Consider the following 102,965-nt stretch of genomic DNA (forward strand, 5'->3'; position numbering starts at 1 on the left):
TCACACCTGCTGTGCTCTGGGACCACTTGGCTGTTTCAGCAATCATTGCCATCATAGGAACCCGAGATAATTACACAGCTTCCACCCACCGGGCTGGCCCGCTTCGCTAAAACCCTATTGCTCCAGTGCAGCAATAACACTTGTCTAAATGGATGCACGGCACTTTACTGCACGACTGACAGCGCCCATTTATTCTGCCGTCCAACTGGAAAGAAAAAACAAATTAATTTGGCACTTAAGCACCCCACCCTATCCCACCCCACCCAACCACTGCGAATAATATATCATCACCCCCTCAATCACTTCACCCCCCCCCCCCCAAAAAAAAAAAAAAAACACAACTGAGTCTTCCATCAAAACCTTTCACATTTATTCAGAAGGATAAATCACATCTGTTCTCATCAGCTTTGCCATTTATCATGCAAAATTATTACATTGTCAAAAAATACATTGGAATATGAGTTTCCACTCACAAACAGGTCCATTTGTTTGCCTCTTTGTTCACTTCACACACACCGGGTTATAGTCTGAGCTTCAGAGTAGCTGCTCTCTAACAATTATCACTTGTGCATCCAGATCCAAGTAACACCTCTTCTCCTCCCCTTGGGGGGGACAGACGTTGGGCTTTACACTCTCTGGTGCCCCATTATATCTATGCAAATCAGCATAAAATCAAGGGAAATCAGGGGGCATCCCTTTCCTGTTAGTGCTAATTAGCAATGAATGCTATATTGTATACATTATGTATGAAGTCCCCCTCAGTGCTACATAGACATTTTGACCTTGAGCATAAGGCCAAGTTTAGTTTGTAAAACCAGGAAATAATAAAAGATTTTGTGCAGTTATCTTCAAAACAAATCTTCTAGTGTAGTTTAGGAATACGAGCATAACATTTCAAGGTGCACAGAGATCCATTAATATTATGCGGCCACAGCTTGCCGGTGAATCAAGCCTCATAAAGGAGGCAAACAGCAGGTGACAGGCAGATTGGGCACAGAGGTGCTGAGACTCATCTCATCCACAACTGCCACTCTGCCTCTGAGAGCTAGTAAAGGATATTTTCTCTGATCCCATAAACAGAGGCTGCATTAAGATAACAATGTGGAAAAGGCAATTATTAATGAGCAATAAAGTACATTTAGTGCCCTCTCCAGACAAGTAAATTGCACATAATTTTTAGTAACTGAGCTGAGAAGTGAGGCCAGCGGCAAACACACAATATCTTAGGGGGGGGAAATCGCATAAAATAATAGGAGAATCGGTTTATGCCAAGGCATTGAAGCAGTTATATTTGAGACTGCTAACATAACGTACAGACATTTTAACACACAGTTTTGTACCAGCTATAATTTAATATTTGCTCTGAAAAACCAGGTATCATCATAGGTTAGGACAAAGCAATTAAACCCCTTGCTTACTCTCAGGGGACACTGTTCCACCTTTCTTCCCTTCAGCCCTGTTTCAGACATCAGCCTCCTGAACAGATCCTGCTGCAGGAGGCATGTGAGTACATAAAAAACACATACAGCAACAAATCTGCTATAAAAAAAAATCCTGGCACATTCAAAACTGTGTAAATACTTATTTCACTCTGTCGTTTCACATGTTTGACTTGAGTCCCCATGTTACCAGTGACTCATTTAGTAATACAGCTCCAGTTAACATGGCAGAAAGAAAACCGAAACCTGTGCTTCCACACAAGCTGCGTCTCCAGGGGAAACAACCTGTGAGACCTGCAGCAAACACAAGGGAGGAGCACAGCTACGCACAACAAAGACTTGACGTAGCTTCGGGAAATGATCTGCATTCATCAAAAATTCAAACATAATTTGAGTCCATCTTTAGGCTAATGTGAGTCTATATTAAGCACAGCTCGTCCCTGGGTTAATAGAGAGTCTCTGGGCGAGAACGAGTGGACATGATGATCAACAGTTGGCACAGTCAGGCTGATCCCAGCAGGCAGTGCTGTTGTGGCATAGCTGGGGTGAGAGCATGCCCAGCACCTGGCTGGTACTCTGAGGGGAGCTGGCAGATGGTATTGACGCTAGGGTGTACATCCTCATATAGTGAGTAGATCTAAGCCTTACTCCGTGCTAGAAGAGGGAGGGTGAGTGCAGGTGAGGATGGAGGCATTGCCAAACAGGTCGGGCGAGGGGACTTCAGTGGATCGAGCTGGAGAGGAGCTGCAGGGGTCACAGAATGCCCCAGGCAGACAGATGTTTCAGCTCATTAGTGTTTATAAAACTGGTCTGCATACTGAACAACTGAATTATTTATGTCTGTTTCTTTCTGTAACCTGTCTCCTCCTTTAGTATTTTTAGATTCTGTGAGGATGTGTAAACAAAACCTGCAACTACACCTCAAGTAAAAGCAACGCAATTGTCTCTGAAATAATGATAAAATATGTCGCTTTTCATTTCTGATGCATCATATTGTATCAAATAGGAAAATAAATGTTATGTAATTACATAATTTTGCTATAAGCTATTATTTCTAAATAACAAGCCATTTGTTTTTAATGGTAACAAGACAATTGATCATGAAAACAGATTTCTATGGACAACTAAAGAACAATCCGTAATTTCACATAATGACACCAAATTTCTCTACTTCAGCCAATTACAACTGCCACTATCACAAGATAGCAGCACAATCTTCAAACTTCATTTATACCTTAAAGAGCTGTGGAAGGTGCACTGCCACATAGATACGGTCTGTCAGAGTGAGCACTGTTTAGAAAACACACAAAGGGTGCCAAGAGTGTCATTTACACACCGCCCGATGAGTGCTTATCCACAGGGACCTTTGAGCTTAAAATGTCATTGGCTGAGGCCCCTCAGAGCGCACCCAAAGGTCACCGGTGACACCACAGATTCATATTGATTCCCAATCCACCATCGTTATGCATGACAATTACAGACGCACCTTACATTTTAATCATGAATACACATTTAGCACAAGGATGTATTTGGAATTGTAATGTAGCACTAATCTCTAATGTTTACTAATGTCAGGGCTACCTCTGAGCTATGGTAAATCACATTTCCCATTTTAGCATTATTATATTTTTATTACATAATGTCAACATTGTTTAATTCAAGACTTTTTTGATAAAACCTGAGACATTCTGATAAAAATTTGTTGTCTAGAGCATCTAAAGGCAATTCAGCTTTTTCATCTACTTCCATATATTTGTAATCAGAAGACATTTTTAAATTTAAACAAGCAAAATATAAACAAAAACAGACCTATGTGTCTATATGGCAAGGCTGAGTGTGTAAGAAGTGGTCTGATGCCTGCCTGAGCACAGATGGTGGCAGAGCAGGATGTACCAACCTGTACTGTTGCCCACAAGCTTGTGCACACACACACACGCATACATAATAATCCCATATGCATGGATGCATGTGTAAATAGTGCCCTCATACATATACACCCACACAATGGTGCTGACTGGCCAAGACAAGAGAGCTCATTACATGACACAGGCAGTGACTGAAGATGGCCAGACAGCAGGTTTCAAATATCAGGAGTCAAAATTAGTCATTAGGAGTCACTCTTTATTCTGTAATCAAAGCAGTTCCTTTTTTTTTTAAATTGTATAATGAAAGACATCCAGACTTGTCAATCAAAAAAAGCTGACTGTGGTTCATAGAGACATCCAAGGCCAAGCAGGATAATTAGTGCACTGGAACAATCAATATGGCTCGTGTGGGGGTGGAATGCAAAGGAAAAAGCAATCTAAGGAAGAGTTGAGAACTGCAGAGGATAGCAAAATCCAAAGGGGTGGCATACATAACATGAGAGATTTACATCAATGGGAAGGATTCCACTCAGACAAATGCAGGATGTCCAGCTTTTTCAAAATATTCATTATTTATACTCCAAACATAGAGGTATTCAACATATTGATTACTAACAAATGGTATTGAGATATCCTTAGTGAGCAAGCGGTAAAGGTTGGAGACAAATGGCAAGGCATAAAGACAGAATGACTGATAGATAGGTGGAAGACCGAAGGCGAGGGCCCAGAAGATCGATCAGCAGAGGAAGAGCAGAGGTCCCTACGGGGATGTAGGGCCCTTTTAGCACTATGTGAAAAGAGAGGGATGACATGTTTCCCCCTTTGAGGTGTTGAGTACGTGAAAGAGGCTTGTGTGTGACCAGGATGGAAAAATGCATGACAACAGAGTATGTGTGTGTCCATGGCGCTCTGTGGCGTGACAGACGGTGATGGCAAGCAGCAAACAGAGCTCTCTGAGAGAGGAGAGGAAGACATGCCGGTTCTGCAGACTCCTGTTCCCCGCCATGAATCTGGGACAGCAGCCATGCCCTGCCCATCGATCTCAGATACAGCCATCATCAGAAACACAGAGCTTTCCATTTGATCTGGATGTTTTTTGGACACTTCATCCTGTCGTCTTTCTGGAAGTATTTCAGAGGGAAACCCAATAGAAATCGGCCAAAAGGAGCATGACAAGCATACCTGAAGTCAGGCCTGTGCACTGAGGTGTGAAAACTGCAGGAGGGGGGGAATATACTGCACAGCCAGTCCTGCTGCTTGTGTGGTTGCAAATGCTCTGAAGTCCTTTAAAATCAATGGCAACAAAAAAACACATTTCATTTAACTTTTAATAATTTCACATTGATAGCTTACTTTTAACGTTAATATCCAAAATATCTAACACAGAAAATTTCAGCAGTGAGCATCCTGAATCTGCTCTTATGTCAGTAAACTTGAGTGACAGAAACATGGCTTCTGAATTGCTCTGTATTTTCCAGAATGGTATGAATTTGTAATGGCTAACCCCCCCTCTCATAAAAGGCATAAATGAAAACATGATGTGGGTGTCGACCATCATCCCTGCTACAGATTAAGGTTCTGACACTCAGCTAGGAAACCCATTTGAGGGAACAAAATAAATAAAACATTGAGTTGCACCTTGGCAACCGCTTTACCAGCCTATTATTAGAATACCGGTAGGTGCAGGAGAGACAGAAATGAAAGGCTCCTGTGTCTCCAGACAGGCCAGACTCACATGCAGTCTGAAAACAAGGCTGCAAGACCAAGAGGATCTGCACAGGACTTTACAATTATAACTCATTAGCAATTATCAGACATGAGAAAAGTGAGATAAAATAGAATTATTAATTCAAAATAAATTGTCAAGATTTTAGCATAAACAACCAGCCTGAGTGTGAGTAGTATCCTATTCATTGCATTATGAATGAGGCTGTTGAGTACTTAGTAAAGAGAGGACTGTATGAAAACCTACAAATATATTTTAACACTCGACAATTCTTGCGTTTGTGCTTAGCTAACTGGTTGGTGGCTGTAGGTTAGATTGGAAATTAGAATTTTCTTTAAAGCAGATCTTCTGATATTTATTTAGAAAAACAAGGACAAAAGACTCAGTGGGTGGACCTTGGCAATAATTAGTGATGGCAGGTCCTTTCACCACCAAATCATGACCATTTGCTTCACACATTGAAGCTGTAAGCAATGTGTTTAGCCTCTGATGCACAGGACAGTGTCCATTGTCTTTCTTAATTGATGTCAGAGCCCTGAGGTGCATTAGTGCATTACAGGATGCGCCCATGCTGGTGTGCATTTGCAGCTGCCCACCAGCTGCACAATGCAGCCAGAGCATATTGATTATACTGCTCATGGAGGCAGAATAAAAAAAAATGGCGATATTCTTCCTGCCTGACCAGTTTGAGTGGTAGTTATGGACAGAGGACCTGCAGGATCACCTAAAACTGACTGATTTAAGAGAAAAGAGGGGGAGGCAGAGAGTACACACACACACACACACACACACACACACACACACACCATCTATCTAATCTGCAAACATCGCACATGGTCAGTTTAAGTTATGCACCATCACATGCCAACATTTAAACCCATGCTATGCAATACCACTTGGTGGGCAGGAGATCAATGGGATGATTCCCTTAAAATCAAATTCTCACTTTGGTTGATTGAGTTAGCATCTGTTTCATCTCACTGTTACAGAGCTGTGAAAAAAAGGAAACTGAGATGAGGCATCTTATCAGATATCCCAAGATATAATTAAAGCAAAAAGATTTTCTGACATTATAATTGCCTGAATCCAGAATCTGTAACCCTCCCCTCACACCTCTCATTGGATGTTCATAATCACCAGAGGAGTTAAACTAACTAAATATAGAGGAATGTAAAAAATCATAAAAACATATAAATAGTGAAATAAAATAGTGAAGGAGAGGCTACAGCGACAGGATGCAGGATGAAACATAAAGGGAGAAAACAGACAGACTGGGGCACACAGCAATGTAACTGCCACAGTGGGGCAGTAGTCCATTAAACTATGATTCAGTACTGGAGAATGAGATCCTCTCTGCAGCAGCATTCGCTGCATATTTCACCACACAAGATATAGTGTTGAAGGTTTAAGGCTAACATCTCCCTGAAAAAAAAAATAAGAAAACACACTTCACAAACAGTGATTATAGCTCAGAGCTCTCAAGAGGGTCCTCCATTAATAAGGCTGCACAAATCAATGTTTATTACCATCATAAAAAAACGGAAAACTGGGAAGCCCCCAAAGCCCGATTCATCCATAAACTCTGTCCTTTACACTCCATAATCAGCTGACTTCAAACTAATTTAACCTTCCAGTCTTTAATTCTGCTTCTTCCAGCAGTTTATAGCTGAATACCACAGAAGAAGAACGATTAAAGGTGAGTATATTGCCTTAAATGTGTAACATACATTCACAACTTCAACTTTTAGCAAAATATAACAGAGACTGACTGAAGAAGACAACAGTTCTGTGTTTTTGCTCTATATTTACCTTCAATTAATAATGTAAACAACAAAAATAATAATATACACAAATCAATATATTCAAATGAATTCTGACCACAGAAAACAGAGCGCCAGTCAATGCCTGCTATCATTACTCTTACGGGGGTCCTGTAAGAGGGTCCGGAGCCTATCCCAGCTGTCTATGGGCAAGAGGCATCACAGTGCCAATCAACACAATATATAATTGTTTAATTCTCTGGTACACTTCTTTAAAAAAAATAAAATAAAAAATCATGCACAACATTTGCAGTGGTTGTAAAAAAGGCAACACAGTAATTGGATTGGCATAGTTATACAAGAAAAGGGTAAAGAAAGCATGGATTATTCATGTCTATTCCCACAGTGCAAAGAGCTCCTTTTTTGATGGGTTGTGCCCCGGGCACTTCTCTCTGCTCAATACCAACAGTCCCAGGCAGCCCTGCCTCACACTGCACCACGCAGCAGAGATGATGAGCTCCCTCAGAATCACAGACGGGGCCAGCGGCTCTCATCTCCTCTCTACAGTCAGACATAATGACGGTGTGTGTGGTCTGAGGTGGTCTGTGTATATTTTGTGGCTCGTTTCCTGTTTTTGTTTTTGCAAATTTAAAATTAGAAAACTGACTCATGTCTCATTTTTCGTTCTATGGGTCTGTCATGGCAACCAGCTGACAGGTGGAAGGGAGGGAGCAGAGAAGGTGTTGAAAGGTACACAGAGAAGTGCAGTTATATGCACTATAAGCTGCATGTCTCTGCACTGGTTTGTAGTGCAGGTCTTATTGTGTGTGTGTGTGGAGAGGTGAACTCACCTGGATCAGCTCCACACAGTATGTGGTAAGCCTGTGGGGAGCGTGTAGGCAGCGGCGATGTAAAGCTTTGCTATATCAGATTACATCACCGCAGACCGCAGGCACATTTAATATTAGACTTAAAGTCAATAACTGCATTCAGATTTGAGGATTTAACTTTAGACATTTTTTGTTTTAATTGTTTAAATTGCAAATGTAAATTGCAATAACACTTGTAGCCCACCATCTATACACTGTTTTTTTATAAAACTGAGAAAAACCTGAATATGTGGAGAGATACAGACGTCTTCTCCTGCTTTCAGCGATGTGCTGTCTGCAGCACTGAAATAGCTTTCCCACATGAGCTCTGAACTGAGGGTGAACCTGAGATGTGTTTTTTTCTAACTCCAGTTATACGGAGAGGCCTGTCTGTAAGACAGCATGAATGTTTGCCAAATTTCTCCTGGCAGAAGATTCAAAAGACGTTCTATATAAAGAAATCCAACACGATGTGGGTCAAATCTCAATAACAAATGTTGCCTGAAGCCAACAACACCCCAGACAGCACAGGAATAGTGAAGACTCTCTGGCTCCACAATGAGAAACAAGACATTTTACACTTTCAACATGTTCCATGCCACGTCTGAGCATGCAGCAGATGAAGCTGGATCACAAACGAACTTGTGTAACGGTCAGCTAACCATTCAAAACACCATAGCAACAGTTAGAATCCTTTACGCCGTGGGCCTGATCATCAACCCGTGATTTTGCTGTCCACCAATGAGCTCTCTTCGCCGCAAAGGGGAGGAGGCAGCCATACGCAAATAAAGCAGGGACTCAAACAAAGGGAAAGGGTTTCAGGCACACTGCCTCTGCTGGACCATCAGTATTCCCTCCGCATCCACCGCTATCACTCTCTATGCTGATTGAGAGTGCTATTTAGCCTTGACTGTAATTACTGTGTCACTTAACAGGCAGAAACCATGCTCCATGAATGAGCTCGACAATCACCATCAGCACTGAAGTCTTTTTCTGGCCCAGTGAGCAGATCAATGATATTTAAAATGTTTAAACAGGTCTGCATTTTGTTGCAAAGACATATAGATCACAGGGAAACCCTGTATGTTGCAGAGGGTGGACAGTAAAAGCACCAGGTTCTCTGAAGCTCGGTCAGTTTTTCACTCACTAAATTAATGTTTTTCCTCAGTGACTTCAGAGACACATGAACATCAATACATTTCTCCTCTCTTGATGTTGTGCTTGAAAGGAAAGCTGTGCCAGTCAACGCAGTCATAGGAACTCACATTCACAAGTATGAATTTGCATCGTCACACCTTCTTCAGTATTAGACTTCAGTATTTCACTTTGAATCTGTTAAGGTGAGTGAGATTATAGACTTTGCAAAAACATTACATTCATGTCTGAATAGGGGCTAGTAAATGCTAAATATATAGTTAAATATTTCTATGAATGAGGGTGTGTTATCTGAAATATTATTAACTCTTAATCAGTGGTGCTGGTATCTGCTTTTAGACTACAGCATGGGCAACATGCTGGGATCAGATGGCAACATCCATGAGAAATGAAGTGAAAAAAAAACTGCAAGTTTTAACATCAGTGATTGAAAATGGAACATGTGTGCAATTATCTCTGGCTGCATCTCCATCTGCTCACAGGGACAAGGACCAAGCACCACACAAGACAATCTTTACCTTACTCCTTACCCTGTTTTTTTAATGCCGGTGAAAACAAAACAGCTCTCGGTGTCAGGGGAACACAAACCTCAGACTAAATATAACATAAAGTCAGAAGAATATGTCCATATGCTCCATTTGCATTAACGTAACCATGTGTTGTGTCTGGTTGATGCATTATCAAGGCTTTTCTAGTGAGGATGTGTAGTTCAGTGACGCCTGCACACCTCTGCATGACTAATAAAATGTTACATTTTGCCCATATTCAGATTAACCTGGAATTATGTAAGCGCTGCCAGGACGGCCATTCAACCAGGGCCACTAACGCTGTTCTTTAGAAAAAACTATAAATGATTTAGTTACAGTCCATGACTCTGCTGCCAACAACACTACAGAGCAGAATGCTGACCTTATGTATGTACTAACTTTCAACATAAAACAGGCAACAGATGCAGTTAGTTTACCAAAGAATATTTAGTATGCTGCACACATATTTAAATCCAAATGCCGTTTGCCAGCGTTGGTAAAACAGACAGATCATGTTCTGTGTTCACAGGTCTTGGGTCTTGGTACCATAATGGTCAGTCTGAAGCCAAGCCCACATAACATTATCCAGTCCTTCTATCCTCTTTGGTGCTGTTGTACTCTGGCAGCTCACATTCCCTGCAGGCCTGCAGCTCAACCAAGAGTGTTTTCTCCAGGGAGATGTTGTGTGTGGGCTGGTGCCTGCACCAGGTCACATCCCGACACCTCCTCCCCCACACAATTCATCAACTCCAGTAAATTTCCAGGTAAATGCAGAGATGCGAGCATATGTAACATTTTGCAGAGATAACATCAGTAAAATGTGTTTTGTTGTGATGGTGTAACATAAGATTCCAGGTGACAGCAACATTTGGATCAGTAGACAGAAAAATTTGACCGTAGCTGTGAAAAGCAGCTGGAAGCAGGAAAGGCATCCTCACAGTGAAACTTAGAACTGCAGCTGGAAACGACTGGCTTTAATCACATGAACAGCCCTCCATCCTCCCGAACCTTTGCTCAGGCTAATCAAATATGCCCCCTCTCCCATCAGAGGCCTAATCCCTCTTAGCCAGGATGTAGGAAACGTGCCACCTTATTCCAGTCATACAGCTCTAGGCCTGACTGCCCTTGTGACACCCCACTGGCCTTAATCTCATGAACAAATGCATAGCTTCAGCTGCCACTGCTAGATCGAGACCCACCACTGCATACACATTTCCACCTTTACTTAGCAAACTCCCTGTCATTTGAATTAGCTGGCAGAATGGGATTAAGGCAAAATTCATCCACTCCACTTGATTCTCTACACAAACATATGCAATATTCTGGTTTGACAACATTCAGAGGGTTTATGTTGTTATGGCATACTGTTATGACAGACTATATTTTATTGAACAGTAAGCAGATGTATCCTATTGTTCCATCTAGAACCGTCGTAGGCCTTTTTCAAGCACAAATTAGAAAGATTAGGAAGCACTCCCAATGAACTGGCTGTGTGTTACAGGTCAAATAACATCACAAATCTCTAAGTCAGGCTTTTGGTTCCTTTTCAGATTAGCATGTAAAGATTGGTGCAGAGTGCCTCAGAATGACTGAGCTTCTGTCACTGGTCTCATCTAAAGGAATGACAGAAAAATAATATATTTTTTAATACTCAACACATTTACCATCATTTAACAGCAATTGAGTTAAAATAAATGTTTGTGTCCTTTAAGAAGCTCAAAGCCATCATCTTCCACATACTGACTTCAGATTGGAGTGTCCTAAAAAAAAAAAAAGTAGTGCCATATAAAAGTTTTTTTCCTTTGTATCAAAGTTGCTTTTAATTTGTGGTTGCAGTTTCCCATTTGGGATAACATGCGTAGTTTTAAACAAGGATGGAGATGTCAGGATGCATTAGCATCCAGACAGGCTCTGCACCCAGTGGACTGTGCAGTGCCAGGAAATCAAGTCATTAAATGTGCAGCCGTTGTGCAGAGCTTTACTGCCTGCTTACAGGATAAGGACCAGCGCTTTATGGCCAGATGCTTTTAGCAGTGGAGGTTCACATTTCTGATTCACCTCTCAGTAACCTATGACTGAAGGCCAGTGATGGTTGAAGAGGAGTTTGGTTGTACAGCCTTCATTTAATATTCGCAGTATCAATGTGATAGCTGAGAGAAGTGCGCTGAAGATGCACCTGGCTGTAGTTCCTGCATAGTCAGTTGAATATGTTCTTATAATTGATGAATGAATCAGAATCAGAAATACTTTATTGATCCCAGGGGGAAATTGCTTAGAATTGACCCTAACAGAAGAAACCCTACTACATAAATTGGGAAATCTGACTCTCCAATAAAAAAACAGCTAAATAAATAAATAAATAAACAATGCCTTCTATGAATCTATTCCACTTTGTCGTGGCAGCCATTGTTATGAGGAACTCTGTACTCCCAATTGTTGCTCTGCCTTTATCATTTTAATTGCTGTTGTGATATTTGCCGCTCTTGCTGGCAGATTTTCTCGTTAAAACGTTGACTTTATTTGCCGGCTTCTTTGTTCATCTCTTGTAAACAAAAGGATTTTTGTTGTTTCTGGTTTCAAGTGCCCTTCCCCCTCGTCTACCTTTTGTCTGTGAAAGCCCTGGTTTTGTTGTTAGAAGCCTTCAATCGGAGTCTGGCTGGCCTGCCCCCCTCTCCTGCCTCAAAGCCGGTCGTAGATGAAAAATTTATGACTGTATGCCTATTTCATTTGAAGTGCTGCTGTTCTTCTGATGCTGCCCCCACTGATGGCGACTGCGTCTGCCGTCTTCACTCGACCAAACGCTTTTCCTCACAGTGGGAGTGCAAATCAGGGAGAGAGGGTGGGATGGAGTCCACGGTTCTGCACTCCTTCACTGGCATTCACTAATCAAGGACTTAAGAGTATGTTTTTTTTGCCTGTGTCCAATTACAAGACATTGATTAGCTGCTTTTGAAAGCCACTGACTGTAAAATATTAGCACACACAGAAATGTGTCTGTATTGTAAAAGGTTTTGATTCCTTTTGTTGCATTTATTGATCCCAAGAAACACCCGATATTGCATCAGATATTTTTATGGATGAGTGCATGATGTAAAAGATGTAAGTAAATTATTGAAAGGTTGCCTTGCTGTATCACATACCTAGATCTTTCCATATCCTCATGGTAACCAAATGATACATTTAGATTTTATTATAATTTTTTTTTTACTTGTACATTAACATGATATTTCCAAGAGTCTCATGCATTTTAAAAACATATTCATTAAAATATCAAAAAAGTCAAAAAAAGAAATGTATTGTTTTTAAAATCCTAGTTTTGAAAAGCTGCAGCAGTGTGTTTTTATCTGACAAGCCCCAGATGTCACACAGGTGTTGTATAATGTGTAATCTTCAGACATCATGTAAGGCTTCAGTTGTGACACTATTTCAGGTGGCTGTGATCCGCGTGTTTCATTTAGCGTGGGAAGATTTAATCACCACGCATAGTGACAATGACAAGGGCTGAACATGTGGGTGTCTCCTCTCAGTACCTCTCCATCCCTCACATGCTCACAGTAACCTGCAGAAAAAATAACTGCGTTCACACATCCTCATTGAATGGAAATGTGCAAGTGGAAGAAAAACAATGAAACAATATGCTAAGGGGCGAATGTGTAACACCTCATGCACTGATTACCATTATTCACATTTAGCATCCTTTTAAGAGTCACAGTGCACAGAGGCAAAAAGACAAAGTTTCTGCTGTTTGCTTTTAAATCTGAGCCACTTAGTAGCATATACAGATAATATATAATAAAAACACTTGTGTTCAAAGACCTTGGCAAAGTCTGTTCTTGTGCATGAAGTCACACCGGTTCCTAAGCAACAGGTAATTTCACAATACGCAGACAGCTGTGTGTGCAGCAGCTTTCTTTCAAGCCAATTTAAAGGTACATCAGATGGCAACCTTGAGCCACACAATACTGTTCAAAGCTCTGGTCAAAAGCTCAGAGGGGCAGCGCCACACTTGTCACTGGAATCATTAGTTCAGGACAATAAGGCAGCATTCGTCTTCAGCAGCTGGGTCTCTTTGAACGCCGCATGAATCAACATTCCCCTGCGCAAACCTGCGGTTTCCCAGCACAGGCTCAGGTTTCTGAGTTTCAACAGATAAAATAAAAGCTGACCCATCACAAAGTGGCCTCCAAGAAGATCCAGTTCCACTGTTAAGAGTCAACAAAATACTCAAGACCGATCTGACAGATCTGAATTCAGGAAGTACCATCACTAGTGTAGAGGGATATGAAGAAGAGATGATATAAAGTTATATCGAGGTATGTATACATATAACATGTTGGGTGGTTTTCAATACGTTTAGGCACCACACACCTTCATAAATAAATGACAGAACGCACTGACTGCCAGTGACAAAATTACATTTTAGAGAAGAAGGAGGAGGAGAAGGAGCAGGAAACTCAGCGTTAACCCAATGAACACTAGCCATTTGTTTCACCTAAAAAAAGGTGTTTTCCTGAAAAGGAGAGCCTCTAAACTAAAAACTAAAAAAACAACAAAAAAAACAAACAGCAAACAGACATTATTGGCTGCTTTCATCAATAATTGTATCTGTCAGAACTAAATACATTGAACATCCCCTTTCTCCCACAGATAAAGCTTCAAAAAGTAAAAGGTATTTAAAATATACAATGAAAAAAGAATCAATCCTTACAATATGTCTGCCTGTCAGTGCTGTATTAAATTGTCCTTATTCCTTCAGACCCTAACATTATTTTTGGTTTTGAGAGTCAACAAAAAACAGGAGCTTCTGCTGACATACAACCACTATCTTAACCACATGGGACTCCAGACAAGTCAATAATTCAGAGCAGGGGGGAGAAATGTTATAAAGAGCCAGAGAGATTGTAGTCAGGGGGAAAAAAAAGACGAAGATATAGAGGAGTATGGAGGCTAACTCCTGTTTGCCTGCTCCTGACCCAGAGCAATAACATGTCAGCAGAGGCTTTCAGGGATTCCACCTGTCAATCAACAGCACACTGAGGAGAGGAGCTGACAGTACAGTGGGAGAAAATAAGCATTTTTAGCCCACTTTCTGCGGCTGACATACAGTGAGATCACATTCGATGTAATTTGAGTGCTTAACAGGAGACACTATATGAACAATGGAGCCATGGAGCATTGATCAGTGTCGGCGGCTGAGATGCAAATTACTGCCGAGAATATTTTCATGAGCTGTAACGGCTAATGACAGCATGAATGATGATGTGCGATATTAAACTGGCCAGTAGCATGTGCACAACTGACACCATACAAGTATTAATGATAGAGATAATGAAACCCAGATTCAACTTTTTTTTCTTTCAAGGCAGACACATTAAAAACACATTTATATTACTGAGGGAGTAAGATTAGTTTTTGCTTTTACACATTTAGGATTTTTATCCATGTTTTGATTATATTTTGATCGATCATTCACAAAAGTATCACCATCATTTCATGACTCAACCAAAGTAGCTGCAGTATCAAAGTCAGAACAAAGCTGTGTGCTTCTTCTTTTTTTAACATGAAAGCAAACAGCCAAAGGCGAGTAATGTCTAAATGTTGCTGCCTGCTAAATGAAAGGAGGAGCCTTACTGCGCTGTGCAGCTCTGCTCTCCAGAGGCGGAAAAATCCCAGCAGGTATAAAGCGGATCTTTTGTCAGGATCAGGGCACAGCTGGAAAAATAATAATGGTTTTTGTAGATTTTTTCCTTGTTACTGTGCGCATGAAATGCCAAACTAATTGTGAACAATCTAATAATAAGAATACACAAAATAATCTGGAGGTGTTTCTTTTTCTCATTTTCTTGTTCTCATTTTCAGTCATCCTGTGTTATAATTGGCTGCAATAACAAAAGTGTACCTTCAGGGTCTGTTAAGCAAACTGGCTCTGAAGTGCCTCTATCCTTCCCCCCATATGTACTTCACCTCCCATCTACTCACTGGGGCACGTACATGCAAATGACAATCTGTTGCCATACTAATTAAGGTCCGGGTCACGTGAAAGAGAGAACTGTGTGACTCCATGAGCTCGAGGAGGATTTTATAATCCAATCACACAGCAAGCGTTCCACTGAGGAAAGGTATGAAAAGGTGTTCCAGAAATCACCTTTGAAGAAGCTTTTCAGAAAATAGTAAGTGACAAACCAGAGGCGACGAGATGCACACTCCTCTACTCACAGGGGATTTCCTTACTGGCTTATTGTCCAACCTCTCTCCGGGAAACATGACTCAGTTCCCTGTGGCAGTCATCCGGGGAATCAATACCATGATGTCACTCTGACAGCAGGTGGATATCAAAACCAGTTACATTAGGGAAATCATCAAATGCAGTAACTTAATACTAGGCAGATGTTGAAACAAGTGATTACAACATTTCTTTCTATGTGGATGTTTCACTCAGCTGAAATAACATCACACAGTAACAGGAGGTGCTGAAAATCAACTGCATCTTTAAAAGCAATTTATAAAATACACAAGCTTTTTCATGTCAAACTATGTTTACCAGAAACCTAATTAATGGTTGCTGACATTCCTCCTTTAGTAATGAATGAATGCATGTGTCTTTGTTCAGTCAGTGTGGCCTGTGGAGAGCAGCGTGAGTGATGTGTGATGGCACTACAGGCTCCTGACTTCAAAGCAAACCCTGCTATCCTTTAACAGTGAACAGAAAACCTCACCGGGTAACATTTACAACTCATAAATCATAATTATGAATATAATTTGAAATGTTATCTGGTAACCAAAAGTGCAAAGAAGTCAAAGAAGTTCTGTTCTCCAAATATTTCAATCACACAGATAGAAATCCCTCCATTGACAGGAGTGCTGTAATCCGGTAAGAAAAAATGATTTGGTTTGTGCCCAATGGAAACAATGTGATCTCAATATTGATTTTTATGCTGTGATCTCTGACTCTATAATTACTGCTGGAGGACTCCCTGATTTTTCATATTTCACACAACAACACTGAACATATAGCTTCAGTTATACTGTATAATACAGTGTTCTTTGTGTTACATTCTTAAACCTTAACCTGACACCGCCAACACATACGTGTGAATAAACAACACTGATCAATAATTGCATCCCCTTGATAATACACAAGGTCACGTTCATGCTGGCTGACCAGAACAGAACATCTGAATGCTTGAATACACAACATCTGGTCATATCGCTGCAGACGTCTGTTATAAGGAGATTTGAGGTGTGTTCACCCAAGTAGTCTAGACCCCAAATTTCTAAGGAATGCTTCAAGTCACAATGGACCTTCATACAGAAGTCCCACTTTCACATCCATTGTTACGGCTGTCACTTCCATCTGATTTTTCCACTCACAGTTGCGGACAGGCATCAAAACACGGGATGCAACAAAAATCCATAATCAATTTTTGAGAACATAAACAGAACAAATGTAGAAGTAGCAGGGTTTAAGCTGTGTGTAGGTGTTCCATTATAAACCGTCCAAAGCTCATAGGAAAGCTACAGATCTGACATTCTCTCTGTGCCTTTTATGCATAGCAGGATATTGCCCACAGCTGTTGATAGCCAAGACAAGCTCTTGATTCAGTCTCATTCCAGCAGAGACGTGTGAAAGTCAAGCATTTCTGAACACACAGTGAGACATGTCTGCAGCTTCAGACTATGAATACATTATTCATCAGAAAAATCTGACACTCAACATACCAGGAGGCTTCCTCTCTTATGAAAAGTGGTCAAATTCAGCACCAATGGCTTTAAAAGATGCTCTGCTGAAAGGCATGGAAAAATATCCAGACAGTAGATTTACATGAAAAAAACATTCAATATGGTTATATTAAATATATATTAAATTATAATAACACTTCAAATGTTTAAAAAAAAATCACGTCAGAGACAGTTTTAACCAAACACACCAAAAGACTCGCCCACACATGCATCACCAAAGCATGCATGCTCAAGCCTGCCCTCCGTTAGTTCTTTTGGGAGAATTTGGCAAAGTTCTCATTTTGATAGCAATTATGCTCGACATGCTGGGCTGAATATTTCATTCCACAATTAAAAACTGTGAGATGTGAGAAATGCAAATCAGATGCAGACAGAGGGGCTTTAATGGGAAACCCACAGTCACAGTATGTTTGTTTTGTGTTTTAATTTTTTTCCTCTGGCTGCAGAGCTTTTTGGACAAATATAATAACACTGCATTTGTTTTTTTCTTTTTTCTTTTTGTATTTATTTATAAGAAAAGAAACAAACTTGCTGTGATTCCAGGAAAACAATAGATAAGTTGTGATGATTGAACTTCCTCCCCTCCAGTTAAATAGGTCACAAGATAAGAAATTCAACAACAAACCAATAATCCACTGCACACATGACCCACATCAACACACCACTAAAGCCTTTAAATGTATGCTTCCACAGACCACCCAAACAACACACACACACGATGACAGAGGCCACGGCAAGGACATCATCTATCACACTGACACATACAACACCCCAACTCAAACAGACATCAGCGCACACACACACAATTTACTTTATCTATATTTCACCTTTTTTTAATCTCACAGTACAATAATATGTTCAGTGGGACCTCTGTGATGCCTAATATGTTCAGTTTCTACAGTATTTACACCTTTGAGTAGAGCATTAGGTAATAAAGATGTTACTTAAAGTGGCCCTGTACCCATCTACACTCTCTAAACAGCATTTTAACACCAAGTGTAAGCTGCCATTTATGATAAACAGATCATGAAAATCAAATCAAATGCTCAAGTGTGTGCACGTTGTGTTTGCCAAGGTGTTCTCCAAACGGTTATATAAAGAGGATTATTACGCGGCGGCTCAGACACGACCCTGCCTCCCTCCCATAAATTCAAGGTGCTTGTCAGGCAGTAGGAGCAGGAACGTGACAGACCGAGCACGGCACACCGGCGTCTGCAGCGAAGCCATCATGACCGCTTTAATAACTATCAGGAAGATTTGTACTTGTCACAGGCTCCTTAGATATAACGTCCCAGTCTCATAAACAGGGGAATAAATCTTTTCACTCCCAGCCTTCCACAATAACACTGATATATCAACACAGAAACGACCTGTATGACTGAAATTGATTTTTTTTTTCATAGTAGCTGTTTAGGTTCAACATTAGATGTCAGATCGCCTTATGGAAGCTCACCTACACACCAGGATTACTGAAATCTAATTTATTACCTGGAAAGTGTTTTAATATCACTTTCTAGACAAAATTGATTCTCACTAATCACCATATTAAATTAAAAAAAAAAACCTGCCTGGTAACTGCCTTCATATTTGTGTGACTTGTCGGACATCACTACAAATAAACTCAAACTACAAACTCCTTGAATGAAATCCTTAATGATAACCATCATGAAAAGTGTCGACGTTACTCGTCAACCTATTGCTTTAAGTTAGTATAATAAGCCACATCTGTGCCCATCAGGGAGGCTAACTACATAGGTTTAAATGTCTCTGATGTATAGCTGTAAAAAATTGTTAAATGAGAAAAATATTAAATGTTTCAGTTCCCTACCCTGAGTGTGTACTGTACAACTTGCTCAGGTCTATTCATCAGGTCATTTAACCCTAAGTGGACTATGTGTACATCCCTGTGAACAGTCCATGTGAATGCTTTCCGGTGCAGCTATGTGCTCAGGTGTAAATTATTAATGAGACATTGTGATGTAAATCCAACCCGTTTACTGAGTCTAATGTACGGCTTTTATGAGGGATGGCGGCGGCAGGATGTGTTGAAATATGGTTCCACTGATTTCTTTTTTTTTCCTGAAATTTACAAATGGTCGAAACAATCCGGCTTCTCCGCAGCTGTCAACACAGATAAGCTGTTCTTTCATGTCTGCCCAAATGTATGTTTTTTTTTCTACCTCGAACATGCACAAATCCACTTATGTTCTAATTGAGTGTTACAAGGATCATTGATTATGACAGAGGCAGTGCAGCAGACTGAGCGGGAGAAAAATATCCCCAGTAATTAGCCGCTACCGGCTCCGCCACCACCACCACCCCCTCACCCCCCCGCACCCAGGAGGCCATGATTTAATATTGAGGCAATATTACTCACTGTTACTCAATTTGAATTGACTTTACCGACAATGAAAATGTTAATATTTATGGTGCACAAAATAAATTTCATTTCATTTTGATTTATTTATCCAAGGATAATTTACGTCAAATGCACTGAAAAATTTAAAAAAGTTACATTTAAATATGTGCCACAGATTACGTGCTGTTGTTCCTCTGTCTAAAATCAGCTGTGACAGTACATTGCATGTTTTTCACAATAAAATGAGGAGTCAGCAAGTTAATAATTATGACTGCTGCATGCTTCATCTGTTTACTTTCCCAACAGTCACTTTGGTTAGTGTGAAGAAACTGAAGGTGTACTCACTAGTTTGTATGAAAAGGTCAGAAGACGGCCATCTTGGTGCGGTGTCTGAGCTCATCCAAGGTCACACAGAAGAAGAAGCTATACAGCAATGGACAAACAGCCCTGTGAGTGGTAAAGGTTCAGAATAAAAAAACAAGCTTCTGATAAGATCACATATGCTCGCAGTGGCTAGTTCTACAGTTGGTTCTTTATCTGCACCATTATGTTGCATATGTTGTTGCAACTTAAGCCCTTTGTGTGAAAGGAGGAGGTTAACACAGAGCTACTCCTTAATCCAGCTCTTACTTCATTTCTTCTCAATTACAAACATCACAAACTAAGCTGGTGTCTTTTTGTTTTGTTGTGCATTTTAAAGGACATCCCCTATGCCTGCCTGCTTTTCACACTGTGGACGATTCAGTTTGCTAGACAATGAGACCAAATTTACACGGGCAACTGTAAAAACTGAGACTTTTCCCTTCCTTTCATTTACTCATAAACGGAGTTTTCACCTCTGAAAATGATTCTTTCTAAAAATTCTGGCAAAAGTGGAGATTTTGGAAAACCCAGCATTCGCGTTTGAATGTAAACTGACAAAAACTGAGATAAACTGAGTTGGTGGCAATCTGTGCGTCAGTTGGTGCGACCTTTTTTGTGTAGTACAGCTGCCAGAGCAGGCTGTAGTCTAGTAATGGAAGCATTCCGGGTAGCGTTTGCATTTCTGTTGGTGTAAACAGTTTTTACGTCTTTGCATTTGCAAATACAGCTCCTCTTACTATGTAGAGGATCAGAGACATGTTAGTTTTCCAGGTTCAGCAATTTTGGAAGAAGCTTCTGATTGGCTTGCATGCCTTTCTCCTTCTTCCTACACTGCCACCCACAGACTTGGTGTAGTTATGATGGCTCTTGGGAGCGTATTTATGCAGGTTAATGTAAACGGAAACTTTTTTGAAAACCATGATGTGTGCACAATGTTATTTTGGAAAACGGAGGGAAGGAAATATTCATTTTTACAGATACCCGTGTATGTGGAAACAGGGTCTAAACTACATCACCAGGTCAGACTGTGTCTTTAGGTGATCATAAGGAGCTTGGCTTCATTCTAAACTTCACTTTTAGCAAATCAGCCCCATCTCAACCATCCCTCCTGGACTTTCCTGCATTGTGACAACACTATTTTCAATTTTACACACTTGATACAGCAGCACTTCCCTTCTAAGATATGACATGTCGACAGATCAAAAATCCCAGCAGGTTTCCACAGAAATCAGTAACATTAGGACACACATGACCTAAATTTTAACCAATAATGCACACCCAAATAACAAAAGAATTCAGATTGCAGATTATAACTTGACCACCTCTATATGTTTCACAACTGCTGCTTTTAACACTCACTCTGCATGCAGCTGCACTTTTATGATGCTGTTACCACAACAAGATAGACACAGTTCAAAGTCCCAACTTCACACCACATGGCTTCCAGGCAAAAAAAAACACAAGGTGCTCTTCAGTCTTTTTGTTTGTGCAACTATTGATCATCTCCACGGTCAATGCATAGAAAAACCTGATGAAGACTCAGATTATTTGAAGTTCTCCAATCTCAGAGAGACAAAACACAAGGTAAGAGCCAAATTTTGAGCTGGTTTCAGAGGACTTTGTTGGACAGTCTACAGTCTGATACGTTAGAGAAATGAGGGGCCAAACTGTGATGCGCAAAATGGAATATAAATAGCCCACTAATTCTCAGCTTTGGCCTTCCACGCCTCCCCGGAGCTGCAGCACACCCACATGTGGTCGGTAAGTAAACCATTGTGCATTAAAGTTGATAAAAAACCGATCAGCTGCTGCAGCCGGATGAGACAAAAAACACACAATAAAACCTCACCTGGCGTCAAACTTTGCCGTGACAGACTTAAACAGGGAAGTGCACACGCCACGCGAGCAGGTGGTTAGCCTACCTGGCGTGGCTCTCCTCGGGCTGACGGTGTCTTTGTTTAGAAGATCAAGCTCAGCTTCAAAGGGTTAAAATCTGTTCAGTGATGTCTGTTTGAAACTGAACCCGAGCAGCTGCACGGAAAGCGACAGCGGACATGCATGGGAAGCAGCACGGCGACAACAGAGAGGAGGTCCTGATATTGTTATGGTCAAAGAGAATTTTTCATCTGACATTTATTTGTAAACTGAACGATTCAGTCAAAAAATATCAACACATGAATCGAATCGTTAGGTTCAGCAGCCTGTATCAGGCCCTGTAGATGAAGCCCTGAATATGTCATGTGAAATATGACCGGATTCATCTTTGCACTGGAGACAGGGTCTCCTCCTCTGTGATGGCCTCTGTTGACACTGATACTTCTTTTCTTTTTTCCCCCTCTTATCTCCATCTCTGTACTCATTAGGGGTTTCAATTTGGTTTTTATTTACTTCATCACAAAGTCATCACAACCTTGTGGGTGCTTCAAAGACAGGCAAAGGTTGGGAGTCATGGCATCCTTTCACACAAAGTCCTGTGCTGCATGCAGTCCCTGTGTAGCTGTAGTCTTCCTTGACAGATATACGTATATAATATTAAGCTCTGGAGGTATTGATGGACAGTCTCAGAATGGGTTAGTAAATCATATTGTTGTCCTTCTCAAAGGACAAACATGTTTCCTACAAAAAAAAAAGGCTTTTGAGCTGATTTCCTGCACCTGATACAAGTGAACTGTCTGCCCCAATCAAACGGCCTCTGTGTTGTGTAAGCATTCTTTGTTCAGTGACCCCTTTATTTTTGCCGGGTTGCTTTTTCTTTGGGAGCACATTTTAATTTGGTGAGATTTGAGCAGATTTGGTGGCATAGCCTACTATGCTTGAGAAACTGTTTTCTCAAGAGCGCTGGAAAGGAAATGTTTGTGTCATTTGCACAAGTTGTGCGACCGTAATCGGACTGTAATCTTGCGTAATGAGTGCACGCTGACACGGAGGCACTGTTGCAGAACCGACTTAGTCCGAACCACCTGCAGCTGGCCGCAGGAAGAGATCCCTGCAAGCATAATGACTGGGATATACTGTCAGCTTAGTGAAATGTAGGGTGCTTTTTTTGTTTCTTTGTTCTGTTGCAAAAGAAAAATAATTGGATGTATAAGACTGACCCTTGACCCCTGTTTGTTTGTGAAGCACTCAAATAGTCGTGCTGTAGTTTAATCGAATGGTGGTAATGAAGCCCCAGAAATCTGGTGTGACAGACAGCTTTTCTTTTTGTCTGAGAGGATTTAATAAGTAAAGGAGATTTGTATTGACTCAGGAGTCCAGGCTTTACCAAGGATAAGACCCAGAGTGGTGTGATGCAACGAGGTTATGCTGTCATATGATACATAAGACATGTAAACAAACCAAACTGATTGTCAGAAACACACATGTTACATGGATAAAGGTCACCCTCATGGTTGAAAATTTAGCTTGACAAAGAACTAGTTTCTGTTGTTTGGCTGATCTTGAGAAGTTGCAGAAATATTAGAATGTTTTTCTTTGTCTTCTCATCAATAACACAGTAATTTTTATGTGATTAGATCTTTGTTGCAATAGATACTTCATAAAGAATGCAGGATTGTGACACATTTTTACTATTATCAAGTCTCCATTGTAAGTCCATAAACGTGGGAGTCACCTGTGCTTATTGTTAGACATAACCAGTGTATAAGATGACAAGAGACAACATAACTATGATACCAACATCTAGAAAAGATCAGATAAAGATCCGCTCCGGGCAGCATGACTGTACCTATTGTTAAATCCATTTTATTCACATAGGTATCTCATTATATTTCATCTCTTTCAGCACTACTTTTAAACAACATATCAAAATAATTTGATACATGAAAATGTACTTGGACACCTTTATCTAAATTTATCTGCAGAAGACAAAGTACTGAGTTGAATGAACTGCTGTGTGATCCTTATCAATGCGATGGGGCGGAGTTATGAGGTGATGTGAGGATCCAGGTAATAATACCTTCATCCTGCTTTATTTGGTTCCATGTTGCACCGATGATTCACTTGGATTTAGTTTGGGTAGTTTAACCTTTTGCAAATGTAGCTGAACCATGACTGCAAGGAACAACACGAGAATTTCCCTGTTATCAACATGGAAGTCCCGATAGCTCTGATAGGTGAGGCTCACTGCTCCCAGCCTACCCACACAGTCCGAGCTGCAGTTTTATAACTCTGCGCACCTGACTCATTCAAACTCTGGCCACCAGTCCAATAACACAACTCCAAAAGTAGATGTAATCCCTGTAAGCTGCAGGTGACCTTTCAGATTGGCCCAGACCTCCACATTTTTCCCTCTTTTCTCACACTGCCCCCCTCTTGCTCTCTTCCCCAGGGCTCCCAGTGTGGCAGCGACCCACAGCTGAAATAGGGCCTTTGCAGGGTGGAGGCAGCAGGCTGCAGCCAGGACCTGTCACATTACTCTCAACTTCACAGTGGGACCAGGGCACCTGAATACAGGCTGTGAGGGAGGGTAGCAGCGTGTGAGTGAGAGTAGACCAGGGAAAGCAGGACACCGCTGCACAGCAACAGAGTCCACTGTGGGACGTGGGAGACACTTTGTTTCCCCCGCAAGAGAAGCGGATCGCAAGTGTGTGTCGCCGGAAGTTTGTGTTCAATTTTGTACACTGTAGCTGCTTTTTGAGACGTGGGATCTGTTTGACAAAGAGGAACCACAATGGACAAGGATGCTCTGCTGGACTATGAATACCCAGACATGGGTCCTCCGCCAAAGAAAATTGAAGCTGAGTAAGTACACACCAACTTTAGCTCTTACACTTTCTTCTCTGTTTTTACTTTGCCACACTTTCATTCTTATTTGTAGCTCCATTGTGGTTTTTTTTTTGAGTATGCATATTTTTGCTGTGAGCAAAATCTCTCTCATTGAGATATTAGGTGTCACTTGGCACACATCTGCAGCGCCACTGTCAGTGTGTGGTCTTGTTTCACTTCATATTATTTCTAGCTGGTTGTTGTGGAGACCAGTGGGTTTTGACACTCTTTAAGCAGATTGAGCATTTTACAGTAAATATTTGTCACCCACTAATTGTTTTTGTTTTCTTACACCTTACACCAACATGTCACTGATACAGAACCCTTAATGGAAAAATATGGATGTTTAATAATGGAATCAGATTAACAAGTTCACAAACTTAAGATGGAAAAAGCTATAGTGTTTAGAGAGTTGTGGCATCTACTTTGCAAATGTTTTTTGAAGTTTGACACATTGTTTGGACAGGTTAGATATATTAAAGCATCCATTCCGGAGGCTGCCAACTCTGTGTTCACAAATGATGCAATGTTGTCTTAAAATAGGCCCCCACACCTAAAGCTGTTGGTGTTTGAGGCCTTCTCTGAATTGTCGTTAGTACCCCATGACCAGGCATTCCTGCTTTTCCAGTGCAAAGGAACATGAACATAGGCATTTGTTGTTTCCCTGTGTCACGCTGATACCAATCCGTTTAAATGCAAATCTCTGCTGCAAGGATTTCAGCTACCAAGTTTCCAGCTACAAATAGGCCTGACAGTGACGTGTGAATAGTTTAGCGAGGTATACTGAAGGTCAGATTAAAGACTCCGATTGCGCATTTTGCTCATGTGCAAATTCATGTTTTGTTCCTTTCTTTTTGTAGAGTAATCCCTCCATGTGACCCCACTGCTGATGACAAGCTCTATCATATATGCATCACTGCAATATCTGTAAGTCCCGGTGGATCAATCACATTACACTGTCATTCATTCACTACTAACACACATAATAACGTGCTGCATGCAGATATATTTCCTTTGATAATGATATGTGGAGCTGTGAAGTTAGATTGGCCCTTTGTAAAGCAAAAATAAAATAAGCTTACCTCCGGGTATTTCTTTAAACACCTAAATCATTTAAAATCAATCACATAATTGCATAAATGTATGACATACTGTCTTCTGAATATATTGGGCAGAAGAACTGCCTGATTAATTCACCTAAAACACACTAATTAAGCAACACAAATGCACAATGAGCACATAATAACCTTCTTTATTGTTGCTAATGAATGCACATAATATATTTAGCGTCCCCCCCTGTCTTGTTAACATAATGATGTTATTTGGTGGTCCGGACCGGCACAATTTAAAGCCAGGCATTCCTCCCGTCCCCATGTTTCCTAAATGTGTCACAGGTCACAGCAGGTCATTGAGCTCTCACTGGTCAGTGATCCTGACTGATGACAGTTCTTTCAGACCATGTCCGTGGGGAACACTAATGAGAATCCCGTCTTTTATACACACTGCTGAACAGGGAGTCAACTGCAGCTGAACATGAGGCTAACTGTTGCTTCTTCTCCTCCAGCTTGTTGTCATGCTGATCCTCGCCATCTTAGCCAGGCGTATGAAAGTGGGCGACAGACAGAAAGGACTACTAGGCCTACTCAGGTGAGGCTCTTTTTACTGTGTCTTATGTTTTCATACACTTTGTGAGAATGAATAGCTTCCAGAACCATATTGATGTTTTTACACATTGTAGTACAGTAGTTGTTTAATTGCTTATTAGGTCAGTTGTCAGATCAAAGTGTGGTGGTTGTTGAGGTTGCATCAGTATAGGTATTTAGTCTTAAAAATAGACTTTAAATGGTTAAGATTATATGTCTCAAAATGTGGAATAATACTGTTATGGCTCATTGGCCCGCAGATAAAACCCTGAGTGTGATTATGGACTCTGTGACCAAGCCAGCCTAAAGACACAGAGTGTAATTCCGTGCAGTGCTTAGTTATGAATGGAAGTCAAAGGCAGACAGATCTATAGTAATGTATTATCTAAAAGTGTTTTATCTAGGTGTAAGTCCGATAACATGTGAGCTCTAAATACCTGCTGCTACCTGCTTTATTTCACAGTCCAGTCAACTTCCTGGACCATACGCAGCACAAGGGCCTGGCAGTGGCTGTGTTTGGAGTGCTTCTGTGCAAACTGTGGGGCCTGATCATATCGCCAAACCCCCTCCCCTTCACAGCAGACTCTGCGAACAAACGTGAGCTCGTCTTGGTTCCTCCAGCACTGACATCACACAGTCTGCATTCTTTTGCAAACTATAAAGCCCCCATACCTGTAAATTGTAATAATTTTACAGTAAAGGCAATGATTGAAGATTAGGTACTTATTATTATTATTAGTTAAATATCTTATATAAGTGGCATTAGCTGGCATCAAACAATGTGCTTTTATTATGATGTTTGTTAAATAAATGTTATATAACTGGATTATGTTGTGAATCAATTGAAATTAAGCTTTACAAGGAGCTTTGTGTCTGTTATTACATAAGAAATTATTACAAGGAGTCGCTCCGCTGCTACACAATCCCCAAACAGTTGAAGGTTCAGCAGCTGTTCAGGAAACGTTGTCCTCACTGAATCACGTGTACTTTCATCTTGATGCTCTTGGTTTTCACACACTTCTGTTGTGTTTGCAGAGAACTGGGTGATTCTGGGAGTCTTCTACTACCCCGCACTATACTACCCTCTCCTGGCATGTGGCACTTTACATAATAAAGTTGGCTATGTACTCGGCAGCCTCTTGTCATGGACGCATTTTGGCATCCTGGTGTGGCAGAAAATTGACTGTCCCAAAACACCTTTGGTAAGCAAACCTTCACTTTTATTATCAAATGATGTCCAGTGTTTCTTTTATTGGAGTTTGTGACACTCACAGCCAGACAAAGCTGGTCTGTGCTACAAGATGAATTTTGAGATAGATCCATTTGGGGCTTTAAATCTTTCCCAGTCTCAGATTTGTGCTGCATCCAGGATTTTGGGGGGTTCTCAGTGCTATGAATAGCTGCAACTCAAAACCATTAGTTCCACTGTCTGTTGGTCTTAATCAAGGGGCTTCGTCACAGTAAATCACTTTAGTGTGTGTCAGTGAAACAGAAGACATCCAGGCTACACATTGTGTAATGGTTGTCTTTTTTAATAGTGCTGAATTGTATAAAACACATTTTATAATCCCCAGTGTTTGGTTCATTTCTACACAGACTCAGATGTTACACTGCGGTCAGTGCAGGTCTCAGGTCTTTGTGTTGTGTTAAGGGTCCCATTAGGCTAAGACATGGACTCTCTCTCTCCACAACACACACAAAGCCATTTCTGTCTGCTTTACTTGTCTCAGTACAAAATGTATTCCTACTGTGTTACTCCAAACAGGTTGCTAGGTGATTTAAAGTCTTCTTTTATTCCTTTGCAGATACACAAACACTACTCCCTCTTCTCTAGCCTGCCTCAGATAGCTTGCCTGGCATTCCTTAGTTTCCAGTATCCCCTCCTTCTCTTCAAGGGTTTAAAGGGCACTGAAAAGAACAATGCCACAGAGGTAAGTTTGGTGCAGTTGTTCCGACATGTGCGCTGCCTCTTTTGGCTTACTTGTATAACAAACACCAGAGTGTATATGATTGTAAGTCTGTGCTCACATAAGCTTGAACTAAAAAAAGGTTACCGAGACGCACATTTCATCTGAATCTGTGCACATGAGGAACCTGCATTAGCTGCCCACTAATCAGGCAGCTTACAGCATTCATTCAGCGTGGGCTGAGGGAAAATGTGCGGTCCAACACAGCACACCAGCGCCTTAATTTTAAGTAGATTTGACGTAATTGGTTTAGGTTATGTTCTTGATCAGATTATGAAAAGGTTGCCTTGTTTTTTTCACCAAGGAGACACAATGCAGTGTTTATTTGATGCTAATCTTGGAATGGGTGTTACAAAGCCAGCTGAGGCGATTGCCTGGAGTTTGAGACACCCCCCCTCCCTCCACCCCAGACTCATACACACTAATGTACCTGACACCATAAACCTCATCGTTAGGAGGATTTTTATTCATTTTTCTCTAATAACAAAATAAAGGTTAAATTTAGGCCACACTGAAATATCTATATCTGTGCATTTCCTACCTGCTTTTAACATTTCATTCATTTCTTAATCTCTAGGATCTCAGTAGCAGTTACTACAGAGACTATGTGAAAAAAATGCTCAATAAGAAGAAGGCTGCCAAACTCAGGTGAGCATTACAGTGTGCTAACAGACTTGATTTGCTGCTTTGTATCTACTGGAGCTGTGTCTCTACCGTTGACATGGGAATTAATCCCAAACCTTATTCACTCTGAGTAGACTCTGATGTTGGTGGATCTTAGTGTGTAAGGGGCTATGACATAAAGTGTACAAAATTACTCTATCCACCATTTGCTTGCAGGTATATTTGGTATGATAAAAAATGATTTGATATGTTAGAATTCTTAGTTGCAAAGAAGAATGAGCACTCTTAGTTGCACAGGATGAAAGGAACAAAGAAAACTCTAAAACATCTAAAGGGGACTGTTACCCGGAGGAAACCGGTTGAAGTGTCCTTGACATCCGATTAAAGAGAATCCCCAGAGTGAGGTCATCAGTACCTGGAATATTTTCAGAGGTCCTAACCACATTTCCTCATACAGTTAATGCAAATGACCACAGGGAAATTGTGAATTACAACCAGGAAATGAATGCAGTTCCTTTTCTGAACGTAGAAGCATAAAGTCTGCTCAGCTGTTACAGATGTTATGTTATGTAACGTCAAAGATAACTTGAAATGTTGCGTTATGTGTTACTGCCTCAGCACGTCGAGCGCAGACAAGCCCAAACTCCCACAAAGGATCATTGATGCTGTGAAGTCATACATTTATACACCAGAGGATGGTAAATATGTTGACTTAGTGTTTTTTTAATCTATATACATATATGTATGTACGTATGTATGTATGTACACACACACACGTTTATTTATATATATATATATATATATATATATATATAAATAAATATAAATATATATATATATATAAATAAACGTGTGTGTGTGTACATATATGTGTGTGTGTGTGTACATATATATATATATATATATATATATATATATATATATATATATATATATATATATATATATATATATATATATATATATATATATATGTATGTGTGTGTGTGTGTGTGTGTGTGTGTGTGTGTGTGTGTGTGTTAAGTATGAAAATACTTAATTATGTAAATAATGATTTTGTATGTTGAGATATATGTGTTAATATACATGATGCAGTAAAATGTGTTCATGTTATTAATGTAACTTTATTTTCCTGCAGCTTTCCGTTTTCCACTGAAGTTGGCCATATCTGGGGTTGTGTCTTCTATAACCCTGTATCAGGTAACCACCATGTGTTTTAATTATTTAGTGATAATAATTGCGGGTTTAATGTATCAGGTCCACTCCTTTATGCAGAATCCAGTGTTAAATCTTTATTAACTGAGCCAGAATATTATTATTATTAACTTCACTTGTCAGTGGCTTTAATGTTGGTGCTGATGAGTTAAGATCCGCCTAATTGTGAGCTGGTTGTGAGCACAGGCTAGTGTAGATTTGAACATTGTGTTGCCATGCTGACTATAGATTTATCTTTCCTCAGGTGGGTCTTCTATTGATCTCAGCCGTGGTGCCATCTCTCCAGATCGCCCGTTTGGGAGTTGACGAGGATGTTGCAAACCTTTTAGCTGGCTTCAAGATTATTCTGTCTCCAGACAAACATGAAGTGGTCCAGATAGTGGTTTACTACATGTGGTGTGTAGAAGGTGAGTGACAACAGGAAGTAGAAGCAGCCATTTAGTGGTATGAGCGAGTCCACAGGATGTATTATAAAATGGTTAATAAATAACATCTTTCCACAGTAAACAGTGTCATGTGCTGATTTTTCCCTGCAGTGTGCTATATTTCTGCGATGACCCTGTCTGGTTTGGTCAACCTGGCGATGCTCATGCGCTCAATGGTTCTGCATCGGTGAGTCTGAGAACAAAACAGCTCCTTTTTTTATTTCCTTTTCTATTGCCAATTGTCAAAATTTGCCTCCATCATTATAATGTTGTGGCTGTTATAGCGTAACAGAGCACTAATCATGCAGACAGAGAAGCATTTACTGCAATACAAAATGGCTATTAAGATAAGAAATGAATTACTGTGCTATTAGTAGAAATTATGTTGTGTTAAAAGGAAATTGGATTTCCAGTATTGAATGGCAGTTTGCCTCTAAATTACCTCCTCAATTTACTGTGTAATCCGTCCATTTAATGATGAGTCTGTTTATGCATCGCACAGCACTGCATTATGATGATTGTTTTTCCTTCTGTAGGTCAAATCTGAAAGGTCTGTACAGAGGAGATAGCTATAATGTTTACAACTGCCAGAGAAGTATCAGGGCTTCCCGGCCAGCGCTGGTCTGTTGGATGGGATACACCAGCTTCACGGCAGCTCACATCGCCATGGGTATGAATATGTTTAGTACTATGACTTTTAATGTTTATGTGGTTTGTTTTTTGGCTGAATTGTGTGTTTTATACTCTAAGAGGTAACCCATAGTATTTCTTTCCCCTATTGATGCCTCTGAGGTGTATCTACATATATCTTTCTAACGTCCCTAATGGCCCTGACTCACCTAGAGACATGTTCTCTGATCTTTCCTCTGCAGCCATGATGGTTCAGACTATGGTGTTCTTCCTCTGCCTTCTGATCGCCGTCTTCCTCGTCATTATGCCTGTCCTGCACCAACAGAATCTGATTCTCTTTCAGATCATTTGGGGCATGTGGTGAGCATATCTCCTGCTCATTAAGGCAGTTTTGACCATAAAAATAAGCATCCTAATGATACAGACCTCAGATGTCATCAACATGAATTCATTGTCTTAGTTCTGCTTTGTTTCACATCATTTCCTGTCATCAATTATTGTGTTTTGTGCCTTTGCTTTCTCTCTCTTTTTTATGGTAGGAAATGCTTGATTGTTTATTTTTTCCTTGCAGGCCCTTTTGGCTGATGATTCTCCTGGCTGTGCTGATTCAACACATCACTGCCAGGTTTTGCTTCATCAAAAAAATAGCAGGGACACAAGACCTAAACAACAGGTAAATACTGTATTTGTTTGTATAACTACTTGTGTCTGTATGTGTTTTATGTCGTGAATGTTTAATGCATTCATACTTTATCTCACAGGGGTAACCTGTTCCTGCTGACATACCTGCTGTTTCCGGTCAACGTCCTGATCGGGGTGCTACTGGCGCTCTGGCGCATGATCATCACAGCCCTGTTTAACATCGTCCACATGGGACGCACAGACATCAGCCTCCTTAACCGCAATGTGGAGCCATTTGACCCTGGTGAGGCAGACCTTGTGCACTATGCTCTACAGTCACATGACCAGATTTATTATCCACAGTTAAGGATGAAACCAGATCTGCTAATCTTTTTTTTTTTACATTTACACATTTCTTTTTGCTCAGACACACAGTGTTAACATATTAATAGCTGCTAACGGTTGCAGGTGAACTGTGCTCTTTTATTCCACACAGGCATCAAGGGAAGCAATTTTCTACGAGCAAATGCACTTTGTGACACTTTATCCCACTACCAGCTCACTGCAGCTCGAATGATATCTGTATTCTGTGCAGTGCAGTGACTCTAATTGCATACCGATCTCTAAAATGGTTGCAGATTTAGGACATCTGTTGTCAGGAAAAGCAGGTGGTTTAAAAAAAAGAAGAAGTGTGATTGTACAACCATTATGTGTGATTGCCCCAAAGCCAACATGGGGTGCAGTCCAATGTGTTTATTGCTTTTGCACGGTCAGACTGACACCCCCCCTCTTGTGTCTGTCTGCTGCAGCCTACCGCTGCTATGCTCATTATCTGAAGATTGAGGTGAGCCAATCTCACCCCGTGATGAAGGCCTTCTGCGGGATACTGCTACAGACTGTGGGCCAGGACAGCAGAGCCGGGCAGAGGACACGGGATGCTGAAGAGGGTCTGTAGCACAAAACCCATACCACACTGTTACGACAATAAAGATAATATCAGCTCAATATCTGCATTTAAAGGCGCGGTGGCATCTTTAATTTCTCCTGAGATTTACTTGCGGGTCAGCCTAACACATAATCAGATCATAACACTGTCTTGCACGCACAGACCAAATGAAAGCCTCATAGTTCTGATTTAATATGCTGGCAGCAAATTGAGTCTCAGTATGGAATAATTTACAGTCCTGCTGCTGGTTGTAATCATATCTGTCATAACTGTCCTCATGGCTCTGATCCCTCGTCATTGTCACTAAAAGACACTGCAGCTGCTGCCAGAAATGTTCTTTTACCAACACAGAAGAAGTCTCTACATGTTTTCTTTAGAATATTGAAGTAAACGGACTGCTGCTTTGAATGACACTCGCCCATTCAGGTGGTGACAGTTGGACATATTTTATAGCGAGACATTAGCAGGACTCATTGGATGTTATGGAATCTGGGCACAGCTGAGCACAATTACAAAAGTGCTGTGGAGATGTTGCTTGTTTGCATCCACAAAACAATGCATTATCAGGAATAATCTATTGTTTTACTGAGATTATTCCTCCAGTCACTGATTACACATATGAGCTACACTAATTGCCTGTTACATATTCATGTAGCCCAAGGGGCTTAAGCTTTCAGTGTGTTAATGGCAAGCTCGATATGCTCCCACCATGCTTAGAGGATTAAGATATGATTGCTTTCTATTATTACTATTTTTGTAGTATCTTGCTGTCCTGGGTGGCCAAAACTCATTTACTCTTTCAGTTAGAATGGAAATGTTGTCTACATTTCTCTTGTGTATATATGACATTCATTTTTGGTGATGTTTTGAATGTCCTCAGGGATCCAGCTGGTCCAGCAGGAGAAGAAACAGCACAAAGTGTCCAGTGCTAAGAGAGCCCTCGGGCACTGGCAGCTCCTGTACACCCTGGTCAACAACCCGTCCCTGGTGGGCACCCGGAAGCACTTCCGGCGTCAGACCACGGAGAGCTTTCTGAATGGAAGCCTTAACCGTAGCACCAAGGAGGGGAGCAAAAAGGAGGCAACAGCTAAGGAGGCCGAGGCCGCTGCCAGCAACTGAACAAGAACCACGACCCTGATTGTGTCTCATTGGGTTTGAGTCAAACACTATTTATTCAAACCTGAAATAAGTGCATTAAAGTTTAGTGCCTCTTGTAGATATATTCAACAAGCCCTGATTGTCTGGGTGGAGTCCTCTCTGTGCTCCACATGTTGTCCAGGCCTTCAGTCTCCAGTCTGATAAGAAAGCTTGTGTCTACACTCATTGAATATACAGCTTTGTTTTGTTTTGGGATTTGCACTCAACCTTAAGTTTAATCACACATTTCTCAAAATACATTGCAGATAATGCAAATTTAAACACGCGGATGTGCACTCCACTGAAACATCCTTTGAAAGAGGATATTTATATATAGAAAGAAAGAGACAATGTTTGACTATTTATAAATATACAAGATATATACTATTTTCATAGAGTATAGTACATTTTTCTTTTTTATTTCAGTTGTGCAGCCTAATTAATAACCTGTGGATAGGAAGAGATGGACCTGTATAGATGTGTGAAACCACTTGCTGCTAACGGCATTTTGTTGTCAGTGAAACCCTTTTCTGCTTCTCATCCTTTAAAATGGATACTTTTAAGTGAAAATATAAAAACATATCAGTTTTTCTGATTCCTGTGAAAAAATAAAACTAAAACAGAAATCAAATCACTTGTAATATTGTGTAACGTTTCATTTCAAATATTGATTCAAGCCTTTATAAATGTATTTTTTTAGTTGAAGTGAAAAATAAAAAACAAAAGCGAGATGGACTGGAAAATAAAGACAAAGGGAGGGTTTGTGTGAGTCGATGCTTTCTGACGCAAATCTTCTTTATTGACACTCCGCTCCCTTTTCTTTGAAAACACTCAGAAGATTAAAAAAAGCAAAATCTTGTAAATGTAAATAAAACATGAGGCTGCATTGGCAAATCGATTTTTCTAAATTGATTTAAATTAATATAAAATTGTGTTAAAGTTTTATTAATGTTCGACTGACAAATCAAACAGGCCGTATAGTTTCATATGTTTTATTAATTCCACTTACATAAAATTATATCAAAAAATCTTGAAAGTTTACAGTTAATTTTTTGTTGTCGTTTTACAACATGGTTCACAAAAACTCACTATATGCATCAAATTACAAGACAATGAAGCCTCCAGGTGCTCACTGCGCCTTTTCCTCGAGACTTCGTTTAAGACTTACTTACCGTCGTAAAAAATAATAATAATAAAAAACAATCATTTAAAATCCACGTGGCTTTACATCACAGGTAGACAGTCACATCTAAAGTCCTAATAGACTACCGTACACTAATAAAACCCATACAAGGAAATACGTGTGACATGCCATGGACACGTTCATTGTAAAAAGCGAGAGTACAGCAAGCACCCGTTGATTAAGGAGGTTAAAGTCGCACATTTTTAAAGCCTTACATTACGTGAAACAACAATTTGTTTTGTTTTTTTAAATTATCCGGGGTTTTTCCCGACAAGCACAGCTGAAAGCGCAAATGTTCCCTGTTTGGACCCACAGATCAGCGGGGCAGGCGCGCTGCTGTGTGCGCTGCCCGGCGCCAAAGCACCCGATTGAGTCCAAATATCTGCAGCCCAGATTCATCAGATATTATTTCAAATGTGTTACTATACTGCCGTGGACCAGTGAGTCTGAGTGCCCACACCTGAGAAGATGTTAAGTGGCCGTGGAGAGATGTCTTTAGTTCACGTGCCTTCCACAGACGCACACAGCATAGAAAACAGAAGTTGGTCCCTGATGTTTATGATGGCTGTATAAAATATGGCACTTTTTGATTTTTTTTCTTGTTTGTGCTCCTTTTAAAACGGCGACTATAAATTTATCACCATTTATTTTTTGCCTTCAATTACGCACGGCTGCGCGCCTGGCTGTTAGCGCCCTGCCCACATGTGTCTGTCCTGCAGAGATTTTGCTGCTTTCCTGTCAGTTTTGAGGTCTGAAATAAAAATTAAAAACCTGTGCTTACAGTGTAAACGCATGTTACTCATTTAACCTTACACCAGACTACAAATGCACCATAAAGCAATAATAATTCTCGGTGATTGTAGGAGAACTTTGAGGTCAGAAAAATCTTTGTTTTTTTTATCAGACGCCATCGTTTTATCACGTATAATAATGGTGTGTGAGTTACCTGCTTTAATGTAGGCTACTTAAAAGTAAAAATATTTAACAATACTCGCAGACATCCGCGGAGCTCAGCGGCTTGGCTGCTTGTAGTTGCCGTTGATTTCCTCCGAGATGTTGACGGCCTCAGCTCCCAGCGGTAACCTGTCACTGTACTCTGAGCCCACTTCGAACTCCTCCTGGTTGGTTTTGGATGAGGATCCAGGGATGGAATCGGTCACCACGCTCCCCTCAGCCTCTCCCTCTCCGTCTCCATCCTCTCCCTCGGCCTCCCCCTCCCCCTCGCCTAACTCGCTGGGGTTGAATGTTTTCTCAGACTCCACAAAAGAAGCCCTGGGATCAAAGTCTCTAGTCATTTGTTTCTCCATCTGATCCGGATTCTGAGCCTTCATGATCAGCTTGTAGGTTTTCCCTTGATACTTGTATAACAAATGGCAGCAGGTGGCTCCCAGTAAGGGAACTGTGGCCAGACCCAATAGGAAAATGCTGACAACTACGATGATGAGCAGGGAGGGAATCTTCTTCCTGGTTGTGAAGACTACTTGGACTTGGCAGTCCTGCCCCCCATAGGTGAGACAAAGTGTGTAATTGGTGCCAGGCTGTAAACCATGGAAGCGATAAGAATTAACCCCCTCCTCTATGTTGGACCACTGAACTATGGAGTGTCCTTTTCCTGTGTTAATACAGAGGTAGAGCATGTCCAGGGTGGTCTTGCTGGATGAGGACTGGTACAGACCCAGAGGCTCTTTGTTCACTGTTTCCTGGTTTTCAGGGTGACTGAGGTGAAGGTTAGATTTGCTGCTCTGAAGCTGCAGTGGGTTCAGCTGCACTTTGGCCTCTGTTTCAGACACTTCTAATGCAATAACACCAAAATCAAAAGTGTACTGCTTCAGGTCATCCAAGCTCAAGTTGAAGGCGTGGTTGGAGATGTACTCACTACTGTCTCTCACGCCACACTTGTTTGCAAAGACGGGGTCCTTAGAAGCGCCTCCAAGCTGCTCTGTGTCGTCCGTTTTGTCTTTTGAACCATCACTGCTGCTCTTTGTCTTCTCTTCAGGCTTAGTCCAGTCGATCACATTGTTTTTGGAGGTCTTGGGTTCTGACGGCTTTTTCCCAGATGGACGGATCCTGTCCACTGTTGTGTCTGTGATGGATTTTCCGCCTTGTTTTTGGGTGCCTGACAGAGCCAGTTTAACAGCGGTCTCTGCCTTACCTAAATCATTCACAGCAAAGCAGCTGTAATTGCCATCTTCCTTTTTACTCATGTGAGGGATGATCAGACTGCCGTTCCTAAACACAAGGAACCTGTTGTTGGTTGTTTTGTCATTAATTGGCACATCATTTATGTCTCCGGTGGAGGGCAAGGGGAACACATAATTCTGATTTCCTGCAGTTACTTCCCAGGTGACCAGTGGCTTGGGGCTTCCCTTTGTCTCACAATTTAACACAACCATGTAACCCTCATAGAGATCGGTGTTCTCTATGTTTGGCTGGTATGTTATAGTGACAGTCGGGGCCTCACAGTCTAGTCTAGGCATCTTTGTGACCAGCGTACCCTTCAGATGTTCAGGGGCATCACATACAATTGAATTTGGCTCAGGGACTGAAATCTTAGTTGTGCCGATCCAGTCCCTCAGCCACTCCAGGCTGCAGGAGCAAGAGAAGGGGTTGTTAAAAATCTGCAGGTGGGACATGGAGGAGAGAGCACTGAAGGTACCCTGAACAATGGTGGTAAACTTGTTGTTGTTGATGCGGAGCGACCTCAGGTCTTTGAGTGTGGAAAAAGCATCCTTTGGAAGGTTCACCATCTCATTGTTGTTCATCTTCAGGAGCTGCAGGGCGGTAAGGTCATGCAGATCCTCCCATGGGAAGTTCACTATTTTGTTGTAGCTGATGTCCAGGTTGCGAAGCTGAATCAGGGGGGCCAGGGTGTCCATCTCTATGGTGACAATCTCATTGTGGGCCAGCCAGAGAGAGGTGACTTGAGTGATGTTGATGAAGCTTTTACTTTTCAGTAATTTGATCTTATTGGCAGAAAGGCTTACAGTGGTGACATTGGAAGGGAGACCGACAGGTACCACCAGAAGATCTTTGTAAGCACAGTCAGCAAACTGGTGGGCAAATTTATCTTGGCAGCTGCATTGTTCTGGGCAGCAGTGAACAATGCCGATCACAATAGTCCACAAGGCAAGGAGCTGCAGGAGCCTTCGTGCCATTTTCTCCACCTACAAGCATCAATTAGCAGACATTAGACAACAGTTATACAGCATCCATTAATGCCCAGGAAATGTATGCACTCTTTTATATCCCATAATTGTCAAACGTTGAATAGGTTTGAAAAATATCTGCTTCACAAACGTATTAACAAACAACATCATTTTTAAATCAGCATCAGATGCAAAGTTGCAAAATACAGTATACAAAGAGACACTTCTGCACAATTGTGGCTTCACATGAGTGCAGATGATGTTTGTCATCATAGAGTCAGGTTGGCTCTGCTTCCCTGAGCGCTTCTCTACAATCCTGTACGGACAAGCTGCCGCTGATTCTGGTGCTGAAACCGGATTTACTCCCAGCAAAAAAGTTACAGCTTTTTACTTACTTACAGCAATATCTAAATTGCACTCATCATTCTGCATGACAGTGACGCCTTCTGCACGCACACACACACACACATGCCCTTCACCAGGATTGTAATTGAACTACAGGGCGATTTCTTCCATTTTAGCTTCCAGCTTTGCCCCTGATGCTGCTCAAGGTCTATGTTTTTTCATCTTTTGCATGCACAAAACTGCTTTATTAGCTGCTGAATCTCCTTACCTGTCCAAGGTTAACTTCAATTCCTGTATCTTATAAATCACTGCCGGGAGTTTACAGTCCTCTGAAACAAGTTTAATGGTCGCAAAAACTCGAGTCCTCACACGTTGCAGATTCGTTCACATGCTTTTTGCAGACCTGGAGAGCGCTGATGAAGGACGGTGGAGGTAACATTTTTTTTCCCGGTGAGTCGCTGTTGCAGTCCGAGGGGCGCTTTTTTCCTCCTCGGCGAGTATGGGATACACTGCGCGCTCCCGCCGATGCGGAGCGAGAAAATGAAGCATGAACGCGCAGCCTCTCCCATCTCTCTCTCCTCACCATTAAAGATACAGAAGCTCCCGGTCCTCCGCCCTCAAAGGAAATTCATAATTTAAGATCCGATGTTTAATTTATCACTCCGACCCAAACCTAATCTTTGACCTCATTCTGTTTGGCTGCAGCTTATTGTTCTCAATTAAAGAACTCAGCCAGGAGTTTGCAGACGCACCGACAAACTGAAAGTGCAGCTGCTCATCGAAAAAAAAGCTACAGACACATTTTATACAAATACTGCATTTTGAAATTATTATTAAACATAAAAAACAAACAAAAATGGGAAAAATGCTGAATTCAGATCTGCCAGTAAAAAAAAATCCAGACAGTTTGATGCCAATTCACCACAACGGCTTTAATTTACAGTCTTAGCTGCATGTAAATCACGTATTAATAAAGAAAAATAATATAGTTTAAAAATAATGAAGGGGCATTGCCTTCAAGTAAAACTGATATTCTGTGATATTCTTAAACTAGAATTACGTACACTTTGCAAAAATACTTTTTAAATTTTTGTGGTCATCCCTGACTTTAGGCATAATGTATTTTTAAATAAACATTTTGTTTGTTTGTTTGTTTTTGGTCTAGCAATTTATGAGTCAGGAAGAACATTCCTGCTCAAATGCTGCCATCTTGTGGTTGGCAGCAGTGTCTCCGTAAGTAGGCAAACATGTCATTAAGGATTTCTTAAGAACACATTCCTCAGTGTATGTCCATGACTGTGGCTCTGGTATTTCTCATGTTGTTGTTGTCACCATCACATTATGGTGGCATGACTCCCATCCGAAAACAACCACCATAATCTAAATAATCATAATTTAAACTAATCTGATGGATGAGGTCAAATCTCTTTTGGCACCCAGGTCTATCTACCTTAAATCTACTGAGGTTTATTTGCAGTTTAACAATAATTTCAATTCAACTTCTATTTGTATAGCATGCACTGTTATTCCTGGTTATGCGTGTTCACTGCCCCGTGTGTTTTTCAGGAGATGAGGATGTTTCCTGTACTCTGAACACCCAGATCCAGCATGAAACTGGAGAGACTGTGCATAAACCTGACCAACCTTTAAATACACTGTGGAACAACACTGACCTCTGCTGTCAGAAGAGTGCATTTACAAACACCTTGTATAAATGTATCTATAAAACACTCTAAAACAAAGTTTGTAGATAATGTTCCTAGAAATGAATTCTGATGTGCTGCTCACCATGATTGTGCATTGTATTTGTTTTCATTGTTTGTTATTTTGGAAACCTTCCTGTTCCTCCGTAACAACTTCCTGTGATACAGAAAGCCACATTCCGCCCTCCAGAGCTTTTTTATCCTTGAATCTTACCAAGTTCAGCCAGGGTGGGGTTAACCCACCAGCCTTGCGGTTAGTCACCCACTGTTTTAGGTGTGCTAAATAACAACCGTCTCCCACAAATATGTAGTGTGGCTTACTGCAGTACAGGCAGTCAGTCAACACCGACAGGCTACAAAATGGCATACATTTGGAGGGAAAATGAATACATTAATATATCATATAATAATATATTATAACATTATTTTTCTTTATTTTTTTATAAGAGCATATGGTCCTCATAGTGTCTGCCCTTGGACACTTGTAGTTGTTTACCCCAGGTTTACTTTGTCAGACTGATGGGAGTGTGAAGCCTACCACTCTCAGAGATGTGATCATGAAAGTGCTTCTTAAAGCAGGTCTGAGAAAATCCTCTCAGTGACACTTAGCTCCAGCTGCATGGAAGCCAAGCACCAGGCTTGTGATGACACATTTTAAAATAGCAGAAGGTGTAATAAGATGTGGTTCCAGAAATGATCCACACATACAACACAAATGAAGTCATAACTTATTTTGCATCTCCACCCAAAACATCATTTACAGGTATATGCAGACATTTGAGCACAACAGACACTTAGCTGTTCAGGTCAGATATTTGCGTCAGCTCCGGCTTAAGCCAAAGACTTAAGGATCTTCATTAAAGCAACCCTGACAGCGAGACTCTTGAAGAGAGAAATATACAAAAGCATGCAGGTTGAAACCAAAAGAAAAAAGTCTGTGTTATTCTGACAAAATCCAGTAAATCTTGTGGCTGAAAAACAAGATACCAAATCCTCTATTGTCTCTCATGGTATGAAATAACACCACCCAACAGTGCAACCACAGGAACTGGTGACAAACATGTCTTGTATTATACATTATAGTTTCAAGACACAGTCAAAACAACAGGCTTGTTCATCATCATGAAACCAGAATTAGACACATGTAAACACAAATTCTTCTCTTGAAGTTATAACTACAGAAACCCTATGTACTAACAGGATGCACTCCCCTAGTCATCAAAGGAGCATTAAGACTTTGGATCCCAGAATAACACAGATTAAGCAGAACATTCTCACAGTGCTGTCTGTGTGGAGATCAGGCTGTATGTAGTTTACTGGTTCACTGTTATATCTGATTAAGGCACAGCTAACTTAAACCACACTTAAAGAGTCTGACTCAACTGAGGTATGACTGTGACTCTCTACATATGGAAAGATTAAATAATACATTATAGCTTATATAAATATCTATAAAAAATATTGTACCAAAATACTTCTTTCAAAAAAACCATATTCCGGCTATGTGTGTGTCATTTTGAGAGAAATATCTGGTTTAAAGTGACGCTAAATAAAACCCAAAAAACCCATTCCATTTATTACTACAGATGAGGAAGTTATATTCATAGCAGCAAAGCTGCATTCAGTGCATTCAGGGCTTTTTGGAATTTAACATTTGATATTACCTCGTTTAATATAAATAACTGTAGCTCGATGTTTCGTTATAAGTTGTCTCATCGAGCAGGCTAATATATTTGTTGTGTACATTATTAGTTGTTTGCAAATCTAAAGGTTGAGGGTGCGGGTTGAATAAACAGGAACAGCTCCACCCTGTTCTAAACCATTTGGGGCAAATTATCTGTCATCAGGGGGGCAAAAAAAAACATTTCACAGGCCTCAAATCTAAGATTAGGTTTGTGTCAGTGCACCTTCACCACCAACTTCTCCCTGTATACAGTGATCCTGTGGCTGTAAGGAGCTTTTCTGACGTCCTTGGAGTGTTTGTTTTTTCTTCTTTCATTACGTACACCGGTATTCTTCAATCAACTGATTGAAGAGTACGGTGCTGGATGCTGGAACTACAATCTTTTGCACTCCTTCCTCCTCTCTGTTTCTGTTGTCGTTCGCTCTCCGTGTGTTAATTGTCCCGCTTATCATCTTTCTTTTTGTGTACATTTGCATGGCACTCACCTCTGTTGGGCACTGACTCAACTACTGCACACTTCAGTCTCAGCCAGGTTTAGCTTGCCAAAAGGCAACAAATGATGCTATGAATACTAATAATATTATTCTAGTCATCCATTGTGTGTGTTTCCCTTTGTTTGAGGCCCACAACCTCAGCCTGTTCCTCCTTCCTGCCTCTCTTGGTTCCTTTTCACAAGATCTGCTCAGTTCTTGTTGCCTGCTGCACTTCTTCTTGGCGTGTTGCTATAATGGCCTGCCAGCCATTGAACTACCTTCACCTTCACCACAATTTCTGTTTTAAGCTGTTCAGATGTTTGAGAATGTAAGCGCACACTATATAACAATCTCCCACAATGCTACAGCCAGTAACGTGATCCATGCTGTCTGTGGAACAAGAGCTGATCCATCATTAAATTTGGAAGAGGTATGGAAGCTCCTTGGGTTTTGACCCGGGATCATTTGCTCTGTTAGGTGATATGTTTTCACCACCTTGGTGTAGTCTCTCTCTTTTGACACACACTTGTATTCACCATAGTTCTCCTGTTCCATGGAGGGGATGAGGTGCAGACAGTTGGAGAGCATTTGCCGACATGGGCTGCTGCGGCCACCATGCTCCCATGTGTACTCTGCATGGTAGGAGTTTATAGGACAGGACAGATAGAAAGGGACACCCCGGGGCACAGAATGATCTGTCCTCAAACTTACTAGTGATGCTGATTGTGTCTCTCGCTTGCTTCGGTTTAGTTTTTCTGCATTAAAAAAAAAGAACAATAAAGTATCTAATTGTATGTAGGCTAACAGGTAATAAATGTGTCATTACCTTCTACTGTAGCGCAGAGAGTAATTTGTCCGTCAACGATATTCTGGATGCCATCACTGTGAACACAAACAAAACATTGTGCTATAGATTCATGTGTTGTAATGTGCAAAAGTCTTCTAAAGCTTCTAAATGCTGCCCACACTTACTAGATATTTGGGGTGCACCCGAGTGTAGTCCATGCACAGTATGGGTCCCGGGCCAAGACGCAGTCTGCACAAGAGTTGTTGTACTGTTGACATCTCTGCAGGTCCATGATGGATATTTTGTCCGAAAAACCCACAACTAACTTTTTCTAAGTAAAAAACAGACATTTGAAAGACTTTTTTACAGATGATACAGGTTTCAACCAAGCGGCAACCTTCGGGGCTCAAAGTTGAAGCCCATGCGGAAGTGTCAAAACTTGTAATTCACGCCGCAACAGCTGGGGGCTGGCTCCAAAAGCGAGTCATTTCCCATAGACTCCCATGTTAAAATGGCCGACTTCACAGCAGAAATTAACATGTTTACGGCCTGGTACAAAAAACCACTCTGGTCTCAGATGATAGGTTCTCTTCTAGTGTCAATTGTACGGGGGGTGAATTTTTTTACAACTACTCATTTTAAGTCAGAATTGTATTCTGACTTAAAATTACGCCTAATTATGGGCGTTGCCGCTTGAGTGACAGACAGTTGACGTATCACAGCATGAGTTTCCTGCTCCCACGATCGCCCGCCCCCCTAAACCCCACTCGTGCTCCCCCTCTTTGTCCATATTTGAGAGTTTTGGTGGACGTGACGCTGCCAACACGGCGGCGGTCATCACGTCCCGGAACCTCCCACCGAGCCTCAAAACGGCTCTTCAGAAACAAACGGGTGACGTCACGGAAGCTCTGTCCATAGTTTTTACTGTCAATGGTTTCAACTGATGAGTTTCCTGTTCGGTTACAGCAGTAAACATGCTGAGGTTTAAAGTGGAGCTTTGTATTGGCCACCTCTGATACCTACAGATGTTAGGTGGCAGAGTGTAGGGCGTGAATCCTGTTAGTGTGTTTGTAATTAATGCAGCCCGCAACGTTGTTTTCCTCCCGAGACGAAGGAGATGGTGGTGGGCTTGAGTAGGAGTAAGTGCCCACCATCCCCAGTTTGTATTAGTGGGAAAGATGTGGTAATAACCACATCTTACATGTGGTGGTTAGATGTGGTCCATGAACAGCGAGGCTGTTTACAAAAAGGGCATGAGTAGACTGTACTTCCTGAGGAGTCTTAGGTCCTTCAATGTTTGCAGCAGGATGCTCCACATGTTCTACCAGTCTGTCATGGCGAGCACCATACTTTGCTGTGGTAGGCTGGGGAGCTGGCATTAAAGCAAAGGACTCCACAGTCTAGAAAAACTCATTAAAAGGCGGGGTCTGTTGTTGGTTTTAATCTTGCCAACCTGGAGGAGGTGGCAGCTTCCTGCCATCCACCATTAGACTCTATAACTCATCTGTGACTGTCAGAGCTGTGCTCACAAACGTGGAGTAAAGCATCATCTCAGGTGCACTTCATCAGTTACTACTACTACTTATTAACTGTGTATTTATGTTCACGTCTGCTGCTATGTGTGTGTATAAGAGTTTTTCCTGTATATATTGTATTTATTGTCCTTTGATTGTTTTTGATGTATGCTGCTGGTAATACAACCTGATCTCCATACAGGGATTATTAAAATAATTCTTCATCTTCCTGTACTATCCTTCACTTATTTTTATTCTCAAACTATTACTATTGAAACCGCAAACTGTAACAATAACCTGTAAAACACGATCAGTATTGTGAATTGCTGCCGTGGCAAAATACTAACAAACAATTTCCTATTTACATATGGAGCAACTTTGTTTGTATTTGGACTGTATTTTCATCTACCTATTTGTATGTAGGAGCCATACTTCCTCTCCTTCCAAGTGTTTTTTCGTCTCAGTCTAGTCCTGCAGGAAATACTTTAGTTCAACAAAGCTTGACTTTCTCCCAAATAGGTGCAGAGGTTTGAAACCTGCTGCTGGCTCCGTGACAACTTGAACCCCCATTAGTAAAGTCACGGAGCACCAAACCCAAGCAATCAGCTAAGAGCTGCTGTGTGAGAGAATATCCAGCTGTCAAGGTCTTTCACAGCATATTTAGTTTATCACATGCATTTCAAAAAATAAGAATAAAAAAGTATCTGCAAGGATTTCTCTGCTTGGGATAAAATGCCTCTGTCCTTGGGCTGTAGATATCTAGTCAGCACACACATATCAGAGGAGATAAAACAAAGACGGTGACCTTCGTATACTCAAAATTAAAAGGAATAAAGACAAATCTAAATCTAAAAAGAAAAAAAAAACATCACCTTTCAGTTTACAGAGTTTAGATTTTTAGATATTGCAAAGACTTGTACCTTTTTAGAGTCCAGCTTCATGGCCTGTATGCTGGAACTGTTGGAGAGTTGTGTTTCAGAAATGATGAAAGGTTCTGATCCAGCTTCTAAGACCTTATGGATCTTACCAGAATCTGTAGCAGAAATCATATAATGAACACAAATTATGTCTGAATGGTCTGTGGTATTCAGAATTCTGTATCAGGGAAAAACAAGATGTGACATACCGGTGGCCAGGAGCAGAACGTTGTACACTTTCTTGTCTGCAGCCAGGACTTGGTCCACTGCTATTTTGGTATAGTTGTTGCTACTGACATAAAACGGGGCTGTATAATGCAAGGAGGGAACCCAATCTGTCATTTCTGGGTAATCCTTCACTACATTGACAGTGGCCCGTGGCAGACTCTTGCTGTCTGGTACACACTGTAAAACATAGCGACAAAGAGGAATCTGTATACTGTAGGAGAAGCACTGGAAGCCAAATATTTAGAGGACACCAATTAAAGCAAACACAGTTGACTAACTACAAACTACATAATAACAAGTCACAGACAAACATGTTCTCTAGGCGTAAGCTGAATTAAAGGCAGGGGTGTGTTTTTATGAAGCCATTTGTAAACTTTGAAGTATGATGTAGTTTTACAGCTGGGATAAACCAAGACAAACACAGCCGTAGAGATGGAAACATTGAATGTGATGAAGTGATGCAGACAATCATTTTCCATGCTTCCACCCATTTTTATGTAACTTGATTTTTTGTAGAACGGGTGGGTGACTCCAGATAGTAAACATAAGTGAACTCAAGAAGTACAAAAGTCAAACCATTGCAGGAAGTTCTCATTGTCTGCAACAAGGACAACAAAACAAAGGCTTACCGTGCCTGGCCGTGGTTTAGGAATCTCTTCATGAAAGCCCTTGAACGTTGAATTCTCAAATATTTCTTCAATTTTGGCTATTGAATAGATGCACACTGCTGTAGAGTTCCTATTGGAAATAATAAGAAAACAGATGTCTGCATAGGATAATCAGGATACTGAGGCCTCTGCTGTGTTGACTGCATATCTGCTGACACAGTTGCTTAGTTTCTAACAATAAGGGAAGAAGAAGTGTCTAACCAGCTGCTTGTGAAAAGGGCATAGACTCTTGTGTCGTGCCAGTCTTCAGCGTGCATCACATAAACGTCATGGAGACGGTTGAAATAGAGCGATTCCTCTGGAAACCCACAGACAAGCCGAGCCTTGAGAAAAGAAGTCCACATGTTCTGGAAGAAACGCTTTGAGCCACCTTCATCTACCTGAAATGTGATAACAACAAATCACATCACCAGGACGCCCTTTCAGTTTTATTGAATTTCATCAACTAACGGTTATTTGATAGCAGCGACACTTGAAAACGTGACGCCACAGGAAGAAAGTTAATGGCCCGTGGTAAAAGGAGTTTATTTTTCAGCATAGGCCTATCAAATACATATGCTACTGACTGTTCTGTGAGGACTGACTGACCCTATAACCACTGTCCTAATGACAAACAAAGATTAATGTCAGCGACAGATTGCCGATTTGACAGACGGGGCCATTCTGTCTGGCATTCAGGACAGGACATACTATTAACCTGCAAAAACCTGTTTAACATAACAGTAACAAGGCATAAGAATATTCCACTAAAATGTAACAATCATGCCAATTATACGAAAGTATTTTTAGCTAAAAAAAACATATTAATGCTCCAAAGAAACCCGCAAGTGATTATTCGACTCACTAAACAGTTTGTAATCTGGGTGGATACACAGTTCAATCTTTCAGGTCTGTTTATGACTCATTCTGCTGTTGCTCAGCACTAACACCTGCAGCTGCAGCTGAACTAAATGACACAAAATATTACAGTAAGACCTTGTCCTGCTTTTCAAATGTGGAGCTGAGTTGGAGATGTTTTTATTCACCTGTGTAACCTCACTGATGTGAGCTGCCACCTTACCTTACAGACTCTGGCGACCCTCGATATCCAGGGATCGGCCTCTGGGTTGTGGTCTGAGTTCTTCTCACGGAAAAAGATGTAAATCTTCTCGTTATCAGGGTCGTTGTTTCGTTTCACCCAGGAGGCAGAGATAAACGTGGGTTCTGTGAAAGGAAGGTCTGTTTAGCTGAATAGCTGTCAACAGAAAACAACATTTGGCACAGCAAAGCTCCACCAACTACAATCAGTCAGTATAGCATCAGTATAGATAGAGGTGGACAGTTTTAAGAATATACAAAAACAGATTAAATACATTAGTCTATAAAAAATGCACTTTGCATTTGCAGTTTGTCTTCATTAACATTTGAAAATGCAGCCACAAAACCATGATGATTATCATCCTATTCTAACAATGTAGTTATATAATCACCTGAGACCCAGCTGTCATGCATCCAGACATTAGTTCTGCCGCCAGCTTTTCTTCTGAACTGTAATGAGCTTCCATCCAACTCCAAAGGTGCTGCTGCATATAGATCCCCCTCTAAAAAAGCAACATATTGCAGTAAAAGAAGCAGAAGTCTGCATGGATACTAAAAACATGGCCCACAGTTAAAGGCACTGTTCATTAAAAAGTCAAATGTTCTATTTGTTTTCCTGTGGATAATGGAATAAAATGGAACTTAAGGGAAAAATACAATCACAAAAACAAACAGCAACTACTCGATCTCAGACCACTTAATCGAGAAAATATTTTGTACAGTAGCAACACCCAGCAACCAAATCTGCTCAAACCAATACAATCCAAGCACAGCACAGGATAAATATGATTGGGTGGACATGGACATACCTGCTGTGAGGGATAGAGAGTTCTGCGTATGGACAAATGGAGAGATACCCGTCCCTTCAAAACTCTCCACTATTTCATGAGGCTGGTTGTTCACAGAGGGAAACTGCAGAAACACCAAAGTCAACAGATCGTTGTTGTGTTACAGTTGTGATGACGGGAAAAAACCACCAGACACCCAAAACCATATAAATTATAGATCAGGCAAAGTTCAATTGGAACCACATGTGCTCCGTGTTTTATTTAGTCTGTGTGCTGGCAGTAAAGTTAAACTGTAGATTTACACATTGAGTGATGTGTGTGAGCACTCACAAGCCTCCAACACTGGGGTTTGTTTCCATTTGTTCCACACACGAACGGTCCACCCTGAAACTTCTCAATAACGGTGATGACATTTTCACAGGGGTCCTGAAACACAGACATCACCATTACACAAAACAATACATTTTTAATATGTACTACATTTCTGATGATGTGTCACTCACCGTGTAGCAGTGCTGCCCTGTTGAGTTTAGATGAAACTTCTGTCAACAAAAGATGGACAAATTAATAAAGTTCAGGGTGATTTATAATTACACACTTTAAAAACAGGGAATTTTAAATGGTTGTTATCAATTTTTTCCAACCAAAAATAAGCAGGATGATAAAAATGATACACTTGGCAGGTTTTATCTCCAGGTTATATCAAATAAAACCAATTTACTTAAGCCAATGCTGGACTTAAATCATTTCAGCTTCTCTGGTCCAATATCCAATATAATAATAATAATATATACCGGTAATATATATATCCAATATATCCAATATGAAGATTCATCTCTGCCTTATCAACATTGATCCATTTACTATTAAACATTTAGACTCAGGGTTCCAGACACAAGTTGTCTGGAACCCCCAGTCTGCCCCTGCTGTCACTAATAGAGGCTACTCTCAGACTGAGTCCTGTCATAATAATGGGTCTGCAACACCATCTGTTACAGTAGTATCTAAGCGACAGCACACAGTCCACCATCACATCCAAGAACTGACGAGAAATCAACCTTATTAATTAACAATGAGACAGGTGGATGTGCTGCCAGTGATAACCTAATCCACACAGTCTGGGTCAGAAACACACACCTCTATGACGCGATAGTTGTCCAGATTAAGCTTCAGTACAAAATCTGTTCCTCCGACGTACAGCTCCTCTGTGTCCTCCTGATACAGGAACACACTGTGTCTCTGGTGAGACTGATACACATATCCGCCACTGTTTATATCTGAGGAAACAATGGTCACATCATTATATTGTAGACATGAGAGGATGCAAGTCAAGTAATATCGATGCCAGGATTGTGTGTTTCAGTTCTATTTCTGTCCCGTCTATCCCTTTGCACTGTTTACTTCCCACTGCACTCCCAAGCAGTGGTTAGTTATAAGAAAAAAACACTAAAAAAATTGCTGCTGTTGAAGTAACTCCAAACACTCCTACTGATGGGAGGGAGTGTGCTAAATATAATGCAATATACTGAAGACTGCACCTGTTTTCATTCTCTAATATGAATGTAAATGGGACAGACAACACCTGAAATATACAGAACAGGAATATATTAAAAACATGAAAACTTTTCCTGCAATTATTCATATAAAAATGCATTAGTGCAATTTAAATGTATTCATTTTAAATCTTATTACATTCCACGTTTATATAATCAATTGTTATTTCATTTTTTAACAAAACATCTAAGAACATATTCTGAGCATTCTCTTTCAGAATAAACTTGGCTCACCCTGACAATAACGACCTTAAATCAGATTTCAAACCAGCATTACTGGACATTCTCCTACTGATTTTCTTGCAGGCTTTTGGCGCACAGATCGAATGTGAACAGCTGAAATGGTGCAGAATCATAAAGTCGTGGTTGAATCGGTCGTGACAAGTGTAGAGCTGCATTACCATTACTGAGGAGCCGGGGGTTGTTTTTAGATCCAAGTGTCGGTGTGTCGTCGTTCAAAGCGGCTCCAAAGAAACGGCGGAAATACGCAGTAAGACAAAGGTAAATGAAGACGAAGCGTCCCATGTTGGTCCTCCGGTGTCTGGTCACTGCTCTACATGAGGTGTGGAGGCAGGATCCCAAGCTGATATACTAGCCTTTAGAGCTACACCCCCTCTACAGCGTGCCAAACAGTCCGTCACGGTAAAAAAGTAACAATAGTTCTAATGATTAAGAGCCATCCTCTTCTCAAACGGAACAACTTGACACAATGTGTAAGTAGGCTTTATACATTGGAAAATGCGTTCTGTTTCGAACCATTCGGTCTTCCCGCTGACTGACTCCACAGTCTGACAGTCCCACCCCCACCCACCCCCCTATTAACCATACATTTACAAAAAAAAGTCTGAGCAACCACAATTTACAAAATGTAAACTCTTCTTTTTCTTCTTCTTCAGAAAATATGCTAATTAGTTCCCAACATGACCAGAAGAGATTGACAGCTGGTTCGTCCAATCATCTGCCTCTTTTGAACACCTGTATTTTTCAAACAATTGACATCAGTGCCTTGACCAAACTTGAAAGAGGATAAGAAAAGTTTACCTTATAATTGCCTGGACATCCTGCTAATGTTGTTGTGTGAGACATATCTAATAGATGAAGAAGCCTATTGGATCCACTAAAAAGACATTAGCTCTTATGCAACGTGACCTTATCGTAAGCGGTTATTTACAAGATTTATAGCTCTAAATGGGGTTGCTTTAAAACCAGACTATTTACTGACTCATCTGCGTGCAGTCTTAACAAATGTGTGTCCTTTTTCACTCAAACAAACAGTCCTTCATCATTTTCCTAGGAAATAAAAACATCAGCACCTGACCATAAGGACATATAAAGTAAAGTCGCAGCAAACTGATTTCACTCCAAGGAAATATTTGACCTTTATTTTAACACTGTTTTTCTTTTTTTTTGTTATTTAAGTTTTTATTAAGTTTTAGGAAACATATATACAAATAAACATATAAACCTAGGATCACAATACAACAATTGGGTTTTGTTTGTGGTGTAGACTCTCTGACATAATAACTTGCCATATAACAATAAAAATAAGATTAGACAATCAAAGCAAATTTCACATAAAAAGAAATCCACATCCCAGAAATCCAGTCCATAAAGTAGAGTACAAGAGAGTGCTGCATTTAGCCTCTAATTCCAGTGTTTTTATGTATTTCCAAAAATGTTCCCAAGGACATGTCCTTTCCTCCATGTTGTCCTTTAGTCTACAAAGCATAGACTCATAGGATGCCGTCTCCACCATTGCATCCATCCATTCCTTCAAACTGTGGGAGACTGCTGTTTTCCAGTGTCTTAGAATAACTCTTGAAGCTGTAACTAGGCCCACCATAATAACAGAAAATATTCTTTTTGATACAGTTGATAGTTGAGATCTGTCCCCTAGTAGACACATAACAGGAGTTAGGGGGATTGTTAAACCAGACCACCCACTCAGGAAGTCCATCACTTTTACCCAGAATTGAGCCTGTTTCACTGTTTTTCATCTAAAACTGGTTTAGTTGTAATCTCACTGCAGCCTTCTTTTAGCTCCTGACATTTCTCAGTTTATAAATGATACATAATAAAAAAAACAACCTCGTTTTAAATTTCCGATTCATACATAAATCATAAGTCATATCTTCCACTATGACAGATCACATGGCACTGGAATATTTATATCACCCAATACAGCATGAATCCACAGCCCAGCCATGGAGGAACTTCTACAGACAGCACGTGTTTTGCCTTGTCTTTTCTGTTACATCAACCATTGCAAGGTTTAATTATACAGGTTTTTATTATCCTTTTGTTTTATACTCACATGTAATCCAAACTAAAAAAGGTGGTGTGTGACCCACTTCTTGTATTTGAACACCCCTCATTAATACAGTCAGAGGTGAGATGATGGGGAAGTAGATTAGTTCTCTTAGATTATTTGATTGTCTGTTAGTTACAAGCAATGGCAGGTTTGTGTTATGTGCTTTTACAGTAATATGTTGTATGATAAGCTAAGGATGTGAAGTGAAATTTTATAATGTTTGCTCACCTGTTTACATAAGGAGCACAGGCAGAACCAGAGTGATGAGAAGGGCTTTAAAAGCAGTGTATTTTGGGGATATAGACAGCAGAGCATTTCCCCTTTAATTGACCTATTCTGCACTTAACCCGCCAGAGTGGATGCTTTATTTTGTACACTTTCTGTTGTTAAATGTGCAATATGGTAGCATGAATAAATAATTATCACAAACAAGGACTCACATCTGTCAGAGACACAGACAGTGTTAAAGGTTAAAAGTCTGTTAAAAAAGAGGCACCATGTAATGTTGCTGACAGACTGATAGGAACAATTATGAGCAAAATACACTCATTTTACACAGAAGCTCTGCATGGATGTCAACATCTGACTAAACCTCAGCTGTGTCTGAACCTACAACTTAATATAGTACATTTTTGCCACAACAACTAGAACCAAGAGACTCACTGTGGACATGGACTGGTTCAGAACAACACACTCACAGAGACTGTAACTATAACAGGCACCTTACGGCTTCTTCCTATGTGCAATAATCTTACAGAACAGACTCAACAGAATCATCAGGAAGGCCGGCCATGTTGTGGGAGAGGAACTGGACTCTCTGACAGAGGTGTGTCAGAAGAGGATGTTGTCCAAAGTAAAGACTATACTGGACTGTCCCTCCCACCTGCTCCACACTGTGCTGACCAGCTACATTCCTGCCTGTCTCAATCAAACTACTGAACTGTAACAGTCACTCAGACACTGTACATTCATACTGGTACATTCATGTCATGCTCTTTACTATGTAAAGGTTTTTATACAATAGTAAATATGTTCTTCTTTAGATACAACTCAGGATTTAAATGCTATCTAGGTATTTAGATATTTATTATATATTTCTATGTCATATTTCCATTTATCTTTGATTTCTATTTGTCTGTAACAAAAAGAATTCCCCCTCGGGGATAAATAAAGAAATTTTGATTCTGATTCTGAACTGTTAACAGAATGTTAACGCCTCATTTAAGTACATTTGCACTACTGCTGTATTCCTCATCTTGATCACAATGACTTTGAACTTAATTATATATTTAAACAGGCCTGTTAAACAGTTTTTTGCTTCTGCTGCCAGTGTCAACAGCTGCAGAAGCAAAACACACACTGCTACATAAAGCTCATTCTGATTCTGAACTTGAGGTGGAATTAAAAAAAAAACTATACAAAGCAACAGAGGTTAGGCAACTGGCCAAGAAGAGAAGTAGAGCAAGAATCTTACCGTAGAGGATCAGGAGAAAATACAAATGTCCGAGTCCTCCATTCCAGTAGTTTGTGTAGGTGTCTGAAGGGGGCAGCATAGCCATGTGTAGTCTGTAACTAAAGAAGAAGAACAGACTTCCTGTTTTCTTCCCGTTTCTTCTGACAGTCATGGTAAATATCTTATTTTATGTTATTTCGATTATCTGTGAACTAGGTAGATTAGCTGACATTTTAATGGCGTTGGTTATAAATGCATGAAGAGGTCAATTAAACTGAACAGAGTCGATGTTAAGCTGCTTCTACATAGCTAGCAAGCTAAGCTAGCAGCGCCTCTCGCTGTACAGCTAATATCAGAGTTAGATTTACAGGGTTAGATAAGTAATTCGTGTTACTGAACATTAGGTAAGTTTTCATCTGTAAATAAGCTAAAGAACGCACTTGTGCTTTTGTGTGTCTGTATATAGAGGTTCCGTTTCTGTGGAGACTTGGACTGCCCTGATTGGGTCCTCGCAGAAATCAGCACTTTGGCAAAAATTGTGAGTGCAAATGTTCTGAACACAGAATCACTAAAACAATGTCAAGCTTCCAGTGTATGATAATAATGTGCGCATCTTCTGAATTAACAGTCAAGCGTCAAGATGAAACTCCTCTGTGCTCAAGTGCTGAAGGATTTGCTTGGAGATGGCATTGATGTAAGATCCACATAAGTTATCACGTGCTATCGATCACATTTCATGGATATACATTCATGTTGTTTTCTTTTGTTCATTCTTTTAGTATGACAAAATTTCAAAGCTTACTGCAGATGCAAAGTTTGGTAAGTGTCCCTTTTGCTGGTACTGCGAGAAAGAAGTACAATACATTTTTATGTATTTTCTTTATGTAGACATAAGACACTTTGTCCACCACAAAATATGTTGTGTATTTACTTTATTACTGCAGCTTATTTGTCTCTTTCTCATTTCTTTACAAACAGACTTGTGTCAGTGTTGTACCTCTATTTCCTGATTCATCTTTTTTTTTTGCAGAGAGTGGAGACATCAAAGCTAGCGTGGCTGTGCTCAGCTTTATTTTCTCCAGTGCCGCAAAGCATGATGTTGACAGTGAGTCTCTGTCCAGTGAGCTACAGCAGCTTGGTTTGCCTAAAGGTTTGTTTACCATTTTAGTACTAAAACTACTGAATTTGAATTCAGGGACATTTTTCCCAAAATATGCACACCAACACACACAAATACTGCAGCCTGATATTTTGAGCTTTACTGCATTTTGCAATCGTTTGGTGATGGTATGAGATGCAGTACGTTCTGAACTCTGCTGACAGTATAATGGAGCACAGAACAAACACAATGTGTGAGCAGTGCATTTAGTAGGGTGGGTGTTGTGTTGCATTGAAATATTGGTGCACTGTTCTGAACAGTTTTCAGATGACCTTGAGATTGTTTTGTTTGTATATGAAGTGGTATAGTATCACTATTGATAGAGTTTATTTCAAGGATTTTGTTAGTTGTGTTCATTGATTTGTTTATGTTACTTTAATATACAAAGACGTATTGTTTCTGGTGTTAATGATACACCACTGTTCCTTCAGAACACACAACGGGACTTTGCAAATCATATGAAGACAAGCAATCTGCACTGCAGGACAAACTAAGACAGACCAGCTTGAGATGTAAGTATTTCACTCTTCTCCATTTGAAAGAGGAAGAAAACATTTATTGATGACAAGTGCTGTCTCCTCCGGGGTCGGATGACTGAGGGTCAGCATTAATTCTTCTGTGTAATACTTTTCAGTGGGGCGACTGGAGAATGTGTCCTGGCGTGTCGACTACACTTTGAGCTCCAGTGAACTGAGAGAAGTCAATGAGCCTGTGATTCAGCTAAAACTGCAGGCACAGGGTGCAGAGTCAGGCTCCACAGAGACGACTGTTGTCTCAGTCTCTGCTGATAAGTTCAGAATCCTACTTGCTGGTCAGTTTTGCAGAACTCTGCATCATGTGTGTTTTGCTAATCCATTTTTAGCAGCCTGTGATTATATATTTATATATATTTCCCCCTTTTTTCTGCAGAGCTCAAACAAGCCCAGACTATGATGAATGCACTACAATGAAGAATGGTTGGATTTGAATGTCTGAACAAGAGCTGGATACAAATGATGCTGAACTACCTGAAGTGCCATACTTGCATCTTTTACAGTAACTTTTTGTTGAATTTAGTTCAATTTCCTATTTGTATTGACTTATAATTTGTTGTATGTGTCACCACATAATGAATGAATGGTGGGATTGTGTGCACACTGTCTTGGTTTGTCAGTAAAAAAATTCTAAATGGACAGTTTTTGTATAATATTGTAATTATATAAAACACAGTGTTCTTAATTATGTTCATACCTCACGTTTTACGTTCATTTGCGCATGAATAAATACATGAAACAATAAAAAGTTCATCTACTCCTGGTTTCCTCAATTCCTACATATCCCATCATGCACTGGCCGGGTGGTCTGTGCAGCCACCCGTGTTTTGCCTCGACAGTGCAGGGGCTCTAGACTACGCTGCCTTTTAATGAACTATTATTCATCACAACAAAACATTTATTCACATCCGGAAATAAATGACGTAGTTGGTTGGTAGAAGTTTAATAACGTGCGATATGAAAGTGCGGAAGTATCGCGAGATATCAAAGGAACGCACGGTGATTTAACACATCGTTTTGTAACGCGCATGTTGTGAGCAGTTTGCTTCAGTTCTGTTCCTGTGCCTTGAAGAAGTACTCCTGCAGAGAGTAAACACTGTACACGTGTCTGCTTCCTGGTTCGGGTAAGTAACTAAAGAATAAAGAAATCAAACATGTTACAAATCGTGCAAAGCACAGCAATGGGCTCAGATTAGATGACTGCGTGTTGTGTGTTAGTAGTTCCGATTTCTGACAGCACACACCCCATTACCCATTCAGGAAAATGTAGCTAAAATATCCACTAAGTGCTGTGATCTTATTTGTCTTCTCTGCAGCTGTAGCACAGGTTTATTTGTTCCAGCAAAATGCCCGAGGGACCTGAGCTCCACCTGGCCAGCCTGTATGTGAACAAAGTGTGCGATGGAGTGGTGTTCACTGGGCCAGTCAGAAAATCTGAGGTCAGCAAGAACCCCGATGTGCCCTTCACCTGTGAGGCCTATTTCATCACAGCCACTTCTAGAGGGAAGGAAGTGAAGCTCACTTTGATGCCCATAAAGAGTGATGATGACCCAGATCAGAGAGCAAAGGCAGGCCAGGTAGCACAGCCCATGGATGTAGTCTTCCGCTTTGGGATGTCAGGCTATTTCCGCTTCACCAGAGAGGATGAGCTGCCCAAACATGCACATCTGCGTTTCTACACTAATGAGAAACCCTGCAGAGTGCTGAGCTTTGTGGACACACGCCGGTTCGGCAGCTGGCAGCCCAATGGGACATGGCAGGCTGACAGAGGGCCCTGCGTCATGTTCGAATACAAGGAGTTTAGGTTTGCAAGGTGTCTTTTTTTGTCATCTGCTCAACCAAAGTGTCATTATGCTGATCAGAATAAAATGTTTTGCAGGGAGAACATTGTGACACACCTGTCTGACCACGCCTTTGACAGACCCATCTGTGAAGTCCTGCTCAACCAAAAGTACTTCAATGGGATTGGAAACTACTTGAGGGCTGAAATCCTCTTCAGGTGATGAATACTTATTTAAATCTTCAGGTGATGAATATGTAAATAAGTATTTAGCAGCAGCGGGCACTGAGGTTATTTTGTTTCCTTTACAACAAAGACAAATGAATTATGGTCAAAGTAAACAGGCTTTTATTATTTGTATTGTTGTGATGCTCTGGAGTGAGGAAACAGATGTGGCTACATATTTTACATTGTGAAATATTGTGGTGTAAGTCACAGTGCTTGGAAGTCTCAAGGTTGGTTTCCTACCCACATAATGGCTTTCTTTCATGGGTCAAGCTGTGGGAAGGATGATGATGAATGGGACATCTGAAAACAAAAGGGTCTGTTCTACAAATGAATGGGTTTTTAGTGCTCTTTCGTTTTTGTAGGTTGAACATCCCACCCTTTGTGCCAGCCAGAGATGTACTAGATGGCCTTCAGACTGAAGATTTATGTGGGGACAACAAAGTGAAAGAGGTCCAGGCAGTAACATCCAGTTGTCTTAATTAACTGCTAAAACTCAACCATTGTACAATTTGCTAACAACGTCTCTATTTATTCCTCGTAACAGATCACACGCAAACCCAAAAACAAGCAGGAGACGGGCGACTTGCTTCAACTTTGTCATGCAGTTCCTCTGGAAGTTGTGAACCTAGGTGGGTTTTCACACATATATTCTGTCGTTCTTTATAATAGCTGCGTTTCATGTCACATTGATGCATTTTAGGTGGGAAAGGCTATGATCCTGAGAAGGCAGACTACTCTGGGTTTGAAGCATGGCTGCAATGTTACAATGTGGATGGAATGAAATCTACTCGGGATCACAATGGCAGAACCATGTGGTTCGCAGTGAGTTTAAGGATCATCCTTTATGTTTAAGGAGGAATGAGGGCTTTACATTGTGCTGATACTAATACTTGCTGCTCTGATTTCAGGGAGACCCAGGGCCAATGGCACCAAAAAGTGAGTATTAGAGGCTGACCAATCCCAGACTAGGGGGGGAGGGGGCACTCTATAGTTGGCATACTGGTGTGACCAGACACCGTTATATTATATTGAAAAATAAAAATGATGGGGGTCAGTGTATTTCATCAAGCTTTTCACGGCACCACTGTGCTCTGGTTACACATGCTGCTGTTGTCATTGTGTCTAAATTTGGCATCATTTTTATTTATACTGCTTTGTAGACTAAAGTTTTCCACCGTAAGCCCAGTCCACAGTCGCATCTAACTGTTCTGCTTTTTTTTTTTTTTTTTACACCTCTTTGAAGATTCAAAGTCACCCAAGGCAATAAAGAGAGTAAAGAAAGAAGACCATGATTACACAGACAGGAAAAAGGTAACCAGTAATGGACTTTAACCAGTAATGTACTTTCAGCCTGAAACTCTAACACCACTTATATATATTTTATTAGTTGGGCAGACGTGGCCCTGAAAGCACAACAAAGAAAAAGGCGATGAAAGAAGAAGGCGGGACCAAAACAACAAAGAAAGAAAATAAAGTCTGTCCAAAGGAGTCAAAGAGAAAAAAAAATCGGGAAGTAAACGCACCACAGCGCGAAACAAGGTCAAGCACTCGCAGGAGGAAGAGCAGTAGTGCTGATATAACTGCAGGTGAACTCATGAGAGGTTACTCAAAAAGAAACTGTTTTTGTGCAGGAGTTCCTTTGTTCTCACTGCTGTCCTTGTTGCAGGTTCACAGAGGCGAAATGTCAGAATGGCCAAGTAAAGGGGAGGCATCACAGGTGGAGCTTTATGTAATATAGTAGTAGATCCTTTTTTAAATAAATGTATTTCTACCAAGGTTGTTGTACAGTACAAGTACAAGTTATTTATTGAATTGATGCAGTAATGACGTTATTTTGTCTAAAAAACATCATCTATCAAGCTCTTGAAATAACAGCACCAGATCATAGTCACAATGATTATTTGTACCTTCTAAATTATCTCTATTAAGTGTTTAATGTTTCACTTGTCGTTTTCTGGAGAGCTGTAAAATGTGATCACAAGATGAGCAGAAGTGAAACAATCTGAAAGGGGCTGAAGTCCAGCATGATTCCTTCTGATGTGACATGGACCGGCCTGGTTGGATCTTGCCTTTCCAAGAAATCGCAACTTAAAGGAAAAAAAAGGTTTATTTTTAGAAGACAATATAATGCAATACAAGTATTCCAGACAGAGACACTATACAAATGGATACACTTACTGCCAGGCCTCCTTCACAGGAAGGGTGGTGCACACAGCTGCTGTCACACTACTCCCATGTGCTTCATAGAGGCGAATAACCAGCACCCCGCGTCTGGCCTCAGCCTGTTATGGGAAGTAGTGGGCAAACAACCGATAAAGGGACAGGATTGTTCCTCTGAAGTGGGGTTATATGAGGTACTTTCCTGCAGTCAGTGTATTACGTACAGTGATGGTCAGCACACCTACAGACTGGAAGAGTGCTGCCTCAAAAGCTAAGCAATGACTTTGCAGGATTAGCAGTAGTAGGGCCACTTAAAAGAAGGCCCAGCAGCACAGCTAAAAAAATAGGCATCAATACGTTGCTATTTCTAGTGGAAAACTAAAGCCTTCTAAATCCATCTATGCTCTCTTGATACCACCAGACTATTGACAAAAACTGTAATTTGACCCTGCAGAAAACAGAAACTCCTGGTCTAACTCTTGATTGGTTTGTTTGTCTTAACTCTGTTTTAAATTAACATTTAAAAATGGCAAATTAACAAAGGCAGAGTATCTCTGAAAGGTACTTGGACTCAGTTTTCTTTATTGTTTCAGGTGGCTACAATGTTTTTGTGGAGCCCGCCCCACAGCACTGTTACTTGGCTGCTGTCACAGTACTCCTACCTGTTTCTACAAACTGTGTGCCTCTGACTATGAAAATAACCTCACACAACCCCACTTTAGACCATGATTATTCAGTACAAGTTTTCTCAGTTTTAATCACTGTGCTTGATGCGATACCTGTTTAATGGTCTCAAGTATGACCGCTTGAGTGTTGACGGAGAAAGCACTCCAGGGCACGGTGTCAGGACTGCACCGCATTAACCTCAGGGGGAAATTGAGGTTGTATGCAGACTGGATGACGGAGGCATCTTGGAACGATCCTACACAAAAGCCACAATATTTGCTGTATTTGTTTTTAATGAGTCAGAAAGATGGGCCAAACTTACCTCTGTGTGGCATGACTGCGTAAGTGAAACGGTGAGTCCCCATGTCAGCAGTGGCATCAGGGGCCTTGGGTGCTCTCAGTCTGAGACAAAAAAACAAACATTTATAGTTAGATGGACTCACATTTACTATAACTGCATATTAATACTATAGGTGTTAAACTTACAGAGACAGGGTTATTGTGTTTTCGTGGATGGAATAACCATATTTGCAGTCATTCAGCAGTGCAACTCCAAAGTTGTACTCTGACAAGTCAGCCCATTTGTGACCCCAAACCTGAGGAGTCAAAGAAAAGCAAAGACAAGGATGTTTGTGTTAACTGCTGCTGTGTAGGGACAAAAAGAGGAAATAGGATGTGTTTAATAAATAACCATGGTTCTGCAGTTCCATACCTCAAATCTGGCCCAGTCCCATGAAGTATTTCTGTGAGTGGGTCTCTGCAGATGGCCAAACTGGATCTCATATGTAGCATTGGGGCTGCGTACACGCACAGGAAACTCAACCTTTAGGAATTTATGTGCCTCCCCCCACTGTACCTAAAATTGAGAAGATACAGCAATGTGTATTTGCATTCATGTATTTTTTAAGAAGTCTTATTTTGTGTACCTCTGTGTTGAACTTGATGTAAGGACACATGGCGTCCATGACGATGTCCTGTGTGAGCGTGCTTTTATCACTGATCCTGAGGGTGACGCTGACACACCCCCGAAGCCCACCTGGAGACGCGACATGAGCAGGCCGCACAACGTCCAACACAGGCTTCCTATAATATAATTGCTCTTAGTTTTGTGACATTCACATCATAGACTCTAATAATTAAGATTTGCTTTGCAACACAACCAGAAGGTTTTGTCAAAGCTTTAAATGTAAAAGTTGGAACCTCGTCTGGAGATGGTAGTCCATTACATCCCAAGCATCCCAGTACAGAGGGACATCGTCAAACATGACAAACTGGTTCCCACGGCAACCATCAGAGATGGATTCCCTGAAAACCAGCATAAGGTGAGACATTTAAATTGTGCTGTAAAGGACAATGCACAGGTGTTTACTTGTCTTACAATACCTCTTTTCACTGATCAAATACAGTGAAGCCAAAGTGCCGTCTTTGTTTATAACCACCCGTAAAATCCCATTCTCCATGAGAACAGTGCCATCCCCCTATAATGTTCCATAACACACACTTAGACAAACTTAATGACAAAAGAGCTATAATAAAAACATTTATCTGTATAACGCACACACCTGAATGGTGACAGAGACAGGAGTCACCGGCTGGGTGTCCTTGACAGGAGACATGCCAACGCTGGGCACTGTCACCAGAGCTAGAGTGTTACACAGAGCGTTAGTGGATGAGGTTAAAGGCTGAATGGGGCAACAACGTAAACAGAAAAATAAAATCAAACATACTTAGACCAGGTTTGTCAGTGCCATCTTCAACCTGTATGACTTCATGGCGCTCCCATGGCAGCGAGTTGAACACACCTGTGGATAATCCTTTTGGTCCCAAAGCCTCACATGCCTGACGCAGGAGTGTTGCACCATCACTGCGGATGTCTGAGACAGACAGCTATTCTTACTAATAATTCTGCCATTTTTGCCACCTCTCTTCACTTACAGAGGTGGAGAGATGGCGCAGCTGCACCACATATCACATTAATGAGATGCCACTTTGAAATGACAGTTCCAAAGAAAGGATATCTCACTGTATTAAATATCTGGAGCCTCTGGTTTTATGTCAGACCGGAGGGACTAAGATACAAGGAAAAGAAGTGAGGAAAGGCATAGAGGATGTGTGAAGTGAGAAATAGGAAGACGTGTGAAAATCACCATTTGAATAAACGGACAGCATACCTCCATAATACTTAAGTGCATCCTCCACAACCATCTGTGTGCAGCTGCCTGGGATCACATCATGGAACTGGTTCAGAAGAAGCAGCCTGTAAAGGAAAACAAACTCAACTATTTCAAAGTTCAAAACTCACAGAGCATCTACTACGTTTACTCATTCTACTCACCTCCAGAGCTCCTGCAGTTTTCCCACAGGATACACAAACACAGGATCTCTGCACATTGCCAAGCAGCTGGCTATTTCAACATCGTGGAGCAGGGCCTCACACTGCCGGTTTTCGCGCTTAATCTGGTGGCAATAGAGCAAGTTTGCAAATTTAGTGGCATATGACTTAAAACACATAATAATGTGTAAGCTCCTCTTATGCTTTCTTACTTGATTGTGTGGGACTACATTATCATATGTATTTTATTTATTTTATCAATAGTATGAAGTCATATTTAAATCAATTTTAGAAAGTTGGCAGACATGACTACCTGCAGGACAATCATATATATTTGTTTAATTCTACCTGTGCCTGTGTTGTGTAGGTTCCATTGTGCAGCTCCAGGAAGAGCTCTCCAGTCCAAGTGCACAGAAGAGCTGAGTCAGCCTGAAGCTGAGAGAACAGCTTGTCAGGACCGGACATCAGGACTCTGAGAACCACCCAGGAAACAGTGATGGAAATGAGCAGTGACATGTCTGGTTATACATTTGTTATTCATTCTGACTAAAGCATGATTGTATTTCCTTTAACTGTAAATCACAATAATGACGTCGTAACAATTACATGAGACATTGTTATAATTTAATAAGCTGGGGAGAATGTGACTACGTGCAGAAACACCCATGTTAAGACGTTTGAAATGAATATAAAACTTGTGAGTAATATATGTAGGGGAAGCTGTCCTTGCTGGGCTTTGGTCACTGTTACTGATGAGTGTTGAGTTAAAAAGTGTGGGACAGGAACTGACTTGGGAAGCCCATCTGTATCCTGGACCACATGCAGTCGGTCAAGCATCAGCTGTGTGGGTCCTCCACCACCATCACCAAATCCAAATAAAGCCGCGCTGTGGTTAGCTCTGCCTTTGTCTTTGTTATTCTTCACAGTTTTTACCAGCTGTGGGCAGAGAAACATTTAAAAAACTTGAAGCTGGAATGTAAAGTCTGTCTAACAGACCGAAACCTAAACTTACATCTTCAATCTTGCCCTTCATTTCATAGGAATTTCCAGGTGGGAAGTGAGTTAAGACCTTGGAGCCATCCAGACCTTCCCAGAAAAATGTGTTATGCTTTGGGGGGAAAAAAAAATCAAAACATAACTTTTAAGCAGGTTTTTCAAGTCAGTGTCTGCTATACTGTACTTACAGGAAAGGTGTTGACCAAATTCCAGCTCAGCTTCTGTGTCAAAAAGTTGGAAATGCCACATCCCTGCATTATCTGAGGAAGCTGGGCAGAGTAGCCAAATGTATCTGGAAGCCAAAACTGCAGAAGAAAAACTTTCACTTTGAGGTTAAACTCAGGTTATGAAGACATGTTGTATGAAACCACACCTCTTTGCAAAGTATCCCAAACTCTTGGTTAAAGAAGCGCTGGCCCTCCAAGAACTGCCGGACCATGGACTCACCTGAAGGCAGATTGCCATCCTAAAAGAGGGATATGTCATTAGTAAACAAAAAAAAACTTTTAATAAAAGCAGCTTCAACGTGATGCATTTTTAAGATAAGGTTTACCATTTCAACCCATGTTCCTCCAACTGGAATGAACTGGCCTTTCTTCACATAATCCTGAATTTTAGAGAAGAGTCCTGGGTACCAGCTCTTTACCCACTGGAACTGCTGGGCCTGGACCCAAAGAAAAACAGTCAAATCTGGACTGCTTTGATTTGTTGACGCATTATGATACATGTACATTAAAGGGCAATTACCTGAGAGCAAGTAAAGACGAACTCCGGATTCTTCTCCATTAGGCTGATGACCGTCACCCAACTTCGGCCACATTTGCGAATAGTCTCTTCATAAGGCCACAGCCAGGCTAATAGATAAAGAATAATAGCAGTCTTGTAATTTAGTGACATCTAGTGGTGACTTTACAGATTACAACTAACTTCTACATGTGTAGAATAAACGATCTCAACCTAAACAAAACTAAAATAAAGGTTCAGTTTTTGTAAATAAATGAGTGAGAACACATTTAGCTATTGCAGCTATTTAAGTTTAGAGAGCCTAAAAAAAATCCCAAAAAAATTCGATCCCAACTCCTGCCTAGTCGTTGTTGTGTGTCCTTGGGCAAGACACTTTACCCGCATTGTCACTGGTGTGTGTCACTGGTGTGTGGCACTCTTTGCTGGGCTGTCTTATGCAATTTCCCTGATGGGATTATTAAAGTATTTCAAAATTCTAAAATTCTAAAATTGTGACATCATAAAGGGGCTAAGCTCCACTTCTGGTTAGGTCAAACCTATAAACACACTTAATACAGTTATAATAAATACAAAGTGAGACCTGAGTCTATGTGGCAGTGGCCCATTGCATGGATGGTGTGCTGACTTTCTCCATTTCGCTGGCTGAAGAAGTTTTGAGCAAGACTATGTGCTTTTGAGAAGGAGCTGGGGTCGAAGGGGTCACAGAGATTTACCATCTCATTCACAGTGAAGAGGGCCTGGTAGCCTCGCTGCTCTCCTTCTCCCAGTTCCTGTGCAGGATGAGTGAAACATTTAATGTTTGCCTTTATTTTAATTGAATTCTACCAATACCATCATACAGTTTGGGATGACTGTACCTTTACAATGTCAACAAGCATCTCAAAGTCAGTCATCAGCTGCCTGACATCCCCGTTAAATATCACCAGCTCAGCTCGCTGTACAGAAAACTGTCTGTTTGGGTCTGGAGCTGCAATCATGGACCCTTGACCAGCTCCAAAAAGCCCATTACAGGCCATTTCCACATAAAGGGTGAAACTACAGATAGAGATAAACACATTTTAGATCACCAAGGTAAGATGGTTGCAGAAGAAAGTCATGTTTTAACCAGCTGACCTGTGAGGTTCCTCATCTTTGAGACAGTCAGACAGGATGTAACTTGTCTTTTCACCCTCTTTAGTCAGGCCCTGCAAGTTGAAACAGTGTTATGCTCATTGCTATTAGCACTGCACTCTGATATATTAAAATATAATGTGTGCTACATTACCTGGACAGGCTGTCCATCTCTCCAAACCATAGCTTCTCCATCACTTTCCCACAGAAGATGAACCTCCTTCCCTCTCCAGGACGCAGGGATGTTCAGGCTCACTTTAAACCAGCACGTCCACCACCTTCAACAAGCTTGGGTTAGAGCCAAGACACATAGGAACAAAAGATCTGAGGGCGATAAACATCTCAGAATATTACTTACGTCGGTCCAAAGGTGTCACCAACTTTATAAGGTGCAAAGTTCTGCTGGGAAGCGTCAGCGAATGTGATGCGTTCATGGGACAAAAAGGAGGCTAGAGATTCCAGTGGGCAAGAGTCTCCATAAAGCCTGCAGAGATAAGACTTATATATAGACTAGACTATATAAGTCACTCAAGTCACTTAACAAGGATTTAAAATACTAATTTATGCTAATTGCAGCAAATGTTATTTGTTAGTTGTCAGATTAAAACCACAGCGTCAGAGACAGATCGAAACAAGCATGAATGCTACTAATGAATACAAATTACAAGCATAACAGCTAAAGTGAAGTAAACACATGAAACCAAAAGTAAGAACAGCAGTTTGATCCGCTGTGGAAACTTCACTCTGAGCTGTAGAGAAACTCACCGTCCTCTCAGGTTACAGTCTGTGAAGTAAATATCTGAGATGAACTTCTCTGCTCTCTCCAGCAGCGTGCGCCTGTTCTTCAGCACAGGCTGGTGATACATCACGAAACGAACACACAAACACCTGCACACGCCTGCGGCTGCACAAACACAATGCACCGCAGAAGAGGCATAAATACTGTGAAGGAAAAACTCCTCTAAGACCCGGAAGTAAATGGTAAATGGTTTGTTATTGCACTTACAATGTCCAGCCGCTAGATGGTAGCCATGTCCAATATCTGGCAACATGCAACATAACTAGGATATTTCTCTAGAGGTCAGACAGGGCAGGTGAACTGTGTGTGCAAGGGTCACCGAGAAGTTGTATATGTCCGGTGTGAATAACGACAGGTTGGAAAGAGAATATAGATTGAAAACATCAATGTACATACAGGTAAAAATATATCTCTGGGTGCCAGAGAGCTTTTAAATTATCCAGCCAAGCACAGAAATTGGTCCGAATGCCAACAGAATCACTTTTTAAAATCACCTAGAAACCTAGAAACATGTCTGCTGTCATTTGTGGTGTTTAAAGCCTGTTCTCTGTGTTACCGGATGTCTTAATTTGCTTGTGTCTTTATGTATTATCATGCTTTTTAAGCTACCATTGTGTTTGTGCATAAAATGCAACGATGGTACAAAAAACTCAATTGAAAATTGCGATTTTTTTTGCATGATAGGAAATATTTACTTCTTTTTGTACACATACAAACAACTTGAGACATCACAAATAATACAACTTACAAAACAATTCCATTTTTGACATGTAATGATGACACAGTTTTAAAATATGGCAAAATGATACCAGCAGCAATGAGCATCCAAACCAGTTATTAAACAGCTCATTCTCTTAGCAGATGACCAGTTTAATCCGTCTGTAAAATGTACAGTAAATGCCTACACAGAACACCTACACTGAGTAAATGCATGCATGCATATAGCAGAGGAAGAAGTGATACCATGGCTGAGAGAACTTTTGTCAGGATAACACGATGATGTAATAACTTTCTAGTGTCCGTGGTTAACTGTGGACACGGTTCGGTCTAACTGAGAGGCTTTCAGGAGAGCTTGAGAGCCAGTCTTGTGATCTGAATGGTGGACCGGGGTTAGAGGTCAGCCCACATGAACACTGAAAACACAAAAGCCTTTTTTTCTCCACATTATTCACAAGGAAGGAGCTGTGTTTGCAGGGAGCTGAGAACCCTTTTATTATAAAATCCATAGAGCAACTCTAAATACAGGGTTGGTGTAAATGTGGTATAGCCCATCCCTCTCAGGCCATCATACCATCAGAGATGTCTGTCAACTCCTATCCCCCTATTGTTCGGACTGTGGTTGGGCTTTCTACCATGCCGGGACAGCTCGAGGGAACGGGTGCCATGATCTGACGTGACCTGAGATTCTCCCACTGTAGTTGCCTGGGAGCGTCTGTGTGCAGCTCCTTCTTAAGAAACTCAGCACATCATGTCAGATGAATAAAGGGGGATTGGAGAGGACAGCTGTTCTTCTTGCACTTGGGAAACAGTCATACAGTTCAAAACATCCAGCACGGAGGCCTACCATGTTATACCCGCCACAACACAGCATAGGAAGTCCAGACTGTGGCTTGAGGAAATCCAAGTGCTTCCCAAAACCCCAGAGCGGCATGCAAACCTAATCCTGTGATGTGCTCAATGCTTGCATGCTTCCACAAATGTTCAAACTGACCCGTGGGACAACTTCACAAAAACACAATGAGTGATGCAAAGGGACAACGGTCTCGTGGCCGTGTTGAAGTTTCATTACGGTCTTTTGAACTCAGGTGCTGGATAAACAGCTATACTCTCGAGCCATACTCGTCTGTGTCTCCTATGTTGTATGCAACAGTTTTGCTTTTGTCCCGCTCATCTGAAGATCTAAAAGAAAAACACAAAACAACCATTCAGAATAATTCATATAAAGTCTGTTTATTTTTGCTTTTTCTTGGTCTTATGGCCCTCAAGTATCTAGTTTATTATTTAGTTCCATGATATATGAGCAAAATGTGACGTGATGTAGCCAATTAAAAGTCAGGGGTTTGTTTTTTCATCACTTCTCTTAAGTTGTTAAACTTTTCCTCTACAATCACACACTCCTGTGACTCAAGAGGTTAGCCACAATAGAGGGAGAGCGATGACAGGAGGAACATTTGACACGTTTCATGCAGAACCCACCCATCAGGGGTTAGACTGAGTGTGTCTGTGTGTGTGTAGGGTAGACTGCCACATAGACGTTCGCCTCTGAAAGTGAGGTGTGTAGCAAAAGTAGAAAGAAGCAGAAGAGACAGTGTCATCAAAATCAATGCAGCGCTTTAATGTGATCTATTATACTTTACCTCATGTTAATATGTATATGTTTCCTTCTCATCTTCCTAGAACCTGAAAAGTCCTCCCATATTTCCTGCTTTGAAGATTTCTGTTGTTGTTTGTTTTAGACTAAAGATTACTGCAATTATTACACTTTCTTCAAAACTTTAGTTTTTCTGAAGTGGCAGGCTTTGAAGCACAACAAAGCTCCAAGTCACACCATAACGCAAGGCCAAGAAAATATTCTCCAGGCAACTATAAGATGTTTATAGAAAACCACAATTACACAAAATTGGTTCATGACTCACTGAGTGGCACAAGTGAGTTTATACATTCTCCAAGAAATCCTAATGAGGACGCAAACATCCTGACCTCTGAGGTTCAGAGCTGTGGGTCAATTAAGGTTGACCATTCTCTTGGAATACCACTACTATTGTCCACTTGGTATAAATATATCTACCTCTAAAAACAGGCCCTGGAAAACTCAATAAAATGACCTTTGGTAAATCTTGCTGTGGTTTACTCAAGATTTTAACAAGTGCAGTTGTAGTGTTGTATTACAGGAGTTGATGTCTTGCCATCTACCTACCTTTTTTGCCTCAACAGACAGCATATTAAAGAGATGATGAAAACAAGTCCCAGGGCAGAGCTCACCAGTATGGGAACCAGTAAACCTGCAGAGCATGGAGCAACAGAAGCAGAAAGGTTGACATGATAATCTGTTTTTATTCAGTATGTGGGATTATATGTGTTTAAAATGGAAACAAAATGGAGATACATGATTCTAAATAAAAACAATTAACAAAACATGTATTCCTGTAATAGCACAGAGATTTTTGTTTCATTAAAAGGCATTTGAGTCAAATTCAGCCACAGGAAACGTCTGTAACTTTTACATTTAAACTCCAAAACACAAACAAAATGTTAGAAATGCAGGATTCCTTGATGCTGCATAACTGTGAGATGAAGACAATGACAACATGATGGAAAGAAGCACAAAAATCCAGCAACATACCAGTGTTTATCCAAGAAATGTCATCTGAGCAGCAGAGAGAAACAGAGAAATGGATAGTGAAAACAAAATTTATCAAGCACCTCGGGCATAGTATCACTCAAGAAGAGGGTGTAATGATAAACAAATAAATCATGACAACAATGGCATCTAGTTACACCTGGTCTACAATGTTCTCTTCATGATTTTGTTTCATTCACTTTTATGATTTTCAACACATTTATCACTGAGTTTCCCTGTCGTTTGCTGCAAGTACAGAAGAGCCACAAACCTGTGCCACTGAAAAAAATATATTGGTATAGAGAATAACATGAAAAATTCCAGCTCTGTAAGATCGGATAGAAAGGATCCAAATAGGGAAGAAGTCTGCCATGCACGATTCATTTATGATGCTTTTATTGAAACTATTTTCTTATGCACTGAAGTGGTTTTCTATGGATATCTGAAAAGGAGTACAAATTGTAAGAGAAGAAGACAGAGAAACTACATAAAGCGCTGAAGGTCTGGCAAATTCTTTTGGTTGAGCCACATCTTTATATTGTCTAAGACAATAATTACTAGTATAGCTCCACAATTACTGAACTACTGTATAGAACTGAACTTGGCATCTTGTATAACACTATAAATGTTCCTTGTCAGACATTTAGTGGAGCTTGTCGCATATTTTCATGCATAAAATTTGCATGCATGCTTGGTTGGAGTTTATTTAAAAGCATTCTTTGGCTATAGGCTTAAAAATATACAAACACACACCAATGTAAACAATTCTCGGAGTTTTAGGACAAAAATGTACACACTGAGATAATAATTCCACAACCTGCTTACAGTACTGAGCACGGTCACCGGTGTGATTGAGTTTGCAAAAGAAATAACAACTCTAAGTTTAAAACTGGAGTCTTTTTTTCAGGAAAAATATTAATATGTGCACACACTGTAAAGAATAACTTATTATTAAATACGTTAAGCAAAGTCTAGTTAAATGAATGCAGGCTGTGGCTTGAAAATGAGTCTTTCTTTGTGACAACTGATGTCAGAAGGTCTCAACAATGTCAGGAATCTCTCTAGTCTTCCCACTCCATGGGCAAAAGCCAAGGATGTGGATAACCCTGAATGTGTGGTTTCCTAGAAGCAGGAACGGCAGGGGGTCGATTGCCATAGTTTGTCATCGGCACACTGTGCTTAATTGCTGTGGAAGTCTTCTTTTGATTCATCAGGGCTTTTGTCAGAGAGCGATCTAACTCAAGAGCCTCATCAGCTGGCCGCCCATGGAGAATATGTCTGATGGTGGGGAGAGCCAAGTCTGACTTACAGTCCAGGTAGCTCTTGAGGTTGAGCTCAGGGAAAACTGCATCTCTGACAGCCTGAACCAGCTGATTCTCATTGTGGGACTGTTTGAGCTGATGCAAAACTCTCTGCTCCAGTGAAACGTAGCACAGTGTGTCCTCAGCCAGCCCAAACTTTCCCACATAGTGGTTGGTCTGGCTCTTCTTCCAAAGGGATGGATTCAGCGCTTGTTGTTTGGACTTGGCCACAGTCTCACTCTGCTCGTCTTTGAGGTCTTTCTTCTTGCCAGCACGGAGATTCTTTGAGCCACTTGGTAGGAGCTGATATAGCCCCTCATCAGCCAGGTCTGCTAGGTCACCGACAAGCAGCTGCTGAACGACATGCTTCCTCGTGAGCGGAGATGTAACTGTAAGAGTGCTGTGCAGTCCTCTGCCTGGGGCAGACACAGAGCCAATGTTGTTAAACACCTCAGCACGTGGGATATTCCTTTGATTGCACTTCACTCCCAGCATGCAACAGCGCTGCCCATAGTAAGAAGCCAAAAGCACAAGCCAGTGCTTGCTAAACACCACTTATGGAAGCTAACAGTGTAGAATCCCACGCTGCCATGTCAAACAATGTACCATTAGGAAAAGCATAGCTCTGAGGGCAAAGCTCTGAAATCATAAAAACATGCACATTCATACCGCACTATATAGACCTAAATACCACACAGTGCGGTAAACCAGGCAGCCACATAAAAGTGAGCCTTTAAAGGCAAAATTAAGGGCTGCAGACGTCCTCATTATGTCAGAGGGGTAGCTAATTGGATGTATCTTTTAAAGATGGCCTACTTTCTAACAAGTCAAATCAACTTTAGGAATAATCACCAAAGAAGCTCTGCTGCACACAGGTGATGCCACACACTAAAAGCCAGCCTGCTCCACAGAAGTGCAGATGCCCACACACCATCAAAATCAGCCATTTATAAAGCAGAGCATTCACAGTCATGTGACCTTTTCACCCATGCAATAAATCCATTTCAAAAACCATACTTACCTTCCTTAAAAGATACAAGGACAACTCGGCTATCTGCGTTCTGTGGTTTCCTGAAGTTGGAGTTCAGTGGCACAGGGGCTGAGTCCTGAGCATGGGTGGAGTACAGAGCTGTCGCTAAGGTCAAAAACTAAGAGACAAAACAAAACAAAGGGAAGTTGTGCATAAAGATTTTTTTGGCAACAATTACATTTAAAATCTGTTGAAAAACTGCTGAGGCACCTGTTTACGAGAAATGGTTATGTGATTTCTGAACAATGTCCACAGCACGCTGGGATAGCAGGGAGGAGTTGTCAGTGAGCCGTCGTAGCGATAATACTCATCTAAACGTGCAGGTAGCAGCTCCCTGATGTTGAAGCCGGACACCTTCACTCTCTGATCTGATGACAAAACAAAAATCCATTTAGTGTAAGACCAATCATGACCACGTGAATGTACTGAAGTTTTTACACAAACCTGAAAGAAAATACAATTTATAAAGCTGGCAAACCTTACTTTAGACTCACCTCTGTATTTAATACCATTGATGAACTTTAGAAATTGTTCAAATGCTGGATTGAACTCCCCAACCTGTACAGGGAAAAAAAAACAAAGTTAGACGGTTCTATTTAACAGAAATCAACAGCTCCTTCTCATGTCTCACCTCAATCAGGACGCCCAGCACGGCTAGGCCGTCAGATTTGTCTATAGCTGTGGACATATCCGGATACTTGTCAGAATTGTAATGTACTACATGCATCTGTGAAGGAGAGAAGATCAATATCAAGATAAAACAGGGTTCCTAACAATGTTTCTTAACGCATCCTTGGCTGCATTGGCATGTAGGAGGATACATTATAGCTTTTCCACCTTTGTTGTAACAGCTTGTATTCCATGCAAATAAGATGTTTATTGGTTTAGAAACAGCTGACTTCTATGACAAAACCAAACAAAACTGGAAATGTTTTACACCAGATGGGTAATTACAGAACATAAATGATCACCACACTGCTCTGCCCGTTGTATTTTGTAGTGTAACCAAGACTCCTGTTAGTCATTCAGGGTATAAAATGACGCAATTGTATTCACAGACTTTGTTCTGTTTCTGGAATTAAGGTAGACATTTTGCACTATTTCTGGGAAATGTTCAATGTCCCATCATTTCATCCCTCCAAAACAACATGTCATCAAGGAACTGTGGTTCCGGAGTCTGGAGAGACTTGAAAAGCTGCATGTTCTCTGAATGTCCACTGAGAAACTCAGGTCAAACCACAGCACCTTATATGTGGCTGTGCTGCAGCTGGGGCACATAAAAGCACACAGGTTGCAATCATTTCAGTGTCTACCCACTATAAATTCAAATGATACTGAAGTATATAAAACACCCTCCTATTTTCACTTTAAAACTCAAATCTTCTGCTTTACTTTCAGTCGCAAAGTAAATAGAGCAAACTATTGTGTGAAAAACTGCTTACAGGGCTGACATATTAAATAACATAGACAGCCACTCTTTGGTTGAAACCGAAGCACATAATAGTCTGGTACTCTAATCTCCTTAAACCCTGCACAAGTAAGACACGTTTACATACAGTGATGTACACCCAGGGCTGACTGTCTTTCTGTATGTTCATTTGAATGGTTTTATTTTAGAAACAACAGCAGAGACAAAAACTTGTCTGTGTTTTATACAAGTGGCCCAATAGCTACACAATAAAACTCTCTGACACTGTGTGACAGGACAAACTGTATAAGTGTCAAGAAACCGCAACAATGACATGAAGACACTTTTAAGAGCTTCCTCAGCTCCAGCAGCATCAGCTTTGAAGTGTGTCAGTGGCTCTGAACCTTCTGTCAGTCAAATGTTACGTCAAATCTTACTTCATTTGTCACCTGTCACCTGATGCTGCAGATGATTGACAAATGAACAGAGTGCTTATATGAAGAAATTGACAAGGTGGTCATCATTTGACCATCATTTGAAAATGCATGAAGTTTGTAACTGAGTGCATCAGCAGTGTCTAAAAAAACGACATTTAGATAGCATGTCCTAATGATGATTTGAGCTGATTTAAAAGACGTATGTAATGTTAGTAATCAAATAATTGATTGATTCTATAACAAAACAAACAATAATACAAATGTTATCTGCTGTACTATACAATCCTTCAGTGAAATGAAATGCTTCAGCTTTTAACTTCTGTGTAGTGTGTAGTTAGCGGCCCTTTGTTTTTACCTCTGCTGCGTACTGTTTATTGTTCACCAAGTGTTCAGAGCCTGCAGGCCGACTGGCAGAGCCCCAGTGGAAATGCAGCTGAGCCGCGGTGTAACGATGAGGCAGGCTGGAGATGTGCATCTTGGAGGGCAATGATATCTGCACTGTGGATCAAAACAAATGACCCTTAGTTCACGTCAACGCATCAGGAGACATCAACTTTATCTAACGTGAGGAGGTCATCATGGCACACCCGGTGCTGTCAAAATGGTGTAGCTACATTTAACATGGTGGGATGACACAGGGTGCGTTCTGCATGTCCGTCACTGTATGATGACTGCTTGCTGTACAAATAAAAAAAGTCTCTGTCAGCTAATTTCAAACATGCGTCACGTCAATGGTGCCATCAGGTTTACTTAGACAGTTTTTACAGCGATGCATCGTCAACACTCTGCAGATGTTTGTATGTTCGGCTGTGCACAGATTGCCACTCAAAATCAACATGCATCGTGCCTAACAGGCTTAAAGTGTAATTTTGTGGAATAATTACATTCATCCGAACATTTTTTTAAGATCACAACTGATTGCCACGTCTTGCAATTACATTTCAACTGAATTAAAACTTGAATATTAAACTTGAAGCTGCTTCCCTTTGTTAGAATGCATCAGCAGAGGCAGAGCAAATGACAAGTCTTGCCAGACTAAACATGGAGCTCTGTCTTTGGGTGAAAGGAGATAATAAGAGAGTGATTATAGAAAATTGCCATGTCAGTTCTAGAATGAAGATCCTCCTATCATTTTGTTGAGGTTGACCTAGAAATTAGGTCTCTGCGTTTATGTGTGGCCATTTCTAATGAATATGTTGTGTTCAATTAGAGAATGTCTGAATTCCAAACAAAATAAACTGCTGTTACACATTCGCCTGGTTTGATACACAGCTGCGTTGCCTGTGTGAGATAATTTATTGTGTTTGGTAGCACTGTTGATTTATACTCACCAGAGTGTCCATTATTTCCCAGAGTGAGCTGCTCATTTGGTAACAGGTTGTAGTTCTGTAACTCAACTGGACGTAAACTTGGATCAAACCTCAGCAGCTCTGACTTGATGTCTATTGGAGACTGGAAAGCACTGCCGCAATAGGGATAAATCTTGGACCAGTGGTTCTGTCCTTCTGGCCCTACAACAACATCAGTAAAACACCTTTAAAACAGGGCTATGACTTGAAAGAAAGTGATGCTGATTACACCCTAAACTGTTGCAGTTTAGGGTAAATAAGCAAAACATGCCCCAGCGTGAAGCCAAATGGGTGATGGCTCCAAGGAGGGCCAAGGCTTGTTCTAGCCTACTGAACATTTTATCTGTAATCAAAGTGAAGTATATGTACAAGTGGCATGGGAGAGGCCTGTGGCTCTGCTCTTGGCCCTTTCTGAAGCAATGAGAGTGAGAACCAGGCTGGTGTTTGCAAGGGAGAGCCAGTGAGAACGCTGTCTCTCTCCAAATGAGAGGTTTCTATAAAGCACAAGACACTGAAAATGGCCACATTTTTAAATCGAGTCATGCAGTTTCAAAAAGTGACCTCAGCTGCATGCTGGGTGTCTTTCAATACATCATGTCTGCAGAGACAATACAGCAGAATGGCCTTCAAAATAGTGGAAACATGAATTGATTGATTGAGAGATTATCATTGAGTGTGACGATTGAAGCATAAGAATCCACACTGAGCTCTTTAGACATGATTTTCAGTATAAAGTAGGGGTAATGAATGGACAAAATAAAAAGACTATGAATGCACCATTTGGCTGGGATTCATCTAAAAATTTACCATTCACGATATGCCAGCTGACCATGGTTAAATATGAATGATGCAGCAGAAAGCCTGCCCCCCCCCCCCCCAGCCTGACTGTGGGACTAATGTGGATTGATTGTATAAGACATGCCAAACAGCTGTGAAATCACTGCATATTGCTTGGTGCAAAAGCTCAAAGTTCAATTGAGGCAAAGGCTCCCTATAATAAGAAAGACAGTTAACTCTGATGGCTATAATTACTCACTGTCCACTTCATTTGTGTTTAATTTGATGCAGGCAAGCCCTTTAATAATGGACCTTTGGTGGCCTTTGGTGCTCCCATGGCAGTCCTCGGTAGAACATCAATGGCTGAGGGTAATTTCTTAAAAACCCTTTTTATGTAAAAGGAATCTTAAATTAGAGGATTTATACAAGCAGAGTCATCTTTTCAACTTTACATCAGTGGTAGAGCAGGGTGAGAAAACCACAGCCGTCATTGTCAACATTTTACTCCCATGTTGAGGATCAGTGTTTTGTCCTCTGCCAGAGGGTGGGATGACCTGTATGAATCAGCTGTGGCCCTATCAACAGAAAGTGCTATCAGACCTACAGAGTACTGACTTCTATGACAAGGCCTCTCAGGGGTCTGTAACTGAGGATGAAATCCTCCATGCTGCTGCTGCAAAAAAAAAAAAAGAAAAAAAAAGAGAGAAAGCCAGAGGGTGTTCTCCATCACAACAACAACTCTTTCCACAGAAATCTTTCTGGATATCCATTCATTAATCCACTGCTATAATAAAAATTTTGTTTCAGAGGTCTGGATTGAGCAGTTTCATCTAGCTATAATTATTTTACCATTAATTACTGTGCAGAGAAGTGGATCTTTTTTTATTCATCCTAAATGTGCCAGTAGAAAAGAATTCCAACAAAGTTATCTTAAAAAAAAAGACCAATTTATCCAGAGATTTTTGGACTGATTAAAGAAATTATACTAACTGCTTTACGTGGCTACATTTAATTTTAACATTAGATCCCTGAACACAGCGGCTTTTTTTAAGAAGCAGCAACACAAAGTAAAGAGGTCATGCTGTGAGCACCGTTTATGTAAGAGAGACTCAAGATGGTTCAAGAGGTCCCTGCCCGCAGACCTTAAGGCTTGAAACTGAGGCAGTCAGCCACTTATGAAATTTTGCAGTGTCTGTAACGAACTCTGCAAGGGGTGGTGTCAGTTCAAATTGCCTTTGAGAGTCAATGAGGGGTCACTGTGATATAAATATATATATAATTTGACCAGGAAGAGTATGCATTTGACATGGCTATCATTTTTGTCTTACCACTTGACAGTTTGACATTGCCAGCTCAAAAAAAAGTGCTGTGACAGCAGAACAACAGTAGCATCCTCTCTGACTCACTTGCTGCATATAGATACATCAAATTAAGTTTAAGTACACACATTTGTCTGCTAAAGTCACTAAAAAGTGAGTTTACGTAATTACAAAGTTATTTTTTGTGAAAATTCATATACAATAGGAAAACATATATAAGGACTTACCACTGTATGTCCATTTGGCACCTATAGAAAAGACAGAAAAAAGACTCAGTAAATGACTGATGAAAATAAACCAACTGAAAACAAGCCAGAAACGAGTGGCCACTGTTGATCATTTGTCGTGAGCAGGTGTTTGGAGACACCTGCCACGAAGCATCCTCTCTGCATGCAGTTTTTTAAAAAAAAGTTTGTCCTTGAACTCATCAAAGATCTTACCGTGCAGTGCGCTGAATAAAGTAAGCTGCAGTAAAACGGTGGCGGTGAAGCTCAGAAAGCGCATCTTGATCCCCTCAGCCCTCCCTGTGTGTGGCAGCCTGATGTCAGCGCTGGTGCAGAGCAGGAGCTTGGAGCGCCACAGCGCCAGCATCAAGCCGGCTTTTATACTCATGTCAGCTTCATTGTAGCTCGCACTGACGTCAGGGCGACAACAAAACCAGCCCCCGGAGTCATCTGGTCACCGGAGAGTGACAGCCAAACTGCGGCCACCGCATTCGAGCCAAGACACTCATTTAAGTTTTCCAGAAGAGTTCAGGGACGCGAGGAGCGGCGAGAGCGCGCGTCAGAAGTCAGAGCCCACTGACAGACAGGTGAGGTGTGAGGGCTCTGTGGGCAGACCCACGCACTGCAGCCACCCAACAAACACTCCAGAAATCCTTTTAAAGCTAATAAACAGTCCCATCTTTCTTCCTTTCTTTCTTTTTTCTTTCAGTTAATTGGTTTAATTTTAGATTAATATGAGTAAAAAAACATATAAACCTACATGTATTAATCTGAAAATAGGTTACTTCAATGATCCAATCAGAACACTTTTGGCTTCTAATTTTCTAATTGTCACATCAGGTAATTTTGATACAAAAAGGTCGTGAACACATTCTACACACAAATGCCCAGTACAGTAAACCTGTCCCATAGCATACTGGCCCATTTATAACTTGCCCAGCTATTGTATTCTGCCCTAATAACACAAACTGTGCCCCCTTACAGTTAAAGTAGAAAAGGAAGCCAGTGTTTGAATTGTCTACCAGTGTAACATTGGTTTCGATTGGTATGGTGTCACGATCAGGATAATGTCAGTCCAAAGGTTGGTAATGAGCACCCACTCCCACTGTAGTTTACAACCCTCACTCACTTCAGCACACAGAGCAGCAGCAAGATGAAGCACCTTCTGTTTCTGGGGATTGTTTTTTCTGCATTCTACATCGGCCATTCACAAATGCAAGGTACGTCCAACTGTTTTCTTCTTAAATTACAATTCATTTTACATTAAACATCAGACTCAAGGTTCACTTTTCACAATAGGCCAATAACACGACTTTCTAAACCGAAGATGACTTTCTTCGGTTTTGTATATTGTTTTACTAAAAGCTAAAACTTCACCTAGAGGCTTCACCTAGAGGCTTCTCAACATGGCGCCTGGTGTGAACGAGGCTTTAACACGGGGGTTATTTTCAATTTGTTGTGCAGGTGTTCAGATGTAACGTTCATGCTGTGACCGGCATCTTCAACCAACAATGATTATCTTTGGCTGTGGCCAAAGAATAAATGATAGCACCGAACGTTTACTCTTCAGGAAATGTTATTTACTCTCTTCTAAAAAATTGCACTAAGCTGACAGGACAGTTATTCCCTCCATAATACCAATCTTTTAAACACTGAGATCACTCCTGTCTGAGCCTGACTGTTCAGAGCATGATGAGCTAAACCTGTGTCAACCTGCATCCTCAGCTTACTTTACTGCATACACAAAATAATTAGAGACCCAGATTTTCAGGTCAGGCACAAGTAGGAAAAGTTACTATGTAGCTGAATACTTATTCTTCCCCTCCAAAAGAGTATTTTGGGCAAAAGAACCATTTGAACCACTTCCCTTCTGTGATGAAGGGCGGGAGGACTGCACCATAAATGACACTTTTTATTGCCATCATAAAAACAGGGAGTGGGTCTAGGGTGATGAGTTTAGTTAAACATTATATGATCTCTATAGATGGTTTCTACTGAAACACAAGTTATTCTACCAAGCACCAGTATTCCTGATCAATACTTTAAAAAAGGGTCACATCATTGAATTCTTACTAACAACTCCTTTTAAAATGACCCAACAGATTTCTGTCGGCTACCCAAGGATGAAGGCGAAGGCTTAAACTTTGACTTCTTCGTGTATTACGACGCCGCCACAGATCAGTGCAATCCTTTCATATACAAAGGTGAAGGAGGGAACGCCAACCGCTTTGTCAATGAAAGGGAATGCATCAGAAACTGTTCGGCCAATGCGAGGTCTCGCTACCCAGTGGATGGTAAGGTGGATTTTTAAAAAAATTTTTTAGTAAAACTTCACAGATTAGATGAAAGTACATAGAGGCTGACTTCCTTGCTTCCTGAGGACTTTGGACTATGAACTGGCTCATGAGTTTTATGGCCTAACCAACTGTTAGAGGACTACAGAATCATAAAACCTACTTAAATGCAACTCACAGAGAGAAGCCATCATGAGTCATGTGCACCACCTACTCAACAGTGCCAATTAATCAGACCCACATATCATAGCTGTCCTTTTTATGTGTTTTTTATGTGCACACATGGCTGCAGAGGTTCTAGGAATGACACGTTAGCATTGAGTATTGGTGATACGCCCCCAAGTGGTGAATGAGTAGCAGTACCGTACTCTTTGAAAGACAAAAGCTTGATGAAAGCCTAACGTATTCATATTATCAATAAACGTGGTCTGATAACGCGTTTGATGTTTTCTCCCCACAGTTACGGAAGCATGCCACTTCAAACATCTTGTTGGTGGATGCAACGGCAACTACCTAAGATACTACTACGATTCAGTTCATGACAAATGCAAGAAATTCATCTGGTCCGGATGCATTGGAAATGGAAACAGGTTCTATGACTTTGACAGCTGCAACAAAACCTGTGCTGGCATCCATGGTGAGCACACACGTCTCTCTTTGATTGTTTTGATTGTATGCAATTTCCCCATTGTGGGACTAATAAAGGTTTCTTGATCTTTTAAGTCGAATCACACACAGCACACTAAGACTTTTCTTTTTAACAAATCGTTGTTCTGATTCTAAGATGATCGTGATGAACAGGAGGAGGATGAACCGGACACTCCTATCGGTCAGTACCTACACACAGGCTTCAACACATGTTCAGCTGTCTGCACAAATGTGTTGTCATATACATTATTTAGTATCAAATCCAATGACACAAGCCTTTCTCTGACCTCTGTCCTCTTTTAACAGCAATCATCTGCGGTGTTTTACTTGGAATCATTTTAGTTGCCATCCTTATAACTGTGATTGTCCTCACCGTCCAGTCAAAGTAAGGACATTTTTCTTTGTCTTTTGCTCCTTCTACATTGAAGAAAAACACTTGATTACAGCTAATGCCCACTGTCCTACAGTATTTCTAATAAGTGTTGTATTTTTCTAGGAAATCAAAGAAGAAGGGCGCAAAGAAAGGCAAAGAGCCACAGTCTCAGACACCCCTCCAGGACAACACGATTGAAATGTCATAAAAAAAACAAAATCTCTACCTCAGCAGCAACATGTAGAGCATTCCAGATGCCTGACATTTCATGATGGCTACTGATTGAAGTTTTTTTATCAGTGATAAATGTAATAAACATTACAATTTTGGGTTTCATATCTATTGCATTTGTAAAAAAAATGTCTCTGAAGGTATATTAATTTTCATAAAAGCTTTATTTTTTGTTTTTGACTAATAACACTACTTTGTAACAACAACAACAAAAACTGAGGTTTAATAGTGGCATTAGAAGTAGAAGTCAGTTAAATTTAATTATGAAATCGGAAAAAATCTGTCATTTTTCAGAGAAAATTCTCATTTCTTTTAGCTTGTCAGTTTTAACGCATTTCTTTGGTTTATGTGATATAAAACAGACTATTTGGGGGTTTTGCACTGTTAGTCAGACAGAAAAAAAAATTAAAGACCAATTCAATCACTGTTGGAGGAAATAGTTGATGTTAGATTCAACATATCCATGACTTGGAGGAAAAAAATTGTAAATGAGGTCACTGTTTCAGACAGACGATCAAGCATAAACAGCAGCAGAGATACATCTACTTGCACTGCATAATAATAATAATACTACTGCATAATTACCTGATCCTTATTGTTTCCAAAATATAACAGCATCATCACCTGGCGATGCCTGTTTCAGTCTCTGTCTGAATGCATGTGCCGCTTCAACCCAACACATATATTTAGAAATGTTTTTCTACAATGATGTTGTCATGCACTCTCCGTTATTACTGATGTTCTGCTCCGTGTTTGTAAATCCTTTGTTTTAGTTCAAAGATCTAAAAACAATACAGTGAAGAGCAACATTAACCCTTTTCTTACAATCTTTGAATATTCTGTGTTTTATTTTAAAGAAAATGTGCTGGCAGAGCAATTTGTATTATTCAGTGTAGGTGGTGTAAACGTTTGCATCATCATCATCTACATCTATGTTTAGTTCACATGTCCTTTGTTGTTTTAACAGAACATGTTCTGCTGAGGAAGGATTTTGTACTGTTGGAAAGCAGCACGGTTTAAACATTGTTAGGTTTTTCTGTGATGTTGTTTGATTAGTTCAATAAAACATGCTTCTTGCTTTTATACTTTATGTTACTTCTTTCATTACTTAGGTCCATGTCTCTTCTTGTGGAGGCCATGTGCCAAAAACTAGACTAGTTTTAACGCCTTTATTGTCTGTATGTGGGGCCTTGTTGTTGGCTTCTGCACAGTTACTGTGATTGTGTCGTTTAGGGGGACTACTTGCAAATTAAGCTTGATAATCTTGAAACGGAAAGAGAAAATCCCTCATTTCAATTTTCAGGTGTAGCACAGTTTTGCTTTACCTCCAAAGTGACGGTGGAGTCCATGTTCCAGGAAATGGAAATTACAGGAAGTGTGGATGTACGGGAAGCCAGCTTCAAAGTTTTAACCTGTAAAGTGACAAGGCAGTTCACAGCCTGTGTATGCTGCCGCCGGCAGAGAGGCAGCGATAACAGCGCAACTACGCATGCGTGCCAGCCACCGACTTTCTGAAAAAGACTTTTAGATGGCTTAATATGGATAAATATCGTATCTTTCAGACGCCAGTGGGCATTAATTCAATAGAAAATAATGCTAAATCAAATAATAAATATTTGCAGTGTCGCAAGGTGGTCTGGTAATTAGAAGCAAATAAGGAAGTTGTGAAATATTCCTCCAAGAAGCTTTTTCATCTTTGTGTTGGCCAACGACCGAGCCGGCAGGCTTTACGTCACTTCCTCAAGTTATTTCCATTTGTTTGTGGCCAGCGCCAGCAGTTATCTGGCACCTTAAACATCAAAGATAACGTTACCGTTTTATCTTACAGTATGTCAGAGTGAAAAAGAGCGTCCTTTTATTTTCCGTAAACTATTTTTCTTATACAAGCTGTGTAGTAGCTTACCAAACGCGTTGGCGTTAACTGAGACAGGAAAGCGTGCGTTCGTGATCAGAAGTAGTTTGCTCGGCTAACGTTAGCTAGCTAGTTTTACGTTAATTGGCTAACTACTGTTAGCTGCCCTGGTCCTGGTATCGCTAACTCACAATTGTAAGCTAATGGAGTGCCCTCATCTAAACACCAACGTAAGCTGTGCCATTGATTCCCCCAGATTGCCTAACGGTACTCCGTCCTCCTGGTGTTGTAATGGTAAGAGAAGTCTCCCTTTCTTTTAACGTATCTAAAATTAACTCCATTGTCTCCATAACACTGCAGCTGTATGGGGAGTAAATATGGACCCCCAGCCTCTGGTCAGGCTTTTGTCGCTGCTATTTTTGTGCTAGCTAGATTTTGCAGCTACATGTCAACACACCAGCTATCACAAGGGAAAATCATGTTACGTGTACTATATAACCTTCTCTCTATGGGTGAGATAGGGCAGTCCAATCTTAGCAGTGGATTATTAAATTAACCAGGGTTTTCATGTATGTCCAGTTTGCAGGTCCAACAAAAGTCCTTGGATTTGCCTCACTTGTCTGACGGTTCATTGTGGACGGTACGTTGGTGTCTTTTGTTTTGCACTAAAACAGTGCCTTTGTCCTTTCGTGGTTTTTGATTAAAGCCATCAGTAGCCAGATAGAGGTGTCAAAATAGCTTATAAAATCAGAAGTGCATATATAATTGGTATTTGTATAGGAAAATCGGTCAATGTCAAAATTAAAAACTGTAAAATATGTATGAATCTGCATAGATTTAGACCTTTAATATATTTTTTGCAAAATGTAGTAAAACCTATCACTTCATTTCTGTTTTTGTGTGTCATAAATGAATGTTTTCTTTTTAGATATGTCAATGGCCATGCAAAAAAACACTTTGAAGAGACCCAAGTCACTGGTATTAGTCAGAGGAAGGGTGAGAAACAGGAGAAAGAGAAAACCCATCATTCTGTCTGCATGGACTGCAGCAACTACAGTGTGTTTTGGTGAGTGGCCCTCATGTTGATTTTATAGTTTGTTGCCTGTATGAATCATTGTGAGGCTCATACTCAAACCTTTAACAAAGGATTGTGCTGCAAGTAAGGAAACCAACTGTTTGTTGCATGTGGATTTTATAGTTACAGATGTGATGACTCTGTTGTCAATGACACCAAACTTGGCCATGTGCAGAAGGTGCGGGAATACCTTCAGAGTTTAGAAAAGTAAGTACTAACTTTAAGAATAACATTTTTGTATATGCTATTGTTGCTTTACTCTGCCATTGCTATGTTATGTAGATAAAAAGCTATGGACATATCTGCCAAAAATCAGCCTAATCTGGAAGCATATGTAACGGATATATGTAAAGGATGTGTGACAACATGCTCAGTTTTTTTTTATCCTTTACAGCTCAGCACTGATGAGTGACAGACAGAGGAAACGAAAACTTCAGGAAAGCCCAGCCCCTGACAGCAAGTTGTTAAAAGACAATGTAAGTAAAACTCAAAAGCAAAACTATAGCTACTAATAAATGTACTTCAAAACTTGGTTACATTTTCTCTTTTATGTACAAGTTGTAACAGGTCTCCGGTTATGTAAGTCACACCTAGCTTGTATAGAGCTGTATACAAAGTTAATATCCCAATAAACCTATATGTCAGTATAATATATTGTTTGGTCGTGCTTTTTTCTATATTATGTTAATTATTGAAACATATGCAATCATCTTTCTGTCAGGAGGGAGCAGCTTTAGGTGCCACAGGCCTGCGGAACTTAGGCAACACTTGCTTCATGAATGCCATTTTGCAGTCTCTCAGGTAAGGCTCTGCACTGAAGAGGAAGAATGTGGGTGGTAAACTGGGTATGCAGCATGTCTCAGTAACTCTGCCCCTGTAGACCCAGGGCCCCACGAGCAGTCATCCTTTATTAATATAGTCTGGGGCACAGTCAGGGGGATTACAGAGGCTGCTTGGAAACAAGACACAGTCAAAGGCCAGGTTTCACAACTAATGTACATTTTGTCTTATTACTGAAGGATTTTTCTGCTGCATTTATCAAAGCATTTTATTTTTATTATACTACTATTATATTAGATGCAAATGTTATAAAGTATTATTAAGAGATTTCACACATTTGCAGGAGCTTACAAGTGTTAGAAAAGCAAAATCCATGTTGATGAAGCTTACTTATTACAAAATGTGTTTCTCTAACAGCAACATCGAGCAGTTCAGCTGTTATTTCAAAGAGTTGCCTGCAGTGGCTTTACGCAGTGGTAAGACGGCAGGAAGAAGGATGTACCACACCCGCAGCCAAGGGGACAACAGTGTGTAAGGTCCTTCTGGTGGAGGGAGGATTTATGGGCATTAGTCTGACATTAACTTCAGCGAGTATAAATGTTTCATTGATGGACAGTGGTAATTATCTCAATCTGCTGCAATGAAACTACAAATTTATAGTGTTCAGTGGGCTTTAGAAATTGAATGTACTACACTGTGCAGCATGGTAACTGGTTTGTTTTATTGAACAGGTCTTTGGTAGAGGAGTTTAGAAAAACTCTCTGCTCACTGTGGCAAGGAAGCCAGAGCGCCTTCAGTCCAGATTCCTTATTTTATGCCATATGGAAGATCATGCCAAATTTCAGGTATGCTGAGCAGTAAACTGTTTCCTTTTCACCTCTGTGTTTTGTCACACAGCTCCATCTGTTTTATTTAAAACCGTGTCAAAGGTCTCATATATGCAGAGCATCCTATTTTAAGTTATTACACTAATTTCATTTAATGCTGTGTTTGTGTGTACAGAGGCTATCAGCAGCAGGATGCCCATGAATTCATGCGTTACCTGCTGGACCACCTCCACAGGGAGCTTCAGTACAGTCGCAATGGGGCGTCTCATCCTGTCTCGCCTCAGGATGGAGTCCGACTCTCCACCACAGAGAGCAAATGCAGCATGTGAGTCCATCTAACCTAACAAATGACCCTGTTTTGCAGATGTTTGTGTCTTTTTTGTTTTAGAGTGCTGATTGTAAAAGTAGACCAAGCTGTTTTAAAAGCCATTTTTTCTAGTTGTACTGTTTTTCTCCTAGATGATATAATATAGAGTCTAATTTAATATTTTTATGATTTATTAATTGTATCTGTGTGTATCTGTTAGTTGTCCACACACAGAGTGTGATAGGTGTTTAATTTTCCTTGTTATTTGCAGAAATGGGACTGCCAGTGTTGTCACATCAATTTTTGGTGGTATACTTCAGAATGAAGTCAACTGCCTGATATGTGGGACAGAATCCCGGAAGTTTGATCCGTTTCTTGGTAAGATAAAAACATTTTGTGGGAAGGTTTGGTATTTTTCCTTCTTAGTATTTTTGAGAAGCAGCAAGACCATGTCCGCTGCAAACTGTTATTTTCAATTAGTTTTTGACTGTGTGATAACATTTGTGTGAGAGGGTTTAGCAGTGGCAGACCCAGGCAAAGTTGATTGTTGCTCTAGAACACAAAGCAAGTGAAAGAATGTTAAACCAGTTACTTACAGGTACATACATAAAGCACAACACGGTTTGATGATATTAGGGATTTGTTTTCCTCTTCCACTCAGATCTGTCTTTGGACATTCCAAGTCAGTTTAGACAAAAAAGAAGTAAGGACCAGGAGCCAGGGCCAACATGCACCGTACGTGGTAAGACTCCTGCTTTCAGAAGTAATTAGATGTCCACAATGTTTTTTGGCAGTAAGAGACCCAGGAGAAAAAAAAGAGAAGTATGAGACCTGTAAGGAGCATTTGTTTCATTTTGTTTTAGACTGCTTACGGAGCTTCACTGACCTGGAAGAGCTTGATGAAACAGAGCTGTATTACTGCCATAAGTGTAAAAAGAGACAGAAATCAACCAAGAAGTTCTGGGTCCGTAAGCTGCCAAAGGTATGAGACAACTTTTTAAACAAGTACTTAGTACAAACCTAGAGTAGTCTTTTTAAATTAATATAAATTGACTTTTTGTGTCCAATTGTAGGTTTTGTGTCTGCACCTTAAGCGGTTCCACTGGACGGCCTTTTTGAGAAACAAGGTGGATACATATGTGGAATTTCCACTGAAAGGCCTGGATATGAGAGGCTACTTACTCGAGGTAAGTTTAAAATAAACTGAATACAAATCATGCAATTTCACAATGTAGATTTTATATTATAACCAAGACAAACCATAAACTATCAGCTTTTGTTTTCAAGTTTTATGTTTTTTTTTTTGGAAAACTTAAGTTTACTGTCCTGGGTATAATATCAATCTCTGCTCATAACATGCATTTTGCTTGTGCTTACCTTTATCTTTATTATTTTGCATCCGTGCAAAATGTATCGTGTGCTTAATGCTTCATCCCAGTATTTGGATGCAGTTGAAACAGAGTGCTACTGCCTGTCTGAAAATAATGAAAACAACAAGGAACAGTACATTTAGAGAAAAAACAAGCTTGTGAAAGTGGTCAGTGGGGAAATTTTACTGGTATTAACTTTAGCCATTTTTGTAGAAAACAAGAAACTAGCCACAAGAAACTAGTGTACCTGAACCAAATTTAAACATTTTGTAATTATGGTTTGGCAATATGAATAAGTAAAAAAAAATGAAAAAAATGATTAAAAACATTAGTCACATAATCAAAAGATCTCAAGTGAAATGCTGAAAAAAAAAATCACTTGAAATGTGACAGTGAACAGTAACGGCTACATTGTTGGGCACAAACCAAGTAGCCGCAGACAGCGTGAAGAACTATTTGAAAAAGATAGGAAGGGTGTTTTATATGAAAACAAATAAATTAGGTCTTCACCAACTAGTGATTTAGTCAAATTTTGCATCTAGCTGTTGACTGTTAACTGGTGATTATTCACATCCAATGAGGAGAAAAACATGTTTTGCTTGTTGGCAACAACACTGATCACTGTTGGCCTCTCTGTCTGACTACATTTAGAAAATGATGATGATTGTCTGTAAATTTCTTTGTGTATAACCAAATGCTTGATGCATTATTCATAGTATGGTTCACTGGTTGGCACCTGCAATTATGGCTTGGTGATGGCTCTGCAGGCAGCTATGTCGGGGACCGACACTACATGATGACTGCTGATTCACACTTGTGTTTGACTCCTGTTCCTCTTTCACGAATGCACGGCATGTCGTTTTGAAATTAACAGAGAGGGCTCCAGGGGATGCTGTTTACATCAAGTTTGTTGTTGACAACACTTGTTATCCTTTACCAACTCACTCAAAACATTGTGAGTAACAAAATGTCAAAAAAGGCTGCCAAATGTTTACTATTTGTCTAGTCTGCGTTCACCCTCAATCTCAAAAATAAAACTATATTTGTGCCCTGTCTATATTGTTGAGGTAATGTCACATTCTGTGTGTGACTCCTGTAACATTTAGTTTTTTTTCTACCTTTTAAGGTACGTTCCTGTTTGTTGAACTTCTTTTGACCTTTTGTGTGTCTACAAGACTATAATGGGACCTTGCTTGTAGACAGATCCAGATGCTAGGCTGTAAATCTTGGAATGATGGTATGGATTGATCTGACTTCTCTTGTTGCTTTTCTGTTTACAGCCAGAAAATTCATTACCAGGTAGTTGCCTGTATGACCTTGCTGCTGTTGTGGTGCATCATGGGTCTGGGTGAGTCAAAGTTCTGTCAGATTTCATTTCATGTCTTTACATTATATAACCAAAAATGTTAAAGGTATCCGTTTTGGAAAAACATTTGAAATTAATTGTTCTGGGTGTAATATCAACCTACCATGAAATTTCTACATAAGTTTCTACTGTGTTGTTTGTTATTGAGATGAGTGAAGGGCTTAATTGTAAATCTATATATTTTCATCTGTCAGCCAGCTCAGCTTAAATTGAATGGCAATCAACTGCCAAGCTGTGTAAACAGTTTAGATCCAATTTTGTCCAAAAGCCTTGTCAACAGCTGCAGTTAAAAAATTTATGTAGCTACTAAATGCTAAAAGTCATTGAGCTGAGAGTCCTTTAAGGAACATTTACATGTGCTAAGAATCACAGTCCTGCTGTTTCATCACTGGCCTCTAGATGGCAATGTTGCACTGATTCAGCAGAAACAAATGTAATGTAAAAAGCAGCAGGCAGCAGAGCATGATATACTGTATGTGTTTGTGTTCACAGGGTTGGATCAGGACATTATACAGCATATGGGAGCCACGAAGGCGGCTGGTACCACTTTAATGACAGCACAGTGACTCTGACCAATGAGGACGCAGTGAGGAAGGCCAAGGCCTACATCCTCTTCTACGTGGAGAGGACTGGTCAGGGGTCCTCTGACAATATTGCCACGAACAGCACAGCCACAAATAAGCCTGCTGTGGAAACAGCTGCCATGGACAGTGTTTCCTCAGAAGCTGCTTCTCAGGACAAGGGTGCAGCAGACAGCACAGTAGCCTCAGACATGGATCTGATGGATGTGGAAGCCTCACAAATGAATATCCTTGAAGAGAAATCCCAAGGTAATGGTACCCTGGAAGATGAGAACAAAGACATGCCCACACTGGATGAGGCTGACAGTTCTATAGTGGAGGCTGTCACAGATAGGGATACCTCAGACAGGGCTGTAGCAGAGGCTCTACAGACTGTTGCACAGTGATTTAGTCAGATATCGTTGCCTCAGACCAGCCCATCACTCCATTTTGGCTTCACCTCAATCACAGTGCTTAACCATTCTAGTTGATTTTTACATTTAATGTGTCTGCTTCTGTGGTGTTTATGACCTGCTTGATGGTGTCATGTATAGTGACTTTTTGCCTTCTTTTTCTTGATGATGAATTCCTCAGTTGAGGTAGACTTCTGCATATTGAATAGACTCCAAAGGTTTAAAGTAATGAAGTTAAGCTTTAGCCTCTGGTAAACCTCAGTTGGTCCAATGTTAACCTAGAATGATGTCATTATGTCGGCACACTGTGTCATTGTGATTATATTTGGCATCTCTATTGTTTTAAATGTTTCTAACGTTATACTTTCCACCTCTTGAGAACTTTGTAGTTCTGTATTCCCATTGTTAGAGGGTATGATAAGATTTAGAATGCAATGCATTTGACTGACAAGTGCTCATTTGGGGTTTATAAAGTTGTTTTAACTTCTTGACCAGAACCTGTGTAAAAGAAACCATCATGCTCAAGTAGGTTTGTCTGTATTGGTGTTGAAGTATCATTTAACTTTTTATGTTGATTAAAAAATAAGAAGACAGGGGACCTAATGAAACTCAATATGTGTATTATGAAGAATACAATGGAGAATCTTTCTTTTAAATCAATTAATTTGTGTGTGTTTTCAATCGCCTCTAAGCTTGCACCTTTATTATTTTACATTATTACCACCTGAAGCAGTCAGAGCGAGACAGAGCAACCAGGTTTTTATATCGCACTATTACTGTTTTTAAGCTGCTCAAATCCTTTTATCCACTGGGTGCTAATGTCTTGTTTTAGTAATCTTTTAAATAGCTAAAGCTCCCATTATTTAATTACTAAAGTAAGAATAATAAACCTCCAGGATATTGTGGCTGCACAGACCCATAAGGAAAGACAGTTGGTCTGATGGAGAGGATTTTTTTTTCTTTTCACATTTTTATTCTGTTTAAAACACCATTATCATTTCTTGTGATGGTAAACAGCCTTTGATATGTCCAAGTACGCCTTTAGAGGAAAGAGAGCAACATTTTTTAGTAAGCATCTTTTGTTGTTGTTGTATTCCTCTTTAGTAAAGATCCCCACCCACCCACACACATACACACAAAGAACTCCCCTCGGGACACGTGCCAGCCAGTGAGCGCTCTCTCTGGCAGGAACAAGCACTCCTGTATGCTGAGGAACAGCTGCTCTTCATCGCCTGCTCACAGGTGGCTGTGAGCTCTCTGCTCTGTCCCCATTAATGACACAAGTGGCCTTTTTTCTCCTTTTTTCTGTTTCTCTTGGAGACATGAGCATAGCTGCCAACAATAAGCTCACATTGCATTGTGTTTGTTGGATCAAAGGTCTGGTTAAGGGCATCATGACACCGTGAGTCATAGTACAGAATGTAATCTGCCTCCTGACAGCGGGCATTTCCCAATGTACTGAATATTTTAGAGATTGGTGAGAACATGTGGAACAGGACATAACAGGGAAGGTAGAGCGGTGTGATGACAGAGATATAATGGTATTTTGTCACTTCAGTATGTCCTCTGAGCTTTGGTTGTGCAAACACACACACTGAGTCATAGTTTACCGTGTTCCTTCAGGCAAAGTACTATCTAATCTGCTGGTGCTCGTGACTTTCACTCACATGAAGGGCTTTTAAAATTGTGAAATTGTGCCTCTGATTATCGTGAAGTGATACAGGGAACATCTAAGGTCCTAAAAGTGGGTCATTAAAGTTGTGTTGCAATTCAGTGACGAGAACTGCATTCCATTAAGTTTTCCAAATGATAGATAGGAAAACAGATCTGGATCATAACTTAAAGATCAACCTTAGGCATATTTAAAGATGTTTAGAAGACACAAACTAATAGTTCCAGTTACCTAAGCTGAAATTAAATCTACCCCTCCCTCATTTAAAAATAATGAACGTGACAACAGTCTTTAGTGTCAAACACATGCAAAATAAGGGTCGAAAACACAAGTGAAAACATATATATGTTTAATTTATTGAATAGAGACTTTAACCTTGAGCAACGACACAACTTTTTAATGAGGGATGTGTTTACTGCAGTGTAAGGTGGAGGTGTTTCTCTCTTTTTGTGTGTCTGTATCTGAGAAGTAGGCCAGGACAGTGTAAACATCTGGCTCAGTCTAGCGTTTGCTGCCTGTTGAGAGCAATGACAGATGGAAAGGGAGCGTATGGCTCAAACACTTCCATCTTTGACCGTGCTGCAGTTGTCTTCCCAAAATAGCCCACACTCCACGGCCTTATATGTGCAGGCCTTCAGCGTGTGCCTGCGGGGGCATCATGTATCTAGGCCACACAATACAGGCTGTGGGCTCATTGTTGCTGCCTACCAGCAGGCCTATCACCGCCCCAGGGACGAGGCCTGCCTTTATGTCTCGGGACAGCTCACCATGCATCTCGCTCAGCTCAACCGTGAGTGTCTCCTCCACCTTTTCTCCTTCCTGGACAAAGACAGCCGAAAGAGTCTGTCCCTCACCTGTCATCAGCTGCGTGAGGTCTTCCTGGACCCCTGCCTCTGGAATCTACTCCACTTCAGCTCTCCATGTCAACTGAGGAAGGATAACTTTGTGCTTGGACCCTCACTGCGTTATTTGACTATTTGCTGGTACTCCAGCAGAGTCCTGCAAGTGTGCAACATAGAGGACTGGTTGAAGAGCTCGTTTCAGAAGGACATCTGCAGTAAACATGAAAGTGTGGTCAGCACCTTCTTGGCCCATGTGTGCCGCATGTGAGTGTCTGTGTGAGGTTCTCCCCTGCTTTGCTGTGTGTGTTTTGGAATGACGACGATGATGAAGAACAGTCTGTGTGGCTTCAAAGCTTCTGATGCCATAAACAAAGAGTAGAATTAACTCTGACACAGTGTGAAAAGTGTGTAGACACATTCAAAATGTTGTCTTGGAAAATTAACTCAGGGTCTTGAGGAAGATATTCTAGATGTATTGGGGTATTTTAAGGTCATTCATGCCCCACAGCAGGGAACACAATGGTTTTCATTTAGAGCCTCATGCTGTAGTCAAACGGCCCCCATTTAGCTGTAAGCAGCATGAAGCAAAATCATTAGAAACAGATGCTGGCTACAGAGACAGAAAATGACACATCTGTGGGACATAATGCTGATTCTATTAACTAACATAACTGTGGTCGCATTTCAAATTATATTTATTGAATGACGTGACAGTTGGATTTGATAGGTCACTGAAACGTAGCGGCTTTGGCTCTTGGCCTTGTGTGTGCGTGGCTGGCTGCATGCAGGAATCAGCCTGGAGAGGCGTAATGAGGTCTCTGGATAATTTCTTCAAGGCAGACAGTAATAACCGTTGATGTGAGTGCAGCTCTGGCCGCCGCAGCTGGCCGGAACGAGGGGAGGGAGAAGAGGGCCGGCTCAGCAGAACCCTGTGAGGATTTCCTGTATTATGAAATTTGAGAACGCAGTGAGATGAGTCCAAAGTAGAACCACCTACTCTGTGTGTCTCGGTGGCCTTAAGGGCGCACTCATTGCATACTGATAAACCCTCCCAAATTGTCTCAGGGAGAAGAAAGCAAGTGCACGTGACAGAATGGGGAGGGATCTCTGAGAGGCTGTGGGGGTGATAAGGAGTGATTTGGCCACAGACCCTCCCAGTCAGCTGCATACTGGAGATTTATGCAGGCAGGTGGAGCCTACAATTGGCTCTTTGTTGCTGTCAGAGGAATGAACATGTGCGTCTGTCTCTGCCTGCCTCTTCCTGGATAAGACTCTATGACGCCAAGCTCATGTCTATATTTTTTTTTCCTTATGGAAAAAACTATAAAACATGTCTTTGGGCCCCTTTATAGTGTAGTTCGTAGTGTAATGCTCCTCTGTAGCCATATGACTACAGCACATCAGTTATCAAAAACTTGGTTTTGATTATCTTGAGGTCGCAGTATTAGGATTACACAACATGAATTAACATGTTATGTAGCGTGGGTGGCACAGTGGGTGGTACGCTAGAAGCTTTGGCACAAAACTTCTATGGTGAAACATTTCTGAGGCGTTTTCTTCCCAAATTTGATACGCACCATTTGTTTAAATTGATGCTTTCTCAAATAAAATACGAAGAAGCACGTCGTGGGTTTCTATTTATGATACACATCTGCTCTCAAAGGCACACACAGTTTCAGCTGACAGCTGCTTTTGAAAAGAATTCCCCTCCACCTTTTACTGAATCTAGAAAGCAGAAGGATGACAAAATAAAAAAAACCCCTTCCACTTGAGAGACGCTAAATGTACGTCTTAGTTTCTTTTAGAGTTCACTGGATAATTTGACCAGACAAAATAACCGTTAGGAAACCAAACGGGTCATTAGAGAGATGATTACAGGTTAGCAGTGTGGTGTTCAGTGCTGGTTCTCAGCAAAGACCAGACTGCCCTCTAAGCTGTTTGTTTTAATGTGAACTGCATCATGTCTCCAACATAAATGGAAGGAAGACATTTCTGAGGTATGAGCTACATAGTTAAATAGATGCTTTGCATTCTCTGGACATCTACATACAAAAGAAGTTGGATCAGCAGGTGCAATGGCATGAATCAGTATCCAATACTGCCAATTAATGCTGAGAGGAAGGTCTCACCTCGACGCTGTGCCACATCAGGGTGATTGTTCAGGTACACCTATGCATCTAATCACACAGGATCCCTCTGTAATGTGATTTTTTTTTAACATGCAGGTCGCCAGAGTGTCAGGCGCCATGACACTGTACCTGAACTGTGCTGATATCACAGTAGCTGCTTGGGATTAAAAGCAAAAACTACATGTTGGTGTGTTAGAAAGGAAGCGCAGGCATGTATGAACGCTTCACATGTTAACAATTAGGATCTATAGAGCAGGTAGGTGGAGAACCTGCAGTGTTGTGATGAGCTGCTCCTTTGAGCTTGAGCCGTAATGTTCAGTTGCCATCACTGCCTCTTAAAGTTAGTTGATCTTGAATGGAAATGATAGACAAATAAAGTAGGAGAGAAGAATTTGACAAGGACGGTTTAGGACAAGGTGGTACGTACACACTGAAACAACCAGTATCCGCAGAGGGGAAGTGCTATGAGTGGGTGGATTATATAACAAAGTTTGACGATTTTGGTACATTTTAATTTATCTCCATTCATTTGTCTTTGTGCTCTGTCTTCTCACGTGTAAATGGGTCTGTGAATGCCTCCGTTTCTTGTTAGCACAACACTCCACCTCCTCTGTATTCTGTTAATGTCAATACTGTGCACTCACATGCTCTGATAAATCCCATGCTGCAGTGCAACAGAGCACATGGATTGCTGTTGCATGATCAGAGGTTACTAGGGCAGAACCCTCCACACTTGCAGGCAACTAGAATATGTTTGGCTCACATGTGGTAAAGTGGTTAGATTATGTAACCCTTTATGTAATCTGCATCAGGAACATAAATGACATCTCCGATCCTGTCTCATCAGCTGGCTCTGTGCTGCCCCGCCTGTGGTCTGCAGTGCACTACTGAAAAATGCAGGAAACACTTGCATTTTACAGCAATGTTCATCTTTAGGCGCTATTTCCAAAGCAATGTTGTGTTGTTGTCATGCCATAATTCATCAAACATCCTGTAATTGTTCTTTGCAATAGTGCCATGCTCCATGTTTTCACAAAAGCTTTTTAAAAGGACGGAAACACATAAGCCCCAGTGGGACAGCGTGTAAAGAAAAGATGGTTTGGACTAGGCGTTTAACGGCTCTCGTTAAACAGATCGTGTTGCTGCCTCTCTGTGGTGTTGTTTACGCCTCATTTATGCATGGCTCAGATCAACCACCCAATATATGCTATTCCCCTTTTATCTGACTCCTGTGGAGACAGTATTCATCTAAAAATAAGCACACATGCCGAACAGCACTGCTTACTTAAGACTTGACCCTCTTCAAACAGACTAATCTATCCCTTTTGTTATTTCCTAAGACGTTATGACATAAAACAGGTCTTGTACTCTATGATGTGTGATGAAACCTGTCACTGGTTAATGCCTGCTGTCTGTACCACAGGTGTCCCAACCTGCTCTCGCTGACTCTGTCTGGCTGTGGACACATCACTGACCAGGATGTGAACACCGTGCTGCAGTCCTGCAGGAAGCTGCGCTGCCTCCACCTGGAGAACTGTGTCCGCATCACCGACTGCAGCCTGCAGGGCGTGGTGGCTCATGGAGACAATCTGGAGGAGGTGAGGGTGGACTTCTGCAGAAACATCACTCAGGCAGGGCTGCAGGGCTGCAAAGAGGTGAGGCCGGCCCTCCGGCTGAGTGCGGATAGGAGCGCTGACATGATTCCTGACAGCAGGCCTGAGGAGAAGGTGCTTCTCAGGAGGACGCTGCAGAAAGTCCTGCAGTTCTCATGAGGGACTTTCTCATGTCCGCACACACAAAGGGACCACGAGGAAGAACTGCAGCTCATCGCCTATGGACTTGTGTTTTTCTTATGATTTGTATTTATTTTTAACTGAAGTGTTTTTTATACGTTTTTCTGATGAAACATATTTTTTTTTACTTATTAAGCTGCTTTTTCCTGAGTCTTATATTTAAGTGTCCTCACTACACAATTAATAGTTGGGATTAAATAATCTCATTCTGAACAGTTTACTGTTTTATTTGCTTTCTTACTGTCTGCATGGTGAATATGATAGTATCTTATCACAAAGACTGGAAGCAGCTGACCTGCATTTGTGTAAAGGTGTGTGTAAACAGATACTTTGTAGTAGTTTTTTCACTCTCTGACACACCCACACACACATTTGTTTAATCTGTACAAGACATATAACGACAAAAATGACCATTTGCCATTTTACTAGGTGTTCTGTGCCAGAAGCTGATGACAGGCACACAGAAACAGCAGCCACGTCAAATAACTGATTGTCTTTTTGTCATGTCATGTTTATCAGTCACCACAACAAATTGTACAAGAAAGTTAAGAAGTATTGTGTACTCTTCAATTGTACTTAGTTGATAGTTTGATTTAAAAAAAAAAAAACAAAAAAAAAAAACAAGTACCTTCCTGGCATGTTGTGGAGAAAGATAGCTGTCATGTCAGGATGGCTTTGGAGGAAGGGTACTCCCAGGGCAAAGTCGCCCTGAGCACAAGCTGTGATTGGAATCTTGTTATATAAGACACTGACACATATGAAAGAGGGTCTGTCTGTGATGCCATGTGACAAATTTATTGCAGGATGCTGCTGCTGCTGCTGCTGCTGCTGCGGGTCTTGGTCTTGGTTGGACAGCAACTCTAAAGAATGACTTTATACTCTCAGATCAGCTGGATGGCCTTAATTCCATGCATATCTATGCTCACAGTAGGAACGTGAATGTCTCAACATGCAGTGCAGCTGTTTACTTCACCAGAGACAGAACCGGCTCAGACTAAAACAAACCATTTCACAGTTCTGTGCTGTCTGTGTCTGCTGTTTCTCTGCCTGGACATCCTCTGCCCTTCTTTCTTTTTGACAGTGAACATATTAAATGTTAAAGTTTAGGGGATAATGATGATAATAATGCCTCCCGGACACACACACACACACAAAAGCTGAAACTCCCTGTCACCACACATCTTAATGAGTGTCATTAGCACTTGTCCAGAGACAATAAACTGGCTTTAATTTATTATATGGATCCCTTTTAACACTAAGGGGGAAAAAGGATTAATCTGTATACACAACTTAGTGGGGGGAAAAAGGTTTATTACTGATTTAATTTGTATATGGCCCACCCACAGCAAGGTTGTGTGCTCGGTTACACAAAACAGAATGAGCTGAGAAATGTGGCCTGGGTGGTTTGGGCAACAGGATCAGTTTCCAAATGTCTGTTTGGCCTAAAAAAGCACAGAGAGAGTACATTCAAGGATAATTTGATCTTGAGCATAAAAGTGTCAAAACAAACATAATTCTATCCTGCGTTAGCAGTGATTGGATGACTTAATACTGGCTACACCTCTCAGTGCAGTTACTACAACCTCCAAAATGCCTATTGAATCTACACAAAAATGTCTAAACTATTAGTTGTGAGTAGAATTTTAAATCAACAGTTATTTATGTTTGCTTGTTTTTTTTGTTTTTTTTTGTGTGAACCTCATAATTATAATCCTGATTTTTGAGAAATAGACCCATTGTTTAGACAGGACCAGACAACAAAAGCTATATTATAGAAACCTGCTTTAATAGCATCAAGAATTATGAGTTCCAGGTGGGGAGGCTCCTGAGGCACATCCGGCTGCTTACAGCTCCCCCAACACAATAACAGGACTGAAAGCTAGACGTGTAACAACAGGACTGTATCAAAGCGTCACTGGTCTGCTTGTTTCGGCTAGGGGCGGTGTTTTTATGGTTGTTTGATTTCAAAGGAGGATAATCTTGAAAGACCTGTTGCCCAGACGCTTGTCCTTAAAAAGCACTGCTGTTCAATGCGAGGCAGCTGCAGCGTTTAATAATGTCTGCTATGATGCTGCATGACTTTTATTAGTGCAGCTATCTGAATTGTGAATAAAGTATCCAGGCTCAGCTTTCACTCTGGTGGAATCCAGTAAAAAGTGATGACTTGTATGAATGAACAACAGGCTAGTGAAGAGCTGAACAACCAACTCTGTGTGTGATTGATTTGATATTTAAATTAACACAGAAAGGGAAAATTCATATCAGCTATTCACATCTCTAACAGTTCATTAAATGATGTTGTTCATCTCCACTAGTACATTTGTTAAAGTTGCATTGTTGTACAGCCGGCTGTTCATGAGAGTCGGTGTAATATAAATCCTCTGAGATCAAATGCAGACCTCCACATATGTCTGTCTCCACTGTGGAGTGTGAAAGGACTCAGACTTTGTTTAAGCAGTCCTGAGATGGAACAGAGTGCGTTTGGGGGTGGGGTGGGGTGTGGGGTAACCACGTCTTCAAACAGACCACACTTTACAATTATATCCCCCCTTTTATGAGAACGGTCTGCTAAGTTTCATGTTCCAGAGTGAGCAGTGTCCCAACAGACTTCTGGTTAAAGCATCAGATGGGATGAAGCCTTTAATCTTAATGATACTGCTTCAGAAAATATGTCATCGAGACAAGAACAGATTCATTTCAATGGTGGACGTTTTATTCACTGCCCCTTTACTTTGTGATTGCTGACAGTGGTACACACATACAGCATACATTTAAGCAAAACAATTCACCTAACAGTTGTTCCACAGAGGTTCACTGTGAGTGATGGAAGAAAAACAAAAACACTCATTTGCAAGATGTCACTCAAAAAGCTGAAAAAGCTTGCTACTATGTGAGCTGAAGCTGACTTGAATGGTTTTATACTGGTCTATAAACTCCTATTTCTACGCTCTGTTTACAGAAGGAACCTGCAACAAAAGTGGGTCTGTTGCAGTGTAGGGATTAAATATGTGTAAATATGTCAAAATGAAAAATGTTATATCATCATACACTGTGAAGCATGACCTGTGGAGTTGATTCACTGTTTCACCAGTGCTGAGAAGTAACAAAATCATATAGGTTGTTTGTTGGATAATATTTAAAGTGGACTTGAACACATCACTTTCTCTGTGTCCTCTACTTCTGTTGTTGGACTAAAAGCAGATGCTATATTGGCTCAAAAACCCATCTAGTGGCATTATGCAAGGGTACAGTCTGCAGCTAGCACGTTAGCAGGCTAACTGCTGTGGTGATCACTGCACACGCAATACAAAGTCTTTGTCATCAGGTTTCTTACAGTTTTTTTTTAAACAGTAAGATTTCATCTCTTTGACCTTGATAAAAATAAAAAAAATTGATTAAATCTATCAGTTGCACCATTAGAATAACAAATTTCATTAAAAAATTTTCAGCAGAGGGAAGCAGCGAACACTTTAATCATTTTAATTAGCCGCTTCGCTCCCGACAAGTGGCATCGCATGGAGAGATGAGAGACCATGATGGTAATGATGTGGTCTTTTCTTGCATTTATTAAGGAAGCTTGTTGCATTTTAATGTGGATCAAAGTGTGACTGTATTTTAATAATTCATACGGCTTGTATAATTTTAGAATGTACAGTAGTGTGTGTGGAAGTGATGCTGAAATGTAACAGGTTTGACGTAACGCCCCTTTGGAAGGTTTGTTGTCTTTGCCTCTCACTGCCGTAAAAATTCAAAAGTTCTTCGGCTTTAAATGACGGCTTCTTAAAGCTGAATGGAAAGTGATTTTGCACCACGTCTCTTAGCAAAACCAGCAATATCTTTTAAATTCCATGCGTTCTTCTTTCTTATCAAATCAAATCCCACAAAACCTACATCATCCACAATGCAACTCATTCTGAGATTTTGGAGTGCTTCGTTTCTTTCGAGCCGGTTTGTGTGTTTTCAGACCTATGCAACACTACCCCTGTATTAAAATATGACAAATGTATTATTATACACTACATTATGCCTTTCCATGTGCAAACTGACTTTGCACCCCTTTAATCTACAAATTGCAAAAATAGCACGATTACCACGAACTGTGGTGAGCGCCACAGAGAAGACACTTGTTGTGAGGAAATTAATCTAACACATTTTCTGTATCCCACCAGTAGCTGAGCAGACCCCCCATAAATAAAAGCTCAAATAAATGCTCTCAAGTTGACAGCAGGCAAAAAAAAATCCAGCATGTTATCTTTAGGATTCATGCTGCGAGAAGGCCTTTGTGGAGACAGTAGCACGGTCATTTCCCCTGTGTGAAATACGAGCTGATAAAGACAGGATGCTGGCAGTGATAGAGGGAGGGGGGCTGAAGCAGTAGAGGTAAGAGGGAAGGGGTAGCCATTTGAGCCCTGAAACTTGAAATCAGCAGTTTCCTGACAACCTTATAAGGTCAGCCATGGGAGGCATTTTTCACTGATCCACCCCTTGATTACTCACCCACTGTGGAGGCGGAACAGGGGGGATTTAAGCAGAAAGGGAGGATGGAAAAGGAAAAGAGGGAGGGTTCATGTTTTGGTGTTATTGGAGTACTTTGTTTGCGAGTCCGTGACTGAGTGCTCGTCCAGGGCCAGACACAGGGAGGGGCTCTGCATCCCTTTCACTACAGAGAACATGTGAGCTTCAGTGTGATATCAGATGCAAGGTCACTAATCAGGATCTGTGCTAGTTTTAACTGCCCGGAGCTTTGTGCCGTAGCAGCTATAGGCTGTAACCTAAACCTTCAGATAGTACGCTGTTCAGACGGATGAGTAATGCAGTCTAGACAGTGGAGGCATGTGTTGCCCTCTCTTGTATGAGACAGAGCGTGAATAAAATCTCCTCACATGTAAATATTCATGTGAGCAATGTGCACGCTTACTCTTCAGATGAACAGAATGTCTCTCAAGTGTTCCAAATGAGTCATGTTCAGATGCAGGTTTGTAATTTACAAAATTAGGGATTAGGATGCGTTTAGAATATTCTTTAGATTATTTTTATCAAGGTTGGTATTATAGTCTTTTGCAGACATGTTGTTGTTTCTATTACACTGCCTGCTATAGAACTAACTTATAAAATCACCTAGAGCTTTGTGAAGAGCTGCTTCTGTGTGGAAGCATACGAATCTGCCTGAACACTCTGGTAGTCCCAATACAGGTAAAGAAGTGGGGTGGGCATGAAGCTAAGGTCAGGCACTCAAAGCAGGCACAGTTGTCACATACATACCCAAGCTCTTTTTGTTGCTGGCTATAAACCTGTTTTTTTTCTCAAAATGTTCAAAATGCCAGTAACACGTAACATGAGGTTTCACATTTCAATCCTTCAAAAAAGAATGTGTGTATATTTCTCTAGCCACATCTAGATGTTCAAAGGGGGCGTTACGACTGTGGTTAAAAATGATCCCTGCAGAAGGGAACAGATTTCTACCTAAAACATGGTTAATGTTATGAATCTGTGTGTTTAAAGACAGGTGATTTCTACCTCCCTTACCCTGTTTTAATGGCTTCCCGTCACCAGTAGTTTTAAATGCCAAACTCGGAGAATCATTGTTAGGCCCTATTGTAATTGTAGTGTTTTTTCTTCTTCATTATTTCCCCTCCCAAACAAACGCATTTTTCGCCCCTTTGCCATGCACAAAAACTCACCAAATTTTGCACACTCTATATTTTGTGGTTGTTGCAAAGGGGCGGGGCAAAATGGCTCTACAGAGCCCCCTTGAAATTTTCAAAAGACACCCCTCGCATTTGGCTTAGTTTGGCGTAGCTGCACGAAAATCAGTACACATGTTTATCATACCGAGACATAACAAAAAGTCTCGTGACACCATGACCTCAACCTAACAGGAAGTCTGCCATCTTGGGTGGAAGTTGGGGATTTTTGCGATTTACACAATAGGTATGCAGAGGAACTCCTCCTAGGGATTTGGCTCGATTGACTTGATATTTAGTGGTTGCATGGTGCAGTTGGATCTCTGTATGTTTGGATGTGCCCACATGAAGATGGAATGTACAATAAATAAATCATATTTGGGTCACATGCACATGAAGTGAACTTGAGATATATCTCTTCTGCATTACCTGCAATGGTCTGATTAGATTTCCTTACATTTTAGATGATGTTTTGGTGCCTCCTTCATCTGCAGTGCTTGTGTGTTCTACCTTGCACCTCCTTAAGTAGATGTGAGTCTGTCCTCGGGCCTTAGTCTGCAGATGGAGAGGCCAGTTTAATAATGTAGTGAAGCTTTGAAGCCCCTCTCTTGTCCTGGGATACTTTATTTTCCATATTTCCTGCAGGAGTAACTCAAAGGCTTCATGCCTGAGGCCTCAATCCTTCAGTAGCTCTCCATAGTCTGCCTTGTAGCACACAGGCCACAGTCTGAATTATTTAGATAGCTGGGCTACTATAGTTCTATATATATATATATATATATATATATATATATATATATATATATATTCCAAGGTATCTGTCTCCTCCTGGAAATAAATGCTTCATACAACATTGTATTTATGTATTTATTTGCTAAAATACAAGCATACAAACATGATATATTCTGCTCCTTATTGGGGAAAGGATACAGAGCAGAGAAGGAAATAGGATGATGCAGCACAGCATCCTTGTAAGGAGAAGTCCAGCTCAAGGACACACAGAGTCCATGGTAGAGACCATGTTTGTGTCTGTCACAACATGACAGCCAAAGGAAAAAAAAAGAAAGAAACAAAATAGCAACACAAGAGCCGCAACACAGATGGAGGTTTGACTCAGTTGTTGGCAGTCTCTCACCTCCTACTTTCACACACTGTGATTTTATCCTGGTTTAGAACACCACATTAATCACTTCTCAGTGTGAGCTTTACTGAATGTACCGTCCCTAAAGATACATTTGTAATTTTTGCTGCTGAACCGAGGATACCATATAAATCCAATACAGTTTTTTTCCACATCATGTTGCCGCTGCACAGACTCAGTTTCCACATATTCTCACAGCGTGAGTGCTGCTTCCTTCCAATCACACATACAGAGCATCATATAACATGTCTGACCAAAAAGGAAAGTCTTGGGTAATTCAATCGCTGCTCTAATGGCATCCAAGAGATACA

The 102,965-nt window shown here is 40.8% G+C and overlaps 10 protein-coding genes across 12 annotated transcripts; 6 read left to right on the top strand and 4 right to left on the bottom strand.

The window, feature by feature from the left end:
* Positions 1-21,253: 21,253 nt before the first annotated feature.
* Positions 21,254-34,274, top strand: stra6 (signaling receptor and transporter of retinol STRA6). Of its 2 annotated transcripts, none has more exons than XM_028431062.1 (18): positions 21,254-21,387; positions 24,131-24,543; positions 25,428-25,494; positions 26,132-26,214; positions 26,674-26,807; positions 27,246-27,412; positions 28,016-28,141; positions 28,755-28,825; positions 29,420-29,499; positions 29,940-30,001; positions 30,261-30,423; positions 30,553-30,628; positions 30,978-31,111; positions 31,314-31,431; positions 31,643-31,744; positions 31,833-31,996; positions 32,502-32,639; positions 33,519-34,274. In XM_028431062.1, the coding sequence occupies exons 2-18, from the start codon at positions 24,473-24,475 to the stop codon at positions 33,755-33,757; spliced, it is 1,995 nt and encodes a 664-aa protein (XP_028286863.1). In that variant the 5' UTR covers positions 21,254-21,387; positions 24,131-24,472; the 3' UTR covers positions 33,758-34,274. The 2 variants fall into 2 exon arrangements, with proteins under 2 accessions (XP_028286863.1, XP_028286864.1); XM_028431063.1 differs by lacking the exon at positions 21,254-21,387 and adding an exon at positions 21,474-21,564.
* Positions 34,275-34,798: 524 nt separating this feature from the next.
* On the bottom strand, positions 34,799-38,951 carry islr2 (immunoglobulin superfamily containing leucine-rich repeat 2). The gene is made up of 2 exons (XM_028431061.1): positions 38,718-38,951; positions 34,799-38,122 (listed from the first exon to the last, which is right to left on the bottom strand). The coding sequence occupies exon 2, from the start codon at positions 38,111-38,113 to the stop codon at positions 35,969-35,971; it is 2,145 nt and encodes a 714-aa protein (XP_028286862.1). The 5' UTR covers positions 38,114-38,122; positions 38,718-38,951; the 3' UTR covers positions 34,799-35,968.
* Positions 38,952-40,893: 1,942 nt separating this feature from the next.
* sema7a (semaphorin 7A (JohnMiltonHagen blood group)) lies at positions 40,894-50,616 on the bottom strand. The gene is made up of 14 exons (XM_028431064.1): positions 50,243-50,616; positions 49,426-49,565; positions 48,792-48,830; positions 48,619-48,714; positions 48,310-48,412; positions 47,893-48,003; positions 47,484-47,626; positions 46,625-46,803; positions 46,385-46,493; positions 45,737-45,932; positions 45,531-45,643; positions 43,282-43,427; positions 43,136-43,191; positions 40,894-43,064 (listed from the first exon to the last, which is right to left on the bottom strand). Exons 1-14 carry the CDS (start codon positions 50,364-50,366, stop codon positions 42,649-42,651), a joined length of 1,971 nt encoding a protein of 656 aa, XP_028286865.1. The 5' UTR covers positions 50,367-50,616; the 3' UTR covers positions 40,894-42,648.
* A 3,067-nt stretch (positions 50,617-53,683) lies between these two features.
* Positions 53,684-55,982, top strand: commd4 (COMM domain containing 4). Its single transcript, XM_028431276.1, has 8 exons — positions 53,684-53,778; positions 54,072-54,143; positions 54,234-54,299; positions 54,385-54,424; positions 54,636-54,755; positions 55,196-55,276; positions 55,399-55,575; positions 55,674-55,982. Exons 1-8 carry the CDS (start codon positions 53,776-53,778, stop codon positions 55,712-55,714), a joined length of 600 nt encoding a protein of 199 aa, XP_028287077.1. The 5' UTR covers positions 53,684-53,775; the 3' UTR covers positions 55,715-55,982.
* Positions 55,983-56,173: 191 nt separating this feature from the next.
* On the top strand, positions 56,174-59,080 carry neil1 (nei-like DNA glycosylase 1). The gene is made up of 10 exons (XM_028431780.1): positions 56,174-56,421; positions 56,614-57,101; positions 57,177-57,296; positions 57,668-57,755; positions 57,850-57,934; positions 58,006-58,127; positions 58,214-58,241; positions 58,549-58,616; positions 58,693-58,891; positions 58,972-59,080. The coding sequence occupies exons 2-10, from the start codon at positions 56,644-56,646 to the stop codon at positions 59,004-59,006; spliced, it is 1,203 nt and encodes a 400-aa protein (XP_028287581.1). The 5' UTR covers positions 56,174-56,421; positions 56,614-56,643; the 3' UTR covers positions 59,007-59,080.
* Positions 58,882-66,257, bottom strand: man2c1 (mannosidase, alpha, class 2C, member 1). The gene is made up of 26 exons (XM_028431778.1): positions 66,079-66,257; positions 65,672-65,797; positions 65,468-65,591; positions 65,317-65,387; positions 65,061-65,238; positions 64,784-64,973; positions 64,207-64,313; positions 64,013-64,123; positions 63,833-63,925; positions 63,648-63,764; positions 63,476-63,571; positions 63,254-63,399; positions 62,812-62,935; positions 62,467-62,588; positions 62,303-62,388; positions 61,859-62,005; positions 61,694-61,773; positions 61,515-61,609; positions 61,332-61,436; positions 61,058-61,214; positions 60,844-60,987; positions 60,618-60,727; positions 60,454-60,533; positions 60,245-60,387; positions 59,484-59,587; positions 58,882-59,392 (listed from the first exon to the last, which is right to left on the bottom strand). The coding sequence occupies exons 1-26, from the start codon at positions 66,177-66,179 to the stop codon at positions 59,281-59,283; spliced, it is 3,069 nt and encodes a 1,022-aa protein (XP_028287579.1). The 5' UTR covers positions 66,180-66,257; the 3' UTR covers positions 58,882-59,280.
* Positions 66,258-69,461: 3,204 nt separating this feature from the next.
* Positions 69,462-78,374, bottom strand: ca12 (carbonic anhydrase XII). 2 transcript variants are annotated; one of them, XM_028430494.1, is made up of 9 exons: positions 77,514-78,374; positions 77,301-77,321; positions 74,960-75,139; positions 73,984-74,126; positions 72,415-72,510; positions 72,278-72,341; positions 71,994-72,151; positions 71,775-71,901; positions 69,462-71,169 (listed from the first exon to the last, which is right to left on the bottom strand). In XM_028430494.1, exons 1-9 carry the CDS (start codon positions 77,683-77,685, stop codon positions 70,514-70,516), a joined length of 1,617 nt encoding a protein of 538 aa, XP_028286295.1. In that variant the 5' UTR covers positions 77,686-78,374; the 3' UTR covers positions 69,462-70,513. The 2 variants fall into 2 exon arrangements, with proteins under 2 accessions (XP_028286295.1, XP_028286296.1); XM_028430495.1 differs by lacking the exon at positions 72,415-72,510.
* Positions 78,375-78,385: 11 nt separating this feature from the next.
* Positions 78,386-81,656, top strand: LOC114451700 (kunitz-type serine protease inhibitor bitisilin-3). Its single transcript, XM_028430496.1, has 6 exons — positions 78,386-78,517; positions 79,400-79,591; positions 80,052-80,228; positions 80,376-80,420; positions 80,546-80,624; positions 80,736-81,656. Exons 1-6 carry the CDS (start codon positions 78,451-78,453, stop codon positions 80,818-80,820), a joined length of 645 nt encoding a protein of 214 aa, XP_028286297.1. The 5' UTR covers positions 78,386-78,450; the 3' UTR covers positions 80,821-81,656.
* Positions 81,657-82,531: 875 nt separating this feature from the next.
* Positions 82,532-90,053, top strand: usp3 (ubiquitin specific peptidase 3). Its single transcript, XM_028430493.1, has 15 exons — positions 82,532-82,989; positions 83,275-83,335; positions 83,624-83,761; positions 83,894-83,977; positions 84,165-84,246; positions 84,492-84,571; positions 84,968-85,081; positions 85,282-85,395; positions 85,553-85,702; positions 85,956-86,062; positions 86,346-86,426; positions 86,548-86,666; positions 86,758-86,871; positions 88,335-88,402; positions 88,913-90,053. Exons 1-15 carry the CDS (start codon positions 82,899-82,901, stop codon positions 89,385-89,387), a joined length of 1,878 nt encoding a protein of 625 aa, XP_028286294.1. The 5' UTR covers positions 82,532-82,898; the 3' UTR covers positions 89,388-90,053.
* A 1,487-nt stretch (positions 90,054-91,540) lies between these two features.
* fbxl22 (F-box and leucine-rich repeat protein 22) lies at positions 91,541-96,042 on the top strand. Its single transcript, XM_028432249.1, has 2 exons — positions 91,541-92,171; positions 95,460-96,042. The coding sequence occupies exons 1-2, from the start codon at positions 91,600-91,602 to the stop codon at positions 95,806-95,808; spliced, it is 921 nt and encodes a 306-aa protein (XP_028288050.1). The 5' UTR covers positions 91,541-91,599; the 3' UTR covers positions 95,809-96,042.
* Positions 96,043-102,965: the final 6,923 nt, after the last annotated feature.

The sequence above is a fragment of the Parambassis ranga genome, chromosome 19 (genome assembly GCF_900634625.1).
Source record: "Parambassis ranga chromosome 19, fParRan2.1, whole genome shotgun sequence".
Taxonomy (NCBI): domain Eukaryota; kingdom Metazoa; phylum Chordata; class Actinopteri; family Ambassidae; genus Parambassis; species Parambassis ranga.

Coding starts and splice junctions, on each gene's coding strand:
- stra6 (XM_028431062.1), top strand. CDS start 24,473: ATGGACAAGGATGCTCTGCTGGACTATGAATACCCAGACATGGGTCCT. Junction 26,808..27,245: donor AGCAGACTCTGCGAACAAAC/GTGAGCTCGTCT, acceptor TTGTGTTTGCAG/AGAACTGGGTGATTCTGGGA. Junction 29,500..29,939: donor CATTTATACACCAGAGGATG/GTAAATATGTTG, acceptor ATTTTCCTGCAG/CTTTCCGTTTTCCACTGAAG.
- islr2 (XM_028431061.1), bottom strand. CDS start 38,113: ATGGCACGAAGGCTCCTGCAGCTCCTTGCCTTGTGGACTATTGTGATC.
- sema7a (XM_028431064.1), bottom strand. CDS start 50,366: ATGGGACGCTTCGTCTTCATTTACCTTTGTCTTACTGCGTATTTCCGC. Junction 48,715..48,791: donor CAGGGCAGCACTGCTACACG/GTGAGTGACACA, acceptor TCTGTGTTTCAG/GACCCCTGTGAAAATGTCAT. Junction 43,428..45,530: donor TGAAGCTGGACTCTAAAAAG/GTACAAGTCTTT, acceptor TTTTTTACTTAG/AAAAAGTTAGTTGTGGGTTT.
- commd4 (XM_028431276.1), top strand. Junction 54,425..54,635: donor TACTGCAGATGCAAAGTTTG/GTAAGTGTCCCT, acceptor TTTTTTTTGCAG/AGAGTGGAGACATCAAAGCT. Junction 55,576..55,673: donor GTTCAGAATCCTACTTGCTG/GTCAGTTTTGCA, acceptor TTTTTTCTGCAG/AGCTCAAACAAGCCCAGACT.
- neil1 (XM_028431780.1), top strand. CDS start 56,644: ATGCCCGAGGGACCTGAGCTCCACCTGGCCAGCCTGTATGTGAACAAA. Junction 57,102..57,176: donor TTCGAATACAAGGAGTTTAG/GTTTGCAAGGTG, acceptor AATGTTTTGCAG/GGAGAACATTGTGACACACC. Junction 58,128..58,213: donor GCAGAACCATGTGGTTCGCA/GTGAGTTTAAGG, acceptor CTCTGATTTCAG/GGAGACCCAGGGCCAATGGC.
- man2c1 (XM_028431778.1), bottom strand. CDS start 66,179: ATGTATCACCAGCCTGTGCTGAAGAACAGGCGCACGCTGCTGGAGAGA. Junction 64,314..64,783: donor CCACTGCCACATAGACTCAG/GTCTCACTTTGT, acceptor TTTATCTATTAG/CCTGGCTGTGGCCTTATGAA. Junction 61,437..61,514: donor TATTTGATCAGTGAAAAGAG/GTATTGTAAGAC, acceptor GCTGGTTTTCAG/GGAATCCATCTCTGATGGTT.
- ca12 (XM_028430494.1), bottom strand. CDS start 77,685: ATGAGTATAAAAGCCGGCTTGATGCTGGCGCTGTGGCGCTCCAAGCTC. Junction 72,342..72,414: donor TGCTGGGCGTCCTGATTGAG/GTGAGACATGAG, acceptor TTCCCTGTACAG/GTTGGGGAGTTCAATCCAGC. Junction 72,152..72,277: donor CAATGGTATTAAATACAGAG/GTGAGTCTAAAG, acceptor TTTTGTCATCAG/ATCAGAGAGTGAAGGTGTCC.
- LOC114451700 (XM_028430496.1), top strand. CDS start 78,451: ATGAAGCACCTTCTGTTTCTGGGGATTGTTTTTTCTGCATTCTACATC. Junction 79,592..80,051: donor GTCTCGCTACCCAGTGGATG/GTAAGGTGGATT, acceptor TTCTCCCCACAG/TTACGGAAGCATGCCACTTC. Junction 80,421..80,545: donor TGAACCGGACACTCCTATCG/GTCAGTACCTAC, acceptor CTCTTTTAACAG/CAATCATCTGCGGTGTTTTA.
- usp3 (XM_028430493.1), top strand. CDS start 82,899: ATGGAGTGCCCTCATCTAAACACCAACGTAAGCTGTGCCATTGATTCC. Junction 85,703..85,955: donor ACAGAGAGCAAATGCAGCAT/GTGAGTCCATCT, acceptor TGTTATTTGCAG/AAATGGGACTGCCAGTGTTG. Junction 88,403..88,912: donor GTGGTGCATCATGGGTCTGG/GTGAGTCAAAGT, acceptor TTGTGTTCACAG/GGTTGGATCAGGACATTATA.
- fbxl22 (XM_028432249.1), top strand. CDS start 91,600: ATGGAAAGGGAGCGTATGGCTCAAACACTTCCATCTTTGACCGTGCTG. Junction 92,172..95,459: donor TTGGCCCATGTGTGCCGCAT/GTGAGTGTCTGT, acceptor TCTGTACCACAG/GTGTCCCAACCTGCTCTCGC.